General features: G+C 38.2%; 1 protein-coding gene and 2 long non-coding RNA genes across 8 annotated transcripts; 1 reads left to right on the top strand and 2 right to left on the bottom strand.

Moving 5' to 3' along the window:
* The first annotated feature begins 10,137 nt into the window (after nucleotides 1-10,137).
* IPO8 (importin 8) lies at nucleotides 10,138-100,148 on the top strand. Of its 6 annotated transcripts, none has more exons than XM_045072873.1 (25): nucleotides 10,138-10,460; nucleotides 16,402-16,483; nucleotides 22,198-22,354; nucleotides 24,791-24,949; nucleotides 25,933-26,089; nucleotides 29,354-29,443; nucleotides 30,837-30,931; nucleotides 31,544-31,628; nucleotides 33,655-33,789; nucleotides 35,408-35,507; nucleotides 38,559-38,635; nucleotides 38,921-39,037; nucleotides 39,664-39,750; nucleotides 41,205-41,370; nucleotides 42,340-42,500; nucleotides 43,338-43,463; nucleotides 58,012-58,078; nucleotides 61,855-61,980; nucleotides 62,650-62,747; nucleotides 66,367-66,462; nucleotides 85,855-86,075; nucleotides 87,565-87,770; nucleotides 90,292-90,495; nucleotides 91,081-91,197; nucleotides 98,189-100,148. In XM_045072873.1, exons 1-25 carry the CDS (start codon nucleotides 10,377-10,379, stop codon nucleotides 98,284-98,286), a joined length of 3,111 nt encoding a protein of 1,036 aa, XP_044928808.1. In that variant the 5' UTR covers nucleotides 10,138-10,376; the 3' UTR covers nucleotides 98,287-100,148. The 6 variants fall into 6 exon arrangements, with proteins under 6 accessions (XP_044928808.1, XP_004755761.1, XP_004755764.1 ...); XM_004755704.3 differs by having other exon boundaries at nucleotides 39,661-39,750; XM_004755707.3 differs by lacking the exon at nucleotides 16,402-16,483 and having other exon boundaries at nucleotides 39,661-39,750.
* LOC123389947 lies at nucleotides 91,364-94,660 on the bottom strand. Its single transcript, XR_006604605.1, has 2 exons — nucleotides 94,577-94,660; nucleotides 91,364-91,712 (listed from the first exon to the last, which is right to left on the bottom strand). It is a non-coding gene; the product is annotated as an uncharacterized LOC123389947 (long non-coding RNA).
* A 7,481-nt stretch (nucleotides 100,149-107,629) lies between the features above and the next one.
* Nucleotides 107,630-114,558, bottom strand: LOC123389976. Its single transcript, XR_006604657.1, has 3 exons — nucleotides 114,422-114,558; nucleotides 107,992-108,180; nucleotides 107,630-107,758 (listed from the first exon to the last, which is right to left on the bottom strand). It is a non-coding gene; the product is annotated as an uncharacterized LOC123389976 (long non-coding RNA).
* Between the last annotated feature and the right edge of the window lie 10,326 nt (nucleotides 114,559-124,884).

The raw sequence follows: 124,884 nt of genomic DNA, 5'->3' as shown, positions 1-124,884 counted from the left end.
GTACCTACTAAATGTATAATAATACAAGATACAATAGGAGATACACAGGTAATATTACTGGTCTGCCATCAGTAAGACTTTCAATTTCTGTGGAGTCTTAATTTGAGGAGGCAGAATGTTCAGTTGTCAGAAAGTGTAAATCTCTGATCAGGTAATGTGGTGTTTGAGTCCTGATTTTGCTACTTGCTTATTGATCTTGGGCAAGTTATTTTACCTTTAAGGTCTCTATTTTTTGTTTCTTTCTCTCTCTCTCTCTTTTTTGGGAATAGATCATTTCTGCAACTTCACAGGGCAAATGTGAAGTTCAACTAAGAATATACCTGAAAAACTTAACACATGTCTGGCACATAAGCATTTAATAAGTGTTAGGTGATTTAATTTCTTTTTTAAAAATATTTTATTTATTTATTTGACAGACAAATCACAAGCAGGCAGAGGCAGGCAGAGAGAGGAGGAAGCAGGCTCCCTGCTGAGCAGAGAGGCTCGATCCCGGGACTCTGGGATCATGACCTGAGCTGAAGGCAGAGGCCTTAACCCACTGAGCCACCCAGGTGCCCCTGATATAATTTTTTTATTCCAAAAATTTCCAGAATTCTGTGCATGTTTATACTCTCTTATGTAGTATTAGTGTAGCAGGCACTGCCAGAGTTTAGTATTTGTTCTAGACACACATTGTCACACTTCACAGTTTGCTTATGTATCTCATGAATAAGAACTTGCATAACTAACTAAACTGGAAAAAACTATACTAACATTTAACACCATGAGAGTTAAATGTGGCTTAAGAATTTAACTGATGAGCCCATGCCCAGCTGAAGAAATATTAACTATAATAATTTAACGCTGACTCCCTGAGAGTATTTAAAACCACAGGGTAAGAGGTTTAACTAATTTATAAAAATGCTTTATATACCAAATTCCCCCTGAAGTTTTCTTCTTTCACTTTCAATTTTTTAGTCTCTCCCCCAACAATTGTGAGCTTCAGTTTTTTTTTCATCATAAGTGACTTTTATTTAATTTTTAATTTTTAATTTTTTATAAACATATATTTTTATCCCCAGGGTACAGGTCTGTGAATCACCAGGTTTACACACTTCACAGCACTCACCAAAGCACATACCCTCCCCAATGTCCATAATCCCACCCCCTTCTCCCAAACCCCCTCCCCCCAGCAACCCTCAGTTTGTTTTGTGAGATTAAGAGTCACTTATGGTTTGTCTCCCTCCCAATCCCATCTTGTTTCATTTATTCGTGAGCTTCAGTTTTTGCCTGTATAATGATTTAGTGCATAAATGCAGATACTTAAAGCAGGACATGTTTTTGAGAGATTTGCTTACTCCTGTAGCAATGATTTATCAACCACCTCATGGTTTTAACTTTCTCAACTCCATAAGAGCTATATTTTCACACTGCTTTCACATCACTGTTTTTACACTATGATCTTTCCTGTTTGCAAATTTTAATTCTTTAGCTTTAATGGCTGATACTCTATTGTGATTCTCGTGATAACTAGGATGATAGTTTATGTATTGTATAAGGTGGAGTAATTGTTTGGCATAGAGACATTAAAGTTTCTCCATATGAATTCCACTCTGCTTTTCCACTCTGCCACACACTTTATTTTGATGAAAAATTTAGATTTGTCACACTTGGTCCTTGACTTGCTAATTTATCTCAGGGGTATTCTTAATCACCCCTTTAATGACTTTTTAGCTTTTTGGCAACTGTTGACAACTGATAAATACAGCACACTTGTTATTGGTGCAAGACAGTGAATGCCAGAGTATAAAATACTGTTATGCCCATTATCAATACCAGGACGCCTAAGGCCCTCTAATTCTAAGATTTTGCAAGCATTATTTTTCTCTATTCATTTAATTTCAAGGGCTTCATTCCTTCAAATAAATGATTAATTTGGGACGCCTAGGTGGCTCAGTTGGTTAAGCAGCTGCCTTCGGCTCAGGTCATGATCCCAGCGTCCTGGGATCGAGTCCCACATCGGGCTCCTTGCTCCGCAGGGAGCCTGCTTCTCCCTCTGACTCTGCCTTCCACTCTGTCTGCCTGTGCTCGCTCTCACTCTCTCTCTCTTACAAATAAATAAATAAAATCTTTAAAAAAAATGATTAATTTATTCTTAAATATGTGGCTTATCTAGTTTGTACCTGGCTCTGGGGCTGCAAAGATGTTCAGGCATATCAGGTATGTCCGTTTCATCCATTTTATTTGTTGAGAGCAAATCACTTTTCCATTTTGCTGTGCTCACCACAGGTGTAGCTGCCATCTGTTACCATATAGTGCTGTCAAAATAGCATTGACTCTACTTCCTATGTTGTACCTTTCTCATGACTTAACTCCACAACTGGAAGCCTGTACCTCCCACTCCTTCACTACTTTTCATCCTTCCACCCCTTCCCTTCAGGCCACCACTAGTTAGTTCTCTATATAGATGGGTACGTTTCTGTTTTTGATTCCACATATAAGTGCAATGATATGGCATTTGTCTTTCTGTGACTTAACTCCATTTAGCGTAATGCCTTCTAGGTTCATCCATGCTTTTGAAAATTGTAAGATCGAATTCCTTTTTTATGGCTGAATAATAGTCCCCTGTATATATGCACCACATCTTTGTACACTCATCTATCTTGGGTTGCTTCCATGTCGTGGCTATTGTAACTAATGCTGAAGGACAATCTCTTCTTGAATTATTTCTTCGCTATCTGCCCCCTGCAATTCTGTATCTGGAACTCCTACTGTTCAGAAGCTAGACCTCCTTGGACCAGTTCTTTAATCTTTTGTCTCTACGTTCCACTTTTTCAGAGATTCCCTTAGTTTTATCAGTATAGTATAATAGTAAAATCTGGAGAAGCAGCGTAGATGCCTGCCAGCAGGGAACCAGTTAAGTCAGAAGGGAAGATACAGAATAGAGCAGAGTGTGCAATATTGTTTATAGAAACATTTCCAAATGTATGTGAACATGATTACTTGGATCTTTTTTTTTCTGGTAGTTTGTAACAAATTTGATAATATTGGCTCTAGGGAAAGGGGGATGTAGGAGGGAGGAGGAGGAGTTTTTATTCTGAATCTTACTGTAGAACTTGAAATGGACATACCACTTTTTTGTTAAAAACTTTAACTTAGAATGGTAGATTTTATGGTTCACACCACCTTATCTTCCCTGGGATGGAGTTTGAGGATTTGTTTTCATTATCATTAAGCCTGGGGTAACACATGGAAGAGTTTTACCATAAAAACCTAACTTGTGGCACACCTAGGTGGCTCAGTCAGTCAAGTGCCTGCTTTTGGCTCAGGTCATGATTCCCAGGGTTCTGGGATCCAGTCCTGCATCGGGCTCCCCTCTCAGCGGGGAGTTTGCTTCTCCTTCTCTGCTGCTCCTCCTACTTGTTTTCTCACTCTTGCTCTCTCTCTCTCTCTCTTTCAAATAAATAAAATCTTTATTTTTAAAAAATAAAATCTTTAAAAAACAAAACAAAACCTAACTGCCTTCCCCCTTTCATTAATATTTGCATTTCCACCTCATTTACAGAACACCCTTAACCTTTGTGATCTTACTGGATCCTCACGGTGGCCCTAGTGAGGTAAATACTGTTTGACATAAGATGGAGACTTTTGGAGACTGACTTTCTGAGGCCACTAGCCGAAGTGCCTGGGTCAGACTTCACTCTCTCAAGCGCAGATACAGCTTACCATTTTATACAGTAGTTTTTCCTCTTCTTCAGTTCTCAGGTGCTGTTACTTTTACCATATTTCCCATTGTTTTGCCCATACAGATGTTTTCGGTTCACTACTCAGTTTTGCTCTGGTTAACTAAACACTTTGTGAACTGGATAAACTGCACTCGGAGCTGTTGTCACAAGGTGTAGTTGCAGTAGAGCCTGACGTTGATTTGGAGGACTCCTCCAGTGTAGGATGGGGAAAGCCTGAGGAAATAAACAGAACATTTTGAGGATGGGGAAAAAAAAGGGATCTGAGAATAAGTATTTCTTTAAATCCTAGTTAATACTACTCTCTTTAGGTTCTATCCCTTCCCACCACAACTACTATTTTAGTCTCTTGGAGAAGAGACTGTAGTCAGAAACTTCCTATCCCCTATTTAGCTTACTGATCACTGGTTTTTAAATTTTTATTAATTTTTATTTCTTTAAAAGATTTTATTTATTTATTTGACAGAGAGAGACAGCACAAGTAAGCAGGCAGGCAGAGAGAGAGGGGGAAGCAGGCTCCCTGCTGAGCAGAAAGCCTGATGCCAGGCTTGATTCCAGGACCCTGAGATCATGACCTGAGTGGAAGGCAAGACAACCCACTGACCCACCCAGGTGCCCTCTACATGTGTCATTTTAAAGGAGACTATCACTGACTTACATTAACAAAATACTTAAGATCTTACATTTATAAGATGTGTGTATACTTGCATATATTTCAGATGTTATGATGTAGAGCCTTGGCAACATGACACTTTTGGGGTAGAGGTATTCACTTGCAGATTATTGATGATGGTTTAAAAAAATGTATAATTAACCTTAGATTTTAACTCCCATTTTCTATTTACTGTGTGGACTAGATTCAAGCTTACTAACATAGGCCAGCAGGTGAGCTGCTGCCAACAGGTGGGGAGGACAGCTGTGTGATACTCCATTTAGACGACTAAAATGTTAAATCTCAGAGGCCACAGTGGCAGTGCTTGGAGGAAAAACTACTTCGTGTAATTGGAGTTGTAATCATGCCAGTTATTCTCACTCTGCTGTATTTCTTGGGTAATGTCCATGTCTGTATGTCCGCTAACCTATATATAGATGACTCATAGTTCTCTAACAGTATCCCTGTGTTCCTTCCTGTAACCCCTGCTGTAGCTCTTTTGGGAGTGCCAGATGTGAATTTCCAGTTGTCACTGGAAACCTTTAGCAATCTAACACTTGAGCACTTGTAGTTCAGTATGTTCAAAGGCAAACTGATCTTCTCTCCAAACTTTTAATACTCCTTCATGTTGCCCTGTTTAATGACTTCCATAGGTCATCAAAGCTTGGACCTTCAGAATCATTGTTGACTTCCCTTTGCTACTTTATATATTGTATAATTCACAAGTTCCTGTTGATTCAACCTGTGAAATGTCTCACATCTGTCTTACCTTCTTAATTTCTATTGTGGATATGCTGTTTCAGACCCCTTATCTCTCTCACATTCTTTCATGTATTCATTCAGCGAGTATTTATTGATTGCTTTTTATGTATCAGGCATAGTATGAGACTAGATCTCACTAGGTCTCATTCAGTAAAGGTGAACAAGGTATGTCCTCTCTCTTAAATAGAATACAAAGATAGTTAATGCCGAGCATGTATCCTGGACAATGTGCTTACCTCATTTAGTCCTCACAACAGCTTTTGGAAGCATATGAGGAGACAGAGGTGACAAAGACAAAGAGGTGAGGCATATGCATACCATGATAGTACAATAAGACAATGTAGCTGGCTCACATTCTACCATAAATAATGTAAGTGCATTAAGAAATAGACATCCTCAGGACACCCTGGGTGGCTTAGTCGGTTGAGTGGCTGCCTTCAGCTCAGATCATGATCCCAGGGTCCTTGGATGAGTCCCACATCAGGCTCCTTCCTCAGCAGGGAGACTGCCTCTTCCTCTACCTCTGCCTGCTGCTCCCCTGCTTGTGCTCTCTTGCTGACAAATAAATAAATAAAATCTTAAAAAAAAAAAAAGAAATAGACGTCCTTTCATGTAAAGTAAAAAACAGGACTCAATGAGCCATATATAAGTTAAACATAAGTTACAGCTTAGGGACAGCTATTTTAAAATACTTGCAAAGAAATCTGAGAGCAGAACCATAGATGCTTATGGGTTTTTTTTTGTTTTTTCCTGTTGCCTTAGACACTGCTAACTTGACAGCATTGTTTTTAAACTAATTTATATTCAGAGTCTTTCCAAAACCCACAAAGTTTTAATGGGAGCATCAACTGTCTTTAATTAGACATTTTGTTAACATATTTATCTAAGATAATTGTTGATTCTTATGTAGTTATAAGAAATAATACAGGTGGATCCTGTGTATCTTTTAATTTCCTTTAGTGACAACATTTTTTAAAACAAGATACATATTACAACCAGGATGTTGAAATTGGTACAGTCAAGATAGAGAACATATCCATCACCAGAAGGATCCCTCATGTTGCCCTTTTATAGTATAGTAATGCCCATTTCCTTCTTGTCTCCATCCCCATTTAAGCCCTCACAACCACTGATCTGTTCTTCCTGTGACTTGTTTTTTTATGAATGTTATTTATTTTTCTTAAAGTAGACTCCATGCCCAGCATATGAGCCCACAGCAGGGCTTAAACTCACAACCCTGAAATAAAGACTTAGATCAAGATCTGAGCTGAGATCAAGTCAGACACTTGACTGAGCCACAGTGGCACCCCATTTAAGAATGTTATATTAGTAAAACTTATATAAATGGAATCAGGTATTATGTCAGCTTTTGGGATTGGCTTTTTTCACTTAGCTTAATTCTCTGAAGATTTATCCTGGTTGTTGAATATTTCACTCCTTTTTATTACTCAGTAGTATTCCATGGTATAGATGTGCCAGTTTGCTTAACCACTGTTTTCCAGAGAGGTGGTATTTTAAACCTCACCAAAAGATATGAGTGATCCAGGTTTCTCTGGTGTCACTTTTTTTTTGTCTTTTCTCTTTATGTTATTGAATTAACTGTATCAGGCCTCTCCCTACTTCAAACCATCTTCAATGTTATCACAGCTCAGTTTTAGATATGTGCTTTAAAGGATTTGGTTTAGAAACATTTAGAAACAGGTAGAAACATTGAAGGCATTTGGATACATCCAGTTCAGGGAAAGAGATCTTGGTTAGAAGCAGTTTTGTGAGTTGTCCCTGTTGAGTTGATGGTTAAAGTTATATAAGTGGATGAAATGACAAAAGCAGGGGCGCCTGGGTGGCTCAGTGGGTTAAAGCCTTCGGCTCAGGTCATAATCTCAGGGTCCTGGGATCGAGCCCCACATCGGGCTCTCTGCTCAGCGGGGAGCCTGCTTTCTCCTCTCTGCCTGCTTCTCTGCCTTCTTGTGATCTCTGTCTGTCATATAAATAAATAAAAAATCTTAAAAAAAAAAAGACTCTAAGAAATGACAAAAGCAGAATGGGTTTAAGAAAAAGGAAGAGAAGAGGGCTGAAGACAGAGTCCTGAGAAGCACTGGTGTTTAAGACTTGGGTGATCAAGTGAGCAATCAAAATATTACGAATATAGGGCGACTGGGTGGCTCAAAGCATCTGCCTTCTCTCAGGTCATGATCCCAGGGTCCTTCGATGAGCCCTGCATCAGGCTCCCTGCTCAGCAGGGAGTCAGCTTCTCCCTCTCCCTCTGTGGGTGTGTTCTCTCTCTCAAATAAATAAATCCTTTAAAAAATATTATAAATATATTCTTCAAAACAAGGAAACATTAAAAAAAAGAGCTTATAATACAGTGTTAGGTGCCTGACAAAGAGACATTTTCAGGTGAGAACTGAAAATGTCTCTTGCATTTGGTATCTAAAGGATCAGTGTTGGTTTTTGCTTGGCAGTTTCAGTGGGGGAAATGAGGGCAGAACCCTGGGGATAACTGACTGAAGTACAAGTAGAACTAAAGAAGTAGAGACAAGGAATGAAGACCATTCTTTGGAATAAAAAGTGAAAAAGAATGAACAATAATTAGCATTATTGGAGAAAGATTGTCTTTTAACTGGGGGAAATGTTTTTAGGCTGAGGTTGAATTGGTGGAGAGAAAGGGATTGAAAATATAAGAACAAGTTTTACAAAATTTTTGGCTGTGAGCATATAATTACTCAAAATCTATTTTTATTTTTATTTTTATTTTTTTAAAAGATTTTATTTATTTATTTGAGAGAGAGACAGTGAGAGAGAACATGAGCGAGGAGGTCAGAGGGAGAAGCAGACTCCCCATGGAGCTGGGAGCCCGATGTGGGACTCGATCCCGGGACTCCAGGATCATGACCTGAGCTGAAGGCAGTCGTCCAACCAACTGAGCCACCCAGGCGCCCTCAAAATCTATTTTTAAATTGTTTTTTAATAGAGTTTATTTAATTGAGAGACAGAGAGAGAGCATGAGCCGGGGAGTGGCAGAGGGAGAGGAAGAGCAAGAAGCAGACTCCTCACTGAGCCCCTTTCCACCGGCGGGGCTCAATCCCATGATCCAGGGATCATGACCTGAGCTGAAGGCAGACGCTTCACCAATTGAGCCACCCAGGTGCCCCTCAAAATTTATTTTAATGAGAAGTATATAGAAAAGTGAGCTTTATTTATTTATTTATAAAATATTTTATTTATTTGACAGAGATCACAAGTGGGCAGAGAGGCGGGGGGGCACGGGGGGCGGGGGAAGCAGGCTCCCTGTGGTGCAGAGAGCCCAATGTGGGTTTCGATCCCAGGACCCTGAGATCATGACCTGAGCCGAAGGCAGAGGCTTAACCCACTGAGCCACCCAGGCACCTGACAAGTGAGATTTATTGAGCAAGGTGCCAGAAGAGATGGAGAGAATTAGGTTCAGATTGGGGATAAGGAGGTGAATAGGGGTAAGCAGAGATTAATTTGTGTTTGAGTGAGTTGAGCCTGATGGCTTTGCTCATCTTTGCAGGGCTCCATGAGACAGGTAGGAGTTTGAGAAGAGTCTTGAGGTTGGGAACGGTTGCTGGGAAATGGACGATGGTTCTGATCAATGAAGGAATAGGATTGTTGAGCCTAAAAAAAGAGTACACGTGGAGGCACCTGGGTGGCTCAGACAGCTGGGCATCTGCCTTTGGCATAGGTTGTGGTCCTGTGTTCCTGGGATCAAGTCACACATTGGGCTCCTTGCTAAGCGGGGAGTCTGCTTCTCCCTCTGCCTACTTCTCCCCTGCTGTGCTCTCTCTCTCTGACAGAAGAGAAAAGAAAAAACACACAACTGTGGAAGTATTAATTTGCATAGTGGGTCAAGGGTGGACCTAAGAAGTTGAATTGGGAGTTTCAAAGCAGAGGATGTGTAGTCAGGTATGGGAGACTAAGGATAACTAAAAAAGTAATGGAGTTGGAAAACAGGTGAAGAATTAATGGGGGAGAGAGAGATGGAAGAATAGGTCCTAATTTGAAAAGAGGATACTGGAGTTAAGATTTCAGAGGTCAAGGAGCTTTAGATTATCATTAGTTCCAAGAAAGTGGGTTAATGAAACAGTGTGGAGATGAAAACACTACATTTCCAACGACCCTGGAGTACGAAGGTAAGGAGTTTGAATATTATCTTAAAATTGATGGGAAATCACCAAGGAAGGGACGTGACAGTCTTAACCTTTAAGAAACATTACTCTAATGGCAGTGTGGAGGATGGACTAACGAGGGGGAAACTGGAAGCAGTAAGAGACATTGCCAACCACTAGGCCATTGAATTTTTTGGGCCAGATAATGCCACAGTGGGTGATAATTGTATAATTCTTCTTGCCTTTCACTACTCTTCTGAGAAGATACGGACATCTTTCAGAAACTCTCAGGCGCAATAGTTTCTCTGATGTCTTTATTTTCACCATTACTCTGTAAATACTTTTACATTTGTATCTTCTGTCAGATTTTACGTTCCTTCATAATAACCTGCATGTCAGTAATCTTCTTATAATGTGGTACCTAAATATCTTAGTACTCTGGCCCCAAAACATGTTTAACAGATGTTCAGCGAATGAATGAATGAATGAATGAATGAATGGAGATGGCTCCCACAGACCAAAGGAACCCTGTCCTCCTATGAGCTAATGATCTTTAAGGTCCCAACAAGTCTGCCCTGGAACAGGTTCAGTTGTGATGCCCAAACACTTTCGTACTAACAAAAAGTGCCATTCCATGTAAAGAGATCTCGAGCCCGGTTGTTTCCTTATCTGGGAAGCAGGTGAGGCTGTTTTCCGTAAGGCAGCATGGCGGACGCTTGCTGGAGCCGGTGAGCGCGGTTTCCCTCCCGGGAAGAAGCCATTACTGTTTTCCGTACAGCAGCATGGGGGCCGCCTGCGGGAGCTGCCATAGTATCACGCCCTGGGGGAAGAGGCCGCCGTAAAGGAAGCGGCGCTTCCTCTTCTCATTTCTCCCGCCTCCCACCGGCTGTCGTAAAAGGGTGAATGGAGAGCGAGTTGTGGGGGGTAGAAAGGGAGGACAGGGGGCGCGGAGTCAGAGTGGCGCAGCAAGTGGCTGCAGGTGGCGACGGTGGCGGGGGGTGGGGAGTGAGGTAGTCTGGGGTCGCGGAGGAGGAGGCTGAGAGGATCAAAAGAAAAACTAAAGCTGCAGTCTGGCCTACTGATCCGGGGGCCGCGGAGCCCCCACCCGGGGAGATGGACCTCAACCGGATCATCCAGGCGCTGAAGGGCACCATCGACCCGAAGCTGCGGATTGCAGCTGAGAATGAGCTCAATCAGGTGAGGAGCGGGCCTGCGGCGCCCCCCTGGGCCCCCCGCGGTCTCCCTCCTCGGGGCCCCCGATCTCCACCCCAACCCGGGCTTCGGACCCCGACGCTCGTCCCGGCCCGCCCCCCACCCCCAGCCCCCGGGGGCCAATTGAGCGGCACTCCCCGGATCTTTCCTGAACAACTCGCGCACCTGTTGGCCACCTTTGCATCTTTTCCTGTCGTTTTCCTTTCACGGTGCAGTTTGTTCAGTCCACTGGATCGCTGAAAGAGGCTTTGGAAAGCTTGGCCAGTGTTCGCAGGGTGTGTGATTTCCCGAAGTACGCTGATTTAGGGAAGGGGGTGGGAAATTTCGCTTAAAATTCGGATCTGAGTTCAGCTTTTCTCCAGACCCAGCCTTTTTTGGGTGTTGCGGTGGGAAGCCCTCCCATCGCCTGCTTCTGTGGGGTTGGTAGGACTGTTTTGACACTGATTGGCAGAGTTTTGTTGGAGCTCTGGGAAAGGCGGCCAGGAGAGAGCACGGGAGAGGACAGGCAGTTTTCATCGTGGTATATTGTATAAAAGACACGTCGATTAATGTGCGTTTGGAGGTATTTCTTATAAGCGCTAAAATGTGTAAGACTTTCTTTTATCTTCCATCCTCTGTTCTTACTGGCCCTAACGTTGTTCCAGGGTTACCACCGACATTTCGAAATTGTAGTGATCCCAAAATTTAGCTCCTGTTTTCCTCCTCCCCTGTAAGGATGAATGATAGACTTCTCACTAAAAAGTACGAATTAAGGTCTACTCCCTAGGGTAGAGTGACAGCTGGTTGAGGTTGGGGTAATCCTTAAAATGTAAAGGAATATACCTAAATTAGTGGTTTTCAAGGTGCTGCCCAGGATGAGCAGAATCTACATCATCTGGAAACTTGCTGGAATTGGAAATTACTGGGCTTCACATTTAGAGAATCAGAAACTCTGGGGGTGGGTCCCAATTATTTTTTAATTAGCAAGCTAGGTGATTCTGTGCTTCCTGAAGTGTGAGAGCAGCTGTCTTAAGTAAAAGTTTCTATGGGAGTTCACTAAGGTTTTCCTGGTTGGAGTTGACTTTAAAGTGCAACTGTGCATTTAAATCTTTGAAATCCAGTGGGAAATCTGGACGGTGTTTGGAGTAAGGGTGAATTCAGGATTCCCAAGAGATAAAAGGGAGAGTGAAAGCACTGGAGGGAAGGTGGAGTTAAACAGAAGCCTAAAGAGCATGTGTTGTTACCTCAAAAAGAAAAGGACTCTCATTCAAAATAGGGGAACGTTAAAGTCAGTACCTGTCTCAGGCTTTGCGAAGCAGGGTACTATATGTTGATTGGCTAGAAGAATAGTAATCCAGGGGTTGCTTAGAAGGAACAAAGCAAGAGCTGAACTTGCAATCTATTAGTATGACCAGGGGCATTGGCCTGTTTGTGACCCCCTTCTCTTCCCAGTGAGGCCAGATGTTATTTTAATAGTGTCAGTAGGGATCATATCTTTGGTATCATGTTGTACCTTCCTGCCTCTGTTCACCTATCCTTGCTTTGTTTCTGATTCATCAATGTGTAAGTGATTCATCAATGTATAAGTGTCTGTCCCCAGACAGAGGGGAAAGGTTGGTGGGAAAGCCTGCAGAACTAGAAGAGACCCTTGGGACCCCAGTCTACATTTTTCTTCATGGGATTTTAGTTCAAACCCATTTCATCCTCACTCTGCCCTGCCCCATATCCACCCATTTCATCACAAACCATAGTTTCCTCTGCAACTGCTCTAAGTAGCTTATTGCTATGCCACTCTTTGGCATTACGTTTTGTACAATGCTTTGGATTGTAATACACTCTTACTAAGTACTTTTAAAAAAAAATTGTAAGTAGAAGACAAGTATAATGTCGCATAACCTTATAGTTATGGCTTATATGGCTATAATGTTGGGTTTTGTGTGCTTATTCTCTATCACCACTGTAATGTCCTGCTTTGCTTGTGGGGAATCTATCATAAGTGATTAGGGTCCAGCTTGTTTATTTTAGTCTAGGTCCCCCCTCAGCAACTATGCTCTGCCTAGGAACTGGAGGCAGCTTCTGCAATGTACTGATCTGTCAATTGCCTTGTAGAAGAGTAGGCAGTTTCAAAACATAACGGCCTCTGTTCTGAGGGATAGATTCTTGTTTGGAGTTACATTTTTCTGTAGTCAACATATTTCTGTTACTGGTTATTGGTTCCTTGATTGCTGTGTGTGATATTGTTTCTGTGGAAACATTTTGTGTGCATTTTCATTTTTTCTTTTTTTAAAAAAGATTTATGTATTTGAGAGAGGAGAGCTTGTGAGCCTGGGGAGGGACAGAGGGAGAGAGAAACTTAAACAGACTGTACTGAGCATGGAGCCTGAAACGGGGCTCAGTATCATGACCCCGAGATCATGACCTGAGCCAAAACCAAGAGTTGGATGCTTAACCAATGGAGCCACTCAGGGGTCCCCAGAAAACACATTTTCAGTTTTATCTCAGGATATTAAGAATGCATCCTTTGTGCATTCCTCCTTGTTTTTAGGCCCAGAAGTCACCTTAGCAGCAGCAAAGGGAAGCAGGAGTGGGTAGATATCTTGCTCCAGTAACTCATCCACAAAGTTATCTTCTTTTAATAAAACATTCTCCACATGGCCTCAGTAGCGAAATAAAAATAATTACTTTCTTTGCTGAGCTTTGGAATCCCTGTTTTTCTGTGCATCTGTCTGTATCATTTTTATTGCCCTTTAAGAGGGTTTGTTTATATGAATAACATTTATTTGTTTATTTATTTTTAAAGATTTTATTTATTTATTTATTTGACAAAGAGAGAGAGGCAGGGAGAGAAGGAACACAAGGGGGGCGAGATTGAGAGGGAGAAGCAGGCTTCCTGCTGAGCGGGGAGCCTGATGTGTGGCTCGAACCCAGGACCCTGGGATCCTGACCTGAGCCACCCAGGTGCCCCATGAATAACATATTTATTGAGTTCTCATGCAGACACTAATGTAAGGCTCTGCTTTCACAGAGCTTGCATTCTGGTGGGGGATAGTGATAAGTAAGTAGTATTAGGTCATAAGTACTATAGTGCTATAGATAGTAAAGTCCTGGAGAGACAGTGTTGGAGTGTATAAATAATGTGGTCATTCTCTGAAGAGTGACACTGAGCCGAGACCTAGATGTTGTGAAGGAGTGAAGCAGGTGAAGAACTGGGAGAGAAACAGGGAAGAGCAAGTCCAATAAAGGCCTTCAGCTTGGCATATTGGAGCACTTGAAAAGGTAATGTACTGGGAGCCATCAGGCAGAGAACGGGAGGCAGCAGGTCTTTGCTTTAAAATGAGTTCTCATCAGATGCAGAATTATGCTAAGTAAATACACTATTTTCAGAAAACTTCAGAGATACAAAGTAAATATTGAGAAATGTCTTTCATTTTTTTCTTAGAAACCTGAACTCCGAGGTGGAAAAAGAAATTGGATAAATATTTGTGAGGAAAAATTGTATGAGACTTTATCTGAATTTACCTTTGGATGTTTTAGCTGACCAAATTAACATAGTTTGAATCAAGGTTGAAAGGAGAAGACAAAAAGTTGCACAAGGTCATTAAAATGGCAGACAGTTGCAAAAAAATGGAGTTCCAAAATGTGTACAAAGGCAATAGTGTTGAAGTCAAAGCAGTCTCCACAATAACTACTCTAAAATAGATACTGTTAGTCTAAGTGTACAGGTTATTTTGTACTTATGTGTAATAAGTATCTATACTGGAGAGATTAGAACTAAGCTATGGATGTTTTAGTCTTGGATTCACCATGGGATCTTTCTGTATCTGAAATGTTACAAACATGAGTTATTTTATAATAATGTACATGTAGAAGGTTAGAAGATTGGGCTAAATCTGTGTTATTTTGACTCCTGTAAACTGCTGTTAGGAGAAATCTGTTTTCTTAAAAATTACTTTAAAATGGTGGTTTCAATTATGAATGAAAAAGAACTTTATGTACAACAGATTTAAAATTCTGAGGTTTAGATAGGATGAAAGGAAGAACAATTATAGGATAATTAAAATTTTTAAAAAAAGTTTTATTTATGTATTTGACAGGGAGAGAGACAGTGAGAGAAGAAACACAAACGGAGAGAGGGAGAAGCAGGCTTCCTGCCAAGCAGGGAGCCCGATGTGGGTCTCAGTCCCAGGACCCCGGGACTATGACCCAAGCTGAAGGCAGATGCTCAACAACTGAGCCACCCAGGCACCTGGATAATTCAAAATTTTATAGAAAGAATTGGAAAGCAAAATGTTCTTGAATGGAAAAGATCGATATTAAAATCTCGATACAAATTTTCCCCGAAAATTTTAGTCCTTTATCTTATTAATGCTGTTATGAATAAATGAGTAGGAAAGATGGTTAAATTAAAAAGTTGAGTGGTGGGCGCCTGGGTGACTCAGCTGGTTAAGCGACTGCCTTCAGCTCAGGTCATGATCCCAGAGTCTGGGGATCGAGTCCCATGTAAAGCTCCCAGCTCTATGGGGAGTCTGCTTCTCTCTCTGACCTTCTCCTCTCTCATGCTCTCTCTCATTCTGTCTCTCAACTAAATAAAGAAAATCTTAAAAAAAAAAAAAAGTTGAGCGGTATATGTAAACCTAGTGGTATGTTGAAAAAGATGCCACTGTAGGTCCAGGCTCCTGGGAGAAGGGAAGCTGAACAGATTCTCTTCATCATTGTTGGCTTTAGCCTTACTGAGAATTTGTGAATCTTTTCTGGGAATGTCAGCAGGCAAGGCCAAGTGTAAGCTCTGGGAATGTGGCAGAAAGGTTACCTGGTCCAGGTACTTGACATTTGGGGGAGAGTATTATCAAAAGGAACCGGCTGTTCTGTATTTTTTTTTTTAAATTATTTATTTATTTATTTATTTTTACTTCTACAGTCAGCCTGTCAAAACTCAGGGGTAGGTCAAAGTAGAACTAGTTGGGGGTGGCGGGGAACTGACCCAGGCAGCACACACATCAGCACAGACTTACTTGGGTGTCAGGTTTAAAAGATGATCCTCCAGGTGCCTCGGTGGCTCAGTTGGTTGAGCGCCTGCCTTTGGCTCAGGTCATGATCCTAGGGTTCCAGGATTGAGTCCTGGGTTGGGCTTCTTGCTTATGGGGAGCTTGCTGCTTCTTTTGCCTGCTGCTCCCACTGCTTGTGTTCTCTCTCTCTGACAAATAGATAAATAACATCTTTAAAATAAAATAAAATAAAATAAAGGATGCTCCACCAACAGGGCAGCTGGTGGTGACAACTCTCAACACTGTCTTATGAGGCACATTGTTCCAGCCTGGACTGGTTCTTCATAGCTCATTGCACAGATAATTAACATTATCTTGTCTGTTTTCCTATGCTGGATCCATGTTTTTGTTTGACAGAAATACTATCAGCAAAATTAAAGCACAAATAAGCTGGGAAGAAACACTTGCAATGTGTAGGTCCAATAAAAGTTAGGATTTTAAATTTATAAATAGCTCTTAGGATTTATTAAGAATGAAACAAATACTCTTCAAAAAAGGATAAAGGGAATAATTTGTAGAAGAAAACAAATAGCCAACAGAAAGGATAAATTTTAACTTAGCAGAAATGTAATTTAAAACAAGAGTCAATTTTGAAGGAATGATAATGCTAAACATTGTATTGGATAGGTGGGTATATACTACTTTTGGGAGTGTAGATCGCTACACATTTTCTGGAGAGCATTTTAACAATATATGTTAAAAAACAAAAATATTCATACCCCTTTATTCATCAATTTATTACAATTTTGATTTGAAGTATTTCAGTAATTTATTTTTGCCTTGGAAAATTTCTCTCACTATAAAAGTTTTCCTTTTATTTGGACAGTAATGTATTCAGTAACAGTGCTAACAGTTATTCATTTATATTGGCCTATTTTATAAATATTTCTTTGTAATTTCAGTCCTACAAGATTATCAATTTTGCCCCCAGTTTACTTCGGATTATAGTCTCTGACCATGTGGAATTCCCAGTACGCCAGGCAGGTGAGTAGTTTTTTCATCCTTTATAAAATTATTTGTATCTGTGATTTCTTTAAAAAAATAGGAAGCACACATAAAGTATTTCTAATGGCTTAAAAACTCTCTTTTTCCCTGGAAATTTAGAGGTAGATACTGAGCTTTTACATCTTCCCTGGTTTTTCCTCTCCTCCTCTCCTTTTCACCTACTGATTCCTTGCCTCTGTAACTTTGCCGTTTTCCCCCTTAGTTTTCACAATTCCAGTGGCTTAATCTCCCTAATTCTTTATGATTCCTGGTGGCCCACCCTTTGGTTCCATAGATGAAGACCGTGAATTTATGTATGTGGATTTGAGCTCCATTCATAAGTCAGATTGTGGATGTAATATATGTGCACAGGTGTTCCTAAACACGTGTTTGGGGAACAGGACTTTTCTTTTTTTTTTTTTTTTAAGATTTTTATTTATTTATTTGACAGAGATAGCAGCAGCAGAGGGAGGGGCAGAGAGGGGGGGAGAAGCAGACTCCCCACTGAGCAGGGAGCCTGATGTGGGTGGGGCTGGATCCCAGGACCCTGAGAGATCATGACCTGAGCCGAAGTCAGAGGCTTAACTGCCTAGCCACCCAGGCGCCCCAGGACTTCTGTTTTAAACTTGAGACTTACTTTCAAGTGCTGTGTGACCTTATGGTAGTTCCGTGGTATTGTGCCTTCCTCTTTTTTGCCTTTTTAATGAGCTGGTCCTTACAGGTCAGAATGTAAAAAATGGCGAACGTCTTGGAGTGTCATGAGTCCTGAAAAGATGGTAATATCAAGATAAAGGGAATAAAATGATAAATGCTAATTTATTTAAAAACTTTTTTTAAAGCTCGGCCACTTGATATATATTCTATTTTTGTTTGTTTGTTTGTTTTTTGTTTTTAAGATTTTAATCATCTATTTGACCGAGAGAGACAGTGAGAGAGGGAACAAAAGGAGGGGGGGGGGATGGAGAGGGAGAAGCAGGCTTCCTGCCGAGCAGGGAGCCTAATGCAGGGCTAGATCCCAGGACTCCTGGATCATGACCTGAGCCAAAGGCAAATGCCTAACGACTGAGCTGCCCAGGGCACCCCAATATATATTCATTATGAATAATTTGGGCAACACAGAAAAATACGAAGATGAAAGTAAAAAAATTTACTCAATATTCATTGCTCAGAAATGGCCATCATTAACATTACGCAAACATTAGTCTTTGCAGGTACAGGTAGGGAGAGATCAACAATTTTATACAGGTAAGATTATACTCTACACGCTGATAAAAGTATTTAATTTTCCTTGAGCATAACAAAAAAGAGGTAAGAAATCATTAGCTCTGGGGAAATACTTGTAGCAATATGCATGATTCCCTAAAGATCCCTTTGTTATTAAGAAAAGCTTATGGAGAGACTCTTAATCTCACAAAACAAACTGAGGTTGCTGGGGGTGGGTTTGGGAGAGGGTGGTGGGGTTATGAACATTGGGGAGGGTATGTACTATGGTGAGTGCTGTGAAGTGTATAAACCTGGCGATTCATAGACCTGTACCCCTGGTGCTATAATACATTATATGTTTATAAAATAATTAAAAAAAAAGAAAAGCTTATGTTGTAATTATTTATAACTTTAACAAGGTGTATAAGACTTATGTATAGATTTTTTGAAACTGCAACTCTGTTGTTTAATCTTTGTTTTATGAAATAGGGCTGTTCTGAAATCACATTTTGCTAAATGGAAACTATTTTAATAATCTAAGTGTTTATAGGGCCATCGCAGAGTTCCTGTGAAGCTTTGTAGAAATAGTATTTTTAAAGATTTTAACAGTTTATTGATTTAATATGTCTTCTTTACATGACATATAAACACTACAAAAACTCATTGGATTGCCCCAATTACACCCCCAGAGATACCTGCCATCAGCTTTGGTGCAAGGTTCTCCAATTCCCTTTTTTCCTGTAGATTTGATAATTTTAAAATGTAACAAAAATAGGTTTTTATTCCACATGGTGTTTTATAACTTTCTTTCTCCCATTGAACCATATACCCTTGGGGGGTCTTTCCAAACCAGTGTATATGCATATACATGTGCTTTATTCTTTGTAACAATTGTTCATTATTTCTTTGTACAGAACTACTTTAGTTTATTCAAACAATTTGATATTGATGGATATTTCCTTTATTGTCCCTTTTTTGTTGTTATTGTTGATAGAGGCAAAGCTATAATCAGAATCCTTGGACATTTATCTCAGGATACTTGTGAAAATATTTTCAAAGAATAAATAACAAGAAATGGAGATGCTGGGTGGATATTAATGATATTAAAATTTTCAGTTTTGAATCTTCTCACCAAGTTGCTTTTGCTTACTTTTTGTATCATATCTGCAATAATGCTAGGTTCCTCATATCCTCTATACAACTTTGAATCTTAATAATGTATGTAACTGAGGGTTTTTTTTTTTTTTTTAAGATTTTATTTATTTATTTGACAGAGAGATCCCAAGTAGGCAGACAGGCAGGAAGAGAGAGAGGGGGAAGCAGGCTCCCCACCGAGCAGAGAGCCCGATGTGGGGCCCGATCCCAGGACCTTAGGGTCATGACCTGAGCTGAAGGCAGAGGCTTAACCCACTGAGCCACCCAGGCGCCCCAGAGATATGATATGAAATGTAAATAGCACTTACAGGCAGTTTTTCTTCATAATTTATGTAGATTTCAAATCTGTTAGTCACAAGACAGAGTTTATCTTGGTGGTTATTTTTTATTAGGACAGTTTTCTCTCTTAGAGCATCTATTTTATCATTGAATGTAAAATATACAGTGTAAAATTCTACATTATATCTCCCCTAAACTTATAAAATTTCTGTCCTATTTAATCTATTATTAAAATACAGAGATACCCCAAGAACCTTATGGTGACACCCAGACAGGTAATTTATCATTTTATCATGACATTTAAAAAAGAATGATGTGATTTTTTCCTTTAAAAAGAAGTCAACCTGTATAAAGCTATAAAAAATATGCTAATATTAAATGGAAAGACATAGTTCTGCAGAATAGTCAGTTCTAGATTTTTTGGCTTGTGGGCAATCCTATAATATTCTTGTTACCATCAATCAAGCTCATTAGTGAATGTCCCTTATTACTTTACTGTGGAGAAATAGGGAAAAAATGTAATATTTTGACATTGATAAGCAAAACAAAATAAATCTGAATGTTCTGTTATTTTCGAGTATTAAGAAGCATAATAGCATTCTTAATATTATTATCCAATGTACAGAGAAAGGAGCCCATCTTAAATTTAGTATAGTTATGATTAAGAATCTCTCAGGTGGCTTTGTTTTCAACTTTTTACTCCTTGCTTGCAAGGAGACCCTCTAATATACCTAATCCTAGTTTCAGAAATGTGGTTTCTTTAGTAAATTTTGGAGTTGCTATGAGCAGAAAAGTTGTTTGGATTTGAAAGTGGTAGTTGAGGGGCATGTGGCTGGTCCGGTCACTAGAGTGTGTGACTCTTGATCTCGGGGTTATACATTTGAACCCCATGTTGGATGTGGAGATTACTTAAAAATAAAATCTTAAAAAAAAGATTAAAAAGTAAATAAATGAAAGTGGTAGTTTAGGGTTGGATGTTACATTAGACCTAATGAAGTCATTGTTGGTGACTGGTGAGGGGACCCTCATTTGAAAAGTAGCATGGGTCTGTTTTCTGTAAGTTGCTTGCTTTTTTGTTCTTCTGACGTGTTGTATATATTTTTAAAAGATGGATGGGGGGGTGCATGGGTGGCTCAATGGGTTAAGCATCTGCCTTCGGCTCAGGTCATGATCTCAGGGTCCTGGGATCGAGACCCACATCAGGCTCTCTGCTCAGCAGGGAGCCTGGTTCCTCATCTTTCTTTCTCTCTCTCTCTGCCTATTTGTGATCTCTGTCAAATAAATGAATAAAATCTTAAAAAAAAAAAAAATGGATGGAATGTCCCTGGATGGCTCAGTGGGTTAAAGCCTCTGCCTTTGGCTCGGGTCATGATCCTGGGGTCTTGGGATTGAGCCCCACATCGGGCTCTCTGCTCAGCAGGGAGCCTGCTTCCCTCTCTCTCTCTGCCTGCCTCTCTGCCTACTTGTGATCTCTGTCAAATAAATAAATAAAATCTTAAAAAAAGATGGATAGGGAGGGATATAAAAATTCAGCCTAGAGCTAAGTTATTCACAAACACTAAGGTTAACCTTAGTGTTCTAGAATACAGAACCTAGAAAAAATTGGAAAGATGCCTCTGATCAGTCCAGCAGCATAACAAGAAACTCTTTCATTAAAACCCATGTGTCTTGTATGTAGGAAGCTCTTGGCTTTTATTCAGAACCTATTTACTCTTGTTTTGGTTATAATTTACATACACTATTCAACTTCCTAGCCTGTAACAGATTAATGAATAAGAGAGAGAGGGACTACCAAATTACAATGAAAAATGGAAAAACCTAGAAACATTGACTCAAAAAGCCCAGCGTTGTACTTCAGTGAGTTCCTACTGGCATCCTTTCCCCTTTGAGATTGTGGGATCGACTGACCTGTGTAGTTGTGAGTCTGGATTCCTGAGCATAGGGCTTAAGTGATGATCTGTTGTGCTTGAGAGGGAGAGAACTGTGTGTATGCGTTAGAAAGTTAATTTTAGACTTAAGATGCTTGGAATGGTGGATTTTGCAGAAAAACAAAGTTTAATAATTTCCATATGACTGGATTAATGATATTTGTGTTTTGTTAGCTCTGGCAAATGGTTAAATAGATAACTTTAATTAGATGATGAAAGGAAGGTTTTTAGATTATTGATAGTTTGAATTATCTTTGGTACTTTTTCTTCATTATTCTTAGCAATCCATGATTATCTATATGAGAAATAAATACTCTCATTAACTTGTAACAGGTTCAATTTTATTTTAACTAATTGAGGATTTAATTTTTTAAAAAGATTTTATTTTTTTATTAGAGTGCACGTGTGTGTGAGTGCAGAATAGGAAGGGAGAGGGACAAGCAGACTCCTCACTGAGTGCAGAGCCTGATGAGGGGCTCAGTCTCCGGACCCTGAGATCATGACCTGAGCTGAAATCAAGAGTCAGTTGCTTAACTGACTGAGCCACCCAGGTGCCTCTAATTGAGGATTTATTATTTTATTATTTTATTTTGTTTTTAAGAACTTTAAAAAAATATATTTATTTGAGAGAGAGGGAAAGAGAGGAAGAGTGTGCACAAGTGGGGATTGAGCACACAGAGACAGAAGCAGGCTCCCTGCTGAGCTCCCTGCTCAGCAGGGAGCCCCACACTGGGCTTGATCCCAGGACCCTGGGAATGTGGCCAGAGCTGAAGGCAGGCGCTCAAGTGACTGAACCATCCAGGCACCCCAAGGATTTATTTTAACATCTACAAATTAGTGTGCCTTTTATGTCTAAGGATATATACTTGATTCCTAGATCATGTTTTTGTCCTCTAGACTCTGAAGCTTGATTTAATGAAAGGTTTTCTGCTTAGATTTGGTTTACTAGGTAAAGAGAAAGTTTAAATTCTTCTACATTTTCCCTTCGCCAGTTGGCTATTTATAACTGTAAGATTTTTCCATTTTTGCTGAGTATCCTGTTTAGCGGTGAAGATATAACATGAAGGACTTAGCCTTTCATGCTCTGTAAAGCTATGTTAAAGCCATCTTTTCAGTATTGCTATGTTAGCATTTTTTTCTCCACCTCAGCTGCCATTTACTTGAAGAACATGGTGACACAGTACTGGCCTGACCGAGAACCTCCACCGGGAGAAGCAGTATTTCCATTCAACATTCATGAAAATGATCGCCAGCAAATACGCGATAACATTGTGGAAGGAATAATTCGGTCTCCGGATTTAGTGAGGTACATTATACTCTATATGATTAGTAGGGAGCACGAAATGTTTGGATGGGAGAAGTTGGATTTAATCATCAGCCTCAAGTTTGTATATCTGAAGAGGTAAAGTAATGAAGGTGGGCACTCAAAAAATATTGTTTTACTTATTTGTCTTTGCGTTTGTAATTCTTTGCCTTGAAGTATTTTGGAAAAGATTTAGTTGCCATAAGTTGCCCAAAAAAGAGTTAAGGCAAAAATCAAACTTAACTAAAATTGTATAAATCCCTGCTATTCAAATAATCTATGTTCTTAGTTATGATCTCTTTACTTTTTACCAGCTGCTTCCCCCAACTCCCCATTAATACAGGGAAATTGAGGCCTGGGAATTTTCACCACTTTTCTGCCTACTTTACCTATGTTTTCATTCATTTTTTAAAATGAACTGAGTATCTTTTTCTTTGGAGAAGACAGAATAGAGTATGTATAGGCTAGAAGACTGGCTCCGGTTTTTAAAATTGAGGTTAGATGCTATAAGCAGCACTGGTCAGTAGGCCTTTCTGTGATGACGGAGCTCTCCTGTACCCACCCCGTCCAGTACTTAGCCACATGACGTCTGTGGCTGTTGAGTGCCTGCAATGTGGCTGCTGCAGCCGAGGACCCGGATGTTGGTAGGAGTGTGCACATAATGCTAGCTAGCGGCTTCCCCTCTCGCACCGCAGAGCTGCAGACTCAGTTTGCACTTTCAAAATAGGAAACACAGATTCTTTTCCACGTGAGTTCATAGTTAGATTTCTGTTGAAAACGGAGGAGGGAAAGAGGTGGAACTGAGGTAGGGGAGCGAAATTGTTTAACATTAATAGAGGAGCTATAACTTTAGCCCTGAGTGTCTCATGTACATTATGTCATAAGCAGCAGGAATAGGGAAGGAAGTGTGAGGGGAATAGTGGGGAAGGAGAGCAAACATTGAACAACTCTTCATGCAGTTTCTTTGTTAGTTAAGAGGAGAAAGGATGGGTACTGATTAAAGAAAATCCCCAGTATTCTCAGTGGGTGCCCGCATCCAGCCAGGCAGGGGCTCCCCTCTGGCACCATCGTGTGTCTGTGTGCGTCCGTGTCTTGACAGAGTCTACAGTTCTCTCTGAGTCTTGTGATGCTCCTGCACAGTAACATAGGAAGGGACGGCTGCTCATAGCCATCCCTCCTTGCTGGCTGGGAAAATGAAGGCGTTGGGAGGTCTCCTAAAGATGAAATTTGAAAAAATGAGAAGTTTTAGTTTTATTGTGCACAGATGTGACGTATTTATTGTTTAGGAACGACTGCTGGAGGCATAAGAGAAGAATTTTATCTTTATCGTGAGACAGTTGCTTCTTGTATGTCCTGAGGCTTAATTGTAGTCACTCTTAAAAGAACTATTCTCAGAGTTCATTTAAGAGTATGGCACTGAAAAATTTTCAAATGGATTTGATAACATAAAAGGCATTATTTTGTGTGTTTCATTTCAGTGAATGCAAATTATTAGCCAATGGAGCACACATTTTTTGGGGGGAGGAGGCATTATGGAATCCTAATTTAGCCAGGTTCACTTTCTAATCATTTGCAAATGACCATATAAGGACATATTGATAGTCTGTGGAGGAGAAATTTTTTTCCTCAATTTTTTTTTCCCCGATTCCATTTATAGTAGGGCTCTCATTGAGAAAATGGATACTGACATAAATGTTATGAGATCACGTTTTTTATTAACTTTGTTGTTTTATTAAAGAGAAGTTGGTTTTAGGTCTTTCTTACTGCTTTTTTCTTGATTTCTCTGCAAATAACTTAGCTTTCCTCTTCAGGAATTGCCAGCTAATACTTGCTTCTTATTCTGAAAGACAAAAATTACTGTCTTAGGAAGCTTTGATAGGAGCAACATACTGTGTTGGCTTTTTACTGATAATGGATGGCTCAGGCTCACTGAGATGCTTCCCACTGTTATGTCAGCCTTTGTTTTACCTACTTTGACTATTTTTAGGCTGTTTTTCCAGTTGAAATGACAAAATACTTTGTTTTGTTTTGTTTCCCCCTTAGGATATGATAACTAAACTACAAAAGATGACAAAGTGGGAAATTTTGCAGAGCTGTGGTGGATTCATTCTTTCTTTTTTCCTTTTTTTTTTTTTGAGAATTTTTAAATGAATTTTTGTTTTTAAATTCTTTTTTTCCCCCAAGGCTGTGTTTAGGATAATCCCATTTGAAAGTTTTCATTCATTGTAGGAAATCACCCATTTTGTTTATTTTCAGTAAGTGGAGCTACTGAAGAGATTTTTCTTTATAGGACCGTTCTTTTTTCCCCTGTCCAAGATATGTAACTGTATAATATAGGTAAATAGAGGTTAGAGTGCTTTTGTGTAAAATATTAGAGGTGTTTGAAACCTGATATTTATAACTACTTAGATTGTGGACTTTTTTCCCCCCACCTTATAGAGTCCAGTTAACAATGTGTCTCCGTGCCATCATTAAATATGATTTCCCTGGTCACTGGCCAGCGGTAGTCGACAAGATAGACTATTACTTGCAATCACAGAGCAGTGGAAGCTGGCTTGGCAGTTTATTATGTCTGTATCAACTGGTGAAGACATATGAGTAAGTTGATTTCTATTGGCTGAAGATACCAGCCTTGTGTTACTTAGAAAGAATTAAATTGCATAGAGAGGTCTGCTATATGGGTGTTCTGCAGAATCAGGTTGGTTTGGGAAATGGTGGGTTAAGCACAAGCATGTTTATTTACTATAGTTATTCAGAGAACCTTAAATCTGCTAAAGTACATTGCTAATCTCTAAGGCAGTAATAAGATATGCAGTGTTTCTTGAATTTATTTGCCAGTTTCAGTGGCCCATTTATTAACAGTTTTCCTTGGAAAAAGGAACCTTAATATTTAAGTTCTTCAAGTGAGCACGTTAAGTAAACCAAACATTTAACTTTTTGGATACAGGATAGAAAATGTTCAAGTTTCCTTGCTAGTGACGTTCTTTTCCATAGAAGTTGCTCGGGAGTTAGGAGACCAGTGAGCGTCATGTTTAATAGCATTGCTTTCTGGTTTCTGGGAGGGTTGTGCCTTATGCATGCAGAGTCCTGTAGTTTTCCTTTTAAAAAACTGGTTAGTTAGAAGATATTTGAGATTTGGAGCAATTGAAGTAATTTGAGAGCACCTAAGTTTGCAAACTATTTTTAACATTTTAATTTAGTGTATTCTAAGAAGAAATTTTTTCCTACATTATTTATTATATGATAGGAATGTCTGTCAACTTATGTTTAATAGGAAGAATTATGGTATGATGAAAATTACATAGTAGAAAAAATCACTTAGGAAATTTGCCAAATAGTCTAGAATTCTTTGAAATCAATTTAACCCCTTTTAGAAAGATTTTAGGTTTCTCTGCCTAAAAGAGGGATTTTCTTCCAAATTTATTCTTAAAATCCAAACAGAAAATGTAAGCCACTGTTTGGAATGTTTTTGTTTCGTTAGCTGTATCTAGTTTAAAAATTTTTTAAAAAATTCATTATTTATAGTTCTTTTGTAGGGGAGAAATTATTTTTTTTTCTCTTTTTTGTCTTTGCTCATGTAGATATAAGAAAGCTGAGGAAAGAGAGCCTCTTATAGCAGCAATGCAAATATTTCTGCCTCGTATTCAGCAACAAATCATGCAGCTCCTTCCCGATTCCTCACATTATTCTGTTTTACTACAAAAGCAGATTCTGAAAATCTTTTATGCACTTGTTCAGGTAAGTTTTTGTTACAGAAGGTAAATATGGGGCCTTGTATTTCTGCCTGATCTATGGAAACTTAATAAATGTAAGTTATTATTAAAAATTATTATCTATTCCATATGTATTTCTTTTAAAAAGTCCTATGGGAGAACAGGCTCACAGAAATTAACTTAATTGTCCAAATTTATCTTAGTGGCAGAGCTGAGATTCACTGACTGTGCCTTTCACTCCAGTGTCTGAAGTGCTGGCTGAGGAAGAACCAGAGTAATTAACTGACTGAGATGCCTTGACTCATCTGTCAGTAGCATCCTGCCTGTTGATAAGTTAGGATTATAGGAGAAGGGGAAGGAAAAGAAGAGGGTCCTTTTTTAGCGGGAAATCATACTAATGATAGTTTCTTTATAATTTGACCCAATGTAAGGCTAACAGTGATGGTTTAGTGCTTCACTTTCCTTCGTTTAATATACTTCCTTTTCTTACCTGAAAGCTATAAAGAAGATTAATATAAGAGTCTAAAAAATAAGAAGAGGACAGAAATGGAATGTTTTAAATATAAAAACATTTAAAATTTAATCCTTGAAAGATTTGGATAAATTACTTAGATCTAGGTGGAGGAGGAATAACTTGTCAGTCTATAAAGTGTTTGATGACGTATGAGTCAAACCTCTATTACATGCTTTTTTACTAGATCAGTCATGCAAAAGGGTAGTGTTGTCAAGCTAGAGAGCCAGGACATTGGTTTTGTTCTTGGCTTCATGTTACTCAAGTACCTTTGTAGTGTTTCAGAATATTTCACTTCCATAAAGAATTATACTTTTAGACTCCTCTTTTGAACTTTTAAAAAAAATACTTATTTATTTTAGAGAAGGGAAAGAGAGTGAGGGGAAGCAGGGGGAGTAGCAAGAGGGGGAGGGAGAGAGAGGATCTCAAGCAGGCTCCACATTCAGCATGGAGTCTGATGTGAGGCTTGATCTTACCACCCTGAGATCAAGACCTGATTTGAAAGCAGGAGTAGGACACTCAACTGACTGCACCACCCAGGCACCCTTCATCTTTTAAACTTGTTTTTTTTTTTAAGATTTTATTTATTTATTTGAGAGAAAGAGAGACAGAGTGAGAGAGCATGAGAGGGAGGTCAGGGGGAGAAGCAGACACCCCATGGAGCTGGGAGCCTGATGTGGGACTCGATCCCAGGACTCCAGGATCATGACCTGAGCCGAAGGCAGTTGCTTAACCGAGCCACCCAGGTGCACCCATCTTTTAAACTTTTAATAGAGGATCATTTGAGGTAATTTTTTTTTTCCCTAGCTTAGCAGGGAGAGGGAAGGGGAGAGGAAATAAATCTGAGGAGAGAAGAAGCTAGGATACCAGGAAACTATATTCCACCTCCCCCACCCCCCTTCTTAAAAAGTAATAGGGAAGGAAGATATGGTGCCTTTGGCTTTTTATTAAAGCACTGTTCAGAAGTTTTCCTCAGGACAGTCACTTTACTCAGAGGCAAACATTTTTTATTCTGTGAGATGTTTTGCTGTTAGATACAGTAATATGGCATTTATACAGAATCTAGACTTCCCTTTCCCATCAGGAGAAGCATAGTAGGATTCCGGAAGTAAGATAGAGACTCATGAAATAATTTTCCTAAAGCCTCCTCTTTTTTTTGATTTCCTAAGAGGGCGGAATCTAAAAAACCAGTGCAGAACCTTAACATTTTTTAATCATTTTGGTGATCTATTATATGCTACCAAAGTAATATGCTCCCTCTGGGAATCCTGGAAGCAAAACTTGAGGCAGCTTTCCCTCTGGGAATCCTGGAAGCAAAAATTGAGGCAGCTTTAAGGGCACGATACAATAATAATGTAAGTAAAAAGTTAATGTTTGGTAATTCAGGAAGAGGCAGAAAAGTTTGTTTTAAATAGTGTGATAAAATTGAAGTGATTTTTGTGTAAGTAGCATTTATTAAATGTTTATTGTGTACATGGCACATGGATAGTCCATACATACTTCAGAATTCAGTTTGTCCAGAAGTGAACTCCTCGTCACTCACTCACTAACCCAGAATCTGTTCCTCCTGTGCTCCTTATCTCAAGCCCCAGCAACTCCTTAGTGCACTTAAATTGGGAACTTCTTAACATAGACCATAAACCCGTCATATCTCCTACCTTATCTTTCACCATTCTAACCTTTGTACTTCACACTCCGGCCATGCTGGAATTCTTTCAGCTGCATGAATAGGTCATGCCGCCTGTCATTCTGAGCCTCTGAAATTCTGTCTGGAGCACTCTTGTCCTTTATAGCTGGCCAGTTCTTGCTCTTTCTCCAGGTCTTAGCTTGTGTGTCGCTTCTAGAAAGATGTCCCTGATACTCCCAGCCTGGATGAGGCAATCTTCTTGTGTGTGCCTTTAACAATATTCTACTGTTTTTGTCTGTGTTGTGTATCATACCATATTGTAATTCCTTGTTCATATGTGTGTTTCCCCCAACTAGTGTGTAAGCTTTGTGAAGACAGAGACTGTGCCTCGTACTTGTCATTATGTCCTTAGCATGTAGCACGTTTTGAAATGCATGGATGCAGAAGCACTGTGTCTTACAGGAGTGTAACTCACAGTGTAGCAGGGAGACCCACAGTAATATGTAGTTGTGTGTGATGCTGCAGTGTAGCTGAAGTAACTGAAGAAAATGTTTATGAGGTAAAGATTTTCATTAAAGTGATTAAATGAGTTCTCACTACAAAAATGTAACTATGGGAGGTTGCCCTTATTTTAGTGATCATTTTACTGTGTGTGTGTGTGTGTGTGTGTGTGTGAGAGAGAGAGAGAGAGAGAGAGAGATATTATCACATTGTATATCTTACACACACACAATGTTATATGTCAATGGGATTTCAATAAACCTGGGGAAAAAGTGGTTACAATGTATAGTTTGACACACAAAGAGGGAAAAATGGGAATGGGAAAAATCACTTTTCTAGAATCTCATACTGGATAAATGAAATTTTACTGTATTAAAGTTTTTTTTTTTTTTAATTTAAACAAGTAGCCCAGAGAAATAATTCATGGCATGCATATTTCACATATTTCTAGATTTTCAAGATTTTAATTTATTTGCCTATGTTTATAGGGCTGTTTTAAGTTAAATTTTAGGTTAAACCATATGAAATTACTGTTTTCATGGTCAAATGTTAGCCATTTCACATTTTTCAACCTTTGACTATAGATGAAATTACAGGCTCTTTTGGAGGGGAAGGATTATTGTTTGATGATGATATTCTTCTGTTTTCAGTATGCGTTGCCTCTGCAACTAGTGAATAACCAAACCATGACCGCGTGGATGGAGATCTTTCGAACTATTATTGACAGAACAGTTCCTCCTGTAAGAAAGGGCTTCTTGTTGAGAAAAATTGGGAAAACTTGGGTTTGGGATATTTGTGGTAGACCGATTTATTATCCTGGCTTGCTGTTTGGAAAAAAATTACTATTGTAATAAAAATAGTAATACATATTCATTTTTATAAAGTTCAGATAAGCAAAATTAATTAACTGTATTTAATCTTACTAAAGATAATAAAAAACATTTTTGAAACTTGGTATTTATTCTTTTGGCCTTTTTTTCCCCTCTGGGTCTATATACAGCCACATTTTATTTATAAAAATGGCATCTGTAGGTCCTGTTTTGAAATTTTCACTTAAAATCTCTTATAAATATTTTTTATGATTATGAGTGTTTTTGTACTGTCACTTTTATGGAGTGTTTCATTTGCTGGACATTAGGTAGCTTTAGCGTGTTAGTGTAACTGTAAGAATGTAGTTAAATTTTTATGCACATACATGATTATTTTCTTTGGATAAACTCCTAGAAGTGTTTAGGGCTTTGACAGATCTTGTAAAGTGCTCTCAAGAAACATTGCTCTGGTTTATGCTTTAATAAGTACGGACTGAGAAAGTCTGTCACATTAAATTCTAAGTTTGCCAGTTTGATAGGTTAAAGATGGTGTCTCATTTTTATCTGTAATAACAACGATGCTATATGTCACTTATCAAATTAACTCAATAACTAGTCAAAATAACTAAATTAAGTTACATATTTTAAAATTTAAGTTTGTCTTCAAATGTGCAGTATTCTTTCTTTTATCTGTATCTTGGGACAAATTATGTTGAGGTTTACTTTATATACAAAATATACAGAATGTAGGGAACAGATAAGTGAATTCTGACAAATATACACCTGTGTTACTATTACTCAGTTCAAGATATAAAACCTTTTTGTTGTCCAGAGTTTCCTCAAGGGATGTGGTGGTTTGTATTTTGTTTCCCACTTATTTGGGCCTTTTGAAGATAGGCGATAAATGTGAACAACAGCATTAGTTAGTTGAAATTTGCTTTGCTTGTGTATTTTTTTTTCAAAATTTTAAAAGATTTTATTTATTTATTTGACACACAGAGAGAGATCACAAGTAGGCAGAGAGGCAGGCAGAGAGAAAGGGGGAAGCAGGCTCCATGCTGAGCAGAGAGGGCGATGTGGGGCTCGATCCCAGGACCCTGAGATCATGACCTGAGCCGAAGGCAGAGGCTTAACCCACAGAGCCACCCAGACGCCCCTGCTTTGCTTGTTTAATTCCTGTGTAGCAATCTATAAGTAAGAATATGCATTTGCAGTCTAACTTGTGTAATATTACTTAATGTATATAAAAAAATTTATTCTGCCTTTGTTGTTTGAATAAACCGTTTTATTCGGAAATTTAATCTGAGTGTTTCTGTCCTCTTAGGAGACTCTGCAGATCGATGAGGATGATAGACCGGAACTAGTCTGGTGGAAGTGTAAGAAATGGGCACTGCACATTGTAGCTCGTCTTTTTGAGCGGTAATTCAGTTCATCAGATCTGCGATCTTATGATCAGTATTTCAGTATTGAATGTAATAAAACTGGATGGGTGCCTTGATACTCCACAGTAAATTGTTATTTTTCTTTAAAAGGCATAGTGGGCCAAAAAAAAAAAAGTCACCCTCTGTTTTAAGGTAGGCTTAACTGTGATAGTTGGCTTTGAGATCGTAACGATGTGGACAGTCTTCTCTGGATCTTTCTGTTCTGTGAAAAAGAATGGAGAAATGACCTTGTTTAGCTCATTGGAAATCTGTAGGAATTGTACAAGAAGGTGCATGGCTACTCAGCTCCATAGGAAAGTTAGTCAAATTGAATTATAGAAACATTTATTTAAAAAAAAGTCAGATATAATTTTTATTTGTAAAATGTGCCCTTTAGAAGCTCTTGGTTAAGTAGGTGGATTTAATTATGGGCCAGAATCTAAATGGCCAGAAAGGTCATCATGATTTCATCTTGGGGATTGTGGAAAAGGGGAAAGTGTTAGTTTTCTGCCCAAATAGATCTTTTAGCAAGGGACTGTATTTAAACTAGTGAGCATGCTTTTTAAAAAAAAAATTGTAATATTTAAACGTTTTCTCTTTGTATTTTAAGATATGGAAGCCCAGGAAATGTCACAAAAGAATACTTTGAATTTTCTGAATTCTTTTTGAAAACCTATGCAGTGGGAATTCAGCAGGTAATAAAACTATGCTTTTTAAATGGAAGGACAGTTATTATTGAAAGTGTTAAGTTGGGGCACGGGGGTGGCACAGTTGGTTAAGTGTCTACCTTGGGCTAAGGTCATGATTCTGGAGTCCCCGGATCGAGCCCTGCTCGGGTTCCCTGCTCAGTGGAGAGTCTGCTGCTGCTTTTCTCTCTGCCCCCTCCTGCAACTCGTGCTCTCTCTTACACACACTTTCCCTCTCTCAAATAAATAAATAAAATCTTTAAACAAAAAAGAAAGTAGTTAAGTCATTTCTATGCATTTAAAAGTAGACTGTGAACATATTAGTACATTATATATTAATAGGGGATGAAGCGGCAGCTCTGGGAATCTAATATAGTGCAGTCACTTTTTGAACCAGATATCCCAGAGCAGCTTCCACTGGTTCTAAAAGTTTGGAAGTGCCCTTCCAAACTCCTAGATGCTAGACTCGGACCTTTTAAGTTTGTTGATTCTGATGTCAGAGTGCCCAGTGCTTAGATTGGGTTTGTCTGTTAACTTTCTGACCTCTTAGAGGTTTCTTACTGTCTACTCCTTTGATCCTTTCCTCTTTGTTCTAAGCTTTTTTATCAGAAGATTTATGTGATGGATTGATCTGTTTCAAGAGGGATGGAGCTCAGAAGTTAAGACCTTCAGCTGAGAACTTACCACATATTTTTGTGGAAGTTTGGAAACCATTTTGTTCAGTGAAAATAGTTCTTGAGAAATAATCCAAGTTGGTATTAATATTTAAAACCTGCATGGGGTGCCTGGTTGGCCCAGTTATTAAGTGTCTGCCTTCAGCTCGGGTCATGGTCCCAGGATTCTGGGATTGAGCCCCGCACTCAGCAGGAGGCCTGCTTCTCCCTCTCCCACTCCCCGGGCTGTGTTCCCTCTCTCGCTGTGTCTCCTTCTAAATAAAAAAATCTTAAAAAAAAAAAAAAAAAAAGCCTACAGAGGACATTTGGGTGTGAAGATTGGTTGACCTGTATTGCCATTTAAGTCCCATTTTTTTTATATTTCAACAAATGAAGTTTAATAACCATTCCAGCACTGGCTGTATCAAGACTGCAACAAGGAAGCAAGGATTAATTAAACATAGTAAAGGCCATTAACAGTATAGAGGGTGTTTCTAGATTTGTATAAATCTGTGCGTATTAATCTTCTTTATTGTCGGTGATACCAACTTAAATTCTTTTTATGGATGATTGTTTCTAAGAAAGTACCTTGCAACAATTCAGGAAAGCTATGGCTGTAATTTTCTCACAAATTACTTTGTTGGCCCACAAGGCAGTCGGTGGGGAAAATTAATGAATAATGATCTGTTAATGAACTAGTCAAAGTTAGTGAATAAAATGATCTGTTCAGTCGTTCTCTGTGGAAAGTAGGATAATCAGGAAGCGGGTCAGCTCTGTCTTCTGCTATTTCCACGGCTGTTAAACTCATTAAGCATCCTAAAGTTGATGCCCTCTTGAAGTGTGCTCAGCCCAGTTTTTCAGGTGCCTCTTAAACATGTGTACTTTGTACATACATACACTTTCAGATTTCATAGCCTTTCATCCATGTCTAAGCCATGTTTTCCTATATATTCCTAGTATTTAAAAATTGTTCTCTTACAAAAAACTATTCTCCTCTTAGCTGTTTCTCCTCTCCCACCACTTCCACCCCATAGAGGCCACAGTGGTCTTAGGAAAAACTGTGTGCAGTAGCATCCACTTGTAGCTTGCATCGCAGACAGGGCATTGAGGTGATGGCAGGACTTCTGACAACTTTGATAAAGTTGGTTAGAAGTGGGACAAGTGGCTGGGAATTACAGTGAGACACCCTTCAGTTCAATATGGACCTATCTAATAATTAAAGCTGAGTTTTCTTGCAAGATGTTGAATTCCCCCAAAAATCTGTTTTTTTTTTTTTAAATCTCTATGGATTCTGGGTTTTATGTCATACCTAAAATGCCCCTCCCCTTAACCTTTAAGTTATTTATGTTCTCCTGAACTTTTTTTTCCCTCTTTTCCTGTAGGTACTACTAAAAATTTTAGACCAATATAGACAGAAAGAGTATGTAGCCCCCCGTGTTCTTCAGCAAGCATTCAACTATCTTAATCAAGGGATTGTTCATTCTGTCACCTGGAAGCAGATGAAGCCACACATTCAGGTTAGTGTCAGGGAATTGCTCTCCAAGATTTTCCATGGTTAAGTTAGGTTCTCCAGACAAGGTAAGCTAGTAATGCTGTATTATATATTTAATATATTTTATTTCCATGACTAATTTCAAATGCATGCAGTTTTATATCTGATATGATGAGCTTCAAAATTTAAGTATTTGAGAAGAGTGAGACCTACACGTTTAATGAGTTGTAAGACCTGGATTCAGTTGGTCTTGCTTGGAGTCTCATTCAGCCTCAGTTTCCCTTGTGTTCAGTCAGGTAATATTTTTCTATCCTTATTATCTAAAGGTTGCTAGGCTCACATGTGGTATATTATGTGATGACATTTTGAAAAGAGTCACCAAGGCTTAATACTAAGTTAATAGTATTGAAATGAAACAAGATCATTTTCTTTTGTATAACAAGATTTTTATCTCTCTTTGGGGATTAAGTTCGAAGTTTCCTGTTTTTGTATCAGTTGCTCACTTAAAGATAGAATTCAGCATCATTGTTTAATTAAAGAACAAATGAGGATGAAAATATTGCCCATTAATAAATAAATTCTTATTTGCATATAGAAAATTTTGGGTAATTCAAAGAGGCTAAGAACTGAATTTTTTTCCCTCTCAAACTAAGATTTCTTAAATTCTATAATCTCTATGATAGTATCTAAAAAGGAAAATAAATTCTTTTACTTTGCCTTTGGTGTCCAGGATAGACACCAAACAATAGACAAAAACAACTTGTTCAGTGTTACCTTGTTGCTAGTCTTATAAATATAATATTTTTGTATTATTTTCTTTGGACATCTTAATAATATTTGTCTAATCCCCTGGATCAAATAGTGGTAGTTTCTTTGCCATTAATAAAGATACCATTTCATTTTATATACTATGTTGTTACAAATTAAGAGTGGATTTTTTTTTCTTAATGCCTATGGCTTTATTTTTTTACATTGCTGAAATGTAGGAATAAGAAAAGTCCAGTCCCTCGGTTGAATTTTTTCTCCTAGAATTTAATTTGGAAAAAGTGAGAAGAGATGATTCCATTTTTACATTTGTAGTTGTTAAAGCACAAACAGGCTTAGTAGAGCTTTAGCAGCAGTGTACACAGAGGCTATTAGATACCATTTTTTCCCCCCACTGAAATCTGCATTTCTAGAGTAGGAATTTTTTTGAAAATGGAAGAGGAAAAGAAATTTTAATATTGCTGGTTCATTGACATTTATGGCCAAAAATGGAAATGTAAAGATGTTCACAATATAACCTTGGCTTGATACTTACTTTTCTTCCTTAAAGAATTAAGGTGTGTTTAATATTGATTTGTTAGTAAAACTTTATTATCGCTGCTGTTGCTTCAAAGAACAGCATTTCCACTCACCTCTTTCCCTATACTTTTAATCATTTATTGTTTAAAAACAATCTTAAGTTTAACTCTTTCTCCCCTGCTCCCCCCAACTCTTGCTTTCCTGCTTTCCCCTCAGAGGAAGCTTACCACAGAGCAGCTTACCACAAGATTAGTGTAACAGTCTGGAAAACTAACATCATAAAGACTGTCAGTAACTATGTTTAATATTCTCCAAATTTGAATAGCCCAAAGCCCATTTGTTGTTTTGTTTCTTCTCAGAATATCTCTGAAGATGTAATTTTTTCTGTGATGTGTTACAAAGATGAGGATGAAGAGCTGTGGCAAGAAGACCCATATGAGTACATAAGGATGAAATTTGGTAATTGAGATGATTTTATTCCTCACCAGTTCCTGAAAATGTAGAGTACTGTAACTATATTTGTATTTTTAAGCAGATTTTATTACTTTATTAAATTCTGAAAGTTCTGCATTGCCTGATAAACTCTGAAACTCATGAGAGTTTGATGTTCTGTTGAGCCAGTAGACTTGAGGCCTTACCATGTAGATGATGGAAAGCTTGTCTTGTTCATCCCTCTTGGGGGTGCCAAAGCAGTCAGGGAGCCATCTTCAACTTTTCCTGTTATGATGCTGAACCAGAGAGACCATCCCTTTTGGTACCTTTTGGGATATGCATTTCTAGATTGGGTTGTTCTTAGTCTGGGAGATTATTTGGATTTCTGCATATTTCAGGAGCACCCCAATTTAGTATGCTTCTTAATTTTAGTGGCTAAGTATTCCACAACAGAGAGTGAGAATATCCCTGCATGACCCTGTTCTTTGGAGGTAACTTTTCATTTGGATCTTTAGTTACTGAACCACGTAGGTTGGTTGAGTTTATTCCCTTTTATCCCCAGTCTAAACTAATTGCTTCATGGAACACTCAGGCATTTCACATAGCAGAATGTTACTTGTGTACCTCTTTCTCCTACAACTTCGTGCTTTTTAAGGGGAGGGGCTTTATCTTGTTTATTTGCTTTATTTTGCATTCTCCATCCCTTCTCCATCTCTCCATTGCTCTAATGGTGCTTGGCTCTGGTAGCCATTCCATCAAGGTTGGAGTAAAGAATTGATAAAACTAGCACTGCCCCAAGCACATCGAAGATGGTGACAACACAGTGCTTTTCCCTTGTTGGGCCATGTGTCTGTGGCTACTTGAGTTAGCCCTGCTGGTGGAGGGGCTAGATGTTTAGGTTATGTTTTTTTTTTTTTTAATAAAGATTTTATTTATTTATCAGAGGGAGAGAGGGGGAGAGAGCCAGCACAGGCAGACAGAATGGCAGGCAGAGGCAGAGGGAGAAGCAGGCTCCCTGCTGAGCAAGGAGCCCGATGTGGGACTCGATCCCAGGACACCGGGATCATGACCTGAGCCAAAGGCAGCTGCTCAACCAACTGAGGCACCCAGGCGTCCCTAGGTTATGTTGTTTTTATAGTGCTCTGTATTTAGTATCAGTTGGTTCAGTAACCAAGGGAGTGCCTCTTCTCTTGGGGACGAGTACCAGAGAGGCAAATGAAGGAGAAACAGTATTTACCATCTGCCTTATGTCTGTATTCTACTGTTTCCTTTTGAAAATCATTTCACATATGCATGATTCATTATTTCCCCTTCCTAATGTCTTTTGTTTTGATTAGCCAGTCTTTCATCTTTTCTCAAGGCATTATTTTAGTGTTTAGTTTTTCTATAATTCCTGTGTGTTTTTGTAACAGCCAGAGTATTTGTTTAGTGTTCAGAAAGCTACCATTATTTCATTTACTCTTTATGTAAAATAGGATAGTATCTCAGTTTTTAAAAAATTTTTTACTATTTTTTAAAAATTTCTTTTCAGTGTTCCAGAATTCATTGTTTCCACACCCAGTGCTCCATACAATCCGTGCCCTCTGCAATATCCACTACCCCAACCCCCTCCCCTCCAAAACCCTGTATCTCAGGTTTCAAAAATATAATAATAAAGAACTGTGAGTGTTGATTGATACAATTTACATTTTATTGATTAAAGAGAATATGGATAAGTCAAGATGAACTCCAATGCTTTTTTGAAAAAAATCATTTTCTTTTGTGGACTGGGATATAGTGCCTACTATTTGATATGTATATATTTTTTTTGGGTAACTGTAGGGAAGAACAGTTATACAGTTATGTAGTTTTCTTTTGATATTTTTGTCATTTATAGCCATTTATTGAACAAGGTATTCTTATCTAAATGTGTTGCATTAATAATGTTTTTAGATTTGGTAAAAACTATGAGAGCACAGGCTCTTGATGTTAAGACAGTGTGGGTGCAATTCTGTCTTGGTCACTTACTTAGCAAGTTACTTAGCCTCTCTAAGGTGCACTATTTTCAGCTATAAAATCAGCGATATTAATAGTCTTGGGAGAATTAAGTGGGATAATACATGTATACTAACTTCCTTAACTGCTTAGAGTAGAATATTCGATGCTTGTAAAATCTCAGCAGAGTGCCTGCCAAAGAATAAGTGCTGGGTGCAGTAAGTAGTCTCGTGTCTGACCCGCAGTACCTGTTAGTTATTAGTATTATTACATCTGTGTTTTATATATTGGCAAAGACTTACATTTGGTCTTATTTTTATATTTAAATATGGACATATGATACGAGACACTTTTCAAATACCTGCCTGTTCTGAAATTTGGAAATTTTTGTGATGTTCAGTTGTGTGTTTTAAAAGTGGTGTGTTACATATTCAGAAATACCCATTGAGTACTGCTGAATCTGCCTGTTGATAGAGCCAAGTCCTGACTTAGTAGTCCCCTAAGGCTTTTACACTTTCAGTTTCCTTTGTTTGGAAAGCTTTATCTTTAGATCTCCATGTAGAGTTTTCTCCTTCCTTCATTCAGTTTCTGCTTAAGTGTTACCCCAGCAGAGAATTATAGAGGCACTTTCCCTGACACCATATTTAAACTAGCACTCCATATAACCTCGCTCTCTTCTGTAACCTCACTCTCTTTTTCCTTACCCTATTGTCCTGTTGTGTGTGTATGTGTATAATCTGTTTCTCTCTCTTACCTTGTGAATTCTGTGAGAACCCTTTTTGTTTGATCCTTGTATCCCCAGAGTCTAGAGCAGTGCCTGGCACATAACAAGCACTAAATAAATTTTTGTCTTAGTGAAATGGATATGCCTAATATATATTGTTCTCTTTAATATGATTGTTTAAAAGGACAACATATAGAGATTGATAAATAATTATTGGGTTGGGAGCACTGATGATATATCCTTAACTTTTTTATGCTGTAAACCAGGGTCGTATGTGGGCACTTTTTAATTTTTTGTTTTGGAGTAGTGCTCTATTGGGTTTAAAATCTTTAATAAGAAATTGTATTTTTACTAATGTGGTTTAACCTTTTAAATCTTAGATATTTTTGAAGATTATGCTTCTCCCACCACAGCAGCCCAGACTCTCTTATATACTGCTGCAAAGAAAAGAAAAGAGGTATACAGTTACTCTTTTAAAATCCAAAGTTGAAAGATCGACTATGTTGCTTTGACACTAGTTATACCCTTACTATTTGAAAAAAATTATATTATTTGTTTTAATCTAACACTTGAATATTTTCCTGTCCTAGTTAGGGAAAAGGGTTGCTTTCTTAATTGTAATTGCTTGATAAAACACAATAAAATGGCTTCAGTTTTAAAAATTTGTATATCACACTTAACACTGTAGTAGTAAGGCAATGAAACCTCACATAGACTAAAATGGATTCCTCTGTTTCTCTAGGTGTTGCCAAAAATGATGGCATTTTGTTATCAAATCCTAACAGACCCGAACTTTGATCCAAGGAAGAAGGATGGAGCCCTGCATGTGATTGGTTCCCTGGCTGATATTTTATTGAAGGTCAAGCTACTCATAATATAATTTACTTAATTTAAGCACAGTCAAATGAGAGAATATGAAAGTAGTGAACAATTTAAAGCTTGTGACTGCTTCTGTATAATTGAGTTGACTGTAAACATCCTTTTTTCTGTCACCTGTTTCTTTATTTAAAAAGAAAATCTCACTTTTGTCAGGTTTTCTGTATGAAACTGTTGCCGTATGAGAAAAGGATACAAAATGACTAGTGTTATGTGTTGCTACAAAAATCAGTCGGGGGCACCTGGGTGGCTCAGTTGGTTAAGCAACTATCTTCAGCTCAGGTCATGATCCTGGAGTCCTAGGATCAAGTCCCACATCAGGCCCTCTGCTCAGCAGGGAGTTGGCTTCTCCCTCTACCCCTTGCCCCTTTCATGCTCTCTCTCAAATAAATAAAATCTTAAAAAAAAAATTAGTCAGTATCAAATTATAGGTAAGGTACTGTTTCTGTCTTGTTTTAAAACACATCATATGTAGGTCAAATAATTTTATAAAATTGTACATAGAAGTATATTAAGCATAAGTCATAATAAACGTACTTTATTCGGTTGTGATTTTTATATGAAAATGCATTGCTAAGTTTAAACTTCATTTCTATTTCCTTACAGAAGACTTTATTCAAGGACCAAATGGAGTTGTTGCTGCAGAATCATGTATTTCCATTACTGTTGTCTAACCTGGGATACCTTCGGGCTAGAGTAAGTTTTCCATATTTCCATTATGTATCTTAAAGTGTTCATTTGAGGGGTGCCTGGCTAGCTCAATCGGAAGAGTATGCAACTTGATCTTGGAGTCACAAAGGGATCATGAGTTCGAGCCCCATTCTGGGTGTAGAGCTTATTAAAAAAAAATAAAACCAAAACCAAAAACAAAAAAACAACAACTTTAAAAATGTTTTTGGATAAAATGACTTTTTACCATATATTGGGATAAAATGAAGTCAATTAGAATGTCCCTTATGGTCACCTAAGCTGAATAAAAAAGAAGCTAGTAAGTAATGGATTTATGGATTTTAATTCCAGCTGCTTTAAATTTTCACGCTAGCCCTACTTGCTGCATTTGTAACACATGCAGGGAGAGGGACGGTGTTACAGCAGTAATACAATGTAAATTCATAGACTGATTCATTTTTAGTACCTAAAACAGCATGACATTCTAGTTTGGTTAAAAACTTGATTAGTATAAATCGTATATTAGGTCGATATATATACCTTAGGAAAATGGAGAAAATAATAATCCATGTAAACTTATTCATGTTCCAAGTGTATATTACTTCTAAAATCAATATCTTTTTTATGGGGAAATAAAAATAGAACATTAATTCAAGAGCCTAGTATTTATCTTTATAAGTACATCAGAACAAAAAATGTTTTGCTATAAAGAACATATGTTAACAATGTCTTACACACTAAAGCATTTTATAAACAGAAGGTAATGTTCACTGGAGAAGTATTTGGACACACGTAGATTAGAGGTGCAGAGGGCGTACAAGTGTTTTTATAGGTAAGCTGTTGTCTTTGACAGCTGTATGAATTGTAACTCTCTTGCTAAAAAGTCTTTGGTGATTCAAATTACCATTACTTGTATGTTTATGTATATAGAGAATTAAAGTAATAATAGGATTCTGTGGTCTAATGGTTTAAAATTTGGTAACCTCTAGAAGGTTTAAAATTCTTCATACCTTATATGAGCAAAAAGAAAAGAAAAGAAAAAAGGAAGCTTGCTAAGTCCTGATGCTAGTAAGGGAAAATAATGTTTCATTTGTTTGCTGTGAAGGCCTGCAAATGAAAGTCAAACACTGGTTTGTAGTAGCTCTTACATGTAACTAAATAGCAAATTAATTATGAGTCATAGTATTTATCAACCTTGAACAGGATTTCTTTTTTTCAGAGACACTTCAATTTGGTTCCATTTTCTTTTCCTTGTGAAAAATACATACAGATAATTTAGAAGTTACAAAACTGCCTTTTTAAATAAAAAAATGGGAGATCCAGAAGTTAGCAACTGAGGCTAATATGCTACCCTCCCAAAACAAATAATACCTGGTAGAGTTAATAATATTTTACTTAGTAAGAAGTTCCTTTATGCATAATTTTATTATAGAATGTCATAATCCTAATAGTTCCCTACTTAACTACTTCTTCTAACATAGTCCTGCTGGGTACTTCATGCATTCAGTTCTCTGAAGTTTCATAATGAGCTTAATCTAAGAAATGCAGTTGAACTCGCAAAGAAGAGCCTGATTGAAGATAAGGAGATGCCTGTCAAAGTTGAAGCTGCCCTTGCTCTCCAATCATTAATTTCTAATCAGACACAAGGTAAAGCCAAAAATACCTTTTAGAAAGTTTATTCTATTTTTATTTTTACATTGTCTTCTCAAATAGTTGCTTTACTTACTTCTCTAGTAAGGATGATTCTCGGTGTCTTAAGGTTCAGGGTTTAGATTTCTGAAACTTTGCCCCCTCAAAATTTCATAGGAGTTTATTCTTCGTCTTTTTAGGACTTCTTATTGACTGGTTTCCAGAAAAGTTTTAGATTAGGAAATAAGTTGGTAACTGTTGGGCCCTGGGGTAGTCTGGGAATCAAGAGACCCGGTGTCTTGTTTTGATTCCACTACTCGGTTGCTCTGTCAAGGGTTAGGTAGCCATATATTTAAATTCAGGGGTTTGGACTAGATGGTCTCAGGAGTCCTTTTCACTCTAGGATTCTGTGATTCTACTAGTTCCGAAAGTAGCAAGTGTTATTTTTAGTGAGTGATAACACAGATAAATCATTTATTTGTTTAGAAGACTATCATTTAAAGTTCAGGTAAACCTTTGGAAGTAAATTCAGTTTTATGAAGAACATGTGTCTAGTTTAGTTTCATTCAGCAATGTTTCAGTGAACATTGTACAAGGATATGTGGTGGGGAAAGGGCGCCATCAATATTGGGCATAGTTTTTATCTACATGATTTTTTTATGCTTGTATCTTGATGTCATATATATGTCCTATAAGTCATGCTGGTGATAGAGCATTTGTATAATAAGCATTTCTCAGTGAAGGTTCTTGGCATTTTGAGTAGGACAGTTCTTTCCCATGTGTAGGATTGATTACTCCTAATTACTGACAGGGAGATGGGTATATTGGTGAAGATCATTTTGGTATAGCTTTGTGTCTTATTTACCATAGAGCAAGTATCTGCCAAGAATCTATTAGTCTATGTCACTTCATGTGACCATGATAATTCTTTTAACCACTTGTGAATGCCTAAGTGTTTGCTGATTTTTGTTTGTTTTATTTCATTAGCTAAGGAATATATGAAGCCACACGTAAGGCCTATCATGCAGGAGCTGTTGCATATTGTTAGAGAGACCGAAAATGATGATGTTACTAACGTCATCCAGAAGATGATATGTGAATATAGTCAAGAAGTAGCCTCAATTGCTGTTGATATGACCCAACATTTGGTAAGAATGGGCAGAGGTTTATGTTAGTTTGAATGTAAATTCAGCCTTGAATAATAAAAATTAAAGCTTTGACTTACCTGAATAAATTAAATTCCATAATTTGGAATTTAGTTTTATAAGCATTTGAAATGTTAATATAAAAGTGTTTGCTCTAATAATTCTGATAGTTGTTAGTTTCTGTAGTTAATTAGACTTAAATCTAATAACATTGAGATTATTTCATCTGTAATATTCTGAGATTTTATAATGATGTGCTTTGATATGAGCCTTCTAAATATTCACTTTCTGAGCTTGAATTTGGAAACTCATTTCTTTCAGTTTTGGGCAACTTCTTGAATTACTTATTTGTTAATTTCTCCCTACCATTTTTTCCCCCTGTTCTGTAAGTCTGATATTGGATATTGAGTCAGGACTGAGTCTTTAATTTTCCCCACCTTTTCCTCCTGTCTTCCATGTCTTTCTGTCTTTTTTGTTTCATTTTCCTGGTAATCTCTTGATTTTGTCTTTTACCTACTATTAAATTTTTCATTTGAGTATTGCTAGATTTCACTTTTCACAGACTTTGGGTTTATTTGTTTAATGATAACCAGAAGTTAAAAAAGAGCTATCTAATTGTAACTAATGTATATTCCACTCTAGTGATTAGTTTAGGAAAAAAATGTCCATATTTAAAACATGACCATTTCTATCATTGATTTACTCAGCAATGTGTGTGACTTAAGTGTGAGCAAGGCTGATACCTAGATGAGTGCCATTGCCCTTTTATTAACTTATAACAACAGCAAGGGGTAGGTATAACAGTATTGATTTTTGAATGTGTATATGTTATGTTCATAGGCTGAGATATTTGGCAAAGTTCTTCAAAGTGATGAATATGAAGAAATTGAAGACAAAACAGTAATGGCTATGGGAATTTTACATACTATTGATACTATCTTGACAGTTGTAGAAGATCATAAAGAGGTGTGATTTCTTTGTGTTTTATTATGTCATTTTAAACATTCACTGAAATTTACGTGATCAATGGGCATGACTTTAAACTAGCTATTTTGTTATTTTGCTAGATTTTAAAAATTGCCTTCAAATATCAAAGGAACATTCTAAAATAATTGAAGGGGGGAATATTAACATGTTGTTGTAAGATATATAGTATATTCCTTTGTACTAAACTGAGTTTCGTTTATCACATCTATGTTCTAAACTAAGTTGTTGGGGAATATCAAATTGAGTAAGACATGAGTTCTGCCTTGTGGAGCCCACAGTCTAGTCTTCTTGGTAGAGAGATAGCCATTCATTCACAGTGGCAGTTATTAAATAATAGAATAAAATTCGAATGTAACAACCATCATGAGAATGGAAGGGGAGAAGAGCTTTCTTTCCTGAACTGAATTCCAGAAGAATATTGGGAAAAGAATCTTTCCTAAACTGAATTTCAGAAGAATATTGAGAAAAGAATTTGTGCAGACAGTTAAGAGCTTTCCCCTGTATTAGCGGATAGAATTTTACTAATGTTACTTTGAGATCACTAGAGCAGGTAAATTGATGGTGTCCTTGTGCAGAAGTGGAAAACAAGTTCAGGTAGTATTGAGGAATCTGCTCACTGCCACAGACTTTTGAGTTTATAGTCAGATTATTCTGATACTATATCCATTCATCTCTACCTGAGACCTTCTGCTGTCCTTCCCAAGCATTACATAGTCTCTCCTTAAATCAGATTTGGGTTTGTTACTTCTGTGAGCGTAAGCTGACTTGCTCAGCAATGGCGGAAGCTCCTGTTTCGTACAGTGTGTCTTAGGAAGCAGGTGCGAGTTCTTTAAATAGCATTGTTAAATCCTGTGGCTGTTGATTTATCCCATGTTTATCATGTACCAATGGAAGATTACCAGATTCTTTTTTTTTTAATTTTTTTTTATTTTAAAAGATTTTATTTGTTTATTTGACAGAGAGTGCGAGAGGGAACACAAGTAGGGGGAGTGGGAGAGGGAGAGAAGCAGGCTTCCGACTGAGCAGGAAGCCCAATGAGGGGCTCGATCCCAAGGACCCTGGGATCATGACCTAAGCTGAAGCAGACACTTCATGACTGAGCCATCCAGGTGCCCTGATTACCAGATTCATTTTTTGTTTGTTTGTTTTTAAAGATTTTTCTTTATTCAACAGACAGAGATCACAAGTAGGCAGAGAGAGGGGGGGAAGCAGGCTCCCTACTGTGCAGAGACCCCGATGCGGGACTCGATCCTAGGACCCTGAGATCATGACCTGAGCCGAAGGCAGAGGCTTAACCCACTGAGCCACCCAGGTGCCCCCCTGATTACCAGATTCTTAAAAGCAGTTTTGATAGTCTTCTCCTGGGCAGGCCTCCTTCGCCTAAAAGGCTAAATGTGAATTTTTACTTCCATATTCGTTATTTTGTTTTATTTTTGTATCTTTGTTAAAATTGTATGGGCCATTCAGAACAGTGAAATGCTCCAAGTTAAATTAGAACAAGTATACTTGAGGATAATTCTTTTGCCGTATATGAAGAATTTGTATTTTAAATTTGACGATACCTGAGAAATCCCCTAGTCCAGATTACAGAGTATGTGTGTGTGGAGGATAGGCAGTAGTAAAATGAGCCTCAGGAAAAAAAATGAGCAGCAGGATCAGTTTGAAAATAAAATTGTATTTTACCTTTCCTGTTAATTTTTTTACTTTTGATGTTAAATTTATTTTGCATTTCAAGTAAAGGAGATGTGAACTTACTGTGACTATCAAAGGAAGCATGGTTTAAAGTTGAGAAGCACTAATCAAATCCAGCTTCCTTACCTACAGATGAAAAAAAATAAAAAACTGAAAGCCTTTACTAAGTGGCTTTACCAAGATCATAGATAATTAGAGGCAAAACAAGGGCTGGAATCTTGGTCTCCTGACTGCCTCTTCTGATCTTGAACTTTGACTTATTAAAAGCAAACATTGAAAAGAATCCTTCCTTAAAAGGAAAAAATCACTTGTGTATGAATACATGTACAAACACTTAATGTATGCAGAACAGAATTAGAAATTTAAACCAGATGCTTATGCATATGCAGTTTTGCTTTAATGGTTTTAAATATATTGACAAATTTGTAAACTGGGAGAATTTTGGAGCATTTGAACTTTAAGACTGTACTTTATTTTTTTTTCTATTTATTTTTTTAACTGTTGTTAGCATTTATTGTATATTCTTCCAGATAATGTTACTGCACATATATCTCTTTCCAGGGCTGGTTTTCAGGGGTATGCAGTGATAAATAAGCATATCAATTATTTACAACTGGCAGCCGTTCTGGTGGCTTCGTGTCCATGATGGCAACATACGCTGATTATTTAATACAGTACTTTAAAACTGAATATTCAGAGAATATGCCCCAAACTTGAAATAGGAGACTCAGATGAAAAATGTAACCCATGATGGAGTTTAATTTTTATTTACTTAAAAAATATATAGTACAATGTATGTTGAAAAATCCAAAAGGTGTGAAAAGACAGTGAAAATTCACTTTCTCCTTCAGCTCCCCAGATCTAGTTCTCTCTGGAGGTAGCTCCCTAATGAGGTCTTTGTATCCTTCCAAAGTTTTTTTTCTGTTGTAATAGCTAAGCAAAAGAATGTGTATATCTTTCTTTTATGAGAATAAAATAGCATAAAGTTTTGGTTTTTTTAAATTTTATTTTATTTCTTTTCAGTGTTCCAAAATTCATTGTTTATGCACCACACCCAGTGCTCCATGCAATCCATGCCCTCCACAATACCCACCACCAGGCTCACCCAACCCTCCATCCCCCTCCCCTCCAAAACCCTCAGTTTTGTTTCTCAGAGTCCACAGTCTGTCATGGTTCTTCTCCCCCTCCAATTTCCCCCAGCTCACTCCTCCTCTCCATCTCCCCATGTCCTCTGTGTTACTCCCTATGCTCCACAAGTAAGTGAAACCATATGGTACTTGATTCTCTCTGCTTGACTTACTTCTCTCAGCATAATTTCCTCCAGTCCCATCCATGTTGATACAAAAATTGGATATTCATCCTTTCTGATGGAGGCATAATATTCCATTGTATATGTGAACCATATCGTCTTTATCCATTTGTCCGTTGAAGGGCATCTTGGTTCTTTCCACAGTTTGGTGACTGCAGCCATTCATACAGATGACCCTTCTTTTCACTATATCTGTATCTTTGGGTAAATACCCACTAGTGCAATTGCAGGGTCAAAGGGTAGCTCTATTTTTAAGTTTTTGAGATCTCCACAATGTTTTCCAAAGTGGCTGCACCAGCTTGCATTCCCACCAACAGTGTAAGAGGGTTCCCCTTTTTCTACATCCTCTCCAACACTTGTGGTTTACTGTTTTGTTAATTTTGACCATTCTAACTGGTGTAAGGTGGTATCTCGCTGTGGTTTTGATTTGAATCTCCCTGATGGCTAATGATGATGAACATTTTTTCATGTGTCTGTTAGCCATTTGTATGTCTTCATTGGAGTCTATTCCTGTCTTCTGCCCACTTTTTGACATGATTATCTGTTTTGTGTGTGTTGAGTTTGAGAAGTTTTTTGTAGATTTTGGATATCAGCCCTTTGTAGTGTCATTTGTGAATATCTTCTTCCATTCAGTGGGTTGCCTCTTTGTTTTGTTGACTGTTTCCTTTGCTGTGCAGAACTTTTGATCTTGATAAAGTCCCAAAAGTTCATTTTCGCTTTTGTTTCCTTTGCCTTTGGAAACATATCTTGAAAAAAGTTGCTGTGGCCAATGTCGAAGACGTTACTGCCTATGTTCTCCTCTAGGATTTTGATAGATTCCTGCCTCACGTAGAGGTCTTTTATCCATTTTGAGTTTATCACTGTGTATGGTGTAAGCGAATAGTCGAGTTTCATTCTTCTACACATAGCTGTCCAATTTTCCCAGCACATTTTTTGAAGCGACTGTCTTTTTTTCCACTGTATGTTTTTTCCTGCTTTGTCAAAGATTATTTGCCCATAGAGTTGAGAGTTGAGGGTTATCTGGGCTCTCTACTTTGTTCCACTGGTCTATGTGTCTGTTTTTGTGTCAGTACCATGCTGTTTTGGTGATCACAGCTTTGTAATAAAGCTTGAAATCAGGCAATGTGAGGCCCCCAGTTTTGTTTTTCTCTTTCAACATTTCCTTAGCAATTGGGAGTCTCTTCTGGTTCCATACAAATTTAGAGTTGTTCCAGCTCTTTGAAAAATGCCAGTGAAATTATGAATGAAAAGAGAGCAATCACAGCAAACATCAAGGACATAGAAACAATCATCAGAAATTATTATCTACGGTTATATGCCAATAAGTTAAGCAACCTAGATGAAATGTATGCCTTCCTGGAAACCTATAAACTTCCAAAGCTGAATCAGGAAGAAATTGACAACCTGAATAGACCAATATCTAGTAACGAGATTGAAGCAGTGATCAAAAACCTCCCAAAAAACAAGAGCCCAGGACCTGACGGATTCCCTGGAAAATTCTACCAAACATTCAAAGAAGAAATAATACCTATTCTCCTGAAGCTGTTTCAAACAACTGAAGCAGAAGGAAGACTTCCAGACTCTTTATGAAGCTGGCATTACGCTGATCCCCAAACCAGGCAAAGACCCCACCAGGGAGTCTTAGAAGGGGGAAATTCAGACCAATATCCCTGATAAATATGGGTGCTAAGATTCTCAACAAGATCCCAGCTAATAGGATCCAACAGTACATTAAAAAGATTATCCACTGTGGCCAGGTGGGATTTATCCCCAGGATGCAAGGGTGGTTCAACATTCGCAAATCAATCAATGTGATAGAACAAATCAATAAGAGAAGAGAGAAAAACCACATGGTCCTCTCAATTGATGCAGAAAAAGTATTTGACAAGATACAGCATTGATTCCTGATTAAAATGCTTCAAAATATAGGGATAGAGGGAACATTCCTCAACTTCATAAAATCTATCTATGAAAACCCCACAACGAATACCATCCTCAATGGGGAAAAGTTGACAGCCTTCCTTCCCTTTGAGATCAGGAACATGACAAGGATGCCCACTCTCACCACTGTTGTTCAGCATAGTATTAGAAGTCCTAGCAGCAGCAATCAGACAACAAAAAGAGATAAGAGGTATTCAGATTAGCAGTGAAGAAGTCAAACTCTCTGTCTTCACAGATGACATGATACTTTATTTGGAAAACCCAAAAGACTCCATCCCCAAACTACTAGAACTCATACAGTAATTCAGTAATGTGGCAGGATACAAAATCAATGTACAGAAATCAGTTGCTTTCTTATACACTAACAATGAAAATATAGAAAGGGAAATGAGAGAATTGATTCCATTTACTATAGCACCAAGAACCACAAGACACCTGGGAATAAACCTAACCAAAGAGGTAAAGGATCTGTACTTGAGGGGCTACAGACACTCGTGAGAGAAATTAAAGAAAACACAAAAAGATGAAAGAGCATTCCATGCTCCTGGATTGGAAGAATAAACATTGTTAAAATGTATATACTGCTAGAGCAATCTGTACTTTCAATGCATTCCCCATAACATACAGTTTTTATCTGCCATTCTTGAATTGTATCTTGGTGATCCTTCCATATGCGTCACTAATGTTAAATATTTTTAGTAGTTGCATAATATTCCTTTATATGCTATGTCAGGGGTATTCAACTGGTCCCTCATTAATGAATATAAATTAACTGTCCCTTTAACTGTCCATAAATGGAACCTTGGTGGATACTGATCACAAATGTTACTGTAGTTAGTGGCCTTTTACATGTCATTTGCATAGGTAATAATATATCTGGAGAGCAAAGTCCTTGAAGTGGAATTGTTAGGTCAAGGGATATATGTATGAGTAAGCTTGAGAGATACTGCTGACTTGGCCAACTTACACTTCCCAAATCAATGGACAGCAGTGTCTCTCTTCCCGGTCACATACTTTTTGATCATTACCAGTCTGATAGGTAAAAAGTGGTAATCTGGGGCTTAGAATTTGTATTCTTCACATGTATTTGAGTGAACATTTTGTTAAAAGCTTAAGGTCTGTTTATATTTCTTTTTTTATAACCTTGCCTTTTTTTTTTCTGTTGATTTCATTTCATGGAAGGGAATTTGATCTTTGTGATACTATTTGAAAATAATTCCCTCCATTTTTCATTTATGTTTGATTTCCCCCTACTCTATGCAGATACTCATTTTTGAAATGAAGTGCTTTGATATATTTATTTCTGATTTCTGTGCATTGAGCCATTTTCCATCTTCAGGATTATACACAATCTGTTTTCCTTTCTTCTAATATATATATTCTTTTTTTACTACTATGTAATGTGTTATTTGCCCCAGGGGTACTGGTCTGTGAATTATCAGGCTTACATATTTCACAGCACTCACCGTAGCACATACCCTCCCCAATGTCCATAACTCAGATCCTCTCCCTAACCCCCTACCCCCTGCAACCTTCACTTTGTTTTGTGAGATTAAGAGTCTCTTATGATTTGTATCCTTTTCAATCCCATCTTGTTTCATTTTTTCTCTCCCTACCTCTCCCACGATCCCCCACCCTGCCTCTCAAATTCCTCATATCAGAGATCTCATATAATAATTGTTTTTCTCTAATTGACTTATTTTGCTAAGCATAATACCCTCTAGTTCCATCCACATCATTGCAAGTGGCAAGATTTTGGGTTTTTTTGATGGCTGCATAGTATTCCATTGTGTATATATACCACATCTTCTTTATCCATTCATCTGTTGATGGACATCTAGGTTCTTTCCATAGTTTGGCTACTGTGGACATTGCTGCTATAAACATTCGGGTGCACATGCCCCTTTGGATCACTACATTTGTATCTTTAGGGTAAATACCCAGTAGTGCGATCGCTGGGTCATAGGGTAGCTCTATTTTCAACTTTTTGAGGAACCTCCATGCTGTTTTCCAGAGTGGCTGCATCAGCTTGCATTCCCACCAACAGTGTAGGAGGGTTCCCCTTTCTCCGCCTCCTCACCAACATCTGTCATTTCCTGACTTGTTCATTGTAGCCATTCTGACTGGTGTGAGGTGGTATCTCACTGTGGTTTTTATTTATATTTCCCTGGTGCCGAGTGATGTTGAGCACTTTTTCATGTGTCTGTTGGCCATGTGGATGTCTTCTTTGCAGAAATGTCTGTTTATGTCTTCTGCCCATTTCTTGATTGGATTATTTGTTCTTTGGGTGTTGAGTTTGAGAAATTCTTTATACATTTTGGATACTAGCCCTTTATCTCACATGTCATTTGCAAATATCTTCTCCCATCCTGTCGCTTGTCTTTTGGTGGTGTTGACTGTTTCCTTTGCTGTGCAAAAAGCTTTTTCTCTTGATGAAGTCCCAATAGTTAATTTTTGCCCTTGTTTCCCTTGCCTTTGGAGATATTTCTAAGAAGAAATTTATGGCTGAGGTTGAAGAAGTTGCTGCTTGTGTTCTCCTCAAGGATTTTGATGGATTCCTGTCTCACATTGAGGCCCTTCATCCATTTTGAGCCTATTTTCGTGTGTGGTGTAAGGAAATGGTGCAATTTCATTTTTCTGCATGTGGCTGTCCCACTTTCCCAACACCATTTGTTGAAGAGACTGTCTTTTTTCCATTGGACATTCTTTCCTGCTTTGTCGAAGATTAGTTGACCATAGAGTTGAGGGTCTGTTTCTGGGCTTTCTATTCTGTTCCATTGATCTATGTGTCTGTTTTTGTGCCACTGTCATACTGTCTTGGTGATCACAGCTTTGTATTAGAGCTTGAAGTCTGGAATTGTGATGCCACCAACTTTGAATTTCTTTTTCAACATTCCCCTTGCTATTCAGGGTCTTTTCTTGTTTGATATAAATTTTAGGATTTTTTGTTTCATCTCTGTAAAAAAAGTTGATGATATTTTGATAGGGATTGTGTTAAATATATAGATTGCTTTAGGTAGCATAGACATTTTCACAATATTTGTTCTTCCCATCCATGAACATGGAATGTTTTTCCATTTCTTTGTGTCTTCCTCACTTTTTTTCATGAGTACTTTCTTTGCCTCTTCGGTTAGGTTTATTCCTAGGTAGCTTATGGTTTTGGGTGCAGTTGTAAATGGGATTGAGTCCTTAAGTTCTCTTTCTTTTGTCTTGCTGTTGGTGTATAGAAATACAGCTACTTCTGTGCATTGATTTTATGTCCTGCAAGTTTATTGAATTCCTGTATGAGTTCTAGCAGTTTTGGAGAGGAGTCTTTGGGTGTTCCACATAAAGTGTCTTATGTGCAAGGAGTGAGAGTGTGATGACTTCTTTGCCAGTTTGGATGCCTTTTATTTCTTTTTGTTGTCTGACTGGTGAGGCTAGGATTCTAATACTATGTTGAATAGCAGTGGTGATAGTGGACAGTCCTGCTGTGTTCCTAACCTTAGGTGAAAAGCTCTCAGCTTTTCCCATTGAGAATGATATTCACTGTGGGTTTTTCATAGATGGCTTTGATGATATTGAGGTATGTACCTTCTGTGCTTACACTCTATGAAGAGTTTTGATCAAGAAAGGATGCTGTACTTTGTCAAATGCTTTTTAAGCATCTATTGAGAAGATCCTATGATTCTTGTTTTTTCTTTTATTAATGTCTTGTATCACATTGATTTGTGGATGTTGAACCAACCTTGCAGGCCAGGAATAAATCCCACTTGGTCATGGTGAATACTCCTTTTAATGTACTGTTGGACCCTATTGGCTAGTATTTTGGTGAGAATTTTTGCGTCCGTGTTCATCAGGGATATTGGTCTGTAATTCTTTTTGGTGGGGTTTTGTCTGGTTTGGGATCAAGGTAATGCTCGCCTCATAAAATGAGTCTCATAAAATATGTTTGGAAGTTTTCCTTCCATTTCTGTTTTTAGGAACAGTTTCAGGAGAATAGGTATTAATTCTTCCTACATGTTTGGTGGAATTCCCCTGGGAAGCCCTCTGGCCCTGGGCTCTTGTATTTTGGGTCATTTTGGATGACTACTTTAATCTTCTTACTGGTTATGTGTCTGTTCAGGTTTTCTATTTCTCCTGGCTCAGTTTTGGTAGTTTATATGTCTCTGGGAATGCATCCATTTCTTCCAGATTGTCCAATTTGCTGGTGTATAGTTGTTCATAGTATGTTCTTACAGTTGTATGTATTTCTTTGGTGTTGGTTGTGAACGTTCCTCTTTCGTTCATGATTTTATTAATTTGGGCATCTTTTCTTTTTGATAAATCTGGCCAGGGTTTATCAATCTTAATAATTCTTTCAAAGAACCAGCTCCTAGTTTTATTGATCTATTCTGCTGATCTTTTGGTTTCTATTTCATTGATTTCTGCTCTGAACTTTATGATTTTTCTTCTAATGCTAGGTTTAGGCTTTCTTTGCTGTTTTCTCTCCAGCTCCTTTAGGAGTAGGGTTAGGTTGTGTACTTCAGACCTCTCTTGTTTCCTGAGAAAGCCTTGCATTACTATATACTCTCCTCTCAGGACTGCCTTTGCTGTGTCCCAAAGATTTTGGGCAGTTTGTGTTTTCATTTTCATTTGTTTCCATGAATTTTTAAAATTCTTCTTTAATTTCCTGGTTGACCCATTCATTCTTTAGTAGGATGCTCTTTAGCCTCCATGTATTTGAGTTCTTTCCAAATTTCCTCTTGTCATTAAGTATTAGTTTCAGAGCAGTGTGGTCTGAAAATATGCCAGGAATGATCCCAATCTTTTGGTACCAGTTGAAACCTGATTTGTGACCCAGAATGGGATCTATTCTGGAGAATGTTCTTTGTGCACTAGAGAAGAATGTGTATTCTGTTGCTCTGGGATGGAATGTTTTGAATATATCTGTGATGTCCATCTGGTCCAGTGTGTCATTTAAAGCCTTTATTTCCTGGGGCGCCTGGGTGGCTAAGTGGGTTAAGCCTCTGCCTTTGGCTCAGGTCATGATCTCAGGGTCCTCGGATCGAGCCCTGCTGAGCAGAGAGCCTATTTACCGCCCTCTCTCTGCCTACTTATGATCTCTCTCTGTGTCAAATAAATAAATAAAATCTTAAAAAAAAATAAAGCCTTTATTTCCTTGTTGATCTTTTGCTTAGATGATCTGTCCATTTCAGTGAGGGGGCTGTTAAAGTCCCTACTATTATTGTATTATTGTTGATGTGTTTCTTTGATTTTGTTATTAATTGTTTTATATAATTGACTGCTCCTTTGTTAGGGGCATAGATATTTAAAATTGTTAGATCTTCTTGTTGAACAGACCCTTTAAGTATGATATAGTGTCCTTCCTTATCTCTAATTATATTCTTTGGCTTAAAATCTAATTTATCTGATATAAAGATTCCCACCCTAGCTTCTTTTGATGTCCATTAGCATGCTAAATTATTTTTCACCCCCCTCACTTTAAATCTGGAGGTGTCTTTGGGTCTAAAATGAGTTTTTTGTAGACAGCATATCAACGGGTCTTGTTTTTTATCCATTCTAACACCCTGTGTCTTTTGATTGGGACATTTAACACATTTATATTCAGGGTAACTATTGAAAGATATGAATTTAGTGCCATTGTATTATCTGTGAGGTGACAGTTACATATATTGTTTCTGTTCCTTTCTGGCCCGTTACTTTTAGGCCCTCTCTTTGCTTAGAGGACGACCCCTTTCAGTATTTCCTGTAGGGCTGGTTTGGTGCTTGCAAATTCTTTTAAATTTTTTTGTCCTAGAAGCTTTTTATCTTTCCTTCTATTTTCAGTGACAGTGTAGCTGGATATAGTGTTCCTGTCTGCATATTTTTCTTGTTTAATGCTCTGAATACATCTGGCCTGCCCGGTCTGTGTGGAAGGTCCGCTGTCAATCTATTATATCTACCATTGTATGTTAGAGACCTCTCGTCCTGAGCTGCTTTCAGGATTTTCTCTTTGACTTGTAAGTTTTACTATTAGATGATGGGTTGTGGACCTGTTTTTATTGATTTTGATGGGGGTTCTCTGTGCCTCCTGGATTTTGATGCTTGTTCCCTTTGCCATATTATGGAGATTCTCTATTTTATAATTTGCTCCAGGATACCTTCCTCCTCTCTCTCTTTCTTCTTCTTCTGGGATCCCAATTGTTCTAATACTGTTTCGTCTTATGGTATCACTTATCTCTTGATTTCTCCCCTTGTAGTCCAGTAGTTGTTTGTCTCTCTTTTTCCCAGCATCTTTATTCTCTATCATTTGGTCTTTTGTATCGCTAATTCTCTCTTCTGCCTCATTTATCCTAGCAGTAAGAGCCTCCATTTTTTATTGCACCTCATTAATAGCTTTTTGATTTCAACTTCGTTAGATTTAGTTCTTTTATTTCTCTAGAAAGGGATTCATTAGTGTCTTCCATGCTTTTTCGAGCCCAGCTAGCACCTTGATAATCATCATTCTGAACTCTACTTCTGACGTATTGCTGTCTGTATTGATTAGGTCCGTAGCCATTGATACTGCCTTTTGTTCTTTTTTGTGGTGAGTTTTTCTGCCTTGTTATTTTATCCAGATAAGAACAGATGAATGAGTGAACAAAATACTAAAAGGTTAGCAACAACCCCAGAAAAATATACACTATTCAAATCAGAAGAGACCTGAATCTGGGGGGAGAAGATGGGGGCAAAAAAGAAAAATATATATATATTAGACTGGTGAATAGAACAGAGCCACATACTTGATTTGGGGTGTATTTTGGTCTGTTAGAAGAAAATTTTAAAGAAAGGAAAACTTATATACAAAAATAAGGGTAAACATGATGAAGGGATGGAATATGAGTGTAAAGATGAAAATTTAAAAAAGGGCGACTGGGTGGCTCAGTCATTAAGTGTCTGCCTTCGGCTCAGGTTATAATCCCAGGGTCCTGGGATCGAGGCCTGCATTGGGCTCCCTGCCCTACAGGAGGCCTGCTTCTCCCTCTCCCACTCCCATTGCTTGTGTTCCCTCCCTCTCTGTGTCTGTTTGTCAAATAAATAAAATCTTTAAAAAAAAATTCTAGGGGGCACCTGGGTGGCTCAGTGGATTAAGCCGCTGCCTTCGGCTCAGGTCATGATCTCAGGGTCCTGGGATCGAGTCCCGCATCGGGCTCTCTGCTCAGCAGGGAGCCTGCTTCCTCCTCTCTCTCTCTCTGCCTACTTGTAATCTCTCTCTGTCAAATAAATAAATAAAATCTTTAAAAAAAAAAATTCTAAAAAAGGAATTGGTAAGAAGTTGGTTGAAAAAGAAAAAAAAAAAAGGAAGGAATGATCAGGCTGGGGATTAGAACAAAGCCATGTACTAGATTTAGGGTATATTTTGATCTGTTAGAAGAAATTGTATCCCAGAATTTTAAAGAAAAAAAGAACCTATATGTATACAAAAAATAAGGTTACATACAATGAAGGGATAAAATATGACTATAACAATGAAGATTACAAAAGATTTTTAAGGGGCGCCTGGGTGGCTCAGTGGGTTAAAGCCTCTGTTTTGGGCTCAGGTCATGATCTCAGGGTCCTGGGATTGAGCCCTGCATTGGGCTCTCAGCTCAGTGGAGAGTCTGCTTCCCCCTCTCTCTCTGCCTGCCTCTCTGCCTATTTGTGATCTCTGTCTGTTAAATAAATAAATAAAATCTTTAAAAAAAAAGATTTTAAAAAAGAATTTGATAAGATGAAATAGTTAAAAAACATTAAAATAGTAAAGAGGATAAATTAAAAAAATAGAATAAGAAAAAAATAAAATTATTATTATTTTTAAAGATTTTATTTATTTATTTGATATGGAGAGATATAGGGAGAGAGGGAACACAAGCGAGTGGGTGGGAGAGGGAGAAGCAGGCTTTCCACCGAGCAGAGCCTGATGTAGGGCTCAGTCCCAGGACCCTGGATCATGAGCTGAGCCAAAGGCAGACACCCAACCACTAAGCCACCGGAGGTGACCCCTAGAAAAAATTAAATTAAAAAAAAAAATTAAGTTAGAAAGACTAAAGGATCATGGGAAAAAGGTCATGAATTCTATAGTTGCTTTCCCTTAGCTCTGGAGTTCATAGTTCCTCTAGCTCTGGTGAACTTGGTCTCAGCTGGATGCTTTTGCTGATCCTCTGGGGGAGGGGCCTGTTGTAGTGATTCTCAAATGGCTTTGCCCAAGGCAGAATTGCACCCCCCTTGCCAGTTCTGGTTCACTCTTGGCAGCTTTTGTTCCCTGACCACTTTCCATACAAATATGGAGGATGGGAATGAAAATGGCGGCCTCCCAATCTCTCCTGTAGGAGCTGAGAGCTTGGGGCCCCACTCCTCAGTGCACCCTCAGAGAAAAGCAGTCAATCCCTCCTATCTCCCTGGTCTCCAGCCCCACTCCAAGCTCACAGGCTGTGATGGAGCATTTCTATCTCTGGCACACGACCCCGTTTGGAGTCTCCAAACACAGCCAGTTCCTGCCATGCGCTTCCGCCCCACTCCTCCCTGGGGAAGAAGGAGGAGGTCTTTCTAGATCTGCCACTTGTGCAGTCCCTGATCCAAGAGCAGTGACCCGACTATGCCTTGGATCATGGTTTAAGGTAACCCAGAGATGAGAGCTCACTCCTTGGCTCTGGCTCCGTCTCTGGAGCCAACTTCCCTGCTTGGATACCTGGCAGGTCTGCCACACTCAGACACTCTGGTCTTCTTGTGACCTGAGTCCTGAAGGGTCCTGAGTCTGCACTGTCCCCTCAAGGGTTCCACCTTCAGTTAGCCTTTAGAGCAGTGTCCCTCAATGGAGCAGACTTCCAAAAGTTCTGATTTTGGGCTCCTCTGCTCTCTCACTTGCTGGGAGCTGGCCCTTCTCCCAATGGTCTATATTCCTGGAGCTTCAGATTCACTTCTCTGTATATCCTGCCTTTCGGAAAGTGGTTGATTTTCTGTTCTTAGAATTGTTGCTCTTCTTTTGTTCTATCTCCTGTTGAGTTTGTAGGTGTTCAGAATGGTTTGATGACTATGTAGCTGAATTCCTGAGACTTGATGATATTTCAGTCTCCTACTCCTCTGCCATCTTGCTCCTCCCCCTCCTCTTCTAGTATTTTTTTTTTTTTAAAGATTTTACTTATTTATTTGACAGAGATCACAAGTAGGCAGAGAGGCAGGCAGAGAGAGAAGGGGAAGCAGGCTCTCTGCAGCGCAGAGAGCCCAACGTGGGGCTCGATCCCAGGACCCTGGGATCATGACCTGAGCTGAAGGCAGAGGCTTTAACCCACTGAGCCACCCAGGTACCCCTCTTCTAGTATTCTTATGGCCCACGTTTTCACACTGGAATCTTTCATTCGTTAGGAACTTATTTTGGTATAAAATATGAGGTACAGAACTACTTTAATTTGTAATTTTATTATGGACTTAACTCCCATTTTTATCATTAGTTTACTTTTCAGAATTTCTCGGTTATATTTTTCTCTTGAAATTTAGAATTGTCAACTTCTCTCAAAAAAATCCCTTTGTTATTTTTATTGGGCTAATATTATTAGATTAAGGGTTTTCATGGTGAATTTTAAACTAAATGTTTAAATTTATCTTTAGGTTACTCAGCAGTTAGAGAATATCTGTCTACGGATCATTGATCTTGTTTTACAGAAACATGTAATTGGTAAGTCAAAGATAGAGTGAAAAGGTAAACTGATATTCTTTAATTTGGTGAACTTAAAGTACACTTTTAGCCCTTCAAATTCAACAATATGGATAATTTTGAGGAAAAAAAAAGTACACTTTTAGCCCTTCAAATTCAACAATATGGATAATTTTGAGGAAAAAAAGCTTGCATTCTCTTCTGTTTCTGGATATGCTTTCTAGTATTAGATATCTGTGTTTTCATTTAGGGAAAAATTTAATACATCCAATAAAGAATTTTTGTTTTTGAATTTTTAAAGGACAGAGAACTTTAAGTTTTTACATTTTTAGAAAGGAAGAACTGGAATGAGGTTTAGGTGAGGTTACTTTACTCTGGAATTGAAAAATGTGAAGTGGCAGACCCATGTCCAACCAGAAGTATGAAATGATTGTTGTTCTATTATAGTGCCTGACTTCTGAATAGAATGAGTAACTACTAGAATCAGGATATTACAGACTGATGGGGAATTTGTAGAGGAGGCTTGTTTTTTCCATGTATCCAAGCATTTTGAAGGTGGCAGCCCCAAGTCATGTGGGCATGTATACACTATAGAGGCAGCCTCTATAGTGTGCAAACAGAGGTGGAAGAAAAGCAGGTGATTGTTTAAGACCAGTTGTCTCCCAGCTTTTTATCATTCATACCAGTAGTAACAAATTAAGCATGCACTTCTAATACAGGTGGATAATATTTGAATACATATTGTAGGCAATATACATATGTTAGCAAATTATATTTACATCCATAAAAATAGAAATGTAAAAGGATGGGATTAAACATCTATATACATAAAGTATTGTAATACATTATTTTCCCTACTGAGTGGATTATCTTGTACACTGCTGAGGGTACCTCCTCCTTCCTTTTGAAATCATTGCTGTAAGGCAGTAGTTCTCAAACTTTGAGGTGCATAAAGAATTCCCTGGAACCAGTTAAAATGGCGTATATGGACCATAACCCTAGAGATTCTGATAAGCAATAAGTATGTTTACTGATCCCCTTATTCATGGAAGAGATTGTAACTGAAGATTCTCCATTAAAGTAAAGTAACCCTGAGGAGTGAAATCATGCAGTAAGGCAAAGAGAAATAGTTTATACCAGCCTTCTAATCTGCCTATACCAGCTGTTTGATTTGAGCAATTGCAACTTCAGCATGTTAAGGAAATGGGCTGAGTTTTGGATGCAGTGGGTAGAGGAGAAAGCATGGCCCCAATTCCTGTCTGATATCCCATCCCTAGCCCTAAAGTGATGGATGGTCTTTTTTACATTTTTAGCTGTAATGTAATATTAATGGCCCTTTTTTTTCTTTATTTTTTAAAGATTTTATTTATTTATTTGACAGAGAGAGACAGTGAGACAGGGAATATAAGCAGGGGAGTGGGAGAGGGAGAAGTAGGCTTCCCGCTGAATAGGGAGCCTGATGTGGGACTCAATCCCAGGACCCTGGGATCATGACCTGAGCTGAAGGCAGACGTTTAACGCTTAGTCACCCAGACACCCAGTTAGTGGCCCATTTTGAACTGATATTTGGCCATAGAGGATCTTAGATTAAAAAAAATATGTTATGTATATTTGTTCTGTAAGATGTCATGGGATGACTCTGTTTTTCCAGGACCTTTACCCCAGCAGCCTGACTTCATTTGTGTCCATGGTTTACTCTCTTTCCATTGTCCCACTTCCCTTTTTTCCCTGGCCTGTTTTCATTGCTAATTTACTCCTGAAATTTCATTTATTATTAGAAGCCAAGGTTGACTATTACTGCTTCGACTGTTTTATCTGACACAGGGAGTCAAAGTCAGTACAACCATCCTTCCCTAACAGTTAGTCTTCTTGGTTGAGAATAGTTGAAATAACTTTTGGTGCATTCAGGTGTAAATGGAATTTAGCTCACTGAACTTATGGGGAGGCTGGAGTTGGCTGGAGCCAGCAGGACTGTGCCCTGGTGTAGTGGTCTGCTGAGGAGACCTCTTGGGGTCCTGTACTGCTGTCCACTGCCGTCCATACTCCAGTCCGGCCATGAAAAGTAATCTGCAACAGCTTTGCGCTTTCTCATTTCTCTGTCAAGTTTCAAAGGCCTGGTCTTCAGCATCAGGGTGGCTGGGTCTTGCACACATGCTGAAGCTGTCAAGGGTGTGCATGGAAATCTTGGCCACATTTCTGTTTCTAGGCTTCATGTTAGGAAGAGGCATTTGCTCTCCTTTCATCATATACAAGGTGTGGGATGGTGATAAACGAACTTTCAGACATTTCATATTCAGATAGTGCTACTTTTCAAATGTCTTATGTAACAAATTATTTCCCAATATCTGTGATTTCCAGATTGCTCTTGGTAAGGCAAGTATCTGTCTACTAGCTTTTGAATATGTTGTTTTAAATAATGTTACAAAAAAACTCCAAATGCTCCCAGGGTGAATATTAGTTTTATTTTTTTTAAAGATTAAAAAAAAAATTTTTTTTTAAAGATTTTTTTTAATTTATTAATTTGACAGAGAGAAATCACAAGTAGACAGAGAGGCAGCCAGAGAGAGAGAGAGAGAGGGAAGCAGGCTCCCTGCTGAGCAGAGAGCCCGATGCGGGACTTGATCCGAGGACCCTGAGATCATGACCTGAGCTGAAGGCAGCGGCTTAACCCACTGAGCCACCCAGGCGCCCCAAGATTTTAAAAATTTTTTTGAGAGAAAGCACACACAAGTTGCAGGGCAGTACAGAGGGGGAGGGAGAGAGAATTTTAAGGAGGCACCACGCTCAGCACCGAGTCTGATGTAGGACTCAATCTTACAACCCTGAGATTGTGACCTGAGCCAAAAGGAAATCAAGAGTCTGATGTTTAATCCACTGAGCCACCCAGGTGTACCTAATACCTTTTAAAAAAGAGGGAAAAACCTTTGAAGTTAAAAGACTTTTGCTTAGTGACGTGGTAGGAATTATTTGAAAATTTTGTATTGAGAATTGTGTTTTCTCATTGTGTGTTTAGATACGATTTCCTTTTGACAGAGGGTAATAACAAAGACATATCTGCAAATGTAAGAGCATTCCTTTGGATTTTTTATAGTGGGTATAATTGTCTTGTAAATTTGACAAAATATGGTCCAGAATATAGTTTGTAAATATATGTGAGGCTGGAAGATATTTTAGCCTAGCATAATTAAGCTTCCCAAAGAATATTATTTGTAATTTTAAAATTCTGTGCATGAGAGATAGACAACAGTCTCTTCCTTCTTGTATCCATTTCTGATACAACTTTAGAAGCATAAACTATATTTTATTTATTACACAGTATCAAAAATATACATATTCCTGGGGAGACTGTGTGGCTTAGTCAGTTAAACATCTGTCTTCGTCTCAGGTCATGATCCCAGGATGCTGGGATTGAGTCCTTCATGGGGCTCCTTGCTCAGCAGGGAGGCTGTTCTCCCTCTGCCTCTTCTGCCACTCTGCCTGCTTGTGCTCTCTCTCTCTGACACATAAATAAAGTCTTAAAAAAATACACACACACACACATTTCCAGTGTTATGGGTGAGTTTAGCAAAAACACATTTTTGTGCCATCTGACTGGGTAGGGGGCAGATCTTGGCAAGAAAGGGAAGGTGGAAAATAGAGGGAGCTGAGGATGGGAATGCAGATGAGGGGGTGCTACAGGTATGTTATGTGTGAGAGGAATGTATGCGAGTGGATAACCTAAATCTTCCTATCTGGGGTCTCTGTGGTTAATTGTTGCTGTTTTCTAGCATTCTAACTAGAGATTTTCTTCCTTCTAGAATTCTATGAAGAAATTCTTTCACTGGCATATAGTTTAACCTGCCATGGTATTTCCCCTCAAATGTGGCAGCTGCTAGGTATATTATATGAGGTTTTTCAGCAGGATTGTTTTGAATACTTTACAGGTATGGCTTTGACCATCTAACATTTTTGCTTTTCTGTGGCTAGACATTATTTCCTTTGGCAGTTGATATAAAGGCTCACATGATTCCACTACTAATCAGAAAATCCTTATTCTTTCCCTGTTGAGTAAAGGGTAGTGCTATCAGAGCAGTGTTTTGCAGCTCCAGGAATACAGGCAGTCGAAGGGGGACTGTTTCCTGTTGTATCTTAAGTCAGTTTGCAGTCAGCACATATAACCATACGTTAATTGAATTACTGTTTTCTGAATGCTGTCTATATTCCCAGAACTGTTCTAAGCATAGCAGTGTAGCAGTGAGCAAAATAGTGCGTGCTCTTTTAATGCTTCCCTTCTAGTTGGGTGGGGGGAATGGGGAAGGTGGGGGGAGCACACAGACAAGCAAGAAAATATACAGTTGGTCAAATGGTGATGACACCTATGGAGAAAAAGACAAAAATTGAGAACAATCACTATAATAAAAGATGAGCATTTTAATTTTTCTGATCCACATCTTCCTCGTCTAGGAAGAGCAGATCTGTCACTGTTGTTACTAGCATTTTGTGGTTGTGAGGGAAGATAGTAATATGAAACCACAGAATGTGGTTTCAGTGGGAGTCATTTATTTCTATTCTTGTCACTCAAGTCTCATTGGGCTTTTGAATTTCTTTTCCAGATATGATGCCTCTCCTGCATAATTATGTGACAATAGATACAGATACTTTATTATCTAATCCAAAGCATTTAGAAATACTTTTTACAATGTGTAGAAAGGTAAGTGTGTCCTAATCAGTCGTTATAATGGTTCTTACTAATGTTTAAGTGTTTTACTTCAGGACACTCTTTCAGTTTGTTTCTTATACTTTAGTTCTGTATTGACTTCAACATTTGCTATTTCAATATTTGCTATTTTTAATTTTCTAATAGACCTTGGAATTGTAATTTGATAGTTGTTTATTGTGTGTTGTGCTTAAGACTATTTGCCATTTTTATTTATTAATTTTAAAATTTTTATTTATTTTATTTTTTAAAAATCTGTTAATCTATTGGAGAGAGATCAGGGGGGCAGGGTGGAGGGAGAGGGACAGAGCACATCGCCAGCAGTGGGGGCTTGCCAGTGTGGGGGCTTGATACCATGATCCTGCGATCATGACCTGAGCTGAAGTCAAGAGTCTGAGGCTTAACTGACTGAGCCACCCGGGCGCCCCTTATATATTTATTTATTTAAAGATTTATTTTATTACACAGAGAGAGAGAGAATGCAGGGTGTTAGGGAGAGAGGGAAAGAGAGAGGATCCCAAGCAGACTTCATGCCAAGCATACAGCCTGATATGGGGCTCGATCTCATGACCCCAAGATAATGACCTGAACTGAAGCAGAGTCAAATGCTCAACCATCTGAGCCACCCAGGCACTCCTGACACTTGCCACTTTTATAGCTGTGCACTTTATAATGTTTAGGGTAAATAATTTTGTTTATGTTTTTTCTTTCAAAAATGCAAACTTGCCACTTGATTCAAGACAAGTGCTAAAAAAACCAGTAACAGAAAAGCAAAATGCTAAGAAAATAACGACAATTTATCAATTACTGATTTTTTAATTAAATATGTATATTGGAAAACACTAGATATATATTTTTTGAATATAAATAATATAAGATAGAAAAATTGGAATAGTTGGAAAAATGGCATCATTTAGCTCAGTCCAAGATGATTTATTAGCCATATACTGGCTACTGTTATATTTACATACAAACAGGATTGTCTCCTTATTCTGTCTTTGTCACAGGTTAGATTTCGCCCTCTGTTGGTAATATCGTAGAATCATTGTTGAATATAAATAATGTTTTCCTTCTCTGTTAGATGAATATTTATACGTACATAAATATAAAACTGCATTGCATAGAGGTGCCAGATACTTAAGTTTGGCCTTGGGTGTAAAATATCTAGTGTACAGCCTGTCTTCCTCACTAGAGGAGATGTGTACTGAGATGTTAAGAGCTCTGAACTGATAAATCAGCGCATCTGATTCAGGTCTCAGTTCACTTGTAAAGAGCCTGGGAGATTTGGGGAGGTCACTAAGTTTCATCACATATAAACTGAAGGAGTGGAATCATGATTTTGTTTTTAAAAGATTTTATTTATTTATTTGACAGACAGAGATCACAAGTAGGCAGAGAGGCAGGCAGAGAGATAGGGGGAAGCAGGCTCCCCGCCGAACAGAGAGCCTGATGTGGGGCTCGATCCTAGGACCCTGGGATCATGACCTGAGCCAAAGGCAGAGGCTTAACCCATTGAGCCACCCAGGCACCCTAGAATCATGATTTTTGAAGACCCATTTAGGTCTGTAATAAATAACCTAGCTTATTAAATCATAATCACTTGGCCATCTTTAGTATCCTCTCCTAAGTGGAGACCATTGCTAGTGAGGGAAAAGGGAAGAGAAAGCAGCAAGCAGAAAATGTAACAGTCCTACACCCATTAGTACAGCTGCTCTGTATTATAGTAGCTGGGGTAAAAGCAATGTTCATGGTTATGGCCTTAGACTTAACAAGTGGTGAAAATATATGTCATAATCTTGATTTTTATTAATAGCTAATACTTACTGAATTCTTACTATATATGAGGTATTTCCCAAGTACTTTATACATACTAACTTATTTTATCTTTGCAACATTATGAGGAAAGTTTCACATTTTGATCAAAGGGGAGACTGAGGCACAATTTTTTACATCATGCCTGAGGCAAATTGTCCTAAGTCACAGAACTAGTCTACATTGGAGCCATATTTGAAGCCAGGTAATCTGGCTCTAGAGTCTATTTTTAAAATTACCAAAATATATTTTGTTTTTCTCCTTCTGGAGGTAGGGACTAAAATCAACCAACCAACCAAGAAAAAACCCAAGTAAATGCAATTTGGGGCAAAGGGAGTGATTTTTTTTTTTCTTTCTGTATTCTATAACCCTACCATGTAAGTATATTATTATCCTCCTTTTGCAGATGGGGACAGTAAGACACAGAGGTTAATTAGCTTTTTTAAAAGCACAGATAAGTTTCAGTGGGAATTTGAACGAAGACATTCTGGTTCCATAGCTCATTCACATTTAGAATCTAGATGTAGATATATTATCCTAAGAGGTAGAATTTTAAATTTTATGTAAATAGGGTTGATTTTTGGCTTTGCCAGCTACCTGCTTGTGATTCAGTTCACTGATCCATCTGTTTTCGTTTCCAAATTTTACAGCTGTCTACTTTTTTCCTTTTCTCTGTCTTTGTGGATTTATGCTTCTAAAACCTCTTTATTATCATTTTAATGGCCTTTTGGGAAGTAATAAAATTAAATGGGAATGTTCAATCTGTCTTCTTTATCAAGAATTTCTTTTTAATTTAGTTTTCTTAAATTGTATTTGTCTAGGAAGTTATCCAATTCATCTGAGCTTTCAAATATGTAAGGGATATAATGTTCTCCATAGTATTTGCTTATTTTAATCTCTCCTTTACCTGTATTTATGTCTTTCTCAATTCTAATATTTTTATAATTTTGCTCTCTACTCTTTAAGAATAATTTTGACAAAAGTCCATTTTGTTGTCTTTATTTAATGAGTCTGTCTTTTGTTTCTCTCTGTTACCTCTTTTTGTCTGTATTTTTAATTTCTGTCTCCTTTTTAGGTTAAGTCTGTTCTTTTTCTTGTAGCTTATGTTTGGACTCTTATTAATTTTTCCATATTTTCTTATTTCCAATATAAGCGTGGCTCTACTCTATAAATCTCTTTTCTGAGAATCTTATTGTAAGGCAATTATATTCCAAATGTTATGTATGAACATGTGCATTGTGAATTTATTTATAGAAATATAAATAGAAATAAATATAAATATAAGTAGAAATATAGAATTGACAATAGAGGAATGGTCTGGTAAACTATTAAACTTATGTACTGTAATACTTATAGTCCTAAATGATTATAACATCCATGGAAAATGTTTGTAGTTATAAAAATCCATATAGAGAAATTAAAAGGTGTGTGATAGTAAATTATGACAAAAATGAACTAAAACAAAACTACAGGGTTTGTTTCATTGTTTAAATGAAAGGTTTTTAAAAATTTGTTTTGATTTCATTTTATTGTTTTGTTGCCTTTAAAGGGAATCTTTTCTTATCTGGACATTTAACTCATATAGCTTACTTTATTGTAATTGTGATGATTGCAATGTGGGGCTTGATCCTAGGACCCTGGGATCATGACTCGAGCTGAAGGCAGACACTTAACTGACTGAGCCACCCAGATGCCCCCAAGCTATGATTCCTGAATTTTTATGGGATATTTGCTTCCTGTAGACTCAAGTTAAATTCTATACAATGGTGTTCACTGCTGAGCTGAATTGTAATTACTGTAGGTTCTATGTGGAGATGCAGGAGAAGATGCAGAATGTCATGCAGCCAAACTTCTTGAAGTCATCATTCTTCAGTGCAAAGGAAAGGGAATTGATCAGGTAATACATGTATGGAAAGGTTGTACTGGATGTTTATATTGAAAATTTACATGCTTGAATGAATTTTGTTTATATTATGGTGGAAAATTAAAAAGATAGCTTGTGGTTTGTGCTTGCTGGTACAAATCCTATTTAAATGATAAAAATATTCATACAGTTGGAAAATTGCACCTTGCATTCTAGTTGAGAAAGAAATAAACAGGAAATGTAATAATTTAAGAGGCTATCAAGCAAATCATGAATATGTAAATTCTACTCAACAGGTTTTCCAGAGATCTTCATTCTCCTTTGCTTTTGTGGATTCTCTTGAGATATTCTCGGATATCTTCTTTTAACCAGAATTGAAGATATTGTACAAAAAAAAAAATAAGTTTCTTTTACTGATATAAAAAAAAAAGCACTATACATTTTCAACAAAGATTAATTTGATGTTTGATATAATCATGATATGATAGTTACTGAGAAAAGTATTGAAGTGTTAAAGTGAAATTTTGGAGTTATCTTTTTTCTTTCATTCTGTAACTTTTGCTCTGTGTACTTTTTAAAATAGCTTTATTGAGCTATAATTCACATACCATATATTTCACTCCTTTACAGTGTACATACTTACATGGATTTTAGTATAGTCACAGAATCATGCAACTATTATGACAGTTTTAGAGCATTCCCTCACTACTCCCCAAAGAACTCTATACCCAGAAGTAATTACTTCTCATTTCCCCTTAACACTCACCCCCCAGCCTACGCAACCATTATTCTACTTTCTTATTTAGAGATTTGTCTATTCTAGACATTTCTTTTCTTTTCTTTTTTAAAGATTTTATTTATTTATTTGACAGAGAGAGACACAGCTAGAGAGGGAACACAAGCAGGGGGAGTGAGAGACGGAGAAGCAGGCTCCCTGCTGGATCCAGGACCCTAGGATCATGACCTGACCCAAAGGCAGATGCTTAAGGACTGAGCCACCCAGGTGCCCCTATTCTAGACATTCATATAAACGGGATCATGTGGTCCTTTGTGAATGACTTTTCTCACTTAGCATAATGTTTTAAGGGTTCATCCATGCGTGAGTATGTATACTACTAGTACTTCATTTCTTTTTATTGCTAAATTTTCCATTGGGTGGATATGTCACATTTATTTTAGCTGTTCATCAGTTAATGGACATTTGGATTATTTCCACTTTTTTTTAATTATTATTTTTTAAAAATAAGTTCCATGCCCAGTGTGGGGCTTGCACTCACAACTCTGTAATTAGGAGAGCTCTACCAACTAAAACAGCCGGGTTCCCCCGATTATTTCCTTTTTTGACTATTATGAATAATGTTATGAACATTTGTATGCAGCTCTTTCTGTGGACATGTTTTCATTTCTCTTGGTATGTATCTACGAGTGGTAATTCTATGCTTAACCATTTGAGGACCTGCCACACTGTTTCTCCAGAGCAGCTGCGCCTACTAGTCCTACTAGCAGTGAATGGGAGTTCCAATTTGTCTGTATCCTCATCAGCTCTTGCTTTGTCTTTTTGTTATAGCTATCCTTACAGGTGTGAAGTAGTATCTTGTTGTTTTGATTAGCATTTGCTTCATAGCTAATGATGTTGAGCATCTTTCATATGGCCATTTGTTTATCTTTTTTTTTTTTTTGAGAAATGTCTATTCAGATTCTTTGTTCATTTTAATTGGGTTATTTGTTTACTATTGGGTTATAGAGGTTATTTATAGATTCTGAATTCAAGTCCATTATCAGATATACAGTTTGCAAAAATTTTCTCCCATGGGGCACCTGGGTGGCTCAGTAAAAATTTTCTCCCAACTTGTGAATTGTCTTACCACTTTCTTAATAGTGTCCTTTGAAGCAGTTTTTAATTTTGATGCCCAGTTTATCTTTTTTCTTTTGCTGTTTGTGGTTTCTGTTACATTTAAGAACCCATTGCTAAATCTGAGTCTATGAAGATTTCCTTCTTTCATTTTCTGAGCATTATAGTATCCTGAGCTTATAGTATTAGCTGTAACATTTAAGTACTTAATTCATTTTGAGTTAATTTTTCTGTGTGGCATGAGGAAGGGGTTTAAATTCATAATTCTGCCCGTGGATAGAAAGTTGTCTCAGTACCATTTGTTGAAAAAGCTATTCTTTCCCTTTGAATTGTCTTTGGCACCCTTGTCAAATGAATTGACTATAAATGTGAGGATTTATTTCCAGACTCTCATCTGATTAATTTTTTAATCCTTAATCCAGGACTATACTGTCTTTATTATAACTTGGTAGTTTTGAAATTAGGAAGTTTGAGTCGTCTAGTTTTGTTCTTTTGTAAGATTGTTTCAGCTATTTTGGGTCCCTTGAGTTTTCATGTGAAATTTAGGATCAGCTTGTCAGATCCAGCAAGGAAGTCAGCTGGCATTGTGTTGAGTCTGTAGATCACCCTGGGAAGTGTTGCCAGGGCTCGATCCCATGTCCATGAGATCACCAACGGAGCAGAATCAAGAATCAGACGCCCAACTGACTGAGCCACCCAGGTGCGCCAAGGTGTTTGTATTTTTGAATCTAAAGTGTGTTTCCTGTAGATAGCATTTGATTGAATCTTGTTTTCTTGCTTTTTTCTTTTTTTAAATCCAATGAGACATTCTCTCCTTTTGATTGTTTATCTATTGATATTTAATATTGTTATGATGCATAGATTTAGTCTGCTATTTTATTTATTTTTTGTCTTATTATTTTTGTTCCCCTATTTTTTTTACTGCTTTCTTTTGAAATAAGTAAATACTTTGAAATAAGTAAATATTTTCTAATGTCACATTTTAATTGCTTTTTAGTTTTTGTCCCCACTACTTAAAAAATTTGCTTAGTGGTTGTTCTAGGGCTTACTGTAATATATCTAATCAGAATCTATTTCAGATTTAGATTAACTTCTTTTTAGTGAGATATAGATGCATTACTCCTATATAGCTCTATCTCCTCCTCTTCCTTTTTCTACTATTACTGTTCTATATGTTACATTTTATATATGTTATAAACCTAGTAATACACAGTTTATAATTATATTTTTTAATTAATTTAATTAAATAATTATATATTTTTTGGTAATTTTATGTGTTAAGCTAAGAAAAGCAAGTATATATAGAGTTTGTCATATTAACCTTCTTATTTACATTTCTCAATTCTTTCCATTTCTTCCTTTGGATTGGAGTTACCATCTGGTGTCATTTGCTTGCTCCAGTACAATCTTGCACCTATCTCCTTTTTATTGTTAATGTTGAAAATAACTATATTTCTATACTTTATAGTTTCAATGATATAATTTTAAGATGTTATTTTATGCAGTTGCTTTTTTTTAAAATTGCCACTGTTTTTTAAAACACTTAAGGGAAGAAAGTCAAAGGAATAGTGTTTTTCTGTTTTTGAAAATTACATAATTACCTTCTGTGTGTGTGTGTGTGTGCGCGTGCATGCGCGCATGCATGTGTATTTGTTTTTGAATTCCCTACTGGGTCACTTACTTGCAGCTTGAACTTCCTTTAGTATTTCCTACAAGGTAGGTCTGCTAGCAATGAAATGTCTGTTTTTGTTTTCTGAGAATGTTTTTATTTTATTTTCAGTTTTGAAAGACAGTTTCTACTGAATTCTTGGTTGACAGGTTTTTCTTTCAGCAATTTGAACATACCATCCTTCTGGTCTCTTGTTTAACAGTTGTTAATCCCATTAACATTCCCTTGTACTTGGCAGTGGTGTATGTTTTTTCTTATGCTTCTATCAACATTTTCTCTTTGTCTTTTACCGTTTTTACTATGGCATGTCTTTGTGTTTATCTTACTTGGACATTGTTGACTTTCTTGGATGTATAGTTTTTTGTCACATTTGGCAAGTTTCTAGCCATTTCTTCAAATATTTTTTTTCTTTCCTTCTGATGCTCCTGTTAAACATATGTTGGTGTATTTAATGGTGTTACATATTTCTTTGAGACTCTGATCATTTTTCTTTATTCTTTCTTTTCTCTGGTCTTTGGATTGCATATTCTTTTTTAGTCTATCTTTAGGTTTGCTGATTCTCTCTTCTGCCAGTTCAGATCTGTTGTGGGGTCCCTGTAGTGAATTTTTCATTTTGTTTATAGTGCTTTTTTTTTTTAAGCTAGGTTCTGTGTCCAACATGGGACTTGAACTCAAGACTCCAGGAACAAGAATTGCATGACCTACTGGCTAAGCCAGCCAGGCACCCCTATAGTATTTTTTAACTCTAGAATTTTTATTTGATTCTTTTTTATATTTTATATGTCATAATAGATGTTTTATATTTGATGAGACATGGTCATCATGGCTTCCTGTGACTTTAAAAATGGCTTCTTTTAGGGGTGCGTGGGTGGCTCAGTCTTTGGTGTCTGCCTTCAGCTCAGGTCATGATCCCAGGATCCTGGGATCAGGTCCCACACTGGGCTCCCTGCTCAGCAGGAAGCCTGCCTCTCCCTCTCCCATTCCTTCTGCTTGTGTTCCCTCTCTCTGCCAAATAGGTAAATAAAATCTTTAAAAAAAAAAAAAAAAGAAAGAAAACTGTCCTTAAAAAAATATATGGCTTCCTTTATTCTGTAAACATATTTTATAATGGTCATTTTGAAGTTTTCAAAAGTTCATGTTTGAGTTTCTGACTCTAGGAGGGTTCTTCATGACCATCTCTTTTCTTGCTTTTCCCACATGAACTGCTAGCTTAGGGTTTATCTTCTTATTTTAATTAGGAGAGCCACAAAAAAAAAAAAAAGCAATTTTCGCTTACCACCAAATTCTCCATTATTTTTAGAGTGACCTTTCAGGCTCCTTTTTCGTATTGATAAAGTTTTACGTGTATGTTCAAGGGCTCTGATTTGACAGAAGCCAGTTTTGCTGTTAGAACCCCAAAGAAGGCTTCAGTGAGTAGTGTTTTAGGTGAAAACAAAATAAGGAGGTAGTAAAGCACAGGACTTGAGTGAGGTAGCAAAGGGTTTAGTTCTGTTGACTGGCTTTTGGAAAGTTTTGAGCAGAAGGTCAAAAGCCAGAAAGGTGGAGAATAAATCCAGGCAAAGAGTTTAGAATCTCTCCTGTAAGCCAGAAGAAGGCAAACTATGACCTGTGGGCCAAATCCAACCTGTGACCCGTATATATGGCCTAGGCATAAAGCATGGTTTTTACATTTTTGAAGGGATGTTTTTTTTTTTGCCTTTTATTTTACTTTATTTATTTATTTATTTTTTAAATTATTTTTTTTTTAAATTTTTTATTTTTTATAAACATATATTTTTATCCCCAGGGGTACAGGTCTGTGAATCACCAGGTTTACACACTTCACAGCACTTACCAAAGCACATACCCTCCCCAATGTCCATAATCCCACCCCCTTCTCCCTAACCCCCTCCCCCCAGCAACGCTCAGTTTGTTTTGTGAGATTAAGAGTCACTTATGGTTTGTCTCCCTCCTAATCCCATCTTGTTTCATTTATTCTTCTCCTACCCATTTAAGCCCCCATGTTGCATCACCACTTCCTCATATCAGGGAGATCATATGATAGTTGTCTTTCTCTGCTTGACTTATTTCGCTAAGCATGATACGCTCTAGTTCCATCCATGTTGTCGCAAATGGCAAGATTTCATTTCTTTTGATGGCTGCATAGTATTCCATTGTGTATATATACCACATCTTCTTGATCCATTCATCTGTTGATGGACATCTAGGTTCTTTCCATAGTTTGGCTATTGTGGACATTGCTGCTATAAACATTCGGGTGCATGTGCCCCTTTGGATCACTACATTTGTATCTTTAGGGTAAATACCCAGTAGTGCAATTGCTGGGTCATAGGGCAGTTCTATTTTCAACATTTTGAGGAACCTCCATGCTGTTTTCCAGAGTGGTTGCACCAGCTTGCATTCCCACCAACAGTGTAGGAGGGTTCCCCTTTCTCCGCATCCTCGCCAGCATCTGTCATTTCCTGACTTGTTGATTTTAGCCATTCTGACTGGTGTGAGGTGATATCTCATTGTGGTTTTGATTTGTATTTCCCTGATGCCGAGTGATATGGAGCACTTTTTCATGTGTCTGTTGGCCATCTGGGTGTCTTCTTTGCAGAAATGTCTGTTCATGTCCTCTGCCCATTTCTTGATTGGATTATTTATTCTTTGGGTGTTGAGTTTGCTAAGTTCTTTATAGATTCTGGACACTAGTCCTTTATCTGATATGTCGTTTGCAAATATCTTCTCCCATTCTGTCAGTTGTCTTTTGATTTTGTTAACTGTTTCCTTTGCTGTGCAAAAGCTTTTGATCTTGATGAAATCCCAATAGTTCATTTTTTCCTTTGCTTCCCTTGCCTTTTGCGTTGTTCCTAGGAAGATGTTGCTGCGGCAGAGGTCGAAGAGGTTGCTGCCCGTGTTCTCCTCAAGGATTTTGATGGATTCCTTTCGCACATTGAGGTCCTTCATCCATTTTGAGTCTATTTTTGTGTGTGGTGTAAGGAAATGGTCCAATTTCATTTTTCTGCATGTGGCTGTCCAATTTTCCCAGCACCATTTATTGAAGAGGCTGTCTTTTTTCCATTGGACATTCTTTCCTGCTTTGTCGAAGATTAGTTGACCGTAGATTTGAGGGACTATTTCTGGGCTCTCTATTCTGTTCCATTGATCTATGTGTCTGTTTTTGTGCCAGTACCATGCTGTCTTGATGATGACAGCTTTGTAATAGAGCTTGAAATCCGGAATTGTGATGCCACCAACGTTGGCTTTCTTTTTCAATATCCCTTTGGCTATTCGAGGTCTTTTCTGGTTCCATATAAATTTTAGCATTATTTGTTCCATTTCTTTGAAAAAGATGGATGGTACTTTGATAGGAATTGCATTAAAAGTGTAGATTGCTTTAGGTAGCATAGACATTTTCACAATATTTATTCTTCCAATCCAGGAGCATGGAACATTTTTCCATTTCTTTGTGTCTTCCTCAATTTCTTTCATGAGTACTTTATAGTTTTCTGAGTATAGATTCTGTGTCTCTTTGGTTAGGTTTATTCCTAGGTATCTTATGGTTTTGGATGCAGTTGTAAATGGGATTGACTCCTTAATATCTCTTTCTTCTGTCTTGCTGTTGGTGTAGAGAAATGCAACTGATTTCTGTGCATTGATTTTATATCCTGACACTTTACTGAATTCCTGTATAAGTTCTAGCAGTTTTGGAGTGGAGTCTTTTGGGTTTTCCACATAGAGTATCATATCATCTGCGAAGAGTGATAATTTGACTTCTTCTTTGCCGATTTGGATGCCTTTAATTTCCTTTTGTTGTCTGATTGCTGAGGCTAGGACCTCTAGTACAGTGTTGAATAGCAGTGGTGATAATGGACATCCCTGCCGTGTTCCTGACCTTAGCGGAAAAGCTTTCAATTTTTCTCCATTGAGAATGATATTTGCGGTGGGTTTTTCATAGATGGCTTTGATGATATTGAGGTATGTGCCCTCTATCCCTACACTTTGAAGAGTTTTGATCAGGAAGGGATGCTGTACTTTGTCAAATGCTTTTTCAGCATCTATTGAGAGTATCATATGGTTCTTGTTCTTTCTTTTATTGATGTGTTGTATCACATTGACTGATTTGCGGATGTTGAACCAACCTTGCAGCCCTGGAATAAATCCCACTTGGTCGTGGTGAATGATCTTTTTAATGTACTGTTGAATCCTATTGGCTAGTATTTTGTTGAGTATTTTCGCATCTGTGTTCATCAAGGATATCGGTCTATAGCTCTCTTTTTTGGTGGGATCCTTGTCTGGTTTTGGGATCAAGGTGATGCTGGCCTCATAAAATGAGTTTGGAAGTTTTCCTTCCATTTCTATTTTTTGGAACAGTTTCAGCAGAATAGGAATTAGTTCTTCTTTAAATGTTTGGTAGAATTCCCCCGGGAAGCCGTCTGGCCCTGGGCTTTTGTTTGTTTGGAGATTTTTAATGACTGTTTCAATCTCCTTACTGGTTATGGGTCTGTTCAGGCTTTCTATTTCTTCCTGGTTCAGTTGTGGTAGTTTATATGTTTCTAGGAATGCATCCATTTCTTCCAGATTGTCAAATTTATTGGCGTAGAGTTGCTCATAGTATGTTCTTATAATAGTTTGTATTTCTTTGGTGTTAGTTGTGATCTCTCCTCTTTCATTCATGATTTTATTTATTTGGGTCCTTTCTCTTTTCTTTTTGATAAGTCGGGCCAGGGGTTTATCAATTTTATTAATTCTTTCAAAGAACCAGCTCCTACTTTCGTTGATTTGTTCTATTGTTTTTTTGGTTTCTATTTCATTGATTTCTGCTCTGATCTTTATGATTTCTCTTCTCCTGCTGGGCTTAGGGTTTCTTTCTTGTTCTTTCTCCAGCTCCTTTAGGTGTAGGGTTAGGTTGTGTACCTGAGACCTTTCTTGTTTCTTGAGAAAGGCTTGTACCGCTATATATTTTCCTCTCAGGACTGCCTTTGTTGTATCCCACAGATTTTGAACCGTTGTATTTTTTTCATTATCATTTGTTTCCATGATTTTTTTCAATTCTTCTTTAATTTCCCGGTTGACCCATTCATTCTTTAGAAGGATACTATTTAGTCTCCATGTATTTGGGTTCTTTCCAAACTTCCTTTTGTGGTTGAGTTCTAGCTTTAGAGCATTGTGGTCTGAAAATATGCAGGGAATGATCCCAATCTTTTGATACCGGTTGAGTCCTGATTTAGGACCGAGGATGTGATCTATTCTGGAGAATGTTCCATGTGCACTAGAGAAGAATGTGTATTCTGTTGCTTTGGGATGAAATATTCTGAATATATCCGTGATGTCCATCTGGTCCAGTGTGTCGTTTAAGGCCTTTATTTCCTTGCTGATCTTTTGCTTGGATGACCTGTCCATTTCAGTGAGGGGAGTGTTAAAGTCCCCTACTATTATTGTATTATTGTTGATGTGTTTCTTTGATTTTGTTATTAATTGGTTTATATAGTTGGCTGCTCCCACGTTGGGGGCATAGATATTTAAAATTGTTAAATCTTCTTGTTGAACAGACCCTTTGAGTATGATATAGTGTCCTTCCTCATCTCTTATTATAGTCTTTGGCTTAAAATCTAATTGATCTGATATAAGGATTGCCACTCCTGCTTTCTTCTGATGTCCATTAGCATGGTAAATTCTTTTCCACCCCCTCACTTTAAATCTGGAGGTGTCTTCGGGCTTAAAATGAGTTTCTTGGAGGCAACATATAGATGGGTTTTGTTTTTTTTTCCATTCTGATACCCTGCGTCTTTTGACAGGGGCATTTAGCCCATTCACATTCAGGGTAACTATTGAGAGATATGAATTTAGTGCCATTGTATTGCCTGTAAGGTGACTGTTACTGTATATGGTCTCTGTTCCTTTCTGATCTACCACTTGTAGGCTCTCTCTTTGCTTAGAGGACCCCTTTCAATATTTCCTGTAGAGCTGGTTTGGTGTTTGCAAACTCTTTCAGGTTTTGTTTGTCCTGGAAGCTTTTAATCTCTCCTTCTATTTTCAATGATAGCCTAGCTGGATATAGTATTCTTGGCTGCATGTTTTTCTCGTTTAGTGCTCTGAAAATATCATGCCAGCTCTTTCTGGCCTGCCAGGTCTCTGTGGATAAGTCAGCTGCCAATCTAATATTTTTACCATTGTATGTTACAGACTTCTTTTCCCGGGCTGCTTTCAGGATTTTCTCTTTGTCACTGAGACTTGTAAATTTTACTATTAGGTGACGGGGTGTGGGCCTATTCTTATTGATTTTGAGGGGCGTTCTCTGAACCTCCTGAATTTTGATGCTCATTCCCTTTGCCATATTGGGGAAATTCTCCCCAATAATTCTCTCCAGTATACCTTCTGCTCCCCTCTCTCTTTCTTCTTCTTCTGGAATCCCAATTATTCTAATGTTTTTTCGTCTTATGGTGTCACTTATCTCTCGAATTCTCCCCTCGTGGTCCAGTAGCTGTTTGTCTCTCTTTTGCTCAGCTTCTTTATTCTCTGTCATTTGGTCTTCTATATCACTAATTCTTTCTTCTGCCTCATTTATCCTAGCAGTGAGAGCCTCCATTTTTGATTGCACCTCATTAATAGCTTTTTTGATTTCATCTTGGTTAGATTTTAGTTCTTTTATTTCTCCAGAAAGGGCTTTTATATCTCTCGAGAGGGTTTCTCTAATATCTTCCATGCCTTTTTCGAGCCCGGCTAGAACCTTGAGAATTGTCATTCTGAACTCTAGATCTGACATATTACTGATGTCTGTATTGATTAGGTCCCTAGCCTTCGGTACTGCCTCTTGTTCTTTTTTTTGTGTTGAATTTTTCCGTCTTGTCATTTTGTCCAGATAAGAGTAAATGAAGGGGCAAGTAAAATACTAAAAGGGTGGCAACAACCCCAGGAAAATATGCTTTAACCAAATTAGAAGAGATCCAAAATCATGAGTGGGGAGAAAGGGGATAAAAAGAGGTTCAAAAAGGAAGAAAGAAAAAAAAAGAAAAAAGATAAAGAAAAAAAAGAAAAGAAAAGAATTTTTTAAAAAAGAAAACACCTAAGAAAAATGTAAAAAAGAAAATATATATAAATTAGATAAACTAGTAAAAAATCGTTAAAAAAGAAAAAGGTAACAGTTAAAAAAAAATTTTACCCGAAGGCGAGAAGGAAAAAAAAAAAATGAAAAAGAAAAAATTAAATTAACTGCAAGACTAAAAAAAATCACAGGAAAAAAGCCATGAGTTCCGTGCTTGGCTTTCTCCTCCTCTGGAATTCTGCTGCTCTCCTTGGTATTGAAACCGCACTCCTTGGTAGGTGAATTTGGTCTAGGCTGGATTTCTTGTTGATCTTGTGGGGGAGGGGCCTGTTGTAGTGATTCTCAAGTGTCTTTGCCCCAGGCGGAATTACACTGCCCTTACCCGGGGCCGTGGTGAGTAATCCGCTTGGGTTTGCTTTCAGGAGCTTTCGTTCCCTGAGCGCTTTCCGTAGAGTTCCCGGAGGACGGGAATACAAATGGCGGCCTCCTGGTCTCGGGCCGGAGGAGCCGAGAGCCCAGGGCCCCACTCCTCAGTGCGCCCTCAGAGAACAGTGCCCAGTTACTCCCGTCTGCCTGACCTCCGGCCGCGCTCCGAGCTCACCGAGCCTGTGACCGGTTCAAGGTAACGCTCTGTCTCTGCAGCCGGCTTTCCCGTTCCAATACCCTCAAGCTCTGCGACACTCAGACACCCCCGATTCTTCTGTGACTCTGCGGGACCTGAGGCCACGCTGACCCCGCGTGGGCTTCGCCCCGGTTTAGCCTCTGGAGCGATGTCCCTCAGCGGAACAGACTTTTAAAAGTCCTGATTTTGTGCGCGGTTGCTCCGGCGCTTGCCGGGAGCCAGCCCCTCCCCCCGGGGTCTATCTTCCCGTCGCTTTGGATTCACTTCTCCGCCGGTCCTACCTTTTAGAAAGTGGTTGATTTTCTGTTTCCAGAATTGCTGTTCTTCTTTCTTCGATCTGCCGATGGATTTTCAGGTGTTTGCAATCTTTAGATAAGCTATCTAGCTGATCTCCGGCTAGCTGAAGCAGTCTCAGCTTGCTACTTCTCCGCCATCTTGACTCCTCCCCCGAAGGGATGTTTAAAAAAAAAAAAAAAAGTATGCAACAGAGACCATATGTAGCCTACAAAGTGAAAGTATTACTAAGAATTAAAAAATTTTTAAAATGTATTTATGTATGTATGTATTTATTTTTGAGAGTAAGAGAAACCATGAGCAGGAGTAGGAGCAGAGGGAGAGAGAAAGAGAACGCCAAGCAGGTTCTACACGCAGCATGTAGCCCGACATGGAGCTCCGTCTCATTACCCTGAGATCATGACCTGATCCAAAATCAAGACTTGGTTGCTTGACTAAGCCACCCAGACACCCCGAAGTTGAAAGTATTACTAAATATTGACTAAAAGTTTACCTACCTATGCCATAAGCAATTGAACAGAGAATCCACTAAACAGAGAAATGATATGATCAAAGATAGGCACTAAGAATAATGAATCTCCTAGAAGCATCCTTAGTCTAAACAGGTCTTCTGCATACACTGGGCTATGAAGATGAGTGAGGAGGCTGTTAGCAAATTAAAGTCTGGTTCTGCTCTAGGCTAAAAGCATTGGGAATAGAGGACTAGAACAAGATTTACAGTAGGGACCATTGCAAACATTGCACAGAAAGACCTGAAAAAATAAGTTGTTAGAAGAGGAGGGCAGGGGAAAGCCCAAGAGCACAGATTTTACCCTGGAAAGTTATAAAGATGACTTCTCCCACAAATACAGAAAATATGGATACCAGTAGATAGGAATAGAGTGATATTAATCAAACTGTGACCATCTAATGGTGTTAGTAGGTGTTCATAACTGAAAGTATTCAGTGGTCAGATAAGCCTTAGGAATACTGGATAAAACAAAATTCAACAGATTTCATTTTTGCTTGACTTCTAGTGCCTTTATATGAAAAGGTGTCTAAATGGGTGTTGGTATCTGTGTGTTTCAAATTAATTTAATTCTGGGATGTTTTTGTTTTCCAAGGAACATCTATTAACTGTTATAAAAGTGCTGTTTGGATAATGCTGATGTACAGATGTCTTGAGGTAGAAAGAAGGGGTGTGCAAGCTTAAATTCAGTAGCCTTATATTCTCAGTAAAAGAGGCAAGGTTGTAGAAAGTGGAAAAAGTTGACATTTCAGTTTGGAGGAGTCTAATATGTAATAAAGAGTTGGATAAGAGAATTGCTTTTATTAAAGACAGAACTACCGTACAATCCAGCAATTGCACTAGTAGGTATTTATATAAAGAATACAAAAATACTAGTTTGAAGGGATACATTCATCCCAATGTTATAGCAGCATTATCAACAGTAGTCAAATTATGGAAAAGGCCCAAATGTCCATCAACCGGTGAATGGATAAAGAAGATATGGTATATATACAGTGGAATGTTACTCAGCCATAAGAAAGAACAAAGTCTTGCCATTTTCAATGACATGGATGGAGCTAGAGAGTATGAGGCTAAGCAAAATAAGTCAGAAAGACAAATACCATATGATATCACACATATGTAGAATTTAAGAAACAACATAGGGGGAAAAAGAGAGAGGCAAACCAAGAAATAGACTCCTAACTATAGAGAACAAACTAATGGTTACAAGAGGACGGTAGGTGGGGGGGATAGATTAAATAGGCGACAGGGATTAAGGAATGCACTTGTCATGAGCACTGGGTGTTGTATGTAAGTACTGAATCACTAAATTCAATACCTGAAGCTGAAGAAAAAGGATGGACCCATTTGAAGGTAATAAGTAAAAATTTCTAGTGTAATACAGTGGGTTTCTACCCCTAAAACTAGGTTGCAGAAGGATTGGAAAATTGGTATTCAAGAATTTTTTCAGAAATTTAGGGTTCCTGGGGAACCTTTAATGTTAGGGAGGCTACTGTTGTGGTGCACTCAGTAGAGCTAAAGGAGTATATTGCCTGGAATTATAGTCCTCTGTACTTCCTGTCACTTGGGAGTTAGGTCTAGGGATTTGGTTAGATTCATTTGTGATTCTTTTGGCAAGAATACTTCATAGATGGTAGTTTGTATTTCTACCAGGAGGCACAGAATATCTGGTTGTCTCTCATGTTAGGATGTTACTTGTGTTGGTGGTGATTATTCTATCATTACTTTTTCATGTATTAGCTGAAATATTTCTATGAAGGAATAGTTTTTTACCTATTACCAAGTTACTCTGAGGAACAGTGTGAGAATGTCTGTTTATTTACTATGATTCAAGATAGAAAGTTTGTTTCCTAACATTCTCCAAAGATGACCGATGAGGTGTTTTGCTTTTTTTTTTTTTTTAATATTATTAAGAACTTACAGATTCAAATTTGTTTAATATGTTTCAGTATATTTCAGCTTTGGCCAGTGGGAACTTCTTGAATTTATCATATAAGTGCTTTTGACTGACCCTGGTAGTGTTTGGTAGTTTCCTTGCTGTCTGATATGAGAAGATGTTCCAGGTTCATCTTGTACATTTCCTGCCCTATGCTGGGAAATGGTATTTTAAGGCTACAAGCACAAAGGATATTCATTGCTACTGAGTTGGTCATTATTTCCACAGGAGAGCCAAGAAATGCATATTGTATCATTTTAAGATTTGCCCATCATTAGTACACACAGATATTTCCAATTCATATTCAGTACTACATTATTTTTCGTTAGTCTAATTACCTGGATCTATATCGGCTGTACCAAAATCCTGGTTTTCCTTATAATTACTCACTTGCTGTATCCCACTAACATATATATAGGGTGTCAGAATAATTATACCAATATTATCACCAACATGTGATTACTATTAACTGTTTAAGATTTTTAATAGCTCTTTTTATCTTCAGGGTATATCCATATGCTAGCGATATATACAGCCAGAATATAGTCAAATCATAAATTTTAAAGTCCTTTAAAATAATCCCTATTTGATTCATTTATTTTAACTTTTAGAAATGCTTTAAAATTTTTTCTAAATATATTACTTATATGTAATTCTAAAGTCTAATTTACAAAACAGGGTGTATTCAGGGAGGTCAAGCTTCCATCCCTGTCCCTTCTGCCCTTATTTTTTTTCCCCTTCTCTTCCACTCCCTTTAGTTTTTAGTTCATTCTTTCATTTTTTTTTTCAGATTTTTAAAAAAAAATTTATTTTATTTATTTGACAGAGAGAGATCACAGGTAGACAGAGAGGCAGGCAGAGAGAAGTGGGAGAAGCAGGCTCTCTGCCCAGCAGAGAGCCCGATACGGGACTCGATCCCAGAACTCTGAGATCTTGACCTGAGCCGAAGGCAGAGGCTTTAACCCACTGAGCCACCCAGGCGCCCCTCATCCTTTCATTTTAAAAAGTAAGCAAATAGATGTGTTCATTCTTTCCTCACCTTCTTAAGTAGTGGCATACATATATTTTTTTCCCATCTTGCCTTCTTCACATAATCATATATCCATCCTGTAGATCACTCCATAGTAGTATAGAGAAGTATTCTGCATTAAGTAGTCTCCAGAATTGATTGTTTTAATATAAAAGGATAATTTTAGTTTTATTCATTGTAAAACCTCAAAGTTTCTTTGTATTCCCTTTTTTTTTTTTAAAGATTTTAATTATTTATTTAAGAGAGGGACAGTGAGAGAGAGCATGAAAGTGGAGAAGGTCAAGGTCAGAGGGAGAAGCAGACTCCCCATGGAGCTGGGAGCCCGATGCAATACGTGATCCCGGGACTCCAGGATCATGACTTGAGTTGAAGGCAATTGCTTAACCAACTGAGCCACCCAGGTGCCCCTGTATTTTTTTTTTTTTTAATTTATTTATTTGAGAGAGAGAGTGAGAGCATAAGCAGGGAGAGCAGCAGAGGGAGAGAGAGAAGTAGGCTCCCCAGTGAGCAGGGATGTCAATGTGGGGCTTGATCCCAGGACCCTGGAATAATGACCTGAGCCATCCAGGCGTCCCCAGTTTTTTTGTATTCTTAATGGCTTTGTATGTAATAGAAAATACTTGTTAAAATGAAATTTTATTATTAAAACATCTCAAGAAGAGCTTTTCAAGCTTAGTTTACATATTCTTGTGGCTTTGTTGATTCACAATAATGAACTTGTAGTAATAATTAAAAATTTTTTTTATGGGGCGCCTGGGTAGCTCAGTGGGTTAAGCCTCTGCCTTTGGCTCAGGTCATGATCCCAGGTCCTGGGATCGAGTCCCACATTGGGCTCTCTGCTCGGCAGGGAACCTGCTTCCCCCTCTCTCTGCCTCTCTGCCTACTTGTGATCTCTCTCTCTCTCTGTCAAATAAATAAATAAAATCTTAAAAAAAATTTTTTTTATTAAGTTTTAATTTTAATTCCAGTGCGCTTAACATACAGTGTAATAATGGTTTCAGGTGTACAGTCTTGTGAGTCAGTATTTCCACACATCACCCTGTGCTCATCACAGCAGGTGCCCTCCTTCAGCCCCATCACTTGGCAAACCAAGAAAGTTTGCCTCTCTTTTTCTCCTTTGCTTATTTTGTTCTTAAATTCCACATAGGAGTGAAATCATATGGTATGTCATTCTCTGACTTTTTTCACTTAGCATATTATAACCTCATACACATTGCAAATGGCAAGATTTCATTCTTTTTTATAGCTGAATAATATTCTATTGCATACACCATATCTTCTTTATCCATTCATCTGTTGACGGACATTTGGACTTTTTCTATTATTTGGCTAGTGTATATAATGCAGCTATAAACATAGGGGTGCATGTATTTCTTTGAGTTAGTGTATTTTTGTACTTTTGGGGCAAATATCCAGTAGTACTATTACTGGGTCATAGGATAGTTCTATTTTTAACTTTTTGAGGACCCTCCACACTATTTTCCAGAGTGGCTGCACCAATTTGCATTCCCACTAATAGTGCAATAGGGTTCCCCTTTCTTCCATAGTAATATTTTTTAATATAGCCTGTATCCTATATGTGTTGTGCTACCTGAATGCTCTGCATCAGAATTAGAGAAGAATTCAGTAGGATTTTTTTTTTTTTTTAAGATTTTATTTATTTGAGAGAGAGAGCGCAGGCACAAGCAGAGGGAGGGGCAGAGAGAGAGGGAGAAGCAGACAGGAGCCGGGATCATGACCTGAGCTGAAGGCAGACATTTAACTGATTAAGCCACCCAGGATGGTTAATCAAACATCAAACTAGTCATCTCTTTATAAAATCTTTTTTTTTTTTAAGATTTTATTTATTTGACAGAGAGAGAGATCACAAGTAGGTAGAGAGGTAGGCAGAGACGGGGGGGTCCCCCCGCTGAGCAGAGAGCCCGATGCGGGGCTCCATCCCAGGACCTTGAGATCATGACCGGAGCCAAAGGCAGAGGCTTTAACCCACTGAGCCACCCCCTTTATAAAATCTTAAAGTACCATGTGTAGAGGCGCCTGGATGTCTCAGTCAGTTAAGTGTCTATATTGCCATAGTTAGTACAGTTATTAATATGTAGTTTAAAAAAATCCTGGGGTGCCTGGGTGGCTCAGTCTTTGGCATCTGCCTTCGGCTTAGGTCATGATCCCAGGATCCTGGAATCGAGTCCTGTGTCAGGGTCCTGGCTCAGTGGGGAGGCTGCTTCTCCCTCTGCCTGCCGCTCCCCCTGCTTGTGCCCTCTCTCCTCTGACAAATAAAATCTTGAAAAACAAAACCCAAAAACTACCATGTGTAGTTGTGTGTTTTAATTTTATATATATCCTCCTAAAGAAGGCTAGTATTCTGCTGATCCTAACATATTTATAGTTTTGACTCCAAAAACATATCAAATTTAACTCAAAATTCTACACAAAACTTTAGTTTTTCTTTCAAAAATGCTTAAATTCAAGTTAGTTCCCATATAGTATATTACTAGTTTCAGAGATAGAACTTAGTGATTCATCAGTTGCATGTAATACGCTGTGCTCATTACATCGTGTGCCCTCCTTAATATCCATCACCCACTGACCTCCTCCCCTCACCCACCTTCCTTCCAGCAGCCCTCAGACGAAACTCTAGACTATTTTGATAGACTATTTTTTAGAGCAGTTACAGGTTCACAGACTTGAGCATACAGAGATTTCCCATATCCCCCAGCTCCACATGCACAGTGACCTCTATTATCAACATGTGCACTGGGTGGTACAGTGGTCACAGCTGAGGGGCCTGCACTGAGAATGCATATTTCACCCGGAGCCCGCAGTTTACTCTAGGGCTCATTCGTGGTGTCGTGCATTTTATGAGTTTGGACTGATGTGTAATGACATGTGTCTACCATTTCAGTAACATACGTTGGCCTTCACTGCCCTCAGACTCCTCTGTGCTCTTCCTAGTCCTTCAATTCTACCCTGAAGCCTTGATTTTTTTTTTTAAAGATTTTATTTATTATTGGACAGAGAGAGAGATCACAAGGAGGCAGAGAGGCAGGCAGAGAGAGAGAGGAGGAAGCAGGCTCCCCGCTGAGCAGAGAGCCCGATGGGGGCTCGATCCCAGCACCTTGGGATCATGACCTGAGCCGAAGGCAGAGGCTTTAACCCACTGAGCCTCCCAGGCGCCCCTGAAGCCTTGATTTTTAACATTTGTTTTTAAAATGAGCTTGTATTAAGACCTCAGAATTTTGTTTTACACAAATCATTTCAGCCCATCCCTTTCAGTGAAAATAACTATTAGGAAATACTTTTTTTTTTTTTTAAAGATTTTATTTACTTATTTGACAGAGAGAAATCACAAGTAGATGGAGAGGCAGGCAGAGAGAGAGAGAGAGAGAGAGAGAGAGAGAAGCAGGCTCCCTGCCAAGCAGAGAGCCCGATGTGGGACTCGATCCCAGGACCCTGAGATCATGACCCGAGCGAAGGCAGTGGCTTAACCCACTGAACCACCCAGGTGCCCCAGGAAATACTTTTAACAAAGGTAGTTTATCAACATGGTAGAATTGGATCAGATGCCTTCATTTTCATGTGTGAAGTCCACCATTTTTGCTTTAGTCTTATACTAACAGGAATTTTATTTTTATTGAGATGTTGATGGGTAGCATGTTAGATTCAGGTGTATAACAATGACTTGATATTTATGTTGTGAAATGATCACAGTAAGTTAGTTAACATACAGCACCATACGTAGTAACAAATTTTTTTACTTGTGATAACTTTTAATATCTACTTAGCAACTGCCAGATATGCAATACCACATTATTAACTGCGGTTACCATGCTCTTCATTACATCCTCTGACTGACTTAGGAATTTTCTTTCTCAGGAGAAATTCCAGTCACATCTTGATTATTTTCAGTCCCATCCAATTTGATTTAACAAAGAAAAATTCTAACCTAGTCATTTTACCTTAAATGTGGAAATGGTGGAGTCTACATTTAGATTATTGGCATCATTTGATTGGGGACTCTTGAGGGACAGTCTTCAACTAACTGTAATCTGCACTCAGAAAGGAAGACTTCCTCACACTGCTGCCCTCAGACCTCTTTTTGGACATTTAATATCTGGGTTTTATGAGAATATAAATTTGTTGAATAACTCCAAAAACAATTTAAGCAAAGGTATCATTAAGTATCATTAAGAGTATCTTATTTAATTATTTTCAAGATTTTATTTATTTATTTGACAAACAGAGATCACAGGTAGGCAGAGAGGCAGGCAGAGAGATCGGGGGGGCTGGGGAAGCAGGCTCCCCATGGAGCAGAGAGCCCAATGTGGGGCTCGATCCCAGGACCCTGGGATCATGACCTGAGCAGAAGGCAAAGGCTTTAACCCACTGAGCCACCCAGGCACCCCAAGAGTATCTTATTTATTGATGACACGCTCTACCTAGTTTCTAGGTGTATGGTTGACTCTCTTTTTCATTTTTTCCTCTAGTGCATTCCACTCTTTGTTCAACTCGTTTTGGAGAGATTAACCCGAGGAGTTAAAACTAGTGAGCTCCGCACCATGTGTCTTCAGGTTGCAATTGCTGCCTTGTACTACAACCCTGATTTGCTGCTACATACTCTAGAACAAATTCAATTGCCTCACAACCCTGGACCTATAACTGTACAGTTTATAAATCAGTGGATGAATGATACAGATTGTTTTCTTGGGTATGTGTCTTTTAGATTTTATTCTACATTTCTGTTTCTGGAAAGTTGACTTTTGAAAGTATATAATAGCATATAGAAAGATAATTTTCATTTTTTAAGGATTAATGTTTAGTGTATTAACCTAATATTTAATTTTTAGAGAATTAAGAATGTGTTTCAGAAGTATAATCTAGTGGAAAGAATCCAGTCTCTGAAAATTAGGTATAGCTTGTCCTTACTGGTTTTTGACTTATGTGCTATCATTGTATCTTGAGGCAACAAGAATTAAGTGTACATCTGGTTCCCTGACTATTAAGTGTCGATAGGCAAAAACATTCTAAATGGGGTTAGGTTTCTAGGGGAAATGCCAGTTTGGTGACAAGACGTTGAACCCTGCAGATCTCAGGGGAGCTTATTCTCAAACATGAGGTCAGAAAGGAGGATTGTTCATTGTAGCCCAAGTGCTGCTCCTGTGGGAGAGTGTGTCTTCAGGCGAAGTACATTCCTAGTGTCTGAACTTAGAAAAAATGAGATGTCTTGTAGTATGTACATGCCCTCCTCAAATGACTGAACACCTCTTCGTGACTCTGTTACGCTAGAATTTCAGCTCTGACAATGGCTTACTGGCAGTGTTATACCAAATATAGCAGTCTTTACATTCTTAATATTTTTAAACAAAATATTTTAAAGAATATTTCTATATAATATTTTAGAATTAACAAAAATGTATATAATGTATACTGGTCAAACTTTTTTCCTTCAAAATCAAATTTTCCTTATTATATATTAAAGCAGAGAACTTTTTTTTTTTTTTAAAGATTTTATTTATTTGACAGACAGAGATCACAAGTAGGCAGAGAGGCAGGCAGAGAAAGAGAGAGGTGGAAGCAGCTTCCCTGCCAAGCAGAGAGCCCAATGCGGGGCTCGATTCCAGGTGCGGGGCTCTATTCCAAGACCCTGGGATCATGACCTGAGCCAAAGCGAGGCTTTAACCCCTTGAGTCACCCAGATGCCCCAAAGCAGAGAACATTTAATGGATTTAGTTAGAGCTGTCAAGTTTTCCTTAGTATATGCTGAGTTTCTGAATAGCTTTTGGCACCTGGGGTTAGTGTACAGTGTATGTGCACTATATACCTTGTATCCAGTCTAATACAGAAGACAGAGTCTAAATTTTTCCTTTTTCCCCTGTTGGTTAGGAATTTCCTGCTGTCAAATGTAGGTATTCTTGCTTTAATAGAACTTGTATGCCAAGGCCCAGATATAGTATTCATATCAATCATAAATTGATATAGCAAGATTGACCATATTAATTGCAGACTTCTCTAGCTCTTTGATGATAATTGGTTTATAAAACATGATTTATGTAAGATTTCATATGGTACAAAATGGGGGATACCTCTGTATAATTCTATTGAATGAATCCTAAGATACTACATTGGCCATTTTTTCTTGTAGTATTTCAACTGTCCTTATTTATCATGAACACATTTTATTTCTTTGTAATTTGTAGGCATCATGACCGGAAGATGTGTATAATAGGACTGAGTATCCTTTTGGAACTGCAAAATCGACCTCCTGCAGTAGATGCTGTAGTGGGACAGATTGTGCCCTCAATTCTTTTCCTTTTCCTTGGTCTGAAGCAGGTCTGTGCTACCAGACAACTGGTAAACCGTGAAGATCGCTCAAAAGTGGAGAAGGCTGATATGGAAGAAAACGGTAAAGTCTTATAATTGCAATGAGTGCTAGAATTGTACTGATTTGAGCATGCATTTTTAAATTTTAGTCTATTTGGAGTCATTAAACAGAGTTACATTCTTTGGCTTGTTGCACATTTAAAAAATATTTTGGGGTGGATTTACATATTCTGACATATAACTTTAGAGAAGTTCATTTTTTGACATTTAAATAATTATTGAACTTAATGTTACACCCTGGGAAATACAAATACATTTGTAACAGAATCAAATGGTTTTGATGATAAGTTAGCAACCAGTTATTTCTTTTTATTTGTGCTAACAATGTCAATGAAGTCAGCAGCATGAATTAATAAATGAACCACTTAGTTAAAAGCAGAAGTGTCAGTATAGCAGATTAATAGAGTGCCTGGTACATTTTTTTTAAGATTCTTTTTTTTTTTTTTAAGATTTTATTTATTTGACAGAGATCACGAGTAGGCAGAGTGGCAGGCAGAGAGAGAGGGGGAAGCAGACTCCCTGCTGAGCAGAGAGCCTGATGTGGGGCTCAATCCCAGGATGCTAGGATCATGACCTGAGCTGAAGGCAGAGGCTTAACCCACTGAACCACCCAGGTGCCCCTTTTTTAAGGTTCTTAATCAGAAACTATTAGAGTTTATGTATTAATAAATTTAGAGTAAAATACACAAGTGAAGGCTATTCGCTTAATAGAGATTCAGAATAAGATTGTTAGGGTCAAGCATATTAGATCTTTATTTAATGATACTGCAAAAAACTATTTACTTGCGCCCAGGAAGTAACATTATCCAACTCCAAGTGGAGTTTTTCCTCTTCTAGTTAAAAACAGACATTTCTTTAAATGAGAAAAATCAGAACTTTCATGGAAAACCTACATCTCTTTTTGATGCAAAATTCTATGATTTCAGCAAGTGCAGATTTAAAACATTTAATTGGCATCATTCTGGTTTGTTCATGTACAAGAAATGGTACCCTTCCCTAACCCCTAACACAGTACACTTCTTCTGATTGAATTTAATGTTTTTCTTCCTCTCAAAATAAAATTTAAGAGAGAGAAAGTATGCACACATGCATGCTATGGGGGGAGGGGCAGAGGCAGAGAGAGAATCCTAAGCAGGCTCCATGTGCAGCATGGAGCCTTATGTGCGGCTCAATCTCTTGACCCTGAGATCATGACCTGAACTAAAATTAAGAGTCAGACACTTAACCAACTGAGCTACCCAGGTACCTCTAATTTCTTTTTCTGAATATCATGTAAAGCAGTAATGCTTCTTTAGTAGAAGGGTTTTGTGTTTTTGCTAAGTATAGGCCAACAGTTATGGAATTACTTTTTTCAGAATGTTACAATATTCTCCAAGTCTTTATTTTGTAAATTGTTGGTTTATAACTAATATGGCTTGAGAAAAAATTCTGTAGTACTTTCCCAGATTTTCCTGTTGTATTTCCACTGAAGTGTAGAATGATTAACTAGGAAAGGTGTTTCTTGTTATCTTTGTAATTATACCTTTGACATATATATATACACACACACACACACACACATACACACGTGTTATATATATATATATATATATATATATATATATGATAAAAAATGCATGTATATATGATCAAAACCAGGGTTTCCTGTCTTACCCCAAAACTACTTCACAGTTTAATTCAGTGTGGTATGTTTTATAGAACTATTTTTGAAATAATGTTTAGTTTGGGTTTATTCTAGGTTTTTCCCTCTTAGTAAATGCAGAACAAAATCAACCTATCTTTTGGTTACAGTACTGGGCTAACTGCTTAAAACAGATTGGCATTGAAAATAAAGCAGAATCCATGATGATATACAATTCAGATTTCAACTTTTCAATCTACATGTAGCTAATTTTTCTCTATTTCTATAGTTTTCTGTTTCTATTAGCAGAAACAATCTCATTTGAGTACTTCTAAGCAGTTCATAATCAACTTAGGTAACTGTTAAGAGACCAGATTCTCAATGGGAGATCATTGTTATTTAAAACACATAACATGTGCACTGACTGTACAATTGTCTTTTTTTAGGACAAAAAAATTTGGGACTCGGGGCGCCTGGGTGGCTCAGTTGGTTGAGGCCTCTGCCTTCGGCTCAGGTCATGATCCCAGAGTCCTGGGATTGAGCCCCGCATCGGGCTCTCTGCTCAGCCGGGAGCCTGCTTCCTCCTCTCTCTTTGTCTGCCTCTCTGCCTACTTATGATCTCTATCTGTCAAATAAATAAATGGAATCTTTAAAAAAAAAAAAAAAATTTGGGACTCTGATTAATAGCATTTTTGTAGTAAAGAGTATGAGGCAGCCCTAGCAAAACGGTTGTAATGTCCAGAAGACTTTAGATTTAGGGACACTTGTTTTTAGGAAGGAGGATAAAGTCGTTTTCAATTTAACAAATTACAGTAAAGATTTATTTTTAGAATTTCATATATAAATAGGTGGTAGTTTTTCCATATCCAGAATGTTTTGTCCTTTTGTGTTTTCATTTCTTCAATAATTAATGGATTCACAGAGGAGATTTCAAGTGATGAAGAGGAGACCAACAAAACTGCTCAAGCAATGCAATCAAATAATGGAAGAGGTGAAGAGGAGGAGGAGGAGGATGATGACTGGGATGAAGAGGTATTGGAAGAAACTGCCCTTGAAGGATTCAGCACTCCACTTGACCTTGACAACAGTGTGGATGAATATCAATTTTTTACACAAGCTCTGCTAAGTAGGTCTTTACTTGCTAAATCTTCAGATATTTTCTCTGAAGTCGATCTTTATTTCCTTCGGTTAGAAGTTGTTTTGGGATCTGCTGCAAATTGGTTTAGATGTTAAATTTGGATTCAGTTGTGTTGAGTTTGTGGTGTGTTGTCCACATGGAAAAACCTGGGAGACTCAGGGGATGGTTTTGCCTAAAGCACCAATTCGAGTTCTTGGTGTGGGACGGACGTTGAAGCTACAGGTACTGTGAGAATCTGGAGGAAAATGACACACCTGAGTAGAGGTGTATGTCAAGATCGAATTCAGGGATCATAGTTAGTAAAACCTCAGAGGGCGATGGCAGGAGAGAACTGGGCAAAGCAGAGATTGGCAAGTCTTAACCATCCTCTGATAGCCCCACATGGTTGGATACAGAGTGGGTACTCAGGAATAATCCTTTGGTGGAGTAAGTTTTACCACCTTGGGTTTGTTATGGTGTTGAACTCTTTCTCTTAATATCTGTAGTCATCTCATTGTACTTTTATTATCATGTCACTTTTCTCTGAAATGATCATTGTCACTAGACTCATCTTTTTCTTCTACAATGCAACAGCTGTGCAGAATCGGGATGCTGCCTGGTACCAGCTGCTCATGGCACCACTCAGTGAGGACCAGAGGAGGGCGCTGCAGGAGGTGTACACCCTGGCAGAGCACCGGAAGACAGTAGCAGGTCAGCTCTCCAGATTTCCAGATTGGAGTGCATGTGTGAGTGTGCATGTGTGGAGGCACTGAGTCAGCCTTATTAATGAATCTTGTGGCACCTAAAGACTGTTTTAAAAATTGTTAGAGGCCAACCTTTAGGGATAATAATGAATTATTATTGTATGATTTTTAAAAAAATGTTGCTTTTTAATCACTTGTGGTATCTTAGATCTGCAAAATCCTGTGCATTAATAAGTGTCTTCCAGTGGTGGTTATTCAGGAGTACTTATGCTGTATTGTAGAGCCCAAGATGTAAAAAGGTGGGGATGAGTTTGCCGAGGGAGAGTTAATCAGTTGGACAACCCATCTAAACATCTTACCCCCAAATAGACCGAAGGTACTTCATGAGTTCTTGCAAAGGGCTTGTCTTCCTGGAAATGAAGCACTCTTCATTTCTTTTTGCTGGGCTTTATGTGATTCTTGTTGATTTTCAGTTTTTTGACCTGGAGAAATTATTTTCTGCAGACATTATTGTGGTTACTCCTAGAAAACCAATGGAAAAGATTTTGTAATTACAAAAATATTTTAGTGGAAAATGTCATGGAACAGGTACCTGTGATTTAGAGCCTAAGTTCTTCGGCATGGATTTGAATGTTCAGCCCTGCATAGTCTATGTCAGTCCCCCTAATAGGAGAATTCTGGGCACACTTCTAGCAGTAGACTATGGAACTGTTAAGACATGGCTCTGAGACTTGTTTTCATTTTGCTTATTTTTACTAGAAGTTGAGATAGGGGAGGTAAAGCATTTTTTAGCAGTTTTTCTGTGATAGTAAACATAACTGCTTACTCACATAGCCCTGTTAAAGGTTAATGCTCAGGGATGTCAGGGGAAGATGGCAGAGTAGGAGGACCGTAAGCTCACCTCATCTCACAGATACAACTAGGTAACACTCACATTAGGGTATATAACCCAGAGAATGACTCAAAGACTGGCAGAACTTCACAACAAGAGGGAGAGAAGAGTCCACATCAAAGAGGATAGGAAGGATGGAGATGTAGTGGGGAACCAAATGGATGGGTCTGTCCGCTGGTGGAAGGGACCCGTGGGCATAGAGGGAGGAGAAAAACAGATGATCATACTGTAAGCCTGCATGGAAAGATGATTCCCCATAACACCTGGCTGATGAAAACCAGAGGGGCTGAATTTCGTTAGTTCTTACAACCAGGGTGATTTATAGCCTGGAACTTTAAAAGGCAAGTTCAGTTCCAAGAGAGCCTTGAGGGCTATAGAAAACTAGGTGCCCACCCCCTATAGCACAACAAACAACCTACAGAGATACAACATAGAGGCAGTACCTTGAAAAATGCCTGGGGCATACAGAAGGGAGAATTATTTACTAATCTCAGAGTATGTCCCTGAGGGGCAGAGAGTACTGAAAGACTCCACCAGGAACAAAGTTGCTGGTATGTGCCATTTCCCTTCCTCACTCTCCCGACCCCCTGCCCCAGCATAAACACTAAGATACCTGCTGGAGCCAGCCTGGAACTTGCCTTCACTACCCAGCTTGCTTACACCATGCACCAGCCTTTTCAGCTGGGCCTGCCTCAGTCCTGGTGCTGTCTTTAGTCCCCCAAAGACTAACGCAAACCTTGCCACCACTGTTTCCATGTGCACATTGTGGGGGTCTCAGTCCCAGCAGCGGTGGCCAGTCTTGTTAAAACTGTGCACCCTGCCTATGCATGCCTTGTGGATTGGCCCGGTCTCAGAGACGGAGATGCATCTCCTATGGCAGAGGGCCAGCGCCACCTTGTTAAAACTACTTGCTCCACCCATTACTTTCAAGACAAGATATGTAGCTGAATTTCATAATAGAAATAAACACAGAAAGTCAGACAAAATGAGAAGAAATGTCCCAAATAAAAGAACAGGACAAAACAATAGCAAGGCACCTAAGCAAAACAGAGATAAATAATATGCCTGATAGAGAATTTAAAATAATTGTCATAAAGATACTTACTGGACTTGAGAAAACAATGGAGGATTTCAGTGAGCTCTTTACCAAAGAGAAAACATTGGAAAAGAACCAATCAGAGAAAAGAACAATAATTGAAATTAAAAATACACTAAATGGAATAAATAGCAGACTAGGGGAAGCAAAATAGATTAGCAACGTGGAGGACAGAGTAATGGAAAGTAATCAAGCTGAGCAGGTGAGGGGAAAATAAATTATGCAGAATGAAAATAGACTTAGGGAACTCAGTGTCCCCATTAGGCATTACAACATTTGCTTACAGGGATCCCGGGGAAAGGAGAGAAAGAGGGCAGAAAATTTATTTGAAGAAATAATAGCTGAGAAAAACCCTAATCTGGAGAAGGAAATAGAAATTCAGATTCAGGACGTATAGACATTCCCCCCCGACCAAAAAATCAACCAAAGAAGGTCCCTTCCAAGACAGTAATTTAAATGACACAAAGTGGTGATAAAGAATTTTAAAAGCAGAAAGAGAAAAGAAAGTTATGTGCAAGGCTGTCCGTGGATTTTTTAAGCAGAAACTTTGCAGGCCAGATGGGAGTGGTAAGATATATTCAAAATGCCTGAAGGAAAGTATCTGCAACCAAAAATACTCTATCTGGTAAGGCTATTATTCTGAATAGAAGGAGAGAGACAGTGTTTTCCAGACAAACAGAAGTTAAAAGAATTCATGACCACTAAACCAGCACTATAAGAAATGTTAGTGGAAAACAAAAACTATGAATAAGAAAAGTAGGAAGCACAAAGGAATTGAAAATAAATATATCTGTAAAAACCAGTCAAGGGATTCACAAAGTAAAAAGAAATGAAGTATGACACCATATACCTAAAATATGGGAGTCGGGGGAGTGACAGGTGTAAAGAAAGTTCAAACTTAGGTCACCATCAACGTAATAAAGACAACTATACACAGAAGATGTGGTATACAAACCTAATGATAACCACAAATCAAAAACCAGTAACAGATACACAAAAAGTAACAGATACACAAAAAATAAAGACAAAGGAATCTAAGTTTATTACTAAAGACAGCAAACTTATGGGGGCAGGAGAGCAAGGGAAGAAAAAGACCCATATATATGCAGTGTTTCACAACATATGGAGACTGAAAGTAAAGGAATGGAAAAACAATTATCATGAAAATGGAAGTGAAAAGAAAGCCAGGGTAGCAATACTTAGACCTTAAACACTGTTAAAATAGACAAAGAAGGATGCTACATAATCATAAAGAGAACAATCCAACCAGATGATATAACAATTTAAAATATTTATGTACCCGCCATGAGAGCTCCCAAATATATAAAGCAGCTGTTAACAAACAAATAAAGTAATAGATAGGAATACTAGAATAGGGGACTTTAACACTCCACTTACATCAATGGATAGATCAAAAGAAAATCAAGAAGAAACAGTGGCTAATTTAAAGGACACATTGGGTCAGATGGCTCTAACAGATATATTCAGAACATTCCATCCTAAAATAGCAGTGTGCACATGGAACATTCTTCATAATACATCCCATGTTAGGTCACAATGCAAGTCTCAACAAATTCAAAAAGAAGTCATACCATGCATCTTTTCTGAACACACTATGAAAGTAGAAATCAACCACAAGAAAAAACCTGGAAAGGACACATATACATGGAGATTAAATAACATGCTAGTAAACAATGAATGATTTCTTGGTTGACCCAAAGAAGAAATAAAAAAAGATACATGTAAACAAATGAAAATGGAAACACAATGGTCCAAGATTGTTGGGAGCAATAAAAGCCATTCTACAAAGGAAGTTCATAGAGGCCTACCCTCAAGAATCAAGAAAAATCTTAAAAAACTTAACGTATACCTGAGGGAGCAAGAAAAAGAAGAACAAACAAATCCCCACACCAGCAGAATGAAGGAAATAATAATTAGAGCAGAAATGAATGATAAAGAAACTAAAATTTAGAACAGATCAATGAGGTCAGGAGCTGGTTTTGTGAAAAGATCAACAAAATTGATAAACCCTTAGCCAGATTCAGAGTGAGAGAGAGAGCGGACTCAAACAAAATCATAAATGGAGGAGGAGAAATAACAACCTAAACCACAGAAACACAAAGGATTGTAAGAGAATGGTGCAAAAAATTACATGCCAACAAATTGGGTAACCTAGAAGAAATAGATAAATTTCTAGAAACATATAATCTCCCAAAACTGAACCAGCAAGAAATAGAATGTTTGAACAAACTAATTATCAACAATGAAATTGAATCAGTAATCAAGACTCCCAACAAACAACAGTTCAGGACCAGATGTCTTTACAGGTGAATTTTATCCAAACATTTAAAGACTTAGTATCTGTTCTTAAACTTTTCCAAAAAATTGAAGAGGAAAGAAAACTTCCAATTTATTCTGTGAGGCCAACATTACTCTGATATCAAAATGAAATAAAGACACCACAAAAAAGAACTTTAAGGCCAATATCTGTGATGAACATAGATGCAGAAATCATCAACAAAGTATTAGCACAATAAATCCAACAATACGTTAAAAAAAACCATTTACCACAATCAAGTGGGATTTATTCCCAGGATGCAAGAGTGGTTCAGTATTCATAAATCAGTGTCTTACATTACATCAGTAAGAGAAAAGATAAAAACCATCTGATCTTTTTAATAGATGCAGAAAAAGCATTTGACAAAGTATAATATCCATTCATGATAATAACCGACAACAAAGTTGTTGGAGATGGAACAGAGCTCAACATAATAAAGACTATATATGAAAAACCCACAGTTAACATCATACTCAATGATGAAAAACTGGGAGCTTTTCTCATACGGTCAGGAACAAGACAAGAATGTCCATTTTCACCAGTTATTCAGCATAGTACTGGAAGTCCTAGCCACAGCAGTCATGCAAGAAAAAGGGATAAATGAAATAGGAATAAAAATTGGTGAGGAGGAAGTAAAACTTTCACTATTTGCAGATGGCATGAGATTGTATATATGGCAAACTCAAGACTCCATCAAAAAGCTACTGGAACTGATAAGTGAATTCAGTAGGGTCACAGAATATAAAAGCAACATAGAGGAAACTGCTGCATTTATACACACTAGTAATGAAGTAGCAGCAAAAGGAATTAAGAAAACAATCCCATTTGCCATTGCACCAAAAAGAATTAAATTCCTAGGAATAAGCTTAACCAAGGAGGTAAAAGACCTGTACTTTGAAAAGTATAGAACACTAATGAAAGAAATCGAAGATGACACAACCAAATGGAAAGATACTGCATGCTCACGGGTTGGAAGAATGACTATTGTTAAAATGTCCATACTGCCTAAAGCAAGCTACAGATTTAATGCAATCCCTATGAAAATGCCATCAGCATTTTTCACAGAACTAGGACAATCTTAAGATTTGTACGGAACCACAAAAGCCTCCAAATAGTCAAAGCAGTTTTGAAAAAGAAAAAACTAGAGGTATCACAACCCTAGATTTCAAGATACACTACAGAGCTGTAGTAATGAAAACAGTATGGGTACTGGCACAGAAATAGACACATAGATCACTAGAATAGAATAGAGAGCCCAGAAATAAATCCATGATCATATGGCAATTAATATACGAAAAGGATGCAAGACTATGCAATGGAAAAGAGTCTCTTCTGGGAAAACAAGACCACTTTCTTACATTATACACAAAAATAAACTCAAAATGGATTAAGGACATAAATGTGAGATCTGGAACCATAAACTGCTAGAAGAGAGCACAGGCAGTAATTTCTCTGCCATTGGCCATAACATCTTCTAGACAGGTCTCCTGAGGTAAGGGAAACAAAAACAAAATAAACTGTTGGGACTACATCGGAGTGAAAAGCTTCTGCACAGTAAAGGAAACAACCATCAAAACTAAAAGACAACCTATGGAATGGGAGAAGAGATTTGCAAATGACAGTCCAATAAGGGGTTAGTATCCAAAATATATAAAGAACATACACAACACCCAATAAACAATCCAATTAAAAAATGGGCAGAGAACATGAATAGATATTTGTCCAAAGACATACAGATGGCCAACAGACACGTGAATATATACTCAGCATCATTCATCACCAGAGAAATGCAAATAAAAAACCACAATGAACTATCACCTCACACCTGTCAGACTGGTGAAAACACAAGAAACAAGTGTTGGTGAGGATGTGGAGAAAAAGGAACCCTCGTACACTGCTGATGGAAATGCAGTTTGGTGCGGCCACTGTGTGAAACAGTATGGAGGTTCCTCAAAAAGTCAAAAATAGAACTACCATGTGATCCAGTAGTGGCACTACTGGGCATTTACCCAAAGAATACAAAAACACTAATTTGAAGATATATGTACCCCCATGTTTATTGCAGTATACCAGCAGGCATCTGTCGATAGAGGAATGTATAAAGAAGATGTGTGTGTGTCCGTGTGTGTGCCCGCGTGCGCACACACACACACACACTTGTTCAGCTACAAATAAGAATGAAATCTTGTCATTTACAACAGTATGGATGGATCTAGGGAGTATAAGGCTAAGCAAAATAACCCAGTCAGATAAGGACTAATATATGATTTCACTCCTGTGTGGAATTTAAAAGGGAAAACAAGAGAGACCAAAAAACTGACTCTTAACTAGAGAGAACAAACAGATGGTTAGTTACTAGAGAGGAGATGGGAAGGGGCCCAGGGGAAATAGGTGAAAGGGTTTAAGAGTCACTCCTCTTGGTGAGCACAGAGTAATATATGGAAGTGTTGCATCACTATATTGTACATCTGAAATTAACACTGTATGTTGCGAACTACACTAGAATGAAAACATAAAAAGGATGTTGCTCGGTTGGGCAGAACAGCTAATATGAGTCACATTCCTTCACAATGCAAAGTATAAAGAAATCTTGCTCCTTTGAGGTTATTTCCAACTTTGTCACCTTAAATACTCTTGTTCTTTTCCTCCCTCTTTCTCTTGGCAAACACTAGAGGCAAAGAAGAAGATTGAACAACAGGGAGGCTTCACCTTTGAAAACAAAGGAGTCCTCTCGGCATTTAACTTTGGGACTGTGCCCAGCAACAACTGAAAGAAGGAACAGCAGCCTACCAAATGTCATCACTACATTTTACTTCACCGGGGGAATGTGAAGGTCAAGGGGAGGAAAAGAGTGGGCTGCTCTTCAGCACCCTCCTGCTGTGCCAGTTAACTCTGGCATCAGGCTGCGGTTTCATCCTCTCCCTCTTCCCCTTTGACCTTTCTCCCCACCCCAAAATACATATTCTAAGCAGCTACTGTAATGTATGAAATTCAAGGAAAACAAAATCAGTGGACTGAAAAGGACAAAATCATATTCTCCAAAGGATGAACGACCAAGGTGGTTTTAGAGGATTGAATTGAATTGCACGTCTCAGGTTTTTGCCATGCAGAATCAATGGATTTATGCGGATAACAGTGCCTTCTGTTGTACATGAATTATCTGAAAAATTTTTTTGGAGTGCATTGCAATTTTTTTTAAAGCATAAAACATATTTCTAGATATAATGTAAACCTTGGCTCTATGTTGACTTACTCTGCATTTTACTATGTGAATTTACTGTTAGGCAGTTAGCTACAAGTCACTCTGGTTTCAAAAACATCACTGCTCCCCTTGCTCACCCTGCTGCTGGGGGCTCTCTTCAGGGGTTGTAAAATATGCACTGGCTCTGGTTTTTCATCACATGTTTTGTGGCTTTCCTAATAAGTGTCTTATTCCCTCTTCCATCCCATTCTTGAGCCCTGAAAGAGGTGGTATTTCTTTTGGAGTCAGCAAATATGGATATAAATTTCATTTATAACATGGCGAGTTCAGAACTCAAAAGTTTCTTGGCAGCAAGTGACAGGAACTCTTTAGTCACTGGAATTAACAGTAAGTCCTAGTATATTCTGAATCATGTACTTAATTATGTAATGAATTGATTATTTTACTAAAGCACATTGAACTCTTACAAGAAGGTTGCTACATAAGCACGTGGTCTTTCTGGATGGGGGCTTGCATTTTCAACAACATATCATTCCTGCTATGTTGGACCTGGGTCCAAAACATTTTCCAACAAAATTTTTTATCTGTGATAAAGACCCAAATGATTTTAACTTCTACTTTTCACACATCTGAATCTTCTCCTACCTTATTCATTCTAGCCTTTATTATAGCTAAGTTCAGCTTGTTATATTTTTCACGGGTTGGGGTGTTGTTCAGCTGCCCTCTTAGATGGTAATGATTGATGCCTATAAGAAATATTGCAGATGGAGGTTCTGGCTGTTTTTCAGAACAAATTCAACACTAAAACATGGATCACAGTGTTTTCATACAGTAAGGTGAAAGTGTATTTCCAAAACCTAATGTATTACCGATGTGATAACAGTTTTCCATTTTTGTGAAATGTCTGCAGCATATATTTCCCCTCAGTGACTGGAGGAATTTCCCCCAGGTGCTTCCTGTATTACCATCCCTTGTTAATATTAACTCTCTTTAGAAGTTTAGGTTATTTAAGTAGTTTTTACATAAGTAGCCTAAGAAGCCATGAGTTTCAGAGTTCAATATCCCCTGCTTTCCTATTGAATGTGCCAGATGGCAGAAGAGAAAGGTGGCACTGGGGGACATCTTAGATATCTTAAGCTTTGAAACTCTTCTTATTCTCCCCATGTCCAAAATGATTTATTTTAACATAAATAAAATGCCTTCACACTGGATTGTAAAAGGCATGTGATTTTATTTTTGTGAGGTATTGTCTTCTGCAGTATTAAAGGGAAAGAGATGTTAATGTGTATCATTCTATCTTGTTTTTGAAGCCAGGGTAGTTGTATACTTTTGTTACCAGCAGTGCTAACCTGAATGTGATCTGGGTAACTTGGAAATGCAGGAACTTATATGAATGTACTGTAAAATAAAACACGGACTGATTCCCAGGATTCTGAAACCCTCTATGTAAAATGTTTTCTGGAGTATGGAGGTACTTTAAGCAGATGATAAAAATCCATCAGTATGTTTTCTTGATTTTAGGAGGAGGCGGAACAAGGTAGCTGTTGGCTTGGGAGGTTAAGAAGGGTTCCTCAGGAGAAGTTAGAGTGGAGAGTGGTTGGAAGCTAAAGCCTATCTCATAAATCATGGTGTCCCAATGGGAAAGATAGGTGCTCTGAAAAAGCAAAGGTCGTTAAAGCCACATCAGGACCTTGAAGGAAAATTAAAAAGGTGCTGGAAATAGAGCCCTTTTCTGATTGCCTTCTCCTAATCTGATGACAGCCTAACTTGAGTGGAATGGGGACTTCCAGGTAGATGGCAGATCTTTCTAAGATCCTTAGCTCACCTACACCCCCAGCTACTCCTAGATAAAACCTACATCAGTATGATTAACTGAGAAAACAACTCAAAGACTGGCAGAACAGACTCTCCACTGCTAGATGTAGAGAAGAGGCCACTTCAAAGAGAGTAGAAAGGGCAGGATGCAGTTGGAAACCAAACTGCCCTTCAAAACTGATCATGGGAGGGGCACCTCAAGCATGGATAGAGGAGACTATCAGACCCCATGCCAGGCACCCCAGGCATGGGGGACCCGCAATAGAAAGACTAATCCCCATAACATTTGCCTTTGAAAATCAGAGGGACTTTGTAAGTTTTTACAGTCAATGGGGCTCAACATTGGGAACTTTAAAAATCAGCAGGCTCTGCATGGAGTGCAGGAGGGCAAGAGGAAACTGAGTCCCCACCATAAAGAGCATAGCAAACAACCCCACTGGGATGTAGCATAGAAGCAGCAGTTTAACAAACACCTAGGGTGTGAAGGAAGATATGTTTACTAATCTTAGGATGTGTGCTGGAAGGGCAGAGATCCTTAGGGGATTTCTACAAGAACAAAAGAGCTGGCAGGCACCATTTCTCTCCCCCGCCCGGCCCCTAGTCTACGCCTGCAGGAACCAGCACAGCATGAACACTCTCCACCTAGCTTTGCTAACAAGTGCACCCACTCCTCCAATCTACACTCAGAAGTCCATTCCACAGCAGTGCTACAAGCTTGGTGGTATGAAAGTAGCTCCAACAGGGGACAGCATGACCCCAAAATGACACCTCCCCTGAGGGGAGGGGAAGAAGACCACACATACCAGTCAAATGTGGTGAGAGCAGTGGCTGTGGGCAGACATTCCATCTGATTATAGTCCCTGCCCACCAGGTAACATTTTTCAGGGGACAACAGGGCGAGTGCCCTGCAGTTAGGTGCTACTACCGCTCTGGCAGATGCCTCGTCTGACCCAACTCAAGCTGAAGGTAGTCCCAGGTTGGCCCATTAACAATACAGGGACCAACCCTCCCACAACAGTCCAAGAGAGCCATTGCTGATGACTGAAAGCAAATGCAGCTCAGCCATAATAACAGGGCATGCAACACACATGAGAGACATCCTTAAAACACCAGGTTCTGGTAAACAGGGGACACTGCATTGCAGGGCACCATAGCACCTTTTCTTCATAAGGACATTACTTTCAAGAGTAGGAGATTTAATTGACCCTACTAACACCCAGAAACAGACCCAGAGTTAGATAAAATGACACAGCAGAATATATACCAAATAAAGGAACAGGACAAAATTATAGCAGAAGAGCTAAGGAGATGGAAATAAATAATGCCTGATAGAGAATTTAAAGAATGATCATAAAAATACTCATTAAACTTGAGAAAAGAGTGGAGAATCTCAGTGAGACCCTCAACAAAGAGAAAGAGCACATAAAAGAGAACCAATCAGAGATGAGGATCTCCATAACTGAAATTAAAAATCCACTAGAGGGAATAAAACCACAGAAAGCAGAGCAAATCAGTGACCTGGAGGACAGAGTAATGGATGGAGGTCAATCATGACAAACAGGACAAAGAAAAAGAAAAATGAGACTACATAAAGGGAACTAAGTGATACCATCAAACATAATAATATTCACATTTTAGGGGTCCCAGAAGAGAGAAAAGGGGGCAGAAAATCATTTGAAGATCTAAGAGCCAAAAACTTCCCTAATCTGGGGAAGGAAACAGTAATTCAGATCCTGGAGGCACAGAGAACTCCTAACAAAATCAACCCAAAGAGGTCCACACCAAGACACACAGTAATTTAAATGGCAAAAAGTATTTATAAAGAGAGAATTTGAAAAGCAACAAGAGAAAAGAGTTATGTATAAGGAAACCCCATAAGACTATCAGTTGGTTTTTAAGCTGAAACTTTGCAGGCCAGATGGGAGTGGCCTGATTTATTCAAAGTGCCAAAAGAAAAAATCCTGCAACCAAGAATGCTCTATCCAACATGGCTATCATTCAGAATAGAAGGAGAGATAAAGAGTTTCCTACAATAACACAAGTTAAAGGAATTCATTACCACAAACCAACGTTACAAGATATATTAAAGGGGATTCTTCAGAGAGGAAAGATCATAGGCAGGCGTAAGAAAAATGGGAAGCAGAAGAGCAGTAATTCAAGTATATCTATAAAAATCAGTCAAGGGACTCACAAAATAAAAAGATATAAAGTATGACATGATATACCTAAAATGTGGGAGAGAGAAGAGTAAAACTTTAGTGCTCTTAGAATGGGTTCAAACTTAAGTGACCATCAAATTAACATGGATGGCTATATATAAGTTATATATAAACCTAATGGAAGCCACAAATCAAAAACCAGTAATAGATACGCAAAAAATAAAGAGAAAGGAATCTAAGTGTTACACAAAAGAAAGCCAAAGACTGCGGAAGAAAGGAATAGAGAACTTCAAAAGCAACTGTAAAGTAACAAAATGCAATAAGTACATACTTAACAATAATTACTTTGTAAATGGATTAAATGCTCACATCAAAAGACAGGGTAACTGAATGGATAAAAAAGCAAGACCCACCTATATGCTGTGTATAAGAGACTCCTTTGAGATCTAAAGAAACATGGAGACTGAAAGTGAAGGGATGGAAAAGCAATTATGAAAATGGAAGTGAAAAGGAAGGCAGGGCAGCAACACATATATTGGACAAAATAAACCTTAAAACAGACTGTTAAAAGAGGGAAAGAAGGACCCTACATAATCATAAAGGGAACAATCCAACAAGAAGATAGAATGATTATAAATATTTATGCACCCAACATAGGAGCCCCCAAATATATAAAGCAGCTATTAACAAATCGGTAGGACAGTAATAGGGGACTTTAACACCCCACTTACATCAATGGGTAGATCATCCAAACAGAAAATCAAGAAGGAAACATTGGCTTTAAAGGACACATTTGACCAAATAAATATAACAGATATTCAGGACAGTCCATCCTAAAACAGGAAAGTTCACATCTTTTTCAAGTGCACATGGAACATTCTCTATAATACGTCACATGTTAGGTCACAAATCAAGTTTCAACAAATTAAAAAATATAGAAGTCATAACATGTATCTTTTCTGAACACAATGCTATACAGCCAGAAGTTGACCAAAGAAAAATATCTGAAGAAAACACAAATACTTGGAGGTTAAATTACATGCTAGTAAACAATTAATGGGTCAGCCAAGAAATCAAAGAACAAATAAAAAATATACATGTAAACAAATGAAAATGGAAACACAATGGTCCAAAATCTTTGGGATGCAGCAAAAAGTATTCTAAGAGAGAAGATTATAACAATACCAGTCTACCTCAAGAAACAAGAAAAATCTTAAACAACCTAACCCTATACCTGAGGGAGCAAGAAAAAGAAGACAAATCCCCAAACCAGCAGAAGGAAGGAAATAATAGAGTAGAAATAAATGAAATAGAAATTTCAACAACAAAACAATGAAAAAATGACAAAAGAAAACAACAGAATAGACCAAGGGAAATAGGAACTGGTTCTTTGAAAAGATCAACAGCCAGACTCATCCAACAGAAAGAGAGAGAGAGAGAACTCAAAATCAGAAATGAAAGAGGAGAAATATCAACCAACACCACAGAAATATAAACAGCTGTAAAAGAATATGAAAAACTGTATTCCAACAAACTGGATAACCTAAAAGAAATGGATAAATTACTAGAAACATATTACCACCCCAAACAGAACTAGCAAGAATATTTGAGCAGACTGATTACCAGCAATGAAATGAAATCCATAATAAAAAAAAATTCCCAACAGGGCGCCTGGGTGGCTCAGTGGGTTAAGCCGCTGCCTTCGGCTCAGGTCATGATCTCAGGGTCCTGGGATCGAGGCCCGCATCGGGCTCTCTGCTCAGCGGGGAGCCTGCTTCCCTCTCTCTCTCTCTCTGTCTGCCTCTCTGTCTACTTGTGATCTCTCTCTGTCAAATAAATAAATAAAATCTTTAAAAAAAAAAAAAAATTCCCAACAAACAACAGTCTAGGACCAGATGGCTTCACAGGTGAATTTTACCAAACATTTAAAGAGTTAATACCTATTCTCCAACTAGTCAAAATACAGAAGAGGAAGGAAAATTTCAAATTCATTCTATGAGGCCAGCTCTACCATGATATCAAAACCACATAGAGAAAAATACTACAAAAAAAGAGAATGGCAGGCCAATATCTCTGACGAATGTAGATCTAAAAATCCTCAAATTATTTTAAGCACACTAAATCCAACAATATATTTTAAAAATCATTCACCATGATCAAGTGGGATTTATCCTGGTACGCAAGTGTAATTCAATGTTTGCAGATCTATCAACAGGATACACTACATCAACAACATGTAGGCTAGAAACCATATGATCATTTCATTAGATGCTAAACATGTGCTTGACAAAGTACAACATCCATTCATGATAATTACCCTCAAAGTTGTTGCAGATGGAATAGAACTCAACATAATAAAGACTATATATGAAAAACCCACAGTTAACATCATACTCAATGGTGAAAAACTGACAAGACGAGAATGTCCACTCTCATCACTGCTATTCAGCATAGTACTGGAAGTCCTAGCCACAGCAGTCATGCAAGAAAAAGGAATAAAAAACATCCAAATTAGTGAAATTTTTACTTCCTCCTCACCATTTGCAGATGACATGAGACTGTATATATGGCAAACTCAAGACTCCATCAAAAACCTACTGGAACTGATAAGCGAATTCAGTAAGGTCACAGAATACAAAAGCAACATAGAGAAAACCGCTGCATTTATACACACTAGTAATGAAGTAGCAGCAAAAGGAATTAAGAAAGCAATCCCATTTGCCATTGCACCAAAAAGAATTAAATTCCTAGGAATAAACTTAACGGAGGTAAAAGACCTGCACTTTGAAAAGTATAAAACACTAATGAAAGAAATCAAAGATGACACAACCAAATGGAAAGATACTGCATGCTCACGGGTTGAAAGAATGACTATTGTTAAAATGTCCATACTGCCTAAAGCAAGCTACAGATTTAATGCAATCCCTATGAAAATACCATCAGCATTTTTCACAGAACTAGGACAAACAATCTTAAGATTTGTATGGAACCACAAAAGCCTCCAAGTAGTCAAAGCAGTCTTGAAAAACAAAACTAGAGGTATCACAACTCTAGATTTCAAGATACACTACAGAGCTGTAGTAATGAAAACAGTATGGGTACTGGCACAAAAGTAGACACACAGATCACTAGAAAAGAATAGAGAGCCCTCCCCCACCAAAAAAAGAATGGAGAGCCCAGAAATAAACCCATGATCATATGGCAATTAATATACTACAAAGGAGGCAAGAGTATGCCATGGGAGAAGGTGTTAGGAAAACTGGACAGCTAAATGCAAAAGAATGAAACTGAGCCATTTTCTTATACCATACATAAACTCAAAATGGATCAAAAACCTAAACATGAGATGTGAAACCATAAAAATCCTGTAAGAGCACAAGTAGTAATTTCTTGGACATTGGCTATAACATTTTTCTAGATATGTCTCCTGTGGTGGTGGTGGTGGGGAATTCCAGGAGTGCCCTGGTTGGCTCAGTCACTTAAGCATCTGCCTTCAGCTCAGGACATGATCTCAGGGTCCTGGGATTGAGCCCCAGGATCGCTGCTCAGTGGAGGGTCTGCTTGCTCTTCTTCCTCTACCCCTTCCTCCCCCTCCGGCTCCTGTTCTGTTTTTCTCTCAAAAAATAAATAAAATCTTAAAAAAAAAATTCCAGATGTGCCTTAAATGGTAATCCTTCCTGATCCCGTTTCATTCTCTCCATTAGGTTCAGTGTACAAGTGCTGCCTCTGGGTGGGTTGGAAGTTTCTCAGGCAGTCTACTAGAGAGTGAGGCCACAAAAATCAATGAACAAAGGGTTGGAAGCAGCCCAGACAGCAGGGCAGCTGTCACCGATCTGAGAGCCAAGAGAGAGGCATGTGCAACAGAGGGAGAAGCTGGGCAGCGGGAGAGTCTGGGGCAGTCTGGGGCGGGCAGCGGTGATGGTGGAGGGAGAGGAGGGCTGTGTTCAGGAGAGGAAGGAGTGCAAGGCTCTGCTGTGGACGGAGCAGGTGAAAGAGGGCACATGCTCCCTGCAGGTCATGTGAAGAAGCTCATCCTGGAGATCACCCAACTTGAAAAAGAGATGTCGCAGGTAGATGTGCCTCTCAGGAGCTAGAAACTGGAGGCTTCTCAAAGGGTTTGGAATGTGCAGGAAGAAAAGAACAACTCAGGCAAGAGTGACTTTTTCCCACAGGACCCCCTTTGGCATGAAGGGATGAACTGGGACAGATGGGAACTAAGCAGCAAGGCTTTATGGGGCCCAGCGTCCGCCACGCAGCTCTCTTGTGTATAGTGACCCCCATTCCAACAACCTACTGTGTGAGGACAGTACCTTCATTTCTCTTGCTTGCCAGCCAATGTCTCTGGAAACTTCCACGGCTCGGCTCTCACTACTGATTCCCAGACTATCCAACTCCACTGATCTCTTCTCATTCAAGCTGGTAAATTAGAATTCCTTCACAGTGGATGATCTCTGGTCTTGCTGTTAGCGCCTCCCTCTTCTTTTTCACAGCGCTTGTATGTTTTCCTGTTCTGCCTTGAATTGCTCATGCTGCTGCTTGCAAATCTGAGGGCAGATACTGTGTTTTACGTAGTTTTTTGGTACACATTTTGTCTTCTTTACATACTCTGCAACTTGTGGCCACACGTGGTTAATGTGAACAAATGAATGGATACTTGAGGTTCTGCTAGAATGCAGAACTTCTAGGAAGCTCAATAAGAACTCAGAGAGAGGTAGCAGGCAGCTGGCTTTTAGAAGGACAAAACAAGTGTACCACAGCAGCCACCTCCGCTGCTGGATGATGAAGTAGAGAATATGCCGCCAGAGGGAAGCTGCTGACTGGGGATTACTCTGGTCTCTGCTGTAAGAAGGTCAGGGAGGGATAGTAAGGAATCCCCCAAACTGAGAAGGCGCTGCGGGACTGGAAATGAAGCAAGTGATGCCATACAATTTACACAGCTTTATCAGGGTAACTTACTGACAGCAGGGATCAGGTGGAAGACGATCCAGGCTCCGGACAGTTATTCTCTGCAAAGTCTGGACCTTCGTGTGTAGAGTTTTTAGAGTGAGGAGATGCGCAGAAAGGCACTGTAAGAGATCAAAGGGTTCACATGCACTTAATTGGCAGCTCACCTTTCATTAGCTCTCGTGGCACCACCTGTGTGTCAGGAAAGGGAGAGGTTATGTTATCTCTAACAGATCCATGGGAGGCCAAAACAAGCCTCCTTTCATCTTGGCCTCGGTGGGCATTTCTGAAGCAGAAGCCCAGTTTCTGATGTGCCAAGTGGCTTTTCAGGATTACAAAAGACATTCTTCGTTACCTTCAGTGACAAGGCTACAAGGCTTCAGGATTCAGATGTTAGGTCTAACAGGTCATCATTTCCCTCTTAGTTACTGGTCATCCTTGCTCCCAGGGATGGCTACGCAGCAGACCTCATGGAACACCAACACAGATATCAGCAAATATGGGGATAGAATTTCCATTTCTGCGTAGCTCCTTGAATCTGTGCCTATTATAAAGAAAGAATGAAACCGATCAGTTTATCATTATCCTCTATGGAATTCCTCTGTAGAGCATGGTTTTGCTCAAACCCCTGAAAAGGTATCTGGACTCCCTCATTGTCTTCAAAGGCAAGATATGGGTGTGGTAGGCAGTGATGAATGGGGCACAGCTGTTAATTCAAGGGGAATGATACAAATGACTCTGCTCTTGTGCTGTGTTCCCTGATAATAGTAAGTATACAGGCTTACAGGTTTTATTTTTTGTTTTTATGGGTGGTGTTTTTTGGGGCACAGTGTAACCCTACTATAGTATGTGTTCTTACAATTTTTTAAAAATCCTTTCAAGCTTCACAGGACTTCTGGACACTTATTTTTAATTCCCCCTTGATACCTTGTTTCTACTACATTCTCTTAGCTTTGCTGCTCATCATGTATTGATCCAGAATTTAGCCAGTAAAGGAAGAGAAACGTCCATGCTATTATTTTTTAAATGACTCCAAGCCCATTTCAAAAGTAGCGCTCATATGTAGTTATCACTTATCATTATGTGATAATGATAATATAATAAAAGCCTCTGAAATAATCATTTAGAAAATCATACAAATTACCATTGGGTATATTATTACTGTATTTTAGAGTTTCATGAAAAAAATTTGGAAAGAATCTTGTCTGTAACTCAAGGTTTGAGTATTTTCAAAATAAAAAATACATTATTTTAAAATATATTTTAAGGGTGCCTGGGTAGCTCAGTTGGGTGACTGCCCTTTGGCTCAGGTCATGATCCTGGACTTCCAGGATCAACTCCTGCATCAGGGTCCCAGCTCTTTGGGGAGTCTGCTTCTCCCTCTGACCTTCTCTCTCATGCTCTCTCTCACTCATTCTCTCTCAAATAAATAAATAATATCTTTAAAATATATATATATATATTTTAATATACTACACACAAAGGGAAAGTCATTCCTGTTTTATTCAAAGTAACTTAATATCATTCTATTCTGTAACACCGTTATAAAGAAAAATTAGTAGCTCAAGAGCTGTACTGTAAGTATAGCAATTGTGGTGGTTGTTGGAATTCAGCTATCTACGAACTACTGCATCACATTGAAATAAATCAAAGCCTCTACAGAGCACTGTGGAATCAATATAGGATTAAGAAAGAATTGTTCACATTACATCACTTAAATAATAGATCCTAATCCCTATAATAAAGTCAAACATTGCCATGCTTGCAAAAGAATGAGATCATAGGACTGACTTTTTCATCTAAGATTAAAGAATCTGTCTAGAGCGATCACATTACCACAGCAGCCCTTTGTGTTGCCATTCATCCCATCTTGGCATTCTGTGTTAGACCTTCCCATTTTGTCTTGGTGAGTTTATCAGGGGCTATTAGCACCACACATAGGGGCCAAGAGTTATTAAGCAGCCATCTACACTGTGATTTGGATCATGAAAATGATCACTGTCCACAAATATATTTCCACTACCCTCTGTTAGGATAGCTACCATCTGGGTGGTGAAAGCTTTTCAGAATTCTTGACATCTTTGTGACTAAAGAAGTTGTTTGTTTCTTTCTCCAAAGCACAAGACTTGCAGAGCAATCTTGTCATCTGGTCAGTGGTGATGCATACAGTACTAGCAAAGCAATGAATTTGGAATAGATAACTGACACACAATGAGGTTCATAATCTGGTCTTTTGTGGCTTTTCTGTTAAAATGAGTACTAGCTAAATGCGCACTATAACTTATATAGGAAGATTTAAAGGAATTACATGATACTTCTTTAATTTAAAGTTTATCAGTTGTACCTTGACCTACTCTTGGCTTACAAATTTAAAATGAAAAATTTCTAAGAATATCACAAGGCTTTAAAACTTTGTTTTACATCAAAAACCCATTTGGGGAAGATTATAAATAGGAAGATCCTAAGTTCACGTGGTCTCATGGATGCACCTAGCTAACACCCACATCAGTGTAAACAGCCCAGAAAATGACTAGCCAACTCCACTGCTAATCATAGGGAAGAGGCCACACTGACAAATGGTAGGAAGGGTGGATATGTGATTAGGAATCAAAATGAAGGGTGAAGATGCAATTAGGAACCAAACTGACCTATGAGATTGGCCATTGGAGGGAGGGACACCACAGACACAGAGAAGGAGGGGAAGAAGAACCCATAGCAAGCACCCGAGGCACAGGGGACCCACAATAGGAAGACAAATCCCCATAAAATTTGACTCTGAAAACCAGAAGGGCTTAATTGGTGAGGTATTACAATCAATGGAGTTCAACACCAGAAACTTTAAAAACCAGTGGCTCAGCTCTGGGAGAATGAGAGGGCAACAGAAAAGTCTCTGCCCTTAAAGGGAAAGCATAACAAATAGCACTGCAGAGATAGAACATAGAAGCAGTAGTTTGACAAACACCTGGGGTATATGGGAAGATCTATTTAGTAATCTCAGAATGCGTGCTGGAGGAGCAGGAATTTTTAGGGGACTTCTCTAAGAACTAAAGGGGGGGTGGGCACCACTTCCCTCCCTGTCTCCCCACTCAGGATACACAGATACTTGTGGGAACAAGTGTAGTGTCAACACTCTACACCTAGCTTGCTAACAGCCGCTCATCCTCATGCTCTTCTCTAGACCCACTCCCTACAACCCACCCTTGGCTGTCCTCCAAAGTAGCAACAGATCACCTCCCACAGCAGACCTACAAACACAATGCTAACACCCTGTGCCCTACCGCCATATTTTCTAGTGGATCTGCTCCCTTTAACATGACCTCCTTAGGAGTTCTCCAAAGTGGCTTTAGGTCTCCTCCAGCAGAAGGTGCAAAGCTTGCTAAAATTGTGAACCTCACCCCCATGTTCTTCTGCAAAGCCACCTTTTCCAACCTGCCCTTCAGCAGGGGTTCATCCAAAGCGGTGCCACAAGTCTGGAAGTGTGCAAGCAGCCCTGACAAGAGTCAGCATCACCCCAAAGTGACTCTTGTCCTGAGAAGAGAGGAAGATACCACATACACCATTTCCACTGCAGCCCTAGCAGTGAGCTGGAGGCAGACATCTGGTCTGTCTGCAGACTCTGCCCAGCAATGAATGTATCTTAGAGGACAACACGGGGAAAATGCCCTGCAGTTCAGTGTGACCACAGTTCTGGCAAATGCCCAGTCTGACCCAACACAACTCAAGCCCAATGCAGCCCTAGATCCACCCATTGACAACCCAGGAACCAAACTCTTGCCACCACAAGTGAAAAGAACCATTGCAGATGACTGGATGGAAAGCAAATGTGTCTCAGTCACAATAGTAGGGTGCCTACAATAGACATAGGAGACACCCATGAAGGGCTAGGTTCTGAACAGGAGATACTGTGCTGTGGGGCACTTTAGGACCTCTATGCAAGACCACTAATTTCAAGAGCAGGAGACATAACTGGCTTTCCTAACACCCAAAAACAGACCAGAGAGTTAGACAAAAAGGAGACAGAGGAATATGTCCTAAATTAAAGACTGGGACAAAAATCACAAGAGAGCTAAGTGAAATGGAGATAAGTAATATGCTTGATAGAGAATTTAAAGTAATGGTCATGAGGGCAACTGGGTGCCTCAATCAATTAAGCATCTGATTCTTGTTTTGACTCAGGTCATGATCTGAGTGAGGGTCATGAAATTGAGCCCCACATCAGGCTCCATGTTCAGCAGGGAGTTTGCTGGTGACTCTGCACCTCCCCTTTTTTGCCCCCCCTTTCTCAAAGAACAAATAAATATATCTTAAAATAATTAAGTAATAGTCATAAAGATACTCACTGGACTTGAGAAAAGAGTAGAGGACCTCAGTCCCTCAACAAAGATGTAGGAAACTTTAAAAAGAACTATTAGATATGGAGAACTTAATAACTGAAATTAAAATGCATAGAGGGAATAGCCACTAGACTAGAGAAAGCAAAAAAAAAAAAAAAAAAAGGATCAGTTGAAGGACAGAGTAATGGAAAGCAATTGAGCTAAATAGGAGAAAGAAAAAAGAATAAGAAAAGAGAATAGATTAAGGGAAATCAGTGACACCATCAAGGGTAACATCATTGCATTTATAGGGATCCTAGAAAGAGAAGAAAGAATAAAGGCGGCAGAAAATTTATTGGAGAAATAATAGCTGAAAACTGCCCTAATCTGGGGACTGCTTTATACATAAATGTCATAAATAAACCTAATGGTAACCACAAATCAAAATCAGTAATAGATATACAAAAAATAAAGTCAAAGAAGTCTAGGTATATCATGAAAGAAACCTAGCAAACCACAAGGGAAGACAGCAAGAGAAGAAAGGAACAAATAACTACAAAATCAACCAGAAATCAAGGGAGAAATGACAATAAGTACAGACCTATTAATAATTACTTTGAATATAAATGGCCTAAATTCTTCAACCAAAAGACAGAAGGTGACTGAATCGATAAAGACCCACCTATATGCTTCCTACAAGAGACTCATTTTAGCTCTAAAGACACATGCTGATTGAAAGTGAAGGGACAGAGAAGCAAGTATCATGCAAATGTAAATGAAAAGAAAACCAGGGTAGCAATACTTACGTTGGACAAAATAGACCTTAAACAAACACTGTTATAAGAGACAAAGAAGGACAAGACCTTACATAATCATAAAAGGAATAATCCAACAAGATATAATAATTGTAAATATTTACATTCAACATGGGAACACCCAAATATATAAACAGCTATTAACAAACATAAAGGAACAAATTGATAGGAATATAGTAATAGCAGGGGACTTCCACACCCTACTTACATCAATGGACAGATCTAAAAGGAAATCCCCATAAAAACAATGGCTTTGAAGGACACACTGGATTAGATGGATCTAAAAGATATATTCAGAACATTAAACCCTAAACAACAGAATACACATTCTCTTCTAGTGCACTTGGAACATTCTCCACAATAGATCATGTGTTGGGTGATGAAAAAAGTCTCAACAAATCAAAAAAGATTGAAGTCACACCATGCATCCTTTCCAACCACAATGCTATGAAACTAGGAATCAACCATAAGAAAACAATCTGGAAAGATCACAAATACATGGAGGTTAAGTAACATATTACCAAACAATGAGTGGGTTAACCAAATCAAAGAAGGAAAAATTAAATACACGGGGACAAATGAAAATAAAAACAATGGTCCAAAACCTTTGGGATGCAGCAAAAGCTGTTCTGAGAGAGAAATTTATAGAAATACAGGCCTACCTTAAGAAACAAGAAAAAATCAGTTGCCTGTCTGGTTCAGTTGGTAAAACAATGCAACTCTTAATCTTGGAGTTATGAATTCAAGCCCCACATTGGGTGTGGAGTCCACTTAAAACAAAATTGAAGAAAAATTAAAGAAAAGAAGCAAGAGAAATCTCAAGTAAACAACCTAACCTAAAACCTGAAGGAGCAAGAAAAAGAAGAACAAACAAAACCCAAAACCAGTAGAAATGTTGCCAGGTGAACTGGCAAGACCCCAGGCCCTGAGACCTTGACCTAGTTCATCCAAAGATTTTGCTGATGGCTCTTGGTTTTGTTACAAGAAAGAATTCGAGGATAGACAACACAGAGGATGAGTGACACAAGCAGGAAAATTTATTAAAGCAAATGTACACTTTTCAGACATGAGAGCGAGAATGAGAGGGAGAGAAAGTATATGTGGGTGAGTGAGCTGCTCTGCCCTGGGGTTTGAATTTCTATCTTTTATCAAGAGTTGTTAGGAAGGGGTAGGAATATTCACTACTTGCATGGAATTCTTGGAAGTAGTGTTTCAGGCTTTCTCTTCCTTATTTGTCAAGGGTTTCTGCCTATTTTGTCCTTGGGCCTGTCTGGTTTAATCCAGCTGCTTGTGGCTTTGCTTTGGAGTGCTGCCAGGACAAGTCTCTGACCTTCCCAAGAACTGGCCATGACTTCCTCTTTGTGGCCTCCAGGTATAATGTTAGAACCTAACTGCCTCTAACATTCACGCCTCTAGGATTCTGGGCTCTTAAAATCTTTTAAGGGAAAATGGGTGACAGTCCATCTTCTGTAACTACTTCATGCTGGGCAGGAATGTTGACCCTGCTTGAGGGCTCCAGAAGTCCTAGCTATCTAAGTTTTAGGAAACCTGAATGGACAGTGCCGTTAGAAGTCATGGCTTGATCTAGTGGGTATTGATAGTCATTTGTTCTGGGGTTTCTTTAGGGGTTGTTGTGGACCACCATCTGGAGATTTACCTGACTGTAGGCTTTCTTTAGCTTCTGTGGCTGAGCTGATCCATACACAGCATGATGTGTTAGCTCTTATGCAGTCTTTCTGATTTCTGTAAAAATGTAGTCAAGGGCCTCTTGTAGCCAAGTTATTTGTTGCCTGATTTTATCTCTATGGATTCTTACTTCTCAGGAGGATGTAATAACAGGTGCAGCAGGTGGTATTAACTACCATATAGACGGTCTTGCTTAGCATGCAATCAGTTAATAAGGCATTTCTATGGAAACAAAAGAAAAACATAGGTTAATGGTTGGAGCAAACCTAGTGTCTGAGTCCTAAGTGCTGCCAGTGAGAACATTTCTAAATGTCAGGCTTGAAGCATCCTCAGATTAGGGGCCAGGGGGAAAGCAAACTGAAGAATCCTTTTGGTTTGTGGTTCAAATCCTGCTGGTGATTCCTTTGAGTGGCCAACAGGCAATAGGCACTAAGATTGTTTATACATGAGTTTTATGGCAATTTATCTCAAGTTGACCTCAAGTTGTCCAGCTTCAGTTTGTAGGGCTTTGGAAGAAAGGGAAATTTTTGTTCTCAATGACTCCAAGTCAAGAGAATGAAAGAAAATTGGAAATCTTTAGTTTGGAGAGTCCTAGCTAGATATTCAAGGAAACCAGAACAATTCAGGACCCAGCCTGGTTTTGTAGGCAAACAATAAAGTTTAAGACCATCAGAACTAGAATCCAACATCCACAAACATAATATTTCTCTAGAATCACCCTCATTTTCATTAAAGATTGCCAAATCAAGACTGATTTATTTGTAAAACAAGTCCAGTTTTAACAAACCTGGCCTAATTATTTCCATAAGCTTAGCAAGAGTGGTGGTGGACCATTTAAGTTTTTTAACAATCTTCTTTTCTAGGGAATTTCAGATTGAGCATTTAACAGCCTCTCATGTAAGACCCGAAGCCAAGCCAAATACTTGCCATCAGACATGACTGCAATAGCTATAGATTTGGAGGAATTCTTCTCCAAGGTCCCTCAAATATCCTGGGAAGGAATTTGCACCTGCCAGGAAATAACATTCTATACTCAACCTGGTAAGGCTGCTGGTAACTCTGAGTAAGGTGTCTGGCCAACATTTCCTAGGGGTTTTATTGGCTCCATCAAGCTTTAATTCCTTAAAGCTGTGTGTCATATCTGTAATATGCATATGCATGCTGCTCTCAAATATGACATTCCAGTCAAAGCCTTGATAATATAATCAATGTTTCCAATGGTCTCCAGTTACAAGAACAGATTCCTATTGAAATTATGTAAACAACTGCAGTTGCCATGAAAGAGAGAATAATTACTGACAGTTTCTGAACTCTGGAGGGTTCTGATAGAAAAGTTAAATGTGTCAGTTTGTTCACAAAAGAATATTTTATCATATTTTATCACATCTATCTTCTTAAGGGAAGACGTTTCCTTAAATCTGGTAGAGCCAACATAAGAGAACCAGCAATGTTTTAAACAAGAGTCATAAAAACCATAATCATCTTTCTCAATTCATTCAGTCCCATGTTACTAATTCTCGTTCTTTTTGAATGCAGCTTTTACATTAGTTCCAGAAATTCCTACCCAGTTTAATTTTATAATCTTAAAGATATTAGAAATCTGTATTTGTCAAAAGTTGTTTTCATGAATATCCTTGAAGATGAGAAACATTCTGCAGGAGCTTCAGAACAGTAATCATAAATAACAAAAGACTCAAAAGTGGACATGGTTAAAGATCTGGTAAGAGTTCATTATCATGCAGGTAACAAGGAAATCTGGTTATTTCTGTGACATAACATTTTAGTAATTAGAATGTAAAGTGATGACTTTTTGCCAGGACATATTAAAACTTCAGGGGTTTCATATATTTTCTGGAATAGTTATATCACGTACTCTTAAAATACAACCTAAAAAGGTTTATCACTATTTTTTGGACAATGATTCTATATAATTTAAGATTTCAAGTATACAAACCTAATTAGACAAAGACTTCATTTAGAACTCAAATCTTGGGAAATTTGTTAAAAACCTGAGAAAGTTTTAGAGTGCCTAAGTAGGATGACAGACCATTATAAAACTTAATATTTAATTGTCTAATTAAACCAAGATGGCAATAAGAGATTCTACACAAGGTTATACAATTGTAAACAAAACTTTAATACTGAGAAATTTTAGTTCTCTTAAGTAATCAAAGACCTGATAGACAAAACACAGAAATTTTGGTTTTCTGAGCCAACAAAGAAAAGAAAAACCCACATTTGTTTACAATTTCTTATCAAGAACAGACCAACAATCCAAGAAAACTTTGTATTTTTAACAGAGAGTAAACCACTTTCAATGTTATACCAGTGCCCTCCTAAAAATTCATCCATTCCAATCTCAGTCTTGATTACAAAATTCTTTCCTAAGTTTTCCCTTTATAAACCTTTTACAATTCTCTTTTTCACTCAGATTTTGTCCTCAGCCTTCTCTCTCTTGTTTTAGGAAAAAATTACTTTCTTTTACCTCAACAAAAATGTATCCTCATCCCTCACCCCTTTCCTAAACACTTCCTACTCCTACCTGCAGAGTTGCTTCCCTTATTCTTTTCAATTACATTTAGAAGAATTTTACTTTAAGAAAATTAGTCTCCGATGAAAACTAAGTAGTAACTGTGAACTCTGTTATACCAGAATTCTTTAGATCAGAAATTTATGAATATATTTCATAATTTCTAAAAACACCTTTTTTTTTTTTAAACATAATACAACTTTAGTAAAGCTTAAGACATGTTTACTACCAAATCCAAGTATCCTCAGTTTCTCTGCAATAAGAAGCCCAAATCAGACAAACCTACATTCAGTAGATCAATGCTTTAGTATTCTATTTTATTTGGAAAAGACTTAGCTATCCAATGAATTTAGCCCAATTTATCATTTAACTTAGCAAAATTTGAATGTTTTAGGTTAGCAAATATTTTGAAAGATATTTAAAAGTTTTAGCTACAAACCTTTTTGTCTGTTATTAAGACTTGTTATTAACTTGTTAACAACTGCCCATGAAAACTTCTATGAGACAAATTAACCATCAATTTGAGTTGTCTTTTTGTTGGCAAATCGCAACAGAGATAACATGAGCTTATTTGATCTTTATTAAACCTTGTAAGAATAGAAGTTTTATATGTAATGTTGATAACTCTAAAAACATGTTTATTTTAATTAACTGAACAACCTTGAGTGTGGTGCTTGTATCCTCTAAAAAGTCAATCAATTTGCTCCCAGTGTCAATTTTACTTGGGACTCCTGCAGGGAAATCGAGTAGATGGTTTAAGTCCAGGGAAGTCCTTGGGTGCCTTCATGCTGATTTGGGAAGTGCTTCAGTTTGAACTTCATAAGGAGGTAGCCCAATAGCTTGGGGTGCTCTTTGCTCCTCAACAGTGAGGGTAGGGAGAGAAGGAGCCAATGGTGACAGAGGCACAGAGGATGGTATAGGAGATGGTTATGCAAGCCGTGTCCATGGTAATGTAGAAACAGGAGTGGGGAAGGCAGGGCACAGGGGCTCAGCTGCTAATGCTGAAATGCAGCCAGCAAGGCTGGAAGCAGATAAAAACCCAGAAGGCAGAGAAAGAGGATCCTAATGTGCACATATGTGAACTTACTCATCAGGTTGAACAGCTGAACAGATGCATGTTTTCTTTCCACAATGAATAGTGAGAATAGGCAGTCCATGCTGGGTCAGAGAAGACAGGGAGCCTCCCTAAAACAAAAGGAGTTTTGATAGGATGAGAATACACTGACAGCAGCCTGCATTCATAGGTAGACTAACCACAGACAATTGGCTCCAATTATCATAGCAATTAACCTGGGATATGAATGAGGGAGAAGCCCCCCCATACCAAAAATTGGGCAATATTCATTCAATTCTCTCAAGATAGGTTGCAGATCTGACACACAAAAGACACAAACAAAACAAGAGACTCAGGAAAAACAGGGGGAGGCTTGTACAATCTTGTCAGTAACCCATTTACAAGAGAGGAGAGGAGGGGCACACAGAGAACAGGACAGAACACAGGTGAAGTGGTAGATTAATAGAAGTAGAACTGCCTGAGGCTGTTGATCAGCTGACAGTGGGTTGAGGGGTAGAGGGTAAGGAGAATGGTGTCCTTGGACATCCTGAAAGGGTATGGACAGATCAGAGTTTTGGTATAAGGCCATAAAGACCTGACCATATGGGAGATTGGTACCCCTTTTTTTTCCCTCCCCAGAAGAGATCAAGTTGTAATATGGTATTATAGTTAAGACTACCATTCTCTGGTCAGACTTCCCTGTCCTCTAGTTTACATCAGGGCCAAGCAGTGTTACAAAAGAAGATAAGTGTTTTTCTTTCTAAGCTTTCTAGTGGGAACTGGTCCCAGTGTCTCAAGATACATCTTAGGAGAGAATTTGGGGATGGACACAGATTTTTCCATTGTCTTCAGGGAGAGATGACTACTTTAATGAGAAAAGGAGCAAAAAAACATGGGCTCTCATTGTTCCCAACAGGGGGCTCTGATCTCCTGAGAATGTTTTAGAAGCCTGGAGTCTTACTATCCTGAAGAGAGCTGATTTTCTCCCAGGATCTCAATAGGACCTTAATTAGGAACTCTTCCAGAGATTTCTGATGTTGAGTGGACTGTGGGCATCCTCAGCCTGCTGTCCATTTGCCCCCTGTCATCACAGTGTGGCTAACATGCTATGTGATGAACTGGCCAACCTTTGTTCTAGGGCCTGTGCCTCATCCTGGCACCTAGAGTGACGGGAGTGATGGCCCTCCTGAAGATCATGATAGGAATGATAAAAGCAATGTTCAATAAGTAGCCCTGATCTGCTAGGTCTCTTGACAATTGATGGCAAACAATGGTTGCCAAGGATAGGGGTTGCCTTAGATTTTCTAAGTATTTCTTGTCTGACTCACAGGAACATTTTGATCTCTTCTGCTTTGTAGCCCATCTAGATAGAACTATCCTCTATGTCCCATTTTCCTCTGACTCCCTGAACTGCTTGAGTTGAATGGGATTCAGTTAAATGGTGACTAACGCAAACCCACAGGGAAAATCTTGTTGGGTGCGGTCCCTTGCTAGGGTATAAATGGCTTATAGCCCATTTTATGGTGATCCATACAAGCAAAACAGTGAGAGTTACAGGATCTCTGTGATGGGCAGCAGAACATCCCACAGATCTCTCTGTGCCCTTCTATCAGCAAGGGAGATTCCTGAAGTAGGTATGAGAAGGGCCAGCTGAGGCTCAACATGGGGCACCAGAGTGTGAAATAAATCTTGCAGATACTCCACAATACAAGGACAAGTCTCTGCCATTCTCAAGATAATCTTTCAAAGTGAACCTGCTCTTCTTGGTGTCAGCTTTGTGTTGTCCCATCTCTGGTAGTTGTCTGAGGGAACAAATGTGAATGGGCTAAGAGGAGTGAGTCTGTAGTTGATTTAAAAAAAAAAAAAAAAAAAGAGAGAGACGGCTGCCTGGGTGGCTATCAGTTAAGTGTCCAATTCATGATTTCTGCTCAGTTCATGATCTTAGGGTTATGAAACTGAGCCCCATGTCTGGCTCTGTGCTAGATGTAGAGCCTGCCTGAGATACTCTCCCTCTCCTTTTGTCCCACCTCCTGCTCATGTGTGTGCATTCTCTCTCTAAAATAACAAAATCTTTATAAAAAAAAAAAAGACAGAAAAGATGAGATAAATAAATACAAGATGCTTAACACATAATAGAAGGACCAAAAGAAAGATTTCTGAAGAGGTAGAGATCATCTGGGAATACAAGGATTAGTGCACTAATACCAAGTATTAGTGTAATGAATCTCAGTGTGCTGCATGTGAGTGTCACTTCCATGAATGAACATTAACCACTCTTTTACATATCTCAGTTTCTCCCACTGGAAGTCTAAGACAACTGGGGGAGGGGGTCTCAGAGCACTGGAGGGTCAGCCCTTACATGTGTGTTCATGGATGAGCCAAGGTTTTAATTACCAGTGAGCTGGAAAGCCCTATGGGACCTCTGTACCTCCTGAGAAATAATCTCTGACACTTCCATAAAACTCTTAGTCACCTAAGAGTGCTTTTTGACTAGAAGGAGCAAGTGTCCCTTTATTCTTCAGAGCTGAAAATCAGTCTGTCGTAAATGCTATTGGACCATCTAGTTCTCAGGTAGATCAGAAAGAGACAATAGAACAACGGAGTGACTAAGAAACTCTCCAGCACAAGGTAGGCAAAAGTTTGAGACTCACTGATGAATAAGGTCACTTAACACACCATTACCTACATGGTTGCCAAAAGATGGTGCTGGGTAAACTGGGGAGACTCCAGGACCCTGAGACCTCAACCCAGCTCATCCCAAAGATGTCACTGATGATTCTTGGTCTTGTTACAAGAAAGAATTCAAGACACACAACAGGGTGGATGAGTGACACAAGTGGAAAAGTTTATTAATGAAAAAATACACTCTTGAAATGTGAGAGCAGGTAAATTGGAGAGAGAGAGAGAGAGAGAGAGAGAGAGATATGAGCTTGGAGGTTCAGGTATCTTTTTCTTTTTCTTTCTCTCTCTCCTGCCCTTCCTTCTCTCCTTTCCTAAATTTTCCTTCCGTTCCTTCCCTTTCCTTTCTTTTTTCCTTCCCTTTCTTCCTTCCCTTCCCTTCTGTCCCTTCCTTCCCCCTTTTATCCCCTGAATGACCCTGAGATAAGACCTGAGCTGAGATCAGGAGTTGGATGCTTAACTGACAGAACCACCAAGGTGCTCCCTGGTTTCTATCTTTTATTAACAGTTGTTGACAAGGGGGGGAATATTCATTACTTGGGGAGGGGGGATGGAGTTTTTGAAAGCAGGGTTTCAGCTTTTTCCTCCTTATTTGGCCTTGGGTTTCTGGCCTATTTTGTCAGCCATCTTGGGCCAATGGTTTCAAATACTGTCAGGACAGGCCTCTGACTTTCCCAATAGCTGACCAGGACTTCCTCTCTGCAGACCACCAGGCATCCTGTTAGAACCTAAGGAACTGTCTCTAATGGAAGGAAGGAAATAATGAAGATTAGAGTAGAAATAAGTGAAATGGAAAAAAAAAAAAAACCCCAATAGAACAGATCAATGAAACCAGGAGCTCGTTCTGTGAAAAGATCAACAAACTTAATAAACCTTTTTCCAGACTCATAAGGGAGAGAAAGGGAGATGGTGATAGAGACAGAGAGAGAGGTAGAGGGGATTCAAATAAATAAAATCGGAAATAAAAGGAGAAATAACCAACACTACAAAAATAAATACAAAAGATTTTATGAGAATATTGTGAAAAACTATACACCAACAAATTGGACAATTTAGAAGAAATGGACAAATTCCTAGAAACATATAAACCTTCTAAAACTGAACCAGGAAGAAACAGAATATTTGAACAGATGGATTACAGGCAATAAAAATAAGTCAGTAATAATAATAATAAAAAAAAACTTACAACGAACAAAAGTCCAGGACTAGATGGCTTTACAGGTGAATTCTCCCGAACATTTAAAGAGTTAATACCTATTTTCTGCAACTATTTCAAAAATTAGAAGACAAAGGAAAGCTTCCAAATTCATTCTATGAGGCCAGTGCTACCCTGATACCAAAACCAGATAAAGACACTACAAAAAAAGAGAGCTACAGGCCAATATCTCTGATGAACATAGATTCAAAAATCCTCAACAAAATATTAGCAAACTGAATCTAATAATACATTGAAAAAATCATTCACCACCATCAAGTGGAATTTATTCCTGGGAAGCAAAAGTGGTTTGCTATTCACAAACCAGGGACACCTGGGTAGCTCAGTGGGCTAAACCTCTGCCTTTGGCTCAGGTCATGATCTCAGGGTCCTGGGATCAAGCCCCCACATTGGGATTTCTGCTCAGCTGGGAGTCTCTCTCCCTCTCTCTGTCTGCCTCTCTGCCCACTTGTAATCTTTCTCTCTGTGTCAGATAAATAAATAAAAATCCTTAAAAATATTCAGAAATCAATGTGATTGATACATCATATCAACAAGAGAAAGGATAAAAACCATATGATCATTTCAATAGATGAAGAAAAAGCAGTTGACAAAGTATAGCATCTATTCATCCTCAAGAAAGTAGGCTTAGTGGGAGTGTACCTTAACATAATAAAGGCTGTAATAAAAAACCTACAGCTAACATCATTTTCAGTGGTGAAAAATTGAGTCTCCCCTAATGTCAGGAATAAGACAAGAATGTCAATTTTCCCTACTTTTAGTCAGCATAGCACTGGAAGTCCTAGCCATGGCAATCACACAAGAAAGAGAAATAAAAGACATCTAAATTGGTAAGGAAGAAGTAAAATTGTCACTATTTGCAGATGACATGAGACTATATAGACAACCCTAAAGACTCCACCAAAAAGCTATTAGAACTGATAAATTAATTCAGTAAGTTTGCAGGATTCAAAATCAATATAAAGAAATTCATTACATTTCTATATACGAATAATGAAGTAGCATAAAGAGAAATTATCATGGGTTGGGAGAACAAATATTGTTAAAATATCTATACTACCCAAAGCACTCTATAATACATTTAAAGCAATCTATCAAAATACCAATAGCATTTTTTTCACATAATTAGAACACATAATACTAAAACTTGTATGGAACCACAAAAGATCCCAAACAGCTAAAGCAGTCTTAGAATAAAACTGGAGATATCACAATCCAAGATTTTAGGTTATACTACAAAGCTACAGTAATCAAAACAGTACAGTCCTAGCACAAAAAAATGGATACATAAATCACTGGGACAGAATAGAGAGAGCACAGAAATAAACTCGTGATTATATGGTATACAAAGGAGGCAAGAACAGACAATGGAAAAGAGACAATCTCTTCAAGAAATGGTGCTGGGAAAACTGGACAGTTAAATGCAAAAGAATGAAACTGGACCACTTTCTCACACCACACACAAAGATAAAGTAAAAATGAATTAAAGAGCAAAATGTGGGACCTGAAATTATAAAATTCCTAGAAGAGAGCAGTCAGTAATTTCTGATATCTAAGTAGCAATATTTTTCTATGTCTCCTGAGGCAAGGAAAACAAAAGCAAAAATAAACCACTGGGACTACATAAAAATTGAAAGCTATTGCACAGAAAAGGAAAAAAAAAATCAAGAAAACAAAAAGACAACCTACTGAATGGAAGAAGAGATTTGCAAATGATATATCAGACAAGGTGTCAGTATCCAAAAATATATAAAGAACTTAAACAGTTCAACACTCAATAAACAATTCAACACTCAACACTAAATAAATTAAAAAATGGGCAGAAGATATGAACAGACATATCTCCAAAGAAGACATCCAGATGGCCAACAAACCCATGAAAAGATATTCATTATCACTTACCATCAGGGAAATGCAAATTAAAACCACAATGAGATATTACTTCGCATCTGTCAGAATGGCTAAATCTACAGCACAAGAAACAAAAGGTGATGGTGAGGATGTGGGGAAAAAGGAATCCTCATGCACTGTTGTTGGGAGGGCAAAATGGTGAAAAACAGTATAGGGGTTCCTCAAAAAATTAAAAATAGAATCACCATATGAGTCAGTAATTTCACTACTGGATATTTACTGAAATAATACAAAAACACTAATGCAGAAAGATATATGCACCTCTATGTATACTGAAGCCTTATTTAGTATAGCCAAGACACTGAAGCAACCCTACTGTTCATCAAGAGATGAGTGTATAAAGAGGTAGTACATATGCTACATTTTCAGCCACAGAAAATGAAATTTTGCCATTTACAACATCATTGATCACTCTAGAAGTTATAATACTAAGTAAAATAAGTCAGAGAAAGAAGTACTATATGGTTTCATTTATATGTGGAATTTAAGAAATAAAACAATAAGGAAAAAAAAAAGAGACAAACTTAGAAACATGCTCTTAAATATAGAGAACAAACTGATTACCAGAAGGGAGGTGGGCTCAAGAAATAGGTGAAGCGGATTAAGAGTACACTCATCATCATGAGCACTGAGTAATGTATAGAACAGTTGAAGCACTTTTGTACACCTGAAACTAATATGACACTGTGTGTTAATTACACTGGAATTAAAACAAATCCATAAAATTTGGTTGGAGGAGTAGAAATGTAGATCTTTATAATGTTTTCAAAGTTAGGATTGTCATCAACTTAAAATCAATTTATTAATAAAGTTGTTTTATGAAAGCCTCATGGTACCCACAAAGCAAAATTCTATGGTATAATCAGAAAACATAATGAGAAAGGAATCTAATCATGTCAGTAGAGAAAATGAATCATGAATTAATTAGGGGAAAAAAAATAGAAAAAGAAAATGCTGTTCTAAGAGGGGCAATTTCTAGCAATACAGGCTTACCTCAAGAAGCAGAAAAATCTCAAATAAGCACCTTACCTTGCATCTAAAGCA

The sequence above is a fragment of the Mustela putorius genome, unplaced genomic scaffold (assembly GCF_011764305.1).
Source record: "Mustela putorius furo isolate JIRA1106 unplaced genomic scaffold, ASM1176430v1.1 tig00537227_pilon_pilon_pilon, whole genome shotgun sequence".
In the NCBI taxonomy this organism is placed as follows: Eukaryota; Metazoa; Chordata; class Mammalia; order Carnivora; family Mustelidae; genus Mustela; species Mustela putorius.
This window is presented reverse-complemented; position numbering and strand designations above follow the sequence as displayed.

Coding starts and splice junctions, on each gene's coding strand:
- IPO8 (XM_004755704.3), top strand. CDS start 10,377: ATGGACCTCAACCGGATCATCCAGGCGCTGAAGGGCACCATCGACCCG. Junction 16,484..22,197: donor ATTCCCAGTACGCCAGGCAG/GTGAGTAGTTTT, acceptor TCTCCACCTCAG/CTGCCATTTACTTGAAGAAC. Junction 22,355..24,790: donor CGGTCTCCGGATTTAGTGAG/GTACATTATACT, acceptor CCCACCTTATAG/AGTCCAGTTAACAATGTGTC.